The following is a 121,896-nucleotide window of genomic DNA, read 5'->3' on the forward strand; positions in this document are numbered from 1 at the left end:
GCTGCTGCACCCAGCACTAGTGCTGGAGAAACTTAATGATGTAACGCTGTACTTCAATGGAGTGGCTTTACTGTTCCTAAATACCTGACTGGTAGAATTTATACATTAAACACACCAGATTATAAAGTGCACTGTCGATTTTTGGGAAAATGAAATAATTTTTAGTCATATTTCTGAAAGAATTGTGCAATATTAATCTACTGCTTCAGTCCACGTTTTTCATTCACTTTAAATGCCAATTCTGTAACTCTCTTCTTGTCAACAAATGCATGTGTTCTGCTGTCTATAGACAGGAGCCTGATGCACAGTGTATAAATAAGCAATAATGTATGTTTACATTTATACAGTAACTTTATTTAGTATGATGATGATCATGTTTACATGCATCTCAATAATCTAATAGTATAAAACTCAGAATTGACTTTATATAAGTCAGGCAATAATTGGATTTTTATTCAGTGACCAACCTTTAATTTCACAGAAGCAGCTTAAGAATGAGAAAAATAAAAGAAATCAGAGTAAGTGTATACATGTGCTTAGAAATCAAATCTGATTGCTGGCATTAATTCTTTAGACCTTTCTAAATCTGATTTCTAGGCTATAATCTCATCTAAGGAATCAATCATATGAGCATATGCTGTTTACATGACCACTTGAATACCGTTATCAGATACCTGCAGAAATTGAATTCATGTATGGTTTACATTTAAATTAGACTCCACATTTGAAGGGAAGCCCAGGAGCAAAAAAAAAAAAAACACATCAAATTTTGCTTAAAAAGACTATGGTTTTGATAGAGTTAGTGAAAATAACACAGCTATATTGATATGGAATTTTATGAATTGTATAATCTATTAACGGTAGGTTTGGGCCTACCTTCGGTCTGCTTCTGAAGAGTTTCTAAAAGTATATGAGCCTTCTTGCTTTCATTATGAGAAACATATTGTAAATACAGCTAGTAAAAGACTACGTTTGTTGTAGAAAAGTCGAGATATTTATTTGAGAGTTTGTTATTATTACATATTAAGCTGTAAATACTTCACTGTTTATATTTCTGCTCTGGGGAGCCACTTAAATAAGTAAATAAATAATAATAATTGATCCACTCTAGCCTCTAACCACATGGTCACTCCACATTTCCCTTTTGAGTTGAGCCACTACCCACTTCCCTTTCTAACCTCTAATTATTAGAGGAACACTACAAATCTGCCTGGCAACTCGGGTCCATATTGCCCGTAAGTAGCAAATCTGTATTGACAGCATGAGTGACTTTCCAGGAAAATGATCCTCTTGGCCTGATATGGAATTGCTGAAGCGTGACAGCGCCAGACCTTCAAGCAGAGCTAGATCTGTTCTCAGCTGATGCCCCAGCAGTGATCAATCTGTGTCTTTATGATTGTATCCAATGTGCGACCACATGTTCTGTTCTGTCTGTACACATGTTTATTGTTCTCTCTCTCTCTCTCTCTCTCTCTCTCTCTCTCTCTCTCTCTCTCTCTCTCACACACACACACACACACACACACAGAGGTAGAACCAGGTGCAGTGGTTGAAACACACTGAAACACTTTGATGTGCTGTGAGTCCAGCAGACAAGCTGCAAGCGATTCAGTGCAGCCCTGCCCAGCCCAGCAGAGCCGGGTGGCATTTCCTGTGATGCAGTGTCACTTGAAGCTGACACGTGCTCAGTGCCTGTGTGGACGGCATGCTTCCAGAACAGCCTATTACACCGCATATCAGTCATCATGACATCACGCAGCTCTTTGGAACATGAGACCACATACAGCAGCGAGCCGGGCACCACTTAATCACTTCACGGAGGATAAACAGACTGCCTACCTGTGTTAATGTGATTGTTTGTTTGACTCACATGATCATAGACATTCATCTGTACCAGTAACATTACTGTAACATTACTGAACAGGCGGCTTTAGCAGTGGACGGTGTTCATGCTTTGCCCGATTAAGAATGAAACATTTGTTCAGTAAGAAAAAAAGACATATAAAAGATATATATTACACTATATTTACGTTTACAAAACAATAATGAACCACAATGAAGTTGTGTGGTTGCATTGTAGATTTATTCTAGTCATCCAAACTATAAAGAAAAACATATGGAATTATTTAGTATTTTAGTAAACAAAAAAGTGTTAAACCAGAATAGGTTTTATATTTTAGATTCTTCAAAGTAGGCCCCTCATGCTCAGATGACAGCTTTGCACATCTTTGGTATTTTCTTTGGTATTAACACTTTTTAATACCCTTCATTTTAGAAGAAACAATGAATAAGCTGGTGTCCCGATATTTTTGTTCATTTAGTGTGTATTTTCAGTACCATTCAAAAGTTTGGACACACCTTAAATTCAGTTTTCTTCATTATTTTAATATTTTCTAATACTAAAGTCATCCAAACTCTAAAGAAAAACATGTGAAACTATTTAGCAAACACAAAGTGCTATACAAACCACAATATGTTTTATATGTTAGATTCTTTAAAGTAGCACCTTTTGTTTAGATGACAGTTTTGCACATCTTGGCTGGATTTTTTATCAGATTTATGTGGTAGAGTCACCTGGAATTGCTTTCAGTTAACAGCTGTGCTGAACTTGTCAAGAGTTAATTACTTGAATTTCTTGCCTCTGATTGTCATGTCTGGTGCTGAAAGCATGTCTAAGTCTCCCACATCCAGCTCTATCTGCGATTCCCACAGTAACAACTACAGTACCCAGAACGCACCACTCCATGACACAACACACACTCCCGATCACATGACGCATCACATGACACCACCAGGAAGTCCCGAGTACTGATTTTCCTCAGTATATAAGGACCATGCTCACGCTCACACCTCGCCGAGTATCTGTTTGGTAATTCCTACAATACAAAGCGTTTCTCTTGCCCTTGTCTTTATCCATGTATGATCTTGTTTTTGTTTTCTACCGTTCTACTGTTTCTATGTTCTAATCCACATTATGGCAAGAACTACTCCATTAAGTTAAGAAAAATAATATTTGAAGAAAAGAAGGCCATTCAATCCAAAACCTATAAAGAATTTTAAAAGTATCCTCAAGCGCAGTCTCAAAGACCATTAAAATGTGATTATGAAACTGGCTCTCATTAGGACCACTCTTGGAAAGGAAGATCAAGAGTTAGCTCTGTTGCACGGGATAAGCTCAGGTTACCTGCCTCGGAAATAAGAGCACACCAGATACTCTGCTTCACAGAGTATGTTGGTTTGTTTAACACTTTTAAGTTACTACACGATTCCTTATGTGTTCCTCCGTAGTCTGGATGACTTCAATATTAATTTACAATTGAACATTGAATGAGAAGGTGTGTCCAAATTTTGACTAGTAATGTATGTACGTGATTATGGTATTATAGCAAAATATATAATATATTTGTCTGCAATATCTGTACAATTGAATGGAGGATCCACTACCCTGCTGACCTTTTTCTTGCCTAAATACAAGATAAGAAACAGTTGGGCATAGAAGCATACGGGTTCCTTATAGCATCCTGTAGCTTATTTGCCCACAGCTTTTGCAGCTGGGTCTGTAGATCCTGTATACTCATAGGCTGCTGAAGCTGGCATCCTAGCTGGTACCATAAATGCTTGATTTACAATAAATCTGCTGATTAGCCAGGCCAAGCAAGTGCTGCACTTTGAGACATTCTTGGGAATCCCTTGCTGTATGGGAAGATTTGTTGCTAAAGGTGTTACGTTTCCAATCTGTAGTGGTTTGTAGGTTTCTCCTACACCAATACCACTGCATGCGTTTGTGACGGGTGCTTTCTAATGAATGGCAAAGATGGAAGGTAGTTTATTGAATTAGTTTAATGATGTGCTGCATCTCAAAGTCGGTCATTTAGGCAAAATGTGTATTGAGTGCATCGTAGCAGCATGTCTAGCAGTCAGCAATCTCTCACCAGGTGGTAAACTACCCAGATGTAGCCTTTTTATAGAGTAGTAGAAAAACTTTTACGCTATTCTGAGGCAAGACCCAGAATGATTAGAATGATTAGGATCTGTCCCCAATACTAAGCTCTTAACTGAGCCTCAACTTTTAATGAGTGATGCTGCATGAGTTTAGAGTTTAGTGTCAGTTTCCCATTAGGTGTGAACGGGCAGGCCAATTACATGAAGTTGAAAAAAAACAGGATAAGATGGACTTCATGTTTTGATTTGTACCTTTTTTCTGGTTGAAGGGCGACTCATTACATTTGCTCTGTTAATATCCCCCCGTCTGACACTCTGCATGAGGCATATTTCCTTGCTTCTTAATGTGCCAGACGTGTGAGATGAGTGCTGCTGGTTTTGAATTGCAAACATGAAACCTTGGCTGGTGAATTATTGATCAGTAAGAATGGATTCTGCAAACATGTGGGTCAGCTGTTTCATTACCACCCTCTCCAAGTGCAATATTTCCCCTCTGGTAATGTAGTTTTGATTAGTGTTTACAGTATGTCCTCTAATCCCTAATTCAGGTGGATTATATGATGTATTCAGTGGTGGATACAATTTTAATGGTGCAGGAACTAGTATCAGACACCTTGATATTTGCTATGTACCATAGAAACTAAAAAATGACTAACTGACCTGTAGGATATGCTTCTAATGGAGTCGTCTACATTGAATGTGGTTGTATTTTCTGCCAGAGTGTCTGTTTACATGGACAGTTCTAACCACTGTGGTTTAAGGAATATTAAATACCCACACAACTTAGGAAATGCAATGTCCCATCTATCTGGCACCCACTAAAACGGGCATGAGCATTAACAAGATATCCCTGAGGTTACATTTTAAGATCAATTTACAATATTTCTTTTTTAATGTGCATTTTTTTTGCTAATGCACATTCTTATCCACTGAACTCTGCAGCTTCTTAAAAGTTATTATTGGCCTTTCATTGTAGTTTTCAAATCTCCTTCTTGCTCTAATCCTGAGTTTCAAGAGTTTCAATATTCGTTGGTATTCTTTTTCATAGCTTTCCTTTAGATTTACAGTCTGACCAATGGTACCTAAGAAAGATACTTAAGAGATAATAGTAATTCAGTTTGTCCTTTTTGGGCATCATATCTGTGTAAACTACAAGTAAATTAAGCCTCTAGACTTGAACTTTTTTTTCTTGATCTTCTTCATGAACTTTTCCTTTGTCTATGACGGTTTATTGTCTCCCTATGACATAAAAAATGACTTACATACTTTTGCTTTCCAATCAACATGGCTAGAATCACTCAAATTAGACAATGTTTATAAGAAGTAGAAGTTGAAATTTTCTTTAATCGTCATCAGGGTGATATTACAAAAACATTAATCAATGTTGAAATTTACAGTACTATCACATTTGAACATGGTTCCTTATATATTAGTGTAGAGAATGGTGTACAACAGTCCTCATCAACGTTGTCACTGATCTAAAGGTCTTAGGACATGTCTTCTCTGGAGTATTAGTTACATTTTTGCAGCCCTGGCCATTCAAACACACCATCCTTACATTTTTCCTTTCTTGTCTTTGTGAATTGTTATCTCAAGTTCAGTCCACATCTTGCTCTGATAGCAGCGTTTCTGAAGAATATTATACCTAAGGGAGTTGGATGGATATGGATTAAAGAGTGTCAGCACAGCATGGATAAACTGAAAGTGGGTTTCCAACAAGCCCCAGGGCTAGCAAATCACTTTCAGCTTCATATGGATAGCAGCAATATGGAGTATGCACCTGTTCTTATTCTTACACTGATTCTCTATGCATCCAGGAGCCTGACAGGTGCAGAGAGCAATTACTGCACGTCACCTTTCAGAAAGAAGGCACAGCAAATTTGCCACTTATACTGGATGTCAACATTGTTTTTTTAAACCAATTTTTTTCCCAACTTAGCTAAGCCAATTAGCCCACTTACTTAGGATATGGGATAGGATTCTTCCTATTACTTCCAATGTTCCTGATACTAGAAGGTTAAGGACAAGTGCATGCCTCATTCGATACATGTGAAGTCAGACTCCACCTACTTTTCAACTGCAGCCAATGCAGCTTACTAGGCAGCCAGTGTGCTCAGAGGAATATGTTGTATCCCCAGTTCTGATACTCTAGCTAACAGACACTGTTCACAATGAGAGTGTGCCCCCTGTTTGTGAGGGTGGGTATCAGAGTTCTAGCGGTCACCGTATGTTTCCAACAGTCAGCAGTAGGTTCTAACAGTTTTAACAGTTGCCCCAGGTTTCAAATGGTTGCCGGTAGTTTCTAACAGTCGCCCGTGGGCTCTTACAGTCACCGGAGGCTTCTAACGGTCATCTGTGGGTTCTAACTGTTGCTTGAGGTTTCTTACAGTCACCAAAGAATTCTAACAGTCACATGTGGACTCACAGTCGTCCCTGGGTTCTAACGGTCACCGGAGTTTCCTACCAGTCAACAGTTGGTTCTAACGATCGTCGGTGGGTTCTAACGATCGCCCGATGTTTCTAACAGTCGCTGGTGGTTTCTAACGGTTTCCTGTAGGTTCTTACGGTCACCCGTAGGTTCTAATGGTTACCCGTAGGTTTTAACCGTCGGCCGTGGGTTATAACGGTGGCCGGAGGTTTCTAATGGTTGCACGTGAGTTTTAGCATTCGCCCCTTGGGTTCTAGCATGCTAGCAAGCTACCTATCAAGCTATCTCCTACTTATTCCCACACTTAATTTTTCTCCTGCCCTGTATTTGTGCAAAAATACATTATACTTAAACAGTAAAATCAGAAACAGCAGTTATACTGTAAGCTTCTTTGCTATGTTCAGATACTCCCCGCTGGGATATAGACCAAATACAGTAACAATCAAAATCCTAGAGCAGAAGGCGGGGTGCTCGCACCCCTGTGTTTGTGATTGGTGCAAAAAAATTGTTTCACCAATCAGTTTAAAATGTAACTTCACTACGTCTTAATTTATTTGCACAAAGTTTAGAATTTTTTTATTTTAAATCATGGCTACAAATCGTGTCCTAGACTGCATCTAGATTTATTTTTATTAGTCTGGATAGCTAGAAGCCACATGAAATCCAGTTTTTACTAATCAAAAAAAAAAAAAATCCAAAATCCAAAGTGACAGGAGTACACAGGTCCTGGAACAGCACCAAAGTTACCTACTGACAGTTACCTTGTTGCATAGCAACCAATGCAGATATGTTTGCGATGTCCAGACAAGCAAATCTGTTCACTTGCAAATAATATTGCAACATATCAACATATCGTAACACATCTGATTTGTCTGCAGTATAAATAAAGCGCAAGTCTGCAGAGTTACTCGAGAGCCCCTAACATTGTTAATGTTACAATAACACTGTAAGTATGTGTGTTTTGAACATCACATTGTTGATTTATTACTTTTAATTGTCCTGCCATAGTCTGAGTTGTGTAGAGAAATGTTATTTTCTTTAAAGGAAGACCTTAAATATTCTGTACAGATCATTCTGCTCAAATACAGCCTTTCGGTTTCTTAAAATCCACATTGAGACTCATCTAGGCAGAATGAAGATTTATCTTAAGGTTCACAAGGTTGCCTGATATTCGGAAGCTTGTAAGGATGTGAGGCAGTGTGGGAAAGATGACAGAAACTGACAGAAATACAAGCCCTCAAATACTAAGCCATCTGGATGCCTTCCGTAGACTGAGATCAAAGACGAAACGCTTGGTAGGGACCTTATGGGAACTTTACCTTGGGACCTTTCCAAGTGGGCTGAACTCTGCCCTTTGATAGACAGCAGTATTCTCAGGGTTTCTAGAGAAGATGTTTTTACCAGATGGAGCGCTCCTGTGTTTCAGGATATCTGCTACCTGATATGACACTCTTATGGTAGCTGACTGTGGACTTTCTCAGGCAATTTACAATATGTCTGATCTGTGACAAACCTGGGAAGTTCTGATTCATCTGCCCCTCACATAACAATCTTACAGAAAAGGTCTTCAAAGTTGTGAAGACTGGTATTATATGTAAGAGAGATTCACAGAGACTGGGATAAGTGCCTGCAGAAATTACCTTTGATAGAACCTTGAAGAGTCTTTTGCAGACGCTCATTCACCATCATTACCCAACAACTATCCACCCAGTATATCACACTGATATAAATTTCATAGAAAGGCTCTGTTGTACAATAACCTCCATAAGATAAAAGGTCTCGAATATGCAGTTACGTCACCAAGTTTGACACCAACTTCTGCAGTAATCTGCCCCGCCCCAGCCTCATGTGCACCATAGACCATAGAAATGAACTACAGGTGTGAAAACGACTTTATACTCAGCAAATTAAATTCTAATTCAGAAATTCTTACAACTAAGCTGAGATGTTTACAGTATAAAGTAAAAGAAGTTTCCTCTATCCAATTTGTCATGCATTTTTTATTCCAGCTCCCCAGTTTGGCTTTCTCTCCCCTCAAACATACAAGTACAAGTATATACTAGTATTTTAATTGACACCACTAATATAAATGTAATAGTATTTTACATTTCATACATTCATTCTTTTATTTACATTTAAATATCCACTATAAGTGTGATTAATCACAGTTAATCACAGAATATTGTTGTGATTAATCAGATAATTTCTTTTATTTAATTGACACCACTACTATAAACATCAAAATTGATCATAAAATCAGATTTGGTCCTATTTCACCTAGTGGTGTTGAATATATATTAGTTGATTTTTTTTATTATTTAATAAAAGTAGCAAGATGAAAAATGTTACTGCCATCTTAACTACCAAAAATTGGTTAGTAGAACGTTTTCTAAACGCTACATTTTAACAATCTTAGAACGTTAAATCTGTCAAGTTTTCTGGATGTTTTTAAAATGTTATTATTTAACATTTGAAACATTTTAGTAACATTGCTACAACGTCACTTATCTTAATGTTTTCATTTTTAGTATTGGGAATGTTACATTATGTTTCATAACATTAGTATTCAACTGTAATGTTACAGGCTAATCTTTTTGTGACCATTTCAAAATATTTCGAAACGTTCTTATAATGTTCTCTGTTAGCTGGGAGAATACTAAAGCTGAGGAGCTATACTCCAGAGACTGTAAAAAAGATGGACGCTGTGTCGCTGTTCTCATTCATTCAATGAAAATGAAGCCAAAATCTTCCGCCATGTTGGCGATCCTGCCACCTGATTCTGTGCAGTAGAGACCAGAGGAGGGAGAAAGACTGTGGAGAGAAAGCCCACTCATTTAAATAACCCCGCCCCTGAGGGCGGTCTCCACAGAGCTCACACAGTCTATGGTCCCACCCATACAGTCATTGGTCCCACCCCGGCTAGGTGTAACCCAGCCCTTTTTTACAATAACCACAACTTTTTGAATAGAGCTGAATAACGTTTAAAAAAACAAATTCTGTGGGGATATAAAAATTAACAATATAAGCAGAGGTTACACTAGCTGCTGCATTTAAACAATGGAGGTAGAATTACAATATATTGGAAAAAAAAAAACATGATTGAAAGTTGTCTGTTTTGCCATTGAAACCTATGGGGATGGGTGGGGTTACACAGCTTTCTGCAACCGAACAGCAGGGGGCGCCTGACCTGTGGTGGCTTCACTTTTAAGATTCAATGCTCTGTCCAGCTATACACAGTCTATGCTATACTCTGTGTCTGAATCTTGAGTAATGATAACTATTCAGGCAGGAATAACAGCTAACAGCTAATGACAACACAGCTAATCGCTCATATCTAGCAGTGCTGGTCCATAGCTTGGCAGGATCAGGACACATTTTGTTCCTTTTGATTTGAATACAGAGACATTAATCACAGCACTGCTTTCTAAGTGGTATAATGTGGGCAGCAAGACGTCAAGTCAGCACTGCTTGAGTTTCAGAAAGAGCCATTGTTTGGTATTGCATTTATCAGTCAAAGGCAGTGTAGTTTTTTTTGTGCTCTGTCCTCAGATTTGGGTTACCCTTAATAACATGCATGAGATTAATCTCCCTTTTCTGTTCTGAACTCTTTTGTCTGTTTTTTAGACAATGCTTGGTTTAGATGGTTCTGCTGTGTTTCCTTTGTGACATTCTTTGAGCTTTATTTATTCATTTATTTTGTATTTTCTACAGACAGACTGGAAGCTGACTTCCAGTTGACTTCTGTCAGCTCACTCCCCTCTTATAAAGCATGAATTTTTGATATACTATGAAACATAAATTCTGTTGTTTTTTTACTCTTTGAACTGTGTTAAAAAAATGGCTGTTAATGTGTTTTCTGGTTTTGAGGGAAGTTAGTTATCAGGTGTGAGTATAAAAGTAGACATTTTATTGTATAGCAGCTGTTTCCTTTTGCCTTCAGGTTAGACATTTCCAGTAATAATTCACACATTATGCTCACTATTTCATTATTTGCTTGTTGTTACTGTGAACGCAGTGGTTTTTTCAATATTTCACGCTTTTAGCATGAAAGCAGGTATATCCGGTGTGCTATCCAACCAGAGGACAATGCGTTCAGATTTCGAGTTTTTAGATTTGCCATTGTCGCCATTGATTTACTGGAAATAAGCTCAGTCCTAGATCACAACAAAGCAAATATACACTAGTCCTTAATTTTTTTATTAATATTGCCAGATTTACCAATTCAATGTCTGAAAAGTTGCAGAAATTACTGAATTCAAGTCAAACCATTACCATTGCTTCATATTTACCTGTGTAATTTTTCAGTTGCTTAAATAATACAGTTAATGAAATAATAAATAATGACTATGTTTAATGTAAATCCTGTATCAACAGGTTTAGTCATCATGTGCAATTTGCATTGAACTGGTCAGACGCTTGCAGATAAAATTAAAGGAGCTTGAAGTTATAGGGAATTGTTTAAATGTTAGAATTGTAAAGTATTGGATATAAATGGGAGGTGCTTGTGAGTCTGAGTGCTCATGGGAATTGGAGTTTTCAGGGCTGACAGTGTCAGTGAGGGAATTTTTTTAATTTATTTGCTTTCTGTCAAACAAAACTGTGCATATAACAATATCAATTCCCAAACATTAAAGAAATTATAAAAACAAAGTTTCAGATTCATTTTAGATACATATTTTTGAGTGACTGCAACAGTTTATAAATTAACAATAGACTTTTGTTATTTCCAGCAGCTTCTGCAACATTAACCTCTTAACTTTAACTTTTACCTTGAATTGCACAGCCAAATATTGAGGTCTTCTATTCACACATTACATGTAGTTTCATATTGCATGAAGTAAAGATAAAAAAGAAGACTTTAGAATTATAATCTGAAATATATTAAGAGACAGAAATATATATTAAATGGGCAAATGATAAAACAAGAATATAATTAGATTTAGTACTCACAACCGAAATAGTTAATGTCCTCCAAAACGTCCTGTTGTAGAAGCTTGTATCACCATTGGTCTATTTTCACCATGCAAAATGGTGATCTGAAGTCCTTCCTGTTGGAGTAGACAGTGATCAGGCAGCTTCTCCCAGTGTCCTCTTAAATTCCCTCAACCTCCCCAAAATGTCAATAACTAATTTTAATTTACAAAAGGAGCCATGTAATATTAGATTTTTATAAAGTACTCGAGAGTCAGATTTGTAAAAGTAAAAGTGCTCTGTAAAAAAAAAAAAAGTAAAGTGTATTGTAAGCAACACACTTGTGGAAGTGTAAGTACTAAAGTAGTCAACATTTTCGTACTTATGTATTGCTAGTAGTTTATTCTAAAATGTACTACTCTTCGAACCCACGCTCATGCAGCTTTGCCATCAAGCTGCCGGCGTCAGAGGGAGCAAAAATTGGCCCTGCTCCCTCTGGGTGGGTAGATGGCGTTCTCTCCCCACATCACTTATATGGTGATGTCTGCAGCACAGGGCGTCTGTGAGCTGGTGTACCGGAGCCGAGTCGCTGCGCTTTCCTCCAAGCGTGCTGTGATGCTGCTTGGCAATGCTGCATCAGCAGCAGCTCGAAAAGAAGCGGTGGCTAACTTCACATGTATCAGAGGAAGCATGTGTTAGTCTTCACCCTCCTGGTGTGTTGGGGCATTACTAGTGATAGGGGGAGTCCTAATGAGTGGGTTGGGTAATTGGCCGTGTAAATTGGGGAGAAAATGGAAAAAATGAGAAATAAAATTATAAAAAAAAAAAAAAATGTATTACACAAATTGTGTAATTATTACAGAAAGCAGTCAAAAGTTGGCAGAGGAAAAGGCAGAATGGGAGCAGCGGGATCTGTCTTCTTATAAAACTATAATTTGATTGCTTGATTCACTCAATGATGAGGAGCTTAATTTAACCTGGTGACATTAAAGAGCATCTACTGCTCTGGCTTTAGTGATAATATGGGTTTGGAATGATTCCTAACATTTTCATAATTTTAACGGTGCAGCTCTTAAGTAAGTTATTGGAGAAAAAGTATTAAACTCATCAAAAATATGCTGTTAAGTAACAGAAGAAGTAGGAGAAAATTGATACTCCAGTCTTTTAGTATTTAAGTACAGTATTGATGTAGTTCTACTTTAATACTATACATCTCTGTGTAATATCTGCACATATGGCCTTCAAGCTAAGGTATGGTATTTTAGTTTTTCCAGAAGGAAAATTTATGATATTTATATTTAATCTGTTTTGAAGAGGAAAGCATTCCAACTGCACGAGCCCCATTTAGACAGTGTGTGGGGAGTGCAGGACTGTTGGAGACTGTGTCAGTGGATCCACTGTGCAGCAGGGGTACTTGACATGTAGAGTGATGGCACAGTTTGTCATTTCACAAGAAGACTTGACATTTCCCTCCTCCCCATCAATAGCGCTTCCTGTCGACGTACGGCAGCTCCTGCAGGCCTGGGGGTCTCACCTCCCTCCTCATGCCCAGCAGGGGTGTAGCGTTCTCAGCCATGCTAGCAGACAGGCCGGGGGCTTTGTCTGGATGAAGAGCACTTCCACACATCAGTGTGACACACTGTGAGCCTGTGCAACTTTATAACCTCCTATTTACTCAACTTTTTGACGTCTTTGATCTTGACACTAACAGCTCTCTCCCACTGACATATGCAGAGTCACACGCAAATGTCCCCTCGCTCACAAACACACTCATACATACAGTGTATCAGGGAGTGGTGAGTACTGTACTGTATGCTTAGGAGGGAGAGATTACTACACTAAAAGTAAAAGAAACCATATAAGTCAACACCATACACTATTTTGTACTGTAATCCAAATTCAATTTAACAAAAGTTTGAACCACTATTTTGATCAAGATGCTTAAAAAAAAGCTTTAACCTCTTGAGATCCTGCATCCTCATATGGGGATATTACATTTCTGCCTCTTTGCACCATGATACATATTTTTGGCCTCATATCTAGTGGTCACTTATATCAGAATCCCAGGCAGAGGTTTCTACAGACAGTAACATGAGCCAGGTAACTGTTTTTTTATCTAAATTTATGTTTCTTAAACTAGTTTATTTACTTACTGTAGAAAGCTAAGATATAGTTTTTTGACTAATTGGGTCTTTCTGACCCCAAATGGCAAGGATTCTGTTAAATGTTAAAATAATCACTTTCCCTATATGAGGTATTTTATATTAAAAAACATGATGCAAAAATGACTTTCTTTACAAAGACAAAGTTTATTTTTTAAACTTGTTAGGTCCTGCTACTTCCAAATTACTAGAAGAAATTAAAATGCACACCAACCCACAAAAAGATTTAAGTTAAGACATCAAGAAAATGTGGTGGTAAGTTGTGTTATTCCAACTTACAATGATTACAGAGTAATTTTGTGTTAACTCAACTTTAATCACCTTTTTAATTCTACATTTCATTTTGATTAACAATATATTTTGAGCAGATTCAAAAGTACACTATTTGGTTATTATTTTATTTAACATTCCTAACAATTGTTTATTTCCATATGCAAGGTAAAACTCAACCCCTGTCACATGATATCCCCAGACACGTAATCTTTTGAGAATAGAGCACTTACCCTTTGCTGGGATTTAAACCTATTATTTACCTACAGCTGAGGAGCAGTTAGACTGTTGTGCCACTCTAAAGCTGGGAAATTACACTACTCCTTGATTTCAGTTTTTGGTAAAAGATTTATTTATAATTTTCTCCCATTTTTCTCTTAAATTTAGCAAGGCCAATGTCCCACCCATTCAGCTGTTACTCAGCTGTATATCCCCCATCACTAGTAATGCCACATTACAAGGAGGGTGAAGACTAGCACACATGCCTCCTCCGATACATGTGAAGTCAGCCATAGCCTCTTTTCCAACTGCTGCTGATGCAGCAATGTCGTGTAGCATCACAGTGCGCTTGGAGGAAAGCGCAGCGACTTGATTCTGATACATCAGCTCACAGGCGCCTTGTGCTGATCAACATCACCCTAGGAGTGATAAGAGGAAAGAACGCCATCTACCCACCCAGAGAGAGCAAGGCCAACTGTGCTCTCTCAGGGCTCTGGCAGCTAATGGCAAGCTGCATGACAGAGATTCGAACCAGCGATCTCCTGAGATAAAACACAGTTCTGAATAAATGTACCTTTCTATTTTCTCTTGGACTATCTGCATATCAAGATCATAATCGTGTTCAAATCCCAACAACACCACAGGCCTCCACATGCATGTGATGGAGGAGTTCTAACCTGCAGATGGAAAAACAGTAAACAATTTGGAGCAGGGGTAACTTATTTCAGCAATTTCAGCTACAACTCATTTAGTAATGTTTTTAAGTTAACTAAAGTCAGTATATATAATTTTGGGCAAACTGAGATGTAGCACTAAAATAAACTGCACAGTTATCATTTCACATTGGCCTGACTAAACCTGTCTACAGTGTAGAAAGTTTTAGTATTATTTTTGTGCTACTTGCCATATCATCTCAATTATGTAACATATTTTATTTGGGTACCAATGCACACATTTTAATCAAGTAAATTAAAAACAGACATATGTTAGCATATAAAATGTGTCCCCTACACTGAACCCAAATCCTACCTGCTGGCAGTCTAACCATCCAATTAAATAAGTAGAATCATGAGTATCAATCTAAACTCTACCCAAACAAAAGACAAACTACATTTTGCTACATTTGGAAGATCATCTTCTCATCACAGGTGTAGAAATTCAACAACACGTACACAAGCACCATTACATACCCGTACACAAACGCTTTCACTCGCATGTGTGCTTTGACCACAGATGGCTTGCTGCTTCCTCAAACTCCAGCTGGATTCTTTGTATAAATCCGACATCATCTTTAAGCTTATTATGTAAATACACAGACTGTTCGCTGCAGTGTGGACCTGAATCAAGTTTATTTTTATTCCAAGCAATATGTCCTGTTGCTTTGTAGATTACACTTTGTTGAAAAGTCGCTTTTACTCAAAATACCATAATTTAGTCCTGATATCAAGCAGGTAATCTAACTTGACAGCTTGTAGATGTCTACGTAATAAGAGCTGTTCCTGACATTGTGTTCATTTCCCTTGCAGGACATGAAGGCAGAACCTATTTCTGCGGGGTTATGTGGTAACAGTAGTTCATCTGAAAGTCAGAGGGAGTGTCAGAGATATTCATTTCCTTTGACTGGAAGTCCTGGATGAGCAGAGGCTGAGTGGAGCAGTGAGGTAGTCTCGGTTGCCTCAAAGGCCTGTGAGCTATGACCTCAGCTTGACCTGTGGTCCGTCTGGCTTTCGCCACTGGCAGCAGAATCTAAACGCCAGCACTGGCTCGGCTTCAGACTCCATCAAAATTACATGCTGGTACACTTGAGCCTGCCTGTTGCGTTCCTCTCTCTGGGTTTAATGAAGTCCTGCTGCATTCTTCCCAGACTCTGAGACTCTTTCTATTGTGGCACATCTGCTTTGGGAATGCTAGGGTTGAACGACTCAATTCGAGACATTTCTTAACATTTTGGCACATGATGTCTCAAGACTTTTGATAGTGGAGCAGGAATAAACCCTTTAATGGGAACTGGCCTTATGATCCCCACAAACGTACACAATAACAGGCAGTTGGACCGCTGTGCCACTCCAGAGCTGTAAAATCACACCAAGTTAAAATTTCTGAGTAAATATACCTTTGCAATTCTGTCTTAGACACAGATATTTACATGGCTTTACAGCTTTAGATTAGTGCCACTGTCTAACTCAGGGGTGTCCAACTCATTTCAAGTAACTGGGCGCATTGCATTTAATGGAAAACTTAGCTTGCTCCTGTGTGCAACTTTTTTTAAAGCACAGTTTGGTTCAAGTGTTTCTGTACTGGATCAGTGACTGACTGACAGATGACAACTTTCTCTGACTGATAAAAGACCACCAGAGCCCTGACTGACTGACTGAACAACTCTGATCTTCAGCTCTACATTCAGACTCTGGGCTATAATATGATTTATAATTTAATAATGTCCCAATAAGTGTATGCTTTAGCTTTGCAGGATTCACACTGTGTTCTAATAGCTAGATGTAGAACATTAGATCCCATGTTAGCAAGGTAGCGACTAAAAATACTGTCCAGTGAATTCTATACAGTTTGTAACTGTTTCTATCTGTGACCAAATCGCACTAAAAACTACATAAAATGAAGATTCTGATTGGCCGTTCAGTCTATAAGAACATTGTTTGACTCCTTGTTGTGCTGCTTCTCGAAAAATATATACTTATGATGTTTTTTTTCTGATTTTGACTGTGTTCTCTTGCCGGTAGCTAAAATATATAATCTGATTGGTTTAAATTCAAGCTGGTTCTAGCCTCTGGTCTGACTGCTTGTTTAACAACCCAGATCGCATGAAGAATCAGCCCGAGCTTGGCTGATGTATGGAAGAATTGGGCTGAATGTGGTTAATGCTTGGCTGCCAGGGTGTTGGCACAAGCAACACTGGGCGTTTCCTATACTATACCCACAAACTGGGGTGTTGGCACAAGGTGCTCGGACCGATTGTCATATTAAGGCCTCGGCATACTTCATGTGGAGACGACCTTAGCGTGGCTTCAGGGAACAATGTGACGTAATTGCGGAGAAAACGAACAGCCGTGGATGTCGCACAGGGGCTTTGTTCGCCGTGCCGTGCACATGGAAGCTGGGCGAACTCCACGGCCAAACACACAACTCGACAACGCCTGTGATTGGTCGTCAAAAAAGAGTCGTGCCAGGAAAACAAACATGGACGATTTCGAAGAGAGGCTCGATGAGCAGGTACAGCGTTACCGTCACCTTTATGATTCTTGATTGGGAGATACATACCGGAGCTTGTCTAGACAGAGCGTGATGGGTGAGAGTTTTCCGGTAGTCATGAAAACTAAACTTTACTAATGTCACAGCACCACCTGCGGTTGTGGAGCATACGAGACAGGCAAAGCGAAGACGCAGAAAGTATGCCAGATCAAAAGCTTGTGAAAGCGCGCTTAACTTTGTGCAATGCTCACGAAAGTTTCGCTGGAAGTATGCCGAGGCCTTTATACTCCACAGCCGGGGTGTTGGTAAATAGACTTATGCTGATGCAACAGGCTCGGCACGTGGTATTCCGCCCGGAAATGACCCAAGTGAATTTTAGAAATCTGGAAAAAGATCTTTATAAAAGAGATTATAAATTTAAATTCCATCAAAGCCATAGGCCTTCAAATCTCAAAAAAGTGATGTGGGTGTTCTTACATGCATATGTTTTTAAACATAAGATTAGAGGAGGGGAATCTGAATTAGGAACATCCTGTACAGAGAATGCTAGGTTTGAATGACTCACATTTTTTGAGAATTTAAACTTCCTTATTTTGGGCCTCCTCAGAGCTTGCTGGTTGATCTGTTAAAAAAAGGAAAGTGTGTGTTATGCAATTACTATATTAAAAAGTCACATTTTGAGAGAACTTTGTGGGGTGCTGACAGGAGACATGAGTAATCATATAGCAGTATAGCTTTTAGGCCTCTATTAAAGATTACACTGCTTAGAAGAAAATTGTTAGAGAGAGAGAGAGAATAAGAGAGAGAGAGAGAGGCAGAGTGGGGGATGGAGGGAAAAAGAGGAAAAGTGCCCATGGTGACACAGATGGCTGCTGAAATGACTGTGAGTGCTCTAGTTTAGGATGCCATCATCTTCACATGTCTGCAACAAAATGCCAGCGCACAGACCACAGCACCTGCTCTGCTTTATCTCTCCTCTCACTGCTCACGGCTTTCACAAAGACTGAACTCGCTCTACTGCTAACACATTTTTCAGAATGGACTGGTCCATTTTATTTATATTGAACTTCACTTGGCTCAGTATTCATATATGACTCATATTTAACAGGTGCTAGATCAGAAAAATACATATAATTGACAGATGGTGCTCGTGGTTGGAATCTTTTTTTACCTATGATCAGAAACATAATAAAACAAAATAAAAAACAACCTTATGTCCTGCTTAAATTCGATCAGAACTCACATTAATCATAGAAATAAAGCTTCCTAAATAGAAAATAGGTTAGATGTGTGTCTGTATATGATTAAATACAATACAGTACAATATAGTAATTGATATGCAGAGGTATGCCAACCCTTGTGAAAAGAAAGTATACTTAAGAGCATTAAAAGTATGAACAAATTAGGTAAAATAATACTAAATGTGCATTTTCAATTTAATATACTTAATGAAATGCACAGTAAATATACTTTCTGTATATAAAAATATTAATATATTTGTAATCAAAATGCTTTAAATTATACGTTGTGTTGAGAGAAAATACATATAGTGGCATTAAATACTGCTTAAAGTGCACTTTAGTGTATTTCCAGTGTCATTAAGGTATACACAATATGTGCATCAAAATGCAAAGTACATTTACAATATGCTTAATGTGTATTAAAAAAAAAAGGTGTTTAAAAACACAAACTTAAGTTCGCAGATTTCAGGACCCCTTCAGGACTTGTACAGCTCCCGCCTCACACGGAAAGCCCTCTGTCTGGCGGGAGATCCCTCCCACCACACACAGCTTCTTCAGCATGCTGCCATCAGGGAGGAGACTGAGGAGTCTCGGGGCGAGGACCAGCAGACTGCGAGACAGCCCCATCCATCAGGCTGTGAGGATGCTGAACTCTCTTCCTGCTCTACCCCCCATCCCAATCCTGCCCCCAGCACACACTCACTCAGCATCCTGACCCCCCACTAATACAGTACTGAAACTCTGCACTACAATGCACAAAGTACTGGTCCCTTCCAAACGGACTTGCACTACACACCCAATATCTGCACTACTGCTATACTTGCACTGTCAATTTGCACTTTAATTCCCCATGAAATTGTGAACTTTAAGAACTTACGCACCCATTCACTTTACCAGCCTTAAGCTATATACCATAATACCATATACCGTATTTGCACTACTGTTATTTACTATTTTTACTGTCATTCTATCTCAATCACAATCAATATTGCACTATTGTCTTACGTTTGTTTATTGTGTCTTGTTGTATTGTACATATAGTCCCACTCTTTTATATTATATATTTATTTCTTTTTTTTACTTATATTTATATATCTATTCCTCCCCCACACTACTGCACCTTGTTTTTGTCTCATGTATGTCTATTGTGTCCCTGCTGTATTGTACTCATAGCGTCTCCCATTCTCTTTTATTATATCCATTATCTGTACTTGCTGTAAAATTGGGAAGGAGAGTAACGTAATTTCAATTCTCTGTATGTCCTGTACATATGCAGTATTGACAATAAAACTACTTGACTTGACTTTGTCAGAAAAAAGCACTCAAAAGCACAGTTTAATATGTTGTATATAAATATATCTTACTTACAACTGAAATATACTTAAGTTGCCATGTATTTAAGTGCATATTTAATTTGAAAAAATATGTACTTTTCCAGGTCATGATGTTAAGTATACTTTTTAAAACATACTTAATACACTTTTCTTTTACAAGGGAAGGTTTGGCCGACCACCTCTGATAAAAGTTTAGTTATAGAGAATATGTAAGCAAGTAAAAGATAAAACATTTATATTATATTTGAAGCAAGATTTTTTTTTTTAACTTCCTCCTACAGTTTCCAAAAAAAGAGCCTGAAGCAAATGCTTGGGCTCTCTGCATGCTCAATACTCAGTAACACCCCCTTGGGCAAGATTCACAGCATGTAAATTCTTTTTGTAGCAGCTAGGAGTCTTTCAGACTTTGTTTGGGGGATTTTCACCCATTCTTCCTTTCAAAAGTTTTCCAGTTAGGATTGTTAAGTTGTCTTGCATGCACTGATCATTTTGGGTCTTTCCACAGATCTTATATTTAAACTGTAGCAGTCTAGAGGACTTGTTTAGATGTGCCTCTTAAAAATAAAACATAATGTTGAATTTGGTGGTGAAGATTCAGGATGCTTTATTGATTTTTCAATGCAGAGTATCTATGTGAGTTCCATGTGGGCTCCACATATACACTAGATGTCAGAGTGATCCCTTCAGGGTCAGTGATGGGATCAGGAGGGGGTTAATTTAGGGTTCATACAAATTAAACAGGGCTGTACACTGTGCAGGAGGCTTAGATGGGACCCATATGAGATTAAAGTGGTCTGTATTGTTGAATTTTGGTCTGTATTTTAGAAATCCCACATGCAGTTCTCTCTAAAAGTCTTTTTGGTCTGCTGAACCTCAACGTGACCTCCGCTGTTTCTGTTAACTGCTCTTTCTTAAATATTTTATGATCTGAGGAGATGGCTATCTGAAACACTTTGACCCCTGGTGACTTCATGAGAGTAGTATCTGGATTGTCTTGATACGTTTTGATTTAAATCTTGAGGTTTTTATCCTTATGCATTTACATTAATGTTGGTAGTTAAATATATCTGTGGATAGTCAGACTGAAATCAAATCAAATCAAATCAAATCAAATCAAATTTATTTGTATAGCGCTTTTTACAACAGGTGTTGGCACAAAGCAGCTTTACAGAAACATGATTACAGGACAAAGAATCAGGCAAAACATTAAACATAGAATATACATAATACAGAACCCCCAGTGAGCGCGGAGGCAAGGAAAAACTCCCTCAGAGCTGCAGGAGGAGGAAGAAACCTTGGGAGGACCAAGACTCACATTAAAGGGGGGACCATCCTACCACTGGTCAAACGGCTTTTAAATTAAAATTTAAAAAGTCTTTTATACATCCATATAGGTTTTATGTACTCAGGAGTGTAATAGCGCCACTAATGGCTTGGATGTAATCTGTAGTGGAGAGTAAGATGGTCGATGAGCAGCTGATCTGTGGTGGTGGAGAAGAGCTGACTTCAGAAGCTTCCATCAGTCTGGCTGGACAGGAGACGCGAGAGCCTGAGGGTCCAACATCGGTATCGGGTCAGACAGGTGGGCAGTCAGTAACTCGGAGGAAAGCAGAGAGATGGAATTAGTTTTTACTGGATTTATGCAAAACTGAGAATATTAAAACATTATCAGAGTGTGGCAAATGACTCCGGCAGAACTGAATAAAACAGCCTAACTAAAGGCAGAGAGCCAGAAGGTAACATAGACATGGAGGCACCCTGAAACACCAGCATCCACCCACTCCACCGTCCACAAACCTGAGTGACCGTGTGCAGTGGGAGAACAACAGCACCAGCATCTCAGTTTACCACAATTTCCTCTGTCCATGAACCCCTGAATCTGCAGCCTTATCTAAAGGGAAAAACATTAATTACCAAAAGCTAAACTAAACAAGTAAGTTTTCAGTCTAGACTTAAAGATTGAGACTGTGTCTGAGTCCCGAACATATTCGGGGAGATTATTCCAGAGTTGAGGCGCTTTATAAGAGAAAGCTCTTCCTCCTGCAGAGCTCCTCTGAATTTTAGGCACTACTAATAAACCAGCACCCTGAGATCTGAGTAATCGCGGTGGTTCATAACAGGAGATGAGGTCTTGTAAATACTCAGGAGCGAGTCCGTGTAGGGCTTTATACGTTAACAGGAGAATTTTATAGTCTATGCGGAATTTGACTGGAAGCCAGTGCAGTGCTGATAGTACTGGACTAATATGGTCAAATTTTCTAGTTTTAGTAAGGACCCTGGCTGCAGCATTTTGAACTAGCTGAAGTTTATTTAAGTTACTGCCGGAACATCCAGACAGTAGCGCATTACAATAATCTAGCCTTGAGGTAATAAAGGCATGTACTAATTTTTCTGCGTCATGCAGTGATAGGGCATTTCTTAGCTTGGCAATATTACGGAGGTGTAGAAAAGCTGTTCTAGTAACATTAGATATGTGTTTATCGAATGCTAGATCTGAATCTATGATAACTCCAAGGTTTTTAGCTGCTGAACCAGGGGTGGCTGAGAAGTCAGCCAGATTTAGCATTAAGTCTGATAATTTATTTCTAGCAGCTTTGGGGCCTAATAGGAGAACTTCTGTTTTATCACTATTTAATAGGAGGAAGTTGTGCGACATCCATGATTTTACATCTTCTACACAATCCTCGATTTTCTTTAATCTCACTCTGTCATCAGGTTTGGCTGATATGAAGAGCTGCGTGTCATCCGCATAACAATGAAAATTCACATTGTGTTTTCTAATAACTTTGCCCAGTGGGAGCATATATAATGTAAATAATAACGGTCCTAATATAGAGCCTTGTGGAATTCCATATCTTACCTTGGTATAACTGGAAGACATATCATTTATCCTCACAAACTGATAGCGATCGGTTAAGTACGATTTAAACCATGCTAAGGCAGTTCCGGTTACACCGACCATGTTCTCTAGTCTTTCTAAAAGGATAGTATGATCTATTGTATCAAAGGCTGCGCTCAGATCGAGAAGTACGAGTAAGGAAACACAGCCTTGGTCGGCGGCTATAAGTAGATCGTTTGTTATTCTAACTAAAGCTGTCTCAGTGCTATGATAAGGCCTAAATCCAGATTGAAATTTTTCATAGATCTGGTTTCTTTGCAGGTAAGAGCAAAGTTGTTGGGCTACAGCTTTTTCTAAAATCTTAGAAATAAAGGGTAAGTTTGAAATAGGTCTATAGTTAGACAGTACACTAGGATCAAGATTTGGTTTCTTGATCAGAGGTTTAATTACAGCAGTTTTAAAGGCTTTGGGTACATGGCCCAGGGCGAGCGATGAGTTTACTATCATTAACAGAGGTTTAATTATATCTGGCAGTACCTGTTTTAATAATTTTGTGGGAACAGCATCAAGTGTGCAGGTTGTGCTGTTTGAAGAGGAGATACTTTTCTCTAGTTCTAGCTGTGGAAGTGGGTTAAGGACTTCCAACCTAACTTCAGTAACAGGGTTTTGTTCTAGATCAGCCAGACCAGATGACAGAGAGGATGTAATATTTATCTGTTTAATTTTATCCCGAATGTTTTCAATTTTACTATTGAAGAAGTCCATAAAATCGTTGCTGGTGTAAATGGCTGGAATCTGAGGTTCAGTACCTGCCTGGTTTTTAGTTAATTTGGAAATAACACTAAAGAGAACTCTAGGATTATTTTTATTTATCTCGATCTGTGAGGCCAGATATGCTGAGCGGGCTTTATTAAGTTCTTTTCTATATTTAACAAGACTGTCTTTCCACGCAGAGTGAAACACTTCCAGTTTAGTTGATCGATATTTACGCTCTAAATTTCGTACTAACTGCTTTAAGGTACGAGTTTGATCATTGTACCACGGTGCGAGCTTTTTCTGTCTCTCTATTTTGTGTTTAAGGGGTGCTACAACATCTAAGGTAGAGCGAAAGGTATTTTCTAAACCTTCGGTTAGTTTGTCTAGTTCTACTGGGTCTATAGGAGAATATATTAGAGTTGATAAGTCTGGAAGCTTATGTGTAAATTGTTGGGCTGTAGAAGGCGTAATTGAACGTTTTACAGAGTAGCTAGGGGATGTACGTATATTATGACTAAGATTTAATTTAAATGAAATAAGGTAATGATCTGAAATTGCGGAGGTTTGAGAACGAATATTCGGGTTATCTATGCTCACACCCAGGGTCAAAACTAAATCCAGAGTATGATTACAGTAATGAGTAGGTCCTGTTATATTTTGAATAATACCAACTGAGTCTAAAATCGATGTCAATGCTTTTTTTAATGGATCATCCAATTTTTCGAAATGAATGTTGAAGTCTCCAACTATAATCACTTTATCACTTTAAGTTATTTAGATTTACTGTTTTAGTTTTTTGATGTTTTTGTTTGACTCGGGGGACAGACACAGTCTGAATACATTGGTATCTAGGTAACGTCTCTTTGCAGCTCGCAGACGGTTGGTTAAGCCTCTCTGTCTGCGGCCTGGTCCCGGCTCTGGATTGTCAGCAGCTTCTAATACTACTCTGCCGACTAACTAAAAGACTATGAGCTATGCTGCATGAAAGTAAGGCAGCACCCTCCCGCGTGGGGTGGACACCATCCCTACCTAAAAGACCAGGCTTGCCCTCAAAGTGTAGCCAGTTATCTATAAAGCCCACATGATTTTCTGCACACCACTTGGACATCCAGCGGTTCAGCGAAGAAAGCCTGCTGTAAGCTTCATCACCACGCCTCATTGGGATGGGGCCAGAGCAGATTACCTCCTCGGACAGCGTCTGGGCCTGTTTAATCACCTCTTTAATATTAGCCTTAGTTACTTCAGACTGCCGCAGACGAATATCATTGGCCCCTACATGAATTACTACCCTCGAATATCTCCTATTCCCTAACCTGAGGTTGCCACTAATGTCCGGTGCTCTGGCTCCCGGTAAACAAGTAACTGTTGCCGCTGGTGCCCCTAAAGGAGTAGCTAATTTCACGTGTCGGACGATAGAGTCTCCTATCACCAGAGTACCTTTAACAGGCTCCTCAGTTGGTGCTTCACTGAGCGGGGCAAACCTGTTTGACACGTGAACTGGGGGAGCGTGGTGTTTAGGTGGGCTGGCTGTGGCCTTTGCGGTAGCATTAGCCTTAGCCTTTCGACTATGCCGCCGAGACGTTACCCATTCGCCCCGCTGTGAGGGCTCTAAGGCCGGAGTCGAGGGGGTACTAACTCTCCCTGAGACACCCGGGGCTGCTAACAGTGAATCCTGCTGTCTATCCCTTATTAAACCCCGGACGTGCAGCTCTAACTTATTCACCTTATCCACCAAGGAGCTAACTATCTCACACTTAGTACAAATACCACTATTGTTACCAGTATCGGTGGATAAGGGATCTAAGCTATACATGCCACACTCTAAACAGGTGTAAACCTGAGCAGAAGCCATGGAGAAAAAGAGCACTCACCTTGTTTCAGTTGAAATTAGAAACTTACACAAACAAACTGCAGCAGCAAACAGCTAATCCAGCAAACCTGAGGAAAAAGTCTATAAAAGTAGACTGAGAGTGGATTAATAGGTGTGTAGAGCAAAGAGGAAGCAGACTAAAAGTGGATTAGTAAGTGTGAAGAGAGTAAAAGAGAAGAAAACAGAGAAAAGTGTAGAAGCTGAAGATTAAAGCAAGCTTTCAGCAGCAGAGCAGCACAGCAGCAGACCAGCACAGCAGCAGACCAGAGTAGTAGAGAGCAGAGCAGGGAGCAGAGCAGGGAGCAGAGCAGGGAGCAGAGCAGGGAGCAGAGCAGGGAGCAGAGCAGGGAGCAGAGCAGGGAGCAGAGCAGGGAGGGAAATCAGATTGCTGTGTGGAATGGAACATGCAGTTTGCATCATTACACAGGTAATTGTATTGGTGTTCAGCTGTCAAATGTAAATGTAATAACAAGTACAAACATTTGGCAAATAGCTCACCTCTATTTGTCTCCAGTGTTCCGTAATACAGTGCTTTTAGCTGATGCTCCCAACAGGCTTACAATGCTAGTGGTAGGGGCTTATTCATGACATTTGAAAAAAGGAACTGAGAACTTTGAAAGTGCACAGGTAGTTTATTAAAAAGACTGTTTATAGACAGAGCACCTTAAGGCAGTTCAGTGAAAATGCATGTATATTTTAGTGATATTTTCAGCAACAGCTGAATTTCATGCATTTCCACAGAATTAATTGTGCAATCTTTTCCCGTAACCTACCTTTTATTTTGTGCTCGTCATTCGACTTCATTATTTAATTTTAAGATGCTGGCACCCAGAAAACTACCAGAAGGTGCTGTGTAAATAAACAATGTTTTTTTATAAACATCCTGCACACTTTTAAAGCTCTGTCAGGGCCCTCACAATTCTACCAATGAAGTGTGGAGCTATTGTGAGTTTATTAATAGTGTAAAAAAAAAAAAATATATATATATATATATATATATATATATATATATATATATATATATATATATATATATATATATATATATATAATATTGCATGGGCAATGCTATGCCCCTATTGTAGAGTATTTTAGAGTGCTGGGGGTGAACAGAGGTGGGCTATTTGACAGAAGTTCATACTCGTTATTATGTTTCCTTTAAATGTGTATTGGTTGTATTTACACTGCCATTTTTATGTGACTTTAGGTGTAAACAGTTTTTGCTATTTTCATATAGCCTTTTCCTGATAAATATGAAAGATGTGACACTGTGCAGATTGTGGGCATCACTTATTTTATTTTCAAAGTCCTAGGCAGCTGCTTAGAGGAGCCCATGGCTGCCAATTTGTGGGACAAAGGTTGAGAAGTGAGTGTACTTCTAGAGTTTTTAGAGCCTTTTCTAACAAGGACTGAGAATAAGCCTATTTCCAACTGGCTTATTAAGGTAAAACTTATGTAATGCAATGAAATGGCTCTTTCAATTCTTCCTAATGGAAAAAAGCGGTTCTGTAGCTTTACTCCAGGAAAAGCATAATGTTTGTGGCTGCTGTTAACTTGCATTCTCTCATTGCTTTTACAACATTTCTCTGGTAACCAATTGACCTCTGGCTCTGGTCTTTACTGGGGTCATAAGTGGACCTCAGTGGATACACACTCTCCATAAAACTACCTTGAGGCAGAATGATTTAAAGCAGTCTGCTACAAGACGCCAGCACACTTTCACTGCCATAAAATGCTGTTTCTAGACCTGAAGGACTATCAGTGGCTTGAGTAACGATTAGTATGAACGCTGTGACGTTGTGCAGATGTTTGTGAGGAGGAGTCACAGAGAGCATGCCCATTTAGTGTGTACAACACTTCCCCCTGGGTCCCATGCAAATTGAGACCTCATCAACAAGGCTAATGGCATTGGCTAATACCCTGCTGCTCTTGCCATTTCTTTCACAATTGCCTCTAAGTGGAAAATCATTGATCTGCTTCATTTAATCTCATTTTTTTCTCTTTCTTCATCATCAGCTGTGTTGCCTGCATGTGTTTGGGTTAAGAATTATTCTTCTTGGTTTTGTTTTTTTGATGGCTCATTATAATCTGCTTTGTATGTGTGACATGAAGAATGCCATAGTGATTCCCTTGGGATGTAATTAACTGATATTTGAATAAGGGTAGTATTTTAGTGATAATTGATATAGAAATGCAAAGAGCATTATTTTAATGCTGGGGTTGCCTAAACACACTGAGAGGGGCTAAGACAGATGACATTCTCTCTCTCTCTCTCTCTCTCTCTCTCTCTCTCTCTCTCTTAAGATGGAGTAACAGCCATCAGGCATAAGTTAAAGCCAAAAAGCCAAGAGAAAACACAGACATTCTTTTTTTTCTTTATATAATTCTCTTCTCTTTGTTTGTGTAGATGTGTCTCCAGATCATTTGGAGGCTTTTGAGGGATCCCTCTAGTGGACACTGCTATGTTTTCTTATAGACTGTTTGTTTTTCTAGCTTCTAGCCTTCTTAGCAGCAGCATCAGGCATCAGGATATCAGGCAGAGAAAAGAACAGGGACAGTGAAGAAAATGAAGGGAAACCTTGTACAAAAGAAATGGTCATTTATTAATGAGATTTATATTGGCATTGGTATATAACACATTCAAAACTTACTGTACTTTTATTTATTTTTGGTAACACTGTTATTTTCATCAGTGTTTATACATGCCTTCTAGCCTTCTTAAGCTGCAGTGTCAGGTGGGGAGAAGTACAGAAACGGTTGATAAAGTGAAAATAAATTTTTTACAAAATAAAAGTACTCAATAAGAAATAATAAAAATTATTTTTATTTTTCTATATGTTTTAAATCAGTAAAAATGCTATTATCACTGCTGTATTTTTACATATGTTTATTGTCTTACTATTGTTGGTATTATTTATTTTCTTTTTTTTTTCTACAGATTTGATATAGGCCTGTTATTTTTTCCCTAGCTTATTTTTTCATATTTCTTTTCCTAGTAGCAGCAGTGTATGGGGTGGAGAGAAAAACAGGAACTGTACAAAATAAAAGTACTCAATAATAAATAATTAATACAAAATATTGTTATTAATTTTATCGTTTATTATGAGGAAATATATTAAGAAAACGTTATTATTATTTCTGCTGAAATGGGTTTTTATGATCTTACAATGGGCATTGGTATAAATATACGTTTAAAACGGTAATTCTATTTATTTTGATTTCTTTTGGCACCACTGTTATTGTCATCAGTGTTGATACTATAGGCCTACTGTACTGCTTTGTGTACAACCTACCTCTCTGTTTTTCACTGTAAGACTCGGTGAGCAGTAGGGGAGGGGCTGTGTGTGTATGTGTGTGTGTGAGAGAGAGAGAGAGAGAGAGAGAGAGAGAGAGAGAGAGAGAGAGAGATGGCAGTGGCGCGCATGCGCAGAAAGGCAGGCGATGGTTGAAAACTAGCAGCTATGCCGCTGAGCAGACGAGCCTAACTCAATGGTACTGATCAGAGCATCCGACCCGCACACGCTGGAGGCCGCCGTGCAGCTCGTTCCGCGCACGGCCAGGAGACACAGCTCGTGTGGCCAGAGCTCGCAGGCTTCTCCGGGTTTCTCTCCAGCAGCTCGACGGCTCCTCCATTCCTCCTCCTCCCTCTCCCTCTCCTTCTTCTCCTCCTCCTCCTCCTCCTCCTCTTTCTCTTCCTCCGGCTCGGCAGCGGTCGACACATCCTCCCAAATGTTGCCATCCTACTGAAGCGCGGGGATTTACTCCTTCCAGCGGCTTTACTGACTATTAACACACAGACCCAGGGTACCCCGAGCCTGAACGCGGGTCGCTATGTTTTTGTTACCGTTCCAGCCCGCTCGGAGGCGTGTGAACAGCTTGTGTCCGGGGGCGTTGTGCCTGCACTTCATGCTCTGGATTGTATGTGCTGTTTGCGGAGAGGAGCAGCCGTTCAGTGTGGAGGTAAGACTGGCCTTACACAGGCTGACAGAGAGTGAACCACACAGCTCCAGACCTCCTCACGGTTTCATAGGTTTATGGTGTGTTTATTTCCAGTTATTTTCAGGCTTCCAGGCTAAAAGACACACTGTAGTTAAAACAGTGGCAGACTGCTGGAGTAGGCTAGCTATTGTTGACATTTCTCCAGTAGGAGAATAGAAGAGAGAGAGAGAGAGAAAACTTATTATTATTATTATTATTATTATTATTATTATTATTATTATGAATGGCTGACCACCAGAGCTAAGTTACATACAAACAGAAGCCTTAACCTTTGTTTATGTTTTAGTTCTAGTTTGTGTCTCAAGATTTAGTGTTTATTTACTTAGCCAGTTGTCATCATACAACATGTCAATATTCCTATGGTTGCTGAGGTCCATGGTATATACAGATATACAGCTCTGGAAAAAAACAAGAGATCACTAGAGTTTCTGAATCAGTTTCTCTGATTTTGCCAATTATATGTGTATGTTTGAGTAAAATGAACATTCTTGTTTTGTTCTATGAACTACAGACAACAATTTTCCCAAATTCCAGATACAAATATTGTCAGTTACAGCATTTATTTGCAGAAATCGAGAAATGGCTGAAATAACAAAAAAGATGCAGAGCATTCAGATCTCAAATAATGCAAAGAAAACAAATTTATATTCATAAAGTTTAAGGAGTCCAGAGATTACATTACATTACATTACATTACATTACATTACATTACTTTTGGCAGACGCTTTTGTCCAAAGCGACTTACAATATTGAAGTGCAAATAATAGAAGAGGTTAAGTACAAAAATAATAGAAGTTAAAAATAAAGCATCTATAGATAGGGCCTTAAGGAGGTCAGAGGGAAATAATGGGATAGAGGAGTAGAGAAGAGGAAGAAGGAGATGAGGTTAGAATTAGTTAGTTTGTTAGAGGTGTTAGGAGAGTAAGTGCTCTTTGAAGAGCTCTGTCTTCAGGAGTTTCTTAAAGATAGTGAGAGATTCTCCTGATCTGGTAGTGGAAGGTAGTTTGTTCCACCATTGGGGAACTCCGTATGAGAACAGTCTGGATTGCTTTGTGTGAGTGTTTGGCAAAGCGAGGCGACGTTCATTGGAGGAGCGCAGCGGCCGGGAGGTAGCGTAAGCCTTCAGGAGATCAATATTTGGTGGAATAACCCTGGTTTTTAGTCACAGTTTTCATGCTTAACATGTTCTCTTCCACCAGTCTTACACACTGCTTTTGGATAACTTTATGCCGCTCCTGGTGCAAAAATTCAAGCAGTTCAGCTTGGCTTGATGGCTTGTGGTCATCCATCTTCCTCTTGATCATATTCCAGAGGTCAATTTGGTAAAATCAAAATCATAATTTTGAAGCGCTCTCTTATTTTTTCCCCAGAGCTGTATATACATACCATGGTATGCAAATTAATGCTTATCATACTTTGTACATTTGCTTCTTGTTAGTGTTGTTGAAAAATGTGATCAGACAGAGAATCCCAATAATAATCCCAATCATTAGCTGACAATAAAGCTGCTCAAAAGTGTTGCACTAATAATCAGATGAATAACAAGAACAGCAAACACAATAGCAGGAGAAATAATTGATTAAGATCCTTATAAGACAGAACCCTTATATTCTTTAAGAATATATTCTTATCACACCTGAAAATCCCATATCGTGCAAGCCTAGTCAGATAATAAACACATACATGCATGCATGCATTGAAATGGTTGAAATGCTTGTGGTGAGGCTCAGGAAATTACTCCACAGCAGGGATACACAAATATACTGAACTAAATATACTAAGTACACAGCTTCACAGCTTGATTCAAAAGCCTCATAGTATGTGGGTAGAAACTGTTCTTTAGCTGGTTCATTCTAGCCTGGATGCTGTAGTGACTCCAGCCAGATAGCAGCATAGAAAACTGTAAACAGACTGTCCAGCCTTGTCCAACCTTATTCTTAGATTTCTCAGGCATCAGGACTGATTAATGTCATGTAGGGCTTTAAGTTTGTTGCCTGTGATGATGATGTAGTCTGCTTTTCTCACCACTCTCTAAAGAGTCTTGAGGTTATAGGAGGTGCGGCTGCCGTACCAGGCTGTAGTGAATCTACAAAACATGGGGCATCTGTAGAAACTTTGTGAGCTTGAGCTCCTGAGCTTGCACAGGAAAAAGAGGTGCTCACCGGAAAAAAAAAGGAAAAACAGCATGCAAAATGCTCTCTCTAGCCTTATCTCATATCAATCACATAATCTACATATCATCAAATCCACATTCATGTTACTTCTGAAGCTGCTGAAATCAACTGAATGTTGTTTAATAGGCTGTATGATAGACAGTTTAATGGCTTAACAACACTGTGGTATGTTGTCTTGACACTGTACGGTACCATATGCTGTATCAGCAATTGAGCACACGTTGCTTTGTGTCACTTTGTGCCCAGCTGCTTCTCATTGCCTGCTACACATACACTTACACACAAAGCAGCAGACCCAGACCCAGCACAGTGAAGAACATCTTCAAAACAATGCTTCAGCATCTCTTGATTGCCCTACATATGGGTTTAATGCATCCATGTGTCTCCTCCCTTTCTGTAAAAAGAAAAAGAAAACAGCAGGGTTGAAAATATAAAAAGCTATTGGTCATGATGTTTGTCTTTAATTTTCTTCTGGACAGCATGCACTGGTCAGAGCCTGTAAAAGCTGGTCAGTTTCTTGTGCTTTTCTGTTGGCATGACTCGATTCATGAGAGGCTGAAGTAGGCTAAATCAGCATGATCAAAGTTGAGATCCGGCCAGCAAACTCTGAGGGCAGTAACTGGAGAAGAACTGGCTGGTCTTCGCAAATGTTTTAATGGTAACACGGCGAGTGTATCAGGATTCCTCCTCACCTTGTTTAATTCAGGAACAAAGGGCTGAGGGCTCGGCTTGGTTTACAGTAACTCTTCATGTGGAAGGGACTTATAAACAGTGTGGAGTCAGTCGAATTACAACAACATGGTTTGTATTTAAAACCTGGAAAAAAGAAGGAAAGAAATGGTAAATTAAACTTAAGCGTCTGTGATGCATTTTGTGTGATGCTTGACTGAGGGGTTTCCCCTCATTGCAGTTACAAACTACTCACTTTTAATCGGACTAAGCCTGTCTGTATACTTATATGCCAAAAATTATGGTATAGTTACTCGTGGAAGTAGTATCTCCTGGGCATCTCATGAGTTTTGCCATATTTTATGTAAACTCAAGTACACGTCACTGAGCTGCATATATTTTGCTTTGAATAATTGCTGGTAGAATTGCATGTCTTTTTGCGTAGACAATTCGTGCCAGGTGTCACAAGCCACAACCATTGTCAACCCACTCGGCTCTGTGTCCACTGTGGGTGGTAAGGCTTTCTTTGGTGTATTCCTGGTCTACATGTGTCATTGTAGAATATCCAAATGCCAAAAAAATTGTTCCATCCACCTATGCTCACTATCATGATCATGCCATGCTCAAATTTAAACTAATTAATTTCACCTTGCCATGAGCACACTGGCCAGTGTTCAGCCTCACTCACAATATCAAAACACCAAACACAACTTGTACAGATGTGGGTGTTCCCAAGTACTGTATGATCAGTTTACAGTCTGCTTATCTTTTTGGCATGTCCATGTATAAGCAAATGCAAAATAGCCTCATTTTTTATTTTAGTGTTTAGGTTTGTATTTTGAGAACTGATTAAGAACAGATGGTTGAGAGTAACCGATTTTTCAGGATAAAGTGGCCACAAACTTTTTTTATTATTGGTTTGAACTTTTCAGTAGGGCAAAATGAAGTGAGTTAGACAGAGAGAGTGAGTGGGGTGGGGGGTCTAACTCTTTCATGGTTTGTGACCAATTTTGTTTTTTATCAGCCCAGGCCTGTCAATGAGTATAGATGTTTGCTGCCTTTAATGAGTGCTCACATGAATCAATGTGCAGAAAATGTCTACAGAAAAAAGGAGAGAAAGAAAGAGAGAGATAGAGGGACATTTATGTGCACTTTCCACCCCCGTAGTGGTGAAAATGGAAGGTGGTTAAGTTCATACTGGGTTATTGGCGTGGTTTGGCATATGTGCTGCCTCGCTCTTGCAGTGGCTCATTTTTGTTGCTTTGTTTTGTAGACAGAAACACACACACACATACACACACACACTCTCTCAAGTGCAGACAGAAAGAGGCTTAAGAGTTATAGAGGTACAGGTTGAGCCTGTGACTCTTCATCCAAATTGCAGCTCTGCACTGTATGTAGTTTAGCTGTAAGGGTTTGGCTGTCTCCTGGCCTGCTTTTGGTGGTGGGGCTGCTGTCCAGAGACATCCTGAGTGTGCCTGAAGAAAGGAGGCCAGTGGTCATACATCATCGCCACAGCTCCACCCCTCCTCCTCCTTCTGCTCTCCTCCTCCAGAGATTTGGACACAACTTGACCCCTGCACTCTCCAGCTCCCTCTCCTTCTCCTCCTCCTACTCCTCATCCCCCTGCCACAGAGTTCTCTTCTTCGCTCCGTTGTTTCACGCCTTTGTTCCTCTCCCTCGCAGCTAAAAAGCCATTTCCTCAGATTAGTACAGTTCTGCCACAATGGCACTGACACATTTAATTTCATTTGTTTTGTAATGGTCCCATTTCTTTTTTTCAAATGGCCCTTCTTCCCAGTAGAGCTGAACATTTTTCGGCGCGTGTGTCATTTTTAATTGCGTGTGACGGACAAAGGAGGTATTAACTGGCGGCGCTGGAAAAAGGCAAGAAGGAGTGTTATGCAAGAATGCTCAGGCGAACCTATTTGATATTATTAAAAAAAAAAAGTCAAAATTATTAAGAGGAGACAATGCATGTGTAATCTTTTCATTCCACTTATCTCTCTGGGACCTTCTGCAGCCATTTTCCTTTTTTTCTGTCTTCAGATAAAAAAAAATGTGGCAAACAACAGTAAAGTCATTTCTTCACAACATGGTTGATTGAACTTGGGAAATTGACAAAATTAAGTAGAATAAAAAACAGTCATTGGAGTTGAAGAGGACCTTTGTTTCATTTTAATGCCCAATTTTTCTGTATTATTTTGTTTTTCTAAAGACATCGCTGTGATTTGCTGCAAAATCCACAACAGTGTGATGCTTAATAAGCATTATTCAATAAGAATAAGATTTGAAGCAGTTGCTTCAAAGTCTTGAGAACTGTCTTGGAATTGCAATTCCAAAACTTTGCAGTAGAAGGACTTTTAATTTCAAACAGTGAAGGAGAATTAGGGAAGACTAGCTAAACAATAAACTAGCTAGATAGTTAGATTGGTCCAAAACCATGTTGAACCTTGTTGAACCATGCGTCAAAGCATACAGATATTGTTTAAATGAAAGCCAAATGAACAAAACAGAAAGCCACAGTGGATCACAGTGGATGGACTTAATATTTACAATAAGAAAGGCAGTTTTTATGTAAACAAACTAGGTCTAAATGCTAGGTCTAAGTTACCTCAGCTGACATTACTATCCTAGCCATGTACTGCTTTTGTTTTTTAGATAGAAGAACAGCCAGTCTTTAAAGAGCTAATGTTAGTAAACCGAATGAACTGATGCCAAGTGTATTAGGAGAGGCTGAATGCTGTATTCTAATACATGTATGCTCATAAGTTAATTGTGAGTTGAAAGTAAACATATGAGTGTTCATAATAAAGGGGGACGGTTAGGGAGAGCGTGGGCCTGCTGCCACTGCTGAAAAAAATATACAGCAGAAACACTGAAGTAGTAACATGTGTCAGTTCTTTTCAAAACCATCAATATCTCAAAACTCCATCAGAGTCTTCCTGCTAAAGCCTGTCTTCTTAATAATGATGTTCTTGACAGTAATGTGAAGCTTTTGTCACTTTGTCGGAGATGATGTGAACACGGCTGCGTAGGTGTTCGTGAATGGAGCCAAACAAAGCGCCTTTTTTTGTCTTTTTCTTTTCATTATCTGTCGATTTTTGGTTGATGTCATCAGGATAAAACGGACAAAGAACTTTGGAGGAGCTGTGATTGGGATGGAGCGCAACTTTTTCCTCGCTTGCTTGCAATCTAGACAACTTCCTTCCTGCCTTCCTTCCTTCCTCCCTTCCTTCCTCCACCACCTTTTATTAGAGCTGCATTGTGCAGCTGTGGCAGTGTTGTGTTTTGTGCATGAATGAGTCAAAGTTGAATCTCTCTGTGCTCAGCGTCAGGTGCGAAAACCCAGTGCGTGAGTCACGCAGATTTTGAGCCCAACACATCCACACACATACTATAGACACACTCTCTTGGGCCACCTCGCCTCAGGTTCAACTAGCAGCAGCGTAAAAAAAAAAAAAAAAGATAACCTAAAAAAAAAAAACGCTCACAACCTCAAAGAGAATTCACAATCATCTGAGCTGAGCACGATCTCAGCTATTTCACTTTCCCTCTTTCAGAAAGCCATTGATGTGGAGAGTCCTGCTGGGTGCCGGTATACGGCAGTGCTACAAAAGCCAGGCCGCCTGCGATCACCGTGTTGCTGTTTTTGACGAGCCGGGCCCCTAGAGATCTCTCTGAATTATTGAAAGGCGCCGGTGTGATGTCCGACACTAACGTGGCGGCACCTGTGTCACACAGGCCGACATCAAGCTCTCCTTTAAAGGGGTCATGAATGAGCAGAAAAGCCAGTGTGTTTATTAGTCTTGCTCGGCTCTGCCACCCCTTCTGTCTGTCTGTCTGTTTATACGATGTGGTGGTGGCCTAGTGTCTCACTGACTCTGTTTATGGCTGGGAAATAAACTCCCTCTTGAGTGGTTCCCAACCAGAGCCCCACTAAAGACTCCCCCCTACCCAGGGCTGTTCTCTTTCATGTGTCACTTACTCCTATTTCCCACCTACTGACCCACTCCTGAGAACGTTCAGTGGTCCAATCAGATGCTATCAGACCTTTGTCAGGCTGGGTGCTTTGGTTTAAAGATGAAACTAAGCCTCATCACTGAGCTTTTTATAGTTACTCCTCAGAGATTTTGACTATAATTTGTGACAATAGCTGCTGGAACTCTGCAACCTCTGCAAGCGGTGTCTGTTTGTGTGCATTTAGTTTCTGCCATGTGTCATCATGTGCCATCATCAGTTTCTCTCAGAGAGAAAGAGAAAGCGAGAGAGAGAGAGAGATGCAGAGATGCTCTGTGCTTGGTACAGCATGTTGTGCTCACACATGGCCTTTCTGACGTCAGCTTGGCTTTGCTGGGTGAACAGATTTGTGCGAGCCCCTGGGGTGGATACGATATGTCAGTCTGTTTACCTATCACACAGTCCTGCCGGATGCAGGAGAGAGCACCAGCACAGGCCACAGAACGTTTCTAATAAAAGAGAAACCTTTTGTTTTCAAATATTTCACCTTTCTTGTAGCAGGTCCTCTGGAGCTCTGCTGTCTGTACTGTATGTTTACTATAAGTTAGTGTCTCGTCTTTCTCTTTCTTTCTTTCTTTCTTGCTCTCTCTCTCTTTCTCCATCAGCTGTTCCAAGCCTAGAGAAAGGGAAATGAGGAACATGCACTGAGAAACAGCCCCCTTCAGTGCATGTTCCCCATTTCTCTCTCTCTTTCTCTTTTCCCCTTATTTCAGTTTTAGCCATAATGTACCTCATCTTACTGTTATTCTCTCTTACCATTGTTTTCTGTTCATTGTTTGTTTTACTCTCACTCTCCCTCCCTGTCTTTTTCTCTGTCATCTGTTTCAAACCTACCGTTTGTCAGAGAGAGAAAGAAAAAAGCAGTGAGGGAATCTTTCTATTTCTCTGTTTCTTTCTCCCTCTGTCTCTCTCTTTCTGTCTTTTTTCTTTTTCTCTATTGGCTTTTCCAAGCCTCCTTCCCTGTTTCTCCCTCTTACTATCTTTTCTGTTTCATCCCTCATTGCTCTCTTTTTCATTTCTTGCTATCATACATGCTGCTCTCTTGTGCCATTGTGTGTTTTTTGTCCACTGTAAGTCTTTGTCTTTCAGTCAGAAAAATTCATGCTTTGTGATGTCAGTGTGTTTTTAATAAAGCGTCCTTTAACCAGTCCACACAACTACACTGAGTTTCCAAGAAATTTTCACTTTAGAGAGGATAAAAGCTCAAATTGTAGTGACAAAAATAATAAGTTTATGTAGACAGGATGTCAAAATGCTGACATTAACTGTATGGATTTGAATGGATAGTGTCAGGCTGTTTCTCTATCTCCCTTTTTAATGATTATTATTTCTGCTCAATATAAGGCCATATCCACACGTATCCAGGTATTTTTATAAATATTTTCACTTAAACAGAGATTATAACACAGAGACTAACTTGCATGTTTGCCTTGAAGACCTCAAGATTAGAGACCCCAACACACCAAGAGGAAGGAAGAAAACACAGGTTTTATGCCAAATTTCACACTACTAAACCTAAACTCAGCATTATGTACTTGTAATAGAGCAGTAATTTAAATTTAGAAATATCTGCATCTTTAGGCATTATGTAGTTCACTATATGGGGAGGATTTGAAAGGTATTTGAGATTCAGCCAGAAAGACGCATGCATGCATTGTAATGTCAGTGTTTCTCCCTCTCTTTCCATTGTGTTCTGTACAGTGCAAGTCTTTCTTTATTTTTCTCTCACTCCCTCCCTCACTCTTTCCCTCTGTCTCTCCCTCTCTCTCTCTGTAGTCCTTTGCTCAGTAGAGAGCTGCTGAAAGAGCCCATGAAAAGCTTTTGCTACTTTTCAATCTTTAATGTTGTTGACAACTCCAGTGGCGATGAACAGAAGCACATGGAGACAGGAGGTACTCTCAGCACTCCTGACAAGTAGTTTTCATGACATGACACTGTGAGAGCGTGGGGAAATGTCACGGCCGTGCCACAGCTGATTGAGATCATACGGCACTGAGCTCTGTGATAGAAGATAAGAAGGCAAAGTTATTTCACCATCCAATCATCTATTAAATCAACATAGAAAAACAAGTAGAAACATCTCAGGAGTTAAGGGATTTGTCCAGTAAAGGAGCTGCGATGACGATGAGTGCGTATACATGCGTTCATAATCCGATTACGAACATTGGAGTTTGTCAGTAATCCAGTCAACATGTTTACATGACCTTGGGTAATCAGATAATGAGGGAAAAGTTTACGTAAATCAGGTCAGTAATCGGATTTTTGCTATCGACCAGGCAATTGATCTCAAAGAATAACATATTCATCCTGGTAAACAGAAGTTTCACTAAAATGTCAAGTCACAATATAAACATATAAACAATACATACTAGAACATCTACTAGAAGGTAAAAATTTGGTCTGTTTTTTTTATGCATTCGCAGCAAAAAAAAAAAAAAAAATACGATTATACTCTGATTCGGAGATTTCATGAACTGTGAGAAATCTGATTACCAAGCCAAAATCTCAGACTCCGATCTTAGATATTGAAGTATGCTGTTTATATGACTACTTGAACATTCGGATGAAAGTTCAGAAATGCGCTTATAACCGGATTAAGCCTGGAAATCAGATCTTCAGTCTTGTGGAAGGTGTGTAATGTGAGTCTAACATTAAATTCATTATAAGGGCCATGGTATTTCTTGACATTTGCCCAAAAGTGGCAACAGCGGCTGAGCATGTGGGATGGCGGTTGTCATGGAGACCCAATGCGCTGTGTGGTGGTGCATGTCCTGCTGAATAATTTAGTGTGTGTGAGAGGAGAGAGAGAGCGAGCTCAGGCTCACACACACACGTGTGCACACACACTCTCGCACATGCTCACACACTGAGCTTACAGCTCAGGTGATCAAGCATCAACGTGATTATGATCCAGTGTGCCTAATTCTGTAACATTCTATTAAAAAGTGGTCTTTGTGTGTGTGTGTGTGTGTGTGTGTGTGTGGATGAGAGTAAGTGCGTGACCTCAGATGCACTCTCAGACATCCAGCATTGTTTGAGGCAGTCGCTGAAACGTACACAGGCTTAGTCACTCCACAGCAGCACATTGCCAGACATAACACTCCATCTGAAATAAAGCTGAAATAAGCGAGCATTAGAATATCAGACACAAACACAGCTCAGCCTCGTGGCCTTCAGGAATCAGAGCTAGTGGTGTTCCATATCATATAGTTTATTATAGAGCTGTAACTAATGTTTATTTTAGTAGTCAACTAATCTGTAAAACATTTTTTTCATTAGACGATTAACAAACGATTATACAACTTGATAGTATAAGTTGATTTGGGTTGCTTTAATGTATCTTGACCCTGTGACCAAATGATAAAACTAAATTGAATGTCTTTTTACTTTTTATGTTATTTTATGTATTTCTTTTTTAATGATGTGTTGAAATTAACATATCTACTCAACAGTTTTGTAATAATATATATTGCCATGTATGTTGACTGATTATTGCATCCCTAGTTCACGATAATATCCCCATTTTTTTTTTAACTACAAAAAACTACACTAACTACACTATCGACATACATCATACAATATATGGACATAATTTTTTAACATAATTTTTGGTCAGTGTTGGCCATTGTTTTTTTTGTTATACAATGAGAGCCTATTGGCAGTAATGAAACAGTATGTACAGTATTCTTTATAAGCAGTGTTTTAATTTTGTTTATTTAGGATATGAATACATTATATCTGTTCCTATTTAATATTCTTAATCATTAAAAGTAATTAAAAAGCCACAGCTCATTAAAAAATATACTAGCATTATTATGCTATAGTTTTATCATTATGTGTATAAATGGTATAAAATGGTCGTAAAGTGACGATAATACAAATAATGCAAATAAACATGTTTTGTGACAGGCGTAGCACTAAATATTCTGCACTTCAGTATTGTAGTAGATCGTTTCTTACGTTACTTTTGTTACATTATTTATTTTATTTTATACAAATTCCAAGTCTTTTTAAGTTACAAAATAGTGTGTATATGTGTGTGTGTATCTATAGTTGCAGTAGTATATTCTTGAAATTAATTTGAGAAAAAAAAAAAACATCAGTGTTTTTTCTTATTGCCAAAAATATCATCACCGTAAAACGCAAAAGTACCCTGAATTATTGTGATCATATTTTAGGCCCATATCGGCCACAGTTACTCCGCAGCAGCACATTGCCAGACATAACACTCCATCAAACTCAGTAAAGCTGAAATAAGCGAGCATTAAAGCATTAGACACAAACACGGCTCAGCCTCGTGGCCTGTGGGGATCAGAGCGCATGTGTGTCTTTCATGATTTGAATTGAATATTCTTTCTTCATTAAAGCTCTTCTTTCTTTTCAGCGTTCAGAGGTCGCGTTATATGGCATTTTTTAATATTGTGTCCAAGAATAATGAGAAGTAATGCTGACAGTACCGTGCTTTGTGTTGTCACTGACAACAGTTGTCTACACAGGTTGCCATGGCCCCATCAACTCTCCGACGGCAAGCTCGTACCTAATGAAGAATTCTCACAGCTTTACAGCTTCTGCTTTGATGTTTCTGCAGGGCTAATTAGTTTCCTTTTGGCCTGTTAGTGAACTGATCCAAAGCCATGAGCTGGATCATCTCTGCAAGTTCACTGCAGTTTGCTGAGCAAGCAAACTCACTTTCACCTTGTGTGACCAGGATGTTTGTGTGTGTTATGAGGGAAATTTGTGTGGCATCAGTTGACCTAAATGAGTTTTTATGTTTTCCATCAGTTCTACTCATTTAATGAGATGCTTTCTAGTATAAATAAGACTATAAGAAACTATTACTTCCGATCTAACTAAATCATCCAGACTTATTATTTTGAAATGGAAAGTATTTTTGTGGGAAACTGTATCATTATTTTGAGGACACTTACCCATTTCTGAAGATTTTTTTTTTAGATACGGTCTTATTTTGAGATACAATCTCATTATTTTGAGGACTCTAAATGAAGTTTCTGAGTTTGTAGGTCACGTTTCTACTGCACAGTTCCTACACTACTCAGTTCTGCTTGAATCCACTAGCCCCCCCAATACACCGCCAACTCCCACCCCCCACTGGAACCTGGTTCATTTTCCGCTACTCCTCAAAATGATATCGCAAAACACTTGACACAATGACAATTTTTACAATAAACCATGACAAACTTTTACAAGCTGCTAGCTTAGAGATTTTACAAATGTTTGTATAGTGTGTGCTGGATGTCTTCATTGCGTTGCATAAAATGGCCATTCTCTCTAACCAATCAGAGCTCACCAAGGTTTACAGATCACATTTTAGTCCCAATTCAACTCACATGGAATCATGACTGAGTTGGTACTAAATGATGATATAATATGCTGTGGAAGTGCCATTCAATTGCACTAATATTTATATTATTAATTTGAGATATTTTATTTGTTTTAGAAGCAATACTTCCTCGATATATAACAATGATTTATGCTTTTGGAATGAAAGAAAAGATGAGCTTTCTTCTGAAGCTGCAGCAGTGCATTAGTATACAGCTAAAGAGTGAATCGTATTGAATTACAGTGGCACTGAATGATGACCGCTGAGCATGAAACAGCATTGACCTGCTGTGTGTAGCTCAGCAGTTTTATGCAGGCAAGATCAAAGAGGGCCATACATCACAGAGTGAATGAATGAATAAAGGAGTTAGGACTTTAGTGGACAGGACTTGGCCCTGGTCTCTGTCAGAGAGCCAAATCATCTGCCAGTTCCTCTCTCTCTCTCTCTCTCTCTCTCTCTCTCTCTCTCTCCTTCCCTGTCTTACATTCCCACACTCACAGACTAGCCTACCACTCTTACTCTCACTCTTACTCTATTTTACAGTGAAAAGTTCATCCCTCAGGCCATCACAGAAGTAGATGGCAAACTTGCTCTGAGAAAATAATACAGCAATAATGCAGCAATGCAATATTCTCCATTGCTTTGTAAGAGCTGATAAAGAGCAGGACAGGAGTTTTATTACTTCCCTGGGACTGTTTTACTGCTCTGCACTGCACTGGCTCTTCTTTCATCCCACAAAGGCTAGGATGGCCAGAATATTAGATATCAGGCAAATTAGTGGCCTTAAGGTTAGAAAAGTGGGCTTGGGACTGAAACTTCACTGGTTTGATCCCCTAAAATGGCAGGGAGTGGTAGATGGAAAGCAGTGATACACAACTTCTGTTTTCTGTAGAAACACATTTCTATTTTTACATATAGAAAGTACCAGTTTTAGGTCCAAAATGTAGAACTAGAAGTAGAAGACACTATTGAGAATTATTGTAGCTTTGTGTCCCAAAGCCTAGGCTGCAGCGTGATAAAAAAAGATAGCACCTCACAACTTATAGATATAATCATTTCCAAGCTGCAGCATGAGATGATAATTTATGATCAAGTACATGTACACACTGTAGTCCTGTTAACTGTCCTACTGATGAGACTTTATTCCAAAGATCCCATCCTGAAGAGAACACATCCTTCTAAGGATCATTTGTGCAGAGGACATGTCCTGCCAAGAATTAATTGTACAGGGGACCGGTCCTACTGAGGACCTGTGCTACCAAGAATCCATCTTAAATAGAACTCATCCTAAGAAAGACCCTTTCTACAGAGAGCCCGTCCTACCGAAAATCATTTTTGCAGAAAACCTGTCTTGCCAAAGACACGTCCTACCGAGGACACGTTCTACTGAGGATCTGTCTTAAATAGGACCCATCCTAGAGAAGACCCTTTCTACAGAGGACCTGTCCTACCAAGGATCATTTGTACAGAGTACCTGTCCTACAAAGGACCCGTCCTACCGAGGACAATATGTACAAGAGACCTATCCTACTAAGAATAGATTGTACAGAGGACCTGTCCTACCGAAGACCTGTCCTACCACATATCCTTCCTATCAGATCCTTCATTAATTTGTCTGCAGCCTAGGCCTTAGAACATAGCTAATATGAAATTAAAGTATTGTCTATTTGCAGCAATAAAAGAAATATTTCAGTATGCCTGAGATATGGAGTCTCTGAGCCCGGAAGGGTGCAGTGTGGGTGTACTGGGACACAACAAAGCAAAAGGCTATGAGATTGTCAACCTAATTGTCCTGAGGGGAATCTCATTCCCTTCATTTCTCTTCCTGTAAATCTGCACTCCCCCACACTGTCCAGCCTGGACCCACTGGAGAGGATTAACGTCTGGCAGAAGCTCAGAAGCAGGATGCCAGTGCCTGCTCCCATGCCTCAGGCACTGTTTACTACACTTTAGGAGTGAAACTCTTGAGCCCTTTGAAACACTCCAAACTGTACCAGATAACTGGGTCAATATGCAGCAAGAAAAAGCGACCCGGTATCCCCTGCTGCTTTTGCTGACACAAGCTTTTCCGTCTTACTCAACCTCTTGAATATTTGCAGGTTGTGAAACAATGTGGGCAGAGTACTGGAGTTATCTTTGTTATTTTGTACAGTATACTTTTTAGTTCTTTAGCTTACGCTTCATTTTGATGGTGCACCTAAAAATCAATAACAACCCAAATTTAGTTGTAGTTTGTCCATGTCATAAAATCTGATGTTAAATCTCTGTAAATTTCTTGCTGCATGCCTTTAATTATTAAATGGTGTGAACATGTTTATACTCTGTACACTTTTAAAATCAGATTGGCTACAAAGAAGCTTCTTTGGGACATGGCAAAAGTTATAGGACAATATCCTTTCCAACAACCGGTAGCATGTTAGTGTAAGTGAAGATTTCTGAAGTCTTAAATGTAATTAGTGGCATTGTTCAAAGAACAGTTTGTGGCAGCTTTGCTATAAAAGTGTATTTATGAGACTATCAAAAGTAAGTGTGACCTTTTTGTTGTTTACAGAACAAATATGTGTTTAAAGCCCACAGCTGAGTAATTAAGCAGCCCAACGTCTAGACGCTGGTTGCTTACATCAGCGCATGCAAGAGAAATGATTGTGTAATAAAGCATATATGCCTCCACACAGGGTTCCCAACCACACCCAAGCATTTGTTGGTGGCCTTGCTTTTTTATTTGTTTTTTTCATGTCTGCATCAAATAAGGACCAGACCTTTTACTTCTTCATAATAGACCTGTACATTTCAGCACCGGATACATTCTTGTCTCGTGGCAGGCAGGCAAGCTGGCAGGTGAATTCAAGGCTGGTGCTAAAGGAGAAAACAGCTGAGATTGGTAACACTTTAGTGTTGTTTATTTAAAAGTGTGTTATTGTTGTGCAGGTGTGTGCTAGCTAGCATCTTGCCTCTTTTCTTCTGTAATGGAGCTGCCATCTCTTACACGTGCTGATGGAAGGGGAAAGCGGGACACTGTGTAAATTAAGTGGAAAGAAAAGAAGAAGAATGGCAGGGCCCAGCTTGAAATGAATGTGTTTTGTCACATGTGTGAGCTTCATTCTGAAGTAGCACACTGCTACCAATTATCTGCTACACTGGCACATGGTGTATTGAGTAGTTTTTTTTTTGTGGATCAAATTAGCCAGGTGGCCAATTCAGTTGAGGTTGCATCTAGGTATTTTTGTGTCACAGTAATGAAAGAGAGAGATACACAAGCCAGGTGGAGTCATTTATGTTTAATTTCCAGGCTTTTAAAGGTAATTGGGTATGGAATGACATTTTAGTGTCAAAAGCCATACAAATTGTGCCTTAATTTTTACTTTTACTTGTTACAATTTTTTTGGGCGTGTGTACACATTCTAATTCCACTTATAATATAATAAAATAATACTCTAAGTAATATCTGATCACAGCCTATGGAGCCATTTTGAATACACAGCACATTTACCAAAGTTAAATCAACTATTTGAGTGTTAAGATTACTCTGGTAACTTTTCTGTTTAATCATATTACCAGGACAGCATATTCCTAATGTAATTCTAAATGGCACTACCTGGCCACAAAAAATCACACTCTCTAATTGGACCGCCTTTATCTTGGAATATGGCACACATTGGCTGTGGCATAATTTCCACAAGCTTCTGCATCCAGAGTTGCATAAATTTTTCCTCAATATCTCCTATTGCTGATGGTGGAAATCTTCTCCACCAATATCCTCAATGGGTTTAAAGTCTGGACTCTGTGGTGGCCAATCCATGTGTGAAAATGATGATCTCATGCTCCCTGACCCTTGCACTCTTTCACTATCTGAGCCTGATGAATCCTGCCATTGTCATCTTGGAATATGGCCGTGCCATCAGGGAAGAAAAAAATCCGTTGATGGAGTAACCTTGTCTATATTCAGTATATTCAGGTAATCAGCTGACTTCATTCTTTGGGCACATAACGTTGCTGAACCTAGACCTGACCAACCTGCAGCAACCCCAGATCATAGCACTACCCTGCACATGCTTGTACGGTAGGCACTAGGCATGATGGGTGCATCACTTCAGCCACCTCTCTGGACTCATCAAACCATATGACCTTCTTCCATTGCTCCACAGTCCACCCTTTATGCTTCCTACCAAATTGATTACTTTTTTGCTGGATAGTATTACTGATGAGTACTGATGTTTAATCTCAATCTTTTGACTTCCCTTTGCTTTGCATGTGTGGAAATGCTCTTACTTTCACTTTTAAACATACCTCAATTTTAAGTTCTAGTATTTTTCTACGATTTGATTTCATCAAACGTTTGAGCAACCACCAATTACAATCTTTAAAAAACGTTTTGACCACATTTCTTCCTTGAAGGTGTTGTTTTCCCACTGTCCTTCCACTTTTAAGTAATGCATTATACTGTTCATAAACCCTTTTTCAGTACTTTCAGCACTCTCCTTAGATTTTTTTTCTCTGCTTGATGCATGCATCTTTTTTTAACAGAGGAGAAGCAGGCCAGCAGAAACATTATCAATCATGTAGTGTATCTTACCATTGATTTTTACATGAAATCAGTTTTTTGTCATCTATAAAACACTGCTTTACAAAAAACTTTTAACCTTTTTTTTATTAATTTGAATAGATTTGATTAGTTTTTTTGTTACTAATAATGACTTTTTGTGCTGTTATTTAAACATTCTATTGTTACACACTCAATAAACACACACTAACGTGCCATAAACTTGTGTCATGTCCCATCATTTTTGCCATGCTAAATGTATGGGTCCTTGCTCAATCTCTGTTAATTCATGTTGCCTTGCCATGAGCAAGCTGTCCAATGTGGAACCTCACTCACATGATATAACAATGAAAATAACAATATAGTTGTGGGTGTTTCCAAGCTGTCCTCTGAGGTAACACTTTATGATACTGCTATCCCATGACTAGTCGACATGTCAGTGTATCACAATTGCTATATATATTAAAGATATTTGGGAAATAATATAAACATGAATAGTAGGAAGTCGGGAAGTCCTTATCTCTACAACCATAAGCACCAAACGATCATGATGACACGCGGAATTGCTGATTTATTCATGTATTTCTCTCTCTCTCTCTCTCTCTCGCACTGATGAGGTGGATTCTGAGCTGCGTGTAGGGCTGCTCTGGCGGGCTGTGTAGAGGATTTGGGGGCTCTCAGCAGTAAGCCTAAGCCCTCAGAAAGAGCATGTTTTGCACATTTTACGGAATAATATTCAAATATGGTCAGGTGCAAATGAGCCGCAGATAGCATCTTGCAGCCTGTGCAGGAAAACATCTGATATAAAGCCTTTGAGTGTTTTGGAAACCGAAATGAGTTTCTTTCTTTTACCCACGGACTAGTGCCTGACTGAGTGCACTCCCACATGTTGGAGAAGAATTGAAATGAAAAGAACTGAGCCCACCCAGGCTGAGCAGAGATCAGGCTCCTTCACATACAGAGAGAGGCTTTGAGAAGATACACACATACACACATGCAGCACACACATGCGTACACACAGACACACACAGCTCCATGATGAGTGCCATACAGTCCTGATTTACAGTGATGTGTGCCAGCAGGCCGGCCAAATGAGTGAATCTATTCAAAACAGTAGCCTTGAGGTTTATTACTGTACACTGCGTGTGTGTGTGTGAATGTGTGTGCGCACAGCCCAGTCTACCCTGACACAAAATAGCATTACAAAGATTGCTCATTTCCCATAAACTATAAATCAGAAATAATTTAAAAGCTATGTTTGACCTACTAATAGCAGTGATTAAAATAATTGCAGCAGTCAAGCATTCATCAACGGGGCACATTCCCCCCATCGATCGTCTGTAGCGGCGTTAGTTTTGCGGTCAGTAATGCAGTGTTGGCTCTGGTGCCTGACTGTAGCTGACCCCTAGCTGACCTTTGCTCTCTGTCTCCTGTGTCCTGCAGGCATGGCTCCAGCGGTATGGTTACCTCCCCCCCACAGACCCCAGAATGTCTGTCCTGCGTTCGGCGCAGACCATGCAGACTGCTATCGCTGCCATGCAGCGGCTGTACGGCCTCAACGTCACCGGCGCTCTGGACAAGAACACCATCGAGTGAGTAGCCCACAGTGATTTACAGTGTGATTCAAATCAGTGAAACTACAGTACTGTACAGAGGTTTTTAAGCATGTTTGCACATTATGTATATAAAAAAAAAAAAAAACATTTTCTCGACATTCATACAGCTCTGGAAAAAATGAGACCACTTGAAAATGATGACCTCTGGAACATAATCAAGAGAAAGATGGATGATCACAAGCCATCAAAAAGTTAAAGTTATCCAAAAGCAGTGTGTGAGACTGGTGGAGGAGAACATGCCAAGATGCATGATAACTGATTAAAAACCAGGGTTATTCCACCAAATTTCGATTTCTGCACTCTTAAAACTTAATGATTATGAACTTGTTTTCTTTGCATTATTTGGGGTCTGAAATCTTTGCTCAGATCTTTTTTGTTATTTCAGCCATTTCTCATTTCTATGCAAATAAATGCTCTAAATCACTATATTTCTATTTGGGAGAAATGTTGTCCGTAGTTTATAAAATAAAACAACAATGTTTATTTTAATCAAACATATACCTATAAATAGCAAAATCAGAGAAACTGATTCAGAAACTGAAGTGGTTTCTTATTTTTTTCAGAGCTATAGAAGCACCGAATCACATTTAAAACAAATGAAGTAAACATAACTACAGGAGAAAAAAAACTATTTTCCCAGGCAGCATCCCTATTTGTTCAGTTCTGTTGGGGATTTTGTTTCCTTAGCAAAAAGGTAAAAAGAACAAAAGAGAACAGAGAAGAACAAAGAAGCACAGACAAGAGTTTATAAGAAGAGAGAACATCTTCATGAACAAACCACATATTTTTTTCTGCACAATCTTATTGTTCTCCTGACAGCATGAATAAATAACATTAGACTCCAATGAGGAGAGCTTTATTTTTTATTATTTTTTCAATGGATTCAGTTTAATGTAAAGTCACTGCTTTTTGTAGATACAATGCGTTAATATGGGCACATGTAACCAGTGCAGATATTGGTATTATAATTATACTAGAAAAAATGTTTTTTTATAAATAAATAGTCTGATTACTGATTGAAATATGAATGGCAGTTTTTGCGTAATGCTCAGCATGGCATCTGTTTACAGCTAAAGTCCTGCCCTTCAGCAAAAAGAGCCCATTAGCTTCATTGCTATGCCACAAATGAAAGCGTAGCTTTGCCTCTTCTCAGCTTACAGTGGAACCAGAGAGCGGATTGTTCTTTTCTTTTTTTAGGATAAGATTTTATTTGTATACAGATGCCATGTTAAGCATTACAGAAACTACTAATAATATAGTATCCCATGACTTTTGCCATGTCCCAATGGAAGCTAAAAAATGCTGCTCTGACTTGCTTGGGTATGCATTTGTGGCCTCTAGCACTGAATATGGGTGTAATTTCTGCCACTTATCTGGCAACATCTGGCTAGAATTGGCTATATGATGTGAACAGTGACAGTCATTACCACAAACTGCATTGTCCACTGTGGGTACACACTGGAAATGTATTCAAAAGCACTATAGATTAAGAAATTTTAAATGTCCACTCAACTTTATGAATCTAGCACCCACCATGCCTCATTCCAACTTTTAGAAATCATATCATCGTAAAAATAAAAAAACGTACATAAGTTAGGGTGTTCCCATGCTGATTTGCCATAATTTTCTTTTTTATGTCAGAGTATATCCTCTCATGTTTTAGTACCACTCACTTCAAGCACCAATATTAACATTATTTGTGCTTAATCTAAACTGAATGTTTGATTGAGCACATTAACAAACATCTACGACAATATAAAGGAGCTTTTACATTCCGTTTTTTTTTTTTTTTTTTTACAAATTCCTAAAACCTTTACACAATACTGTGTGTATATATAGCGACTTTATTTATGTTCCAATAAACAAAAATACTCAAGCTGATCGATATATATATATATATATATAAGTATATGTTCACCACCCAGCTCCTGACCACTCACTCAGTGCCAGAGATGACTGTAGATTAGCACCTTTTGTTCACAGGAAATGGTTCAGGATTAGGAAAGTGGCAGGGACGTGACTTTAGTCACACGTTATCATTTGATCAAAGTTGCTGTTAGAACTGGCACAGCTCTCTGAACTGATCAAAGCAGCTAGCGGGATATTAGCCCAAACTTCGACAAGCCCTGAGTGAAAAAGCGAAATTTCTCTCTCGCTCTTTTTCTCTCTCTCAATTTCTGCCTTTTTTTTCTTTTCCTTTTTTCCCCCTCTGTCTTAATTTACTCCCATTTTTTTCCCTTTTTTGTCGCACACTCTCGCTTAACCACTTACTTTTGTGCTCTCTCTCTTGTTCTTTCTCGCTCTCTCTCTTTCTCTTACACACACACACACACGTTCTCTCTGTCTCTCGCTGTGTTGTGAATTAATCAGTTATTGTATAGTACCTGTTCTGCCTCGTTCAGTTTGCTTGATACCTGGAGACCTAAATTGCTCCACTGAGCCATGGCATATTTTGTTCCCGTAGCGCACACACACACACACGCACACACACTCGTGCTGAATCTCATCAACACCTTGTACAATGTGATGTTTCCAGCTAACACTTTCTGCCCCTTTAATATCTTAATTGTTGTGTCCTTTTGTTTCCTTTTGTGCTTCTGTGTAACGTACGATGTAGCGCTAACACTATAAGGTGAGGCACCCATTCTTCTCTTGTGTGTTTGTTTTTTGCTCTTGTTTGGCAACTGTGTGTGTGTGTGTGTGTGTGTGTGTGTGTGTGTTTGTGTTTGTGCACTGAAATTATTCATTCGTAATTTACACATCTCGCACATCTGTATAGGATGTGACAGGTGTTAAAACAGGCGTAGCAGACAGTCCTGCTAATAGTAATAGTGTCTCTCTCTCATTCCTTCTCCCTCTGTGTATATTTAGAATATTGCTGTAGTGAATGTAAATGTGTGAGATTTTAGATTAAGGTGGGGGAAGGCATGCTCTGAAGGCTGCAGGTAAAATGAGGTCACCTCAATAGGATCATATGGATACGCTTACACATATGCTTACACACACACACACACACATGCACAGATATGTCTGCGTGAGCTGTTTGTTACCTGACACATTTTCAATAAAATGCCGTTCAAAGACGTCCCAGACACAGATTATTCTCTCACTCACACACACACACACACACACGCATACATATAAAGCAGCTTCTGAAAGAACGTTCACTCTCTCTCATCCCCCCCCTCCAGAATTGTGGCTTAGATGTGGAGGACTTAGATGCACTTCTTTATTTTTTGAGTCCCAACACTCCAGTGCCAGTTTAGGCACTGAATAATTCCGTCCATTTCCCCATTTCCATTCCCAAATCTAGCTTTTTAGTTTTTACTCCTCAGACATAATGCAGATATTATACTTGTGTGGAATATGAATTATCCCTTATCTATTACATACAGTTCTGGAAAAAAAATAAGAGACCACTTAAAAATGATTTGATTTTACCAAATTGAAAACCTCTGAATATAACACGAGGAAGATGGATGATCACAAGCCATCAAACCAAGCTGAACTGCTTGAATTTTTGCACCAGGAGTGGCATAAAGTTGTTCAAAAGTAGTCTGTAAAACTGGTGGAGGAGAACATGCCAATATGCATGAAAACTGTGATTAAAAACCAGGGTTATTCCACCAAATATTGATTTCTAAACTCTTATACCTGTATAAGTATATTAACATGTTTTCTTTGCATTATTTGAGGTCTGAAAGCTCTGCCTCTTTTTTTTGTTGTTTCAGACATTTCTTATTTACTGCAAATAAATGCTCTAAATAACAATATTTTTATTTGGAATTTGGGAGAATTGTTGTTTATAGATTAAAAAAACAAGGTTCATTTTACTCAAACATATACCTATAAAGAGCAAAATCAGAGAAACTGATTCAGAAACTGCAGTGGTCTCTTAATTTTTTTTTGGTGTGGTTGTAATCCATGTCTTGTCTTTTACATAATTTTTTCTCCTCTCTTTTCTCTTTCTGTGCTGCAGCTGGATGAAAAGGCCCCGGTGTGGGGTACCAGACCAGCTTGGCGGTGCCTCTAAATTCAGCGTACGGAAACGACGCTACGCTCTCACGGGACAGAAGTGGCAACACAAGCATATCACATACAGGTAGGGGTGTGACACCTGAGTTTTGTGTGTGTGTTTAGAATCAACCTGTTTTGTTTTCTGGCTTTCGTAGCAACCGATGCTAAGTTGAATCATCATTACAGATAGATTTACAGATATTTAGCATAAAGACTGTAGCTGACAATTTATTTCAACTTAATCACTTACATTTAGAGTGTTTTTATCCACCAGTGGTTCCTTACTGGGATTTGCATGTAGATACTGAATCGTAATAGAAATCAGGGAGAATATTTTGTATGTGTGTGTAAGAAAGGGTTGCGCCAGTGCTTGTTTTTTGTATAATCTAGCTTGAAAGATAGAATCTTATTAAATTGTTGTTGTTATTTGCTTATTCTGCTTAGTTTTCATTAGCTAGCTAGCTTAGCTTTCAGTGTGCAATGAGAAATGTAACAGCATACTATCAAGACATAGCTAAACCAATTTTTTGATTAGCTGCAACAATAGCAATCCACACATTATAGCTTGGTTTTAGCTTGAATGCATAATACACTACAGTATATGGACAAAAGTATTTAATTTCATTGTTTCAATCAAAATGAAAGGTATTAGGAATAGCTGATCCTGTTTTTGTAGGAGTATATGTCTCTAAAGTTCAAGAAATATGTATTGCTGTCAGAAATTAATTGATGAGCATTGGTGAGGAAAAGATGTTGGGGGAGAATCACTTTACCTCATCCCCAACTCCTTAGCTCAGCCCAAAAATATTGTATGAAACACTATCATTGCAGATGTTACAGTTCCACAGCTCCACAGCTCAATACTTGCCTACACCTGGCATATTCAGCATTGGTGCCAATAGGGCCAATAGGTTTATCTGCTTTAGGATACTATTTTGGACTTCTTGAACAATGCATGTTCTTTTGAAGACTGGGTTACTACTACTTGCATGGAATGAGTATGTAAGGCTGGTCCACAGAACTGCAGTGTATTTCCAGTGCTGCTGTTGGCACTGTGAAGGCCATTTTTCAAAAGCAGAAGCTCAGACAGCAGATGTAATGCCCTCACGTCTCTGTGAGCTAACCAGCTGGACTACTGGACTAATTAGGCAACCGCATTCCACTATCATTCTCTCTCTCTCACACAGACACTCTTTCTGTGTTTCTCTCTCTCTCTCTTTATCTCTCATAACTATTCCACTTTAATCTCCAGTTCTCCAACATGCCTCATCCTTCTTTTTTCCCAGCTGTCTTCTTCGCCTCTTTTTTTTTTTCTTTCTATCCCTCTCTTTCTTTCTGTCTTACCCTCCTTCTCTCACTCACCGATGCACAAATTGTCTATTTTAAGCCCAGTTCTGCTGCCTGGCATGTCCCACAATAACATCATTTTAAATGGGCTAACAAATCTTCAGGCTGGTGAATCACACATTTCGCCCAGCTTAGGATAGAACTATAAACAGTAAATTTCATAATATGTGCATTACCAGCCATGTTTATTATGAAATATGTGGCGTATTATACAATATTATAAGGGTTACAATATTCTGTTCCCTGACCTACATTGTATATAAATATTATCCCTGTACTGAATTCAGTAATGTATAGATAATCCTAAAGCTTAGGCTTCAATGTGTAGTATGCGTTTCTCAGGCATAACTGTGATACAAAAGGCCAGAATATAATCTGCCAGTCAAATCCTTGGGGAATGGTCAGAGTCTCTGTTACTGAGAAACAGGCTGGTTAAGTAGGCGCCTGTGGTGGAGCATGGAGGCAGGAGGAAAGATGAGTGTTTTATATGCAGCCATGCTGCTCAGGACAATGTGTTTACCCCCACAGCGGAGAGGAATCATTCCCCATAGAGCAGCTTCACTCTACTGAGGAATACCATTTCAGCTGAGATGCATCCCAAACCTTTTCCCTATAGGATTTATCTTTATATATATATATATATATATTATTTATTTATTTTTTTTTACCTGTGTATATTTTCCCATATATAACCCAACATTTTTACCACACTATATGGAATACTGCAGAGTTTGTCAGTCATGGTCCTGGCAACCCACTGCCCTGCACATTTAGGGGCAGTTTCTGAGACAGGGATTAAGCCTAGCTGTAGTCTGTAGCTGTATTTTCTTTGTGAAATAGAAAATCTCCATTCAAATTGGGAAATTATCCTTTAGATTTCCCTGCTTTCAACACACTGGATTCTGCTCATTACACAAGTCAGTTCAAAGTTGGTGTCAGTGGTGTTAAAGCAGAGAAATTCAGTGTTTTATTCAGTCCCATTGTCACGTTTATAGAAAATCGAGCATGCACATTTGCCTTTACAGACATTAGTGAAAGAAAGGTTGGTTCTAAAGAACTCACTGAATTCCAGCATGGCTCTGTAATAGAATGCAACCGTTGCAACACTCCAGTTGGTGAAATTTCTTACCATCTAGATATTTCACCATTGACTGTGAGTGATATTATTAAGTTTAGAGGGCAAGAGCATATAACCTACTGTTATATCTCTTTAAAGAGGGAACCAACTCCATATTAATCCCTATGAACCTACAATAAGATGTCATAAAAGCTCAAATTGCTATTATGTGTAGATGCCCCAATACAATGGTCCACAACAACTTAATATGGCATAATAACTGTAAGTAATTGCTTTCATCAAAGAGCGCTGACTCACACACATCAACTTACAATATTTAGGCTTTTTTTTTTCTCTTTGTTTTTTTGTTGTTGTTTTGTTAATTGTTGTATTCGTAGGGGTGTACAATTATATCAGAATTATATCAGATTTTGTCCAAGATCTTGAGTCAATACTTGCTGACAAATTTATTGTATGCTGGAAAAAGACCAAGACATGCTGCTTAAGTAGTCAGACACTGGTTGTGATACTTTAAATTTCATTCAATTTAAGCTAATTAGTCATTATTTTTATTAGGTTTAAAGTTACAAAAATATCCTAGGGTGGGTAGTATCTCTGTATATTATACATTCCTACATTGGTGCATCCCTATTTATTTTTATTTGAATGTTTACTCTCCAAATACAGAGTGTCACATATAATATTCTTTTGCAAAGATCTGTACACACAGGTTTATTTATAAATAGAAGTACATATCTGTGAAGGGAGAGTGAGACAGAGAGAGAGAGGAAGAGAGAGAGACTTACAGAGAAGAGAGATTATGATTATGTAATGGGATGGAGCTTGGTGGCTGAATGCTTCTCTCTCTCTCTCTCTCGCCATCTCTCTGTCCCCATCTCTCTCTCGCCATCTCTCTCTCTCTCTTTCTCTCTCTTTCTCTCTGTGTGTTTGATTATGCTGTCTTGTAGTCGGGTGGAGCAGATGGGCGGGCAGATGTTGCTCTCTCTACTTCCTGTTCTGTGCCCTATGCTGGAATATGGCACCTTAAACGAACCCCTGTCTAAACACTTATTTTAAGAGGGCATTTCAATATTCTGTACATCATAAGGAGTAAAAGGATTTATACTATGTGAGATTTCAGATTTCATATAGAAATCAGCTTAAAAGATACAGAAATACTGAAAATAGCTCACGGTAGACTTAGCAAACAATTTGACTGTTTGTCAAATTAATGTTTTTTTATGCTTCTATATTAACATTTATTAATAAGTGATAATGCATAATGTAATTGGTGGATTTGTGCATCCATCTATATTTTGTTTAAAACTGAACAATAAACATACAGGGGTTGGACAATGAAACTGAAATACCTGACATTTTAGTGTGGGAGGTTTCATGGCTAAATTGGAGCAGCCTGGTGGCCAATCTTCATTAATTGCACATTGCACCAGTAAGAGCAGAGTGTGAAGGTTTAATTAGCAGGGTAAGAGCACAGTTTTGCTCAAAATATTGCAATGCACACAACATTATGGGTGACATACCAGAGTTCAAAAGAGGACAAATTGTTGGTGCACGTCTTGCTGGTGCATCTGTGACCAAGACAGCAAGTCTTTGTGATGCATCAAGAGCCACAGTATCCAAGGTAATGTCAGCATACCACCAAGAAGGACCAACCACATCCAACAGGATTAACTGCGGACTCAAAAGGAAGCTGTCTGAAAGGGATGTTCGGGTGCTAACCCGGATTGTATCCAAAAAACATAAAACCACGGCTGCCCAAATCACCAGGTGTTTCAGTTTCATTGTCCAACCCCTGTATATTTTTCTTTCAGACTTTATCTTATCTTTATTTAGCTGTAGTGTAGAGTACAAACCTTTGTCGAATAGCCCACCTCCTTTCAACCCCAGCATTCTGAAATATTGCGCGTTTAGCCGATGTTCCCAACGGGCTTACAATGCTAATGATCGGGGCGTAGAGTTACCCATGCAAAATTTGCAATTTTTACACCGTTACCAAGCCTCAAGGTAGCTCCACAGTTCATTGGTACATTTCTGAGAGCCTGACATATAGAACGAGGCACTGAAAAGTATACAGGTAGTTTATTAAAAATGACCTGAACTACCTTCAGGTAGTTCTCCGGGTGCTGCCATCTTGAAACTAAGTCACGAAAAGTCGACTAAGGAGCACAAACCTATAGGTCAGATAGAGGGACAGTTTGCTAAATTAATTCTGTGTAAATGTATAATATTCATGAATTCTCCCAATAAAATATGGAGCAATGTTAAGCTTGTTAATATGGTAAGCATTATAAATAGCATTGTAAACCTGTAGGGAGCATCCAGCTTGTGTTGTGAGTCAGTCAGCAATTGAATTGAGTAAGAACTAAGTCTGAGGCTCTATGTGGAGTCCCAATTTGTGACATAGCAAATTACAAAGTTAGACTTTTTCCTACATTTTCAGGACTCCACCCTCCCTGAGCCCACCTGTTGCTATGTCTCTTACACGTACACACACAAAGCCTTTCTGTATAGCAGAAAGCTTTGACTTCATTGGATATACCATAAGTACATCGTATGTTTTTGTATGTGTATGTTTGAATGCTTTTTGTGTGTTTGTGACCTTTATTAGGCTACAAATAAATGTGTGTCTATATATATATATATATATATATGTGTGTGTGTCAAGCCGGACAGCGCTCAGCTGCTGGGTGCTGGTAATTAGCCCAGTCTTCTCACAGTATGTAGTCTCAGCTCCACCGGATCTCATCCTAATTATCTATCTCTGGCACACTATCATGGAACATGAACACGCCTCTTTTTATCCATTCACTGTGTCACTGTGAAGATGATCATCTAAAGTTCTCTGCTGTCTGTTTTCCAGTCTACAGCACATTCCCGACACATGAGAAGACTTCGAAGGGCTCTTGGGTTTTTGGAAAACGCTTTGTTCTTATTGACACACATTTAGTAGAGCTTAAGGTGGCCTTAGAAGAATGTTTGGGCGGTTTGAGAGCAGGAATATTTGGCATGAATTGAAGCAGTTCGTTTATTTGTCAGCCAGTCTGGGTTTTAGCAGGCACTCGTTCTTTTTTGGGTTTTATTTTGTTTTTGGGTTTGTTTTTTTTTTAATCCCAAGTATTTGCTCCATGCGACGTCAGTGTCGCATCAAGAAGGAGATAGATTAGTTTCCTCTTCTTTTCATTCACGAGATGAAATTTGGAACACAACATCCGTGCGGTTTTGGATCAGATAGCTTTGCTTCAAGCTGAGCTCAATACAGAGGCACAACAGCAAGCCCCTGTGTAATGGAGCAAAGCTGGTGCACATGCTGTTACAGTGGAACACAAAGATAAGAGTTCTCCTGTAAGCGTGGCACTGTCAGCTGTGTGTGTGTGTGTGTGTGTGTGTGTGTCTATGTGTGTGTGAGACAGACTTGCAGTGCCATGCTGGAGGCAGGAGGGGACACATCTTCAGCAGGGAATCTTCCTACTCAGCCCATTTCAATGACACCTCCTACTGACACTAGAACTCCAGAACAAGCAGTCTTTTTTCACTCATTTTCCTCCAAGGTTCTGCATGTGAAGCAGCTCTGGCCAGTGTAGAGGAGATCAGGACTCAGAGACAGGATTATGATTGTTGGGGAGTGCTGCCAGATGTTGAGCCAGCAGTATGTTGATGTATAGTGACTGGCAGAGAGGCACCAGCTACCAGCAATATGTAGATATAAGATAGACAGGGGAAACTGGAACTGGGATGGAGAGCACAGACTGGAGACTAGAGTGTTTCCAAGCTGAAACTGCAATGACATGCCAAAAGTCATGAAATGGAAACTATTATCATGTCCCAAGACTTTTACCATGTCTTATAGAGGCTAAAGGATTCTGCACTGACCTGTGGCATATGCATGTGGGATACACATTGAATATAACACCCACTATCAGGTCTATAAAGTCTCAATAGAATACTGTTCTATTGACAGTACTTCTCTACAAAGACTAGACAAGCTGTGGGTGTGCATTTGTACACTTTTGACCATTTGTCAACAATGGTATTCAGTGGTATTCATGTTGCTGATTGCTTTCATTAGAATAGGTGTTCACTAGGGCTGCACGGTATATTGTTTAAGCATCCTCATTGTGAAGTGCACGTGCGCAGTAGTCAAATTGCGAAGACAATTAAGTCAGTGTTGTAATTTTCTGAGTGAACAGTGCTGTCTCTGTGTCTGTGTGATTGACAGGCCACTGCCTAAGAAGCACAAAGGGGAGGGGGGAGTAGTGGGTGTAAACACGAGGTAATCGAATGACCTTGGCATGGCTGGGCTCATGCTTGTGAACACAGCGGCCGACGGCCTGTCGAAAGCTGTGCACCTCAGTATACAACAGTTATGGCCGGAGTATTACTTAAGAATGGATGTGAAATTAGACAATAAATATTATGTCAGACCCATGTAATGTTAGCTAAAGGCTCAGCACATCTCTCCTACAATTTTGAGGTTTTTGAAAGACTTTTATATTTTTGAAAAAATATATTTAAAAATAAAACAACATTTAAACAAAATTAAACAGCCAATATTGCATTAGTTTGTTTAGATATAGATTTACAGTTGGGTGACATTCAAGTGAAGAGGCTTAGTATAAAAGGAATTGCACTTAGATAGCTATTCCAGAGCTCATTCACAGATAAATTTAGTCTTCATTTTTCATGTTTTCATTTACTTGTTATTTGGTTGCCATTCTGGCAGCTGGCTTGAGTTATTGTTATCTCTGTTCCTACCTCTGAGTGGAATGATATTGAACATTTCTAATCAATTAACGTTTCTAAATCCGCAGTTTTAATGTGTGTACTGAGAACCTATAATACAAAATATCACCCACAGTAGACAGTAATGTTCGTGATGGCAGTGTCTGGCTAGAATTGGTCATGCAAACAGACAATGACTCTGACAGAATCACAATCACATTAAGTGTGAGAGGAATTACACATATCCTGCAGGTCAGTGCAGAGTTCTTCAGCTTCTATGGGACATGGCAACAGTCACTAGCCAGGATGGACATGCTACTAGTTACTGTCCTATTCTGATCAGAATCCTTTTTATTCAGATCTTACCATAAAATGGAAAAGTATCACAGCTGTTGAGAAATGTGCAAACTGGCATCAACACTATATTTCAGTCTTTAAAAGAAACTTTGTTCTCTCATTTTATGCCCCAGAGAGCCCTGTGGGAGTTCATGTTTGCACTATCTAACACAGCACACTTTCACAAGAAAAAAAATCCTCAGTTTAAAAAAAACTAGAAAAAAAAGGGTTGAAATGTTCCTTTAACCGCTCCACTCACTTAAGGAGTCAGCAGATTAAGCAGTTTGCTGGAGTGAAATACTTAAAAACTGAATTGAAGATATTTGCCTTATTTTAGTCTTTAAAAAAAAAATGGAAGCGGTTTGAAAATTGCCTGGGCCGGCAGCGCTGGCTGAGCAGTGAGCTGTTGATAATCCTTAATTAGCAAATAAATTCCAGCCGCGGGAAGTTCTGCGGTTTACTCAACACCTGCAGCACCTTCAGTAACAGCAGCAGGAGACTCCAGCAGTCTCTTTCTTCTCTCTCTCGCACACACACTTTCTCTCACTCTTACTCTTTTTCTCTTTCTCTCTCTACTTCTCTTTCTCTAATAACATTAATAAACTATCTCATAAACTACACAGAACATACGCAGTACATTTGTTTTTTTTTGTCTTGTTTTTTTTTATTGGTCTTTTGATTTTTGTTATTAAATTAAAGAGTTTTTATTGAGTTTGATACATCTGCTGCATCGTGGGACTGTGTATAGTTTAACTATGATATACTGTGGATATGTTTTTGTTGTTATAAATGACTGTCATTGTCATTGTCATTGTTGTTTTAGTAGTTTGCCATTTATTTTGACAATTAAAAGACAACCATCAAAGAATAAAGAACGATTCCCTGATGACCTCAGTCTCACATTAAGATGACTGCAGGAAAAGATCTGAGTGACTATGAAAGAGAGAGTTCATTATTAGGACAGGGATAAAAACAGGAATAATGTAGCTGTTCTATACATGGGTAACAAAGGACAAATTGAGGTAAAGTGTCTTAGCAAAGTGTTCCACAGCTACAGTCTCTCAAAAACATCTTCAGTGAACCATTGCATAGGTTCTACAAGTGTCTTGAACTGGAGCAGAACACCATTCTTGTCTTTTAAAAGAGCCCAGTCTGTCTCACAAAACAACCCCCCACATGCTCATCGTGCTCGTCAAACAATTAATTGACCCTTTTGTTCCTGGTGGATAAAAGGATTGTCATCCATATGGTTAGAGATGTCTCATCACAGGATGAAGCTGATTAGTCCAAATGACCTTCTATTGATTTGTAGTGACCCTTCCCTTTAAGTGAAGAAGTGGACCCAAATTATGCCAACAAAAGGTCTAATATGCAGCATAATAGAGCCAATAGACCAGCTCATTGCTGAGGTCAATCTTTTGAGGCCTGTGTCGTTCACTTAGTGTGCACCACACATGCGCTCTCCCACTTGTGGAGAATATAGAGAAGGATAGTTTAAGAATTGTTGACTGTATTACTGTAAAGCAATTTCTGTGGTTTTAACTATAATCTGAACTCCTTTGGTTTTGTAAGGGTGGGAGTTATTAAATATTTGCACTGCAGACCTACTATATAACAAGGCTGCAACTAATGATTATTTTGCTAGTCGACTAATCTGGCGATTATTTTTTTATAGATTAGTCGATTAGTCAACGGTTATTCCTGCCATGCCCTCCATCTCTGTTTGCTGTGGGTATAGTTGCTTTTTCTAGCTTCTTTCTCTGTCTTTAGATCACATTAATAGAATCAGCTGAACAAGCGATTTAAATGCCCTTCAAATGTCCAGAACATTGTCCTTTAAATGTGGAAAGTGCTGATATTTAGTGAAGAAATGTGCAATCTGTTGCCATGTTGAGTGTAAACTGTGTGAGTGTCTCCAGTACATTGTGTAGTGCTGCAAATTAACGATTAGTCGAAAATAAACATTTGGAGTCGACAAATTTTTGTAGTCGACATTGTCGATTATATCGACTAAACGTTGCAGCCCTACTATATAGAACATGTATTCCTTTTTAATTAGATGTCAATGTGTCAATGAGTTCTTCCTAGTGGCATACCTTGCATTGATTTTTTTTGGTCTTATCAAATGCTTATCAAATGTTTTCTATTTTTAAATATCCTATTTAATAAATAAACTTTGTCCCTTTGTCTTTTTCAGCATAAAGAACGTCACACCCAAGGTGGGCGCAGAGGAGACCCATGATGCCATCCGTCGAGCGTTCGAGGTATGGCAGAATGTGACGCCGCTGCGCTTCGAGGCTGTTCCCTACAGCGAGCTCGAACGGAATAAGAAAGATGTGGACATTACCATCATATTCGCCTCCGGATTCCACGGAGACAGCTCTCCCTTTGATGGAGAGGGGGGCTTTCTGGCACACGCTTACTTCCCTGGGCCGGGCATCGGGGGAGACACACACTTTGACTCAGACGAGCCCTGGACTCTGGGGAACCCCAACCACGATGGTAAGTCTGGCTGGTACATTGGACAGCTCCTGTCTGTTCCCTGCAGTCTATGACTGACTATAAAGTATCATCCCACACCAGGCTTTTATGTAATTGTGCTTCTGATGCTAAAGACAGCTCAGATTCCAGATTTTCCCACCTCAAGAGATGTGAGCTGTGAGTTCATGCATCGTGCAGTACACTCATGAAAGCGATTTATTTAAGGCCTTGGATTTTTCCTTGTTTAAAAACCTGCCCTCGAGGTGAGCAGTATTGTGTTTCATTCTGTCAGCAGTGGTAGGTAATAATGACCTATTTTAGACACATGGACTAGAGCATGTTTGGAACAGTGTGTTTCTGCTGCTGCATATTGGTTATTTAAGGGCAGAGACATTTAAATGCATCTGAAAAATATATATAAAAACGGAATATTTCAAACAGTCCCTTGCACGACTCCATTAACTCCATTAACAATAAACTACTCAGTCTGTTTTAGAGCATCGTTTTTTTGCTAAAAACTAGGCAATGTTTCAGAGTACAGTAAGGAGGAGAGGCTTGTGCCGTTTGTTTAAAAATATATATATATTTTCTGATATTTCTTTTCTTTAACACTTTGACTGGTTTCAGGTCAGTACAGCTCCCTCTGTGCGATTAGAACATGAGGTGTTGTGCTTCGAATGTGACGCAACGATCTGCTTCAATACGATCTCACCTATCAGGTTCCCCCAGCAAACAATGAGTCCCTAAAACACTGCCAAAACACGACGCAAAACACCTGGAATCTGTGTAAATGAGCAAATTTGCATACTACCTGTACATCACTGTCTTCCTTCAAGTTGCTGCCTTGTTTTTCACTAAAACAGCACAGAAATGTTCCACATTGTGAGATGTGCTTCTGAAAAAATTAACCATCCCATCATATAACCTCATAAAAAATCCATAATGTGTTGATTTATGCCACTCTAAACAAACATGAATTTACCAACAAGACTGAAGTTATTCACAGTTTAAAATTGATTTTTTGAAATACAAAATACAAAACTTAAATACAAAAGTTACAGGAACCAGCATGAATATATGCCTTTATTTTAAGGTAGATCTTTTAATTAATTTAATATTTACATTAAAAAGCTCTGGAAATTAAAGTATAAAAAGAGAGACCACTTCTTTGATTTTGCTATTTATAGGTATATGTTTTGAGTAAAATGATCATTGTTGTTTTATTCTGTAAACTACGGACAACATTTCTCCCAAATTCCAAATAAAAGTATTGTCATTTAGAGCAGTTTTCATATCTGTATGTATGCTGTATATCTATATATCGGGTCTATCAAATATAGTAATTAAGAAACCAACTTAAAATTGTTACATTTTTGACTATCTTGTCTGAACAGGTCTTACCTGTTGATTCGCTGTACTATTCTATAGAATGAAAAACTGAAGCTCATGCTGGAATAATTCACTGTAGACAGGCAGGTACAGACAACCAGAAGCCAGTAGTGAAAGGGTTCAGCTCTCTCTAGGGTTGCAGTTTGAGGGAATTACTTTGTTAGAGCCGGTCTGAGCCATGAAATATTAAAATACAATATATAGCTTTGAGATACAATATATATAATCTTGACCTCAGAATGGAAAACTCATCAAAGCTGAAAATGTGTGTGTTGCTACACTAGCAGTTATATCTAAATGCATCATATTGAAGGCTGTATTGGGAACACATAATGATGGGTGAACAAGTTCAACAGATAAAGTATGACTACGATGAACCGCGTTCACTAAGAAGCAGTATAGGAAGTTAGTCTGCCATCTGACAAAGTCATTTAAGTCTGTGTTCAGGGCAGCAGCAGTGCTGGCTGGAGGCCTATTCGGCTTCTTATCGCTATGGGGAAGGGGAAGCAGATTCAATTCTATTGTGAGCCTTGATGTGGCGGTAAAGATTTTCCCCGTGGGTTGCAGGAAGCGCTCTATTGCGGGCCATCAGTGATAATGAGCCGGAGAGGCGTCCGTCAGAGTGCCGGTGATTCATCCTTGCTTTCTCCCTCTATCCAATATTGATGGGACTGATTTTGGAGATCCAGCTCACTGCATGCTGAAGACATGGAATTATGCATTAGATTGAATTATACATCCAATGGGAAGAAGAAAAGAGCATGCTGTCGAGTAGGGGTACATGCATGCATATTTCATCTGAGACAGTGACCGAGGGTGTGTGGCTGTGACAGTGGCACGCACAAGCGTGTGAGTGTGTGTGTGTTGGGGTGTTTGTTTTTTTCTCTGAATGGCATATGGAGATGTCTAAAGGACAAGAGGGAAGAAGCAGAGAAGCGGAATCTGGGAGGCTTGGTGTTCTGACTCACCGTGGCTTGCAGCTATGAGGCTGCACACACACACACACACATATACACACACAGTGTAACACAACAGTGCTGACCAGAATTTCTGTACATCTGTGCATTTACAATGTAACACTGAACAAGTTAATTAAATTAGAAAGTATTTGTGCAAGAATATTTGTATTTGTATACAAGCAAATATAAACTTGTCTTTCAGCATGTAACATACAACAACATTTCTGAAGAGTTTACTGGTAAACTTGCACTGTAGACGGGGCTAATATTAAGAGATGAAGAAAAAGCACCTTTGTCAGGGTACCCACGGGTCCTTAAAAAAGTCTTAAAATGTCTCAAATTGAGTTTTACATATTCATGGTGTCTTAAAAATGTCTTAAATTGTCTGGAAATTTTAGGAGGGGAGGAATTAAATTATATCTGAGGAATGTGAATCATGTAAGCAAAGTGATTGATTGCCAGTTTAAAAAAAATTGACTGCAGAACACAAAAATATAATTACAGGCTTTTTTTGTACTTCTTATTCATAACTACTACTCTTTTATTAAATTAAAGCAAATTATTGTGTACATAGGCATGTGAATGGTTTATTAATTGCCGTGCCAATCAGGTTTTTGTTTGCCTATTATTCTTCTATTGCATTGATTATTCTAAATATATTCTAAAAATTAAGAAGGGCAAATAGAGATCTAGGGAACATGCCAATTATTCTGCCAGTGATTTTGGAAAAATAGTGAGTAATTAAAAGGCTGTTTTGTCGAGTTCTCTTAACAGCACACTTTTTATGTTTATTTGAGAGTTATTTGCAATAGTTTTTGCTATTCATTTCAATTCAGTACAACTTTTTGTATTATATCACCTAGTTTGTCATTTTTTTTATTTGCCACAGTAAAAGTATTATTTTTTTATTGTGAGATGTATTAAAAAGGTCTTAAAAGTCATTCAATTTGAGCTTTAAAAAAGTGCAGGTACCCTGCTTCGTACTAATTGTCATAATGTTTTGTTTATTTTTATATATATGTGTCAGTATATACATTTATTATTGATAGTATTATGTAAGATTTGCTGTTTATTGCTCTTGGCATCCCTTATATTTAGGGAGATTAATTGAATTCAACATACACTGTAGTAAATACAAAGTGCACTATGAATCTCCTCTTATGGATGGTTATAAATGTGCATTTCTAAACAAGCTGACAGATACAGATACAGAATCTAAAGTAATTGGACCCAGATGATGATATGAATCAAGATTACAGAATTTCACATTTTATATTAATTTGGGTTATACAGCCATATGCAGTCTTGTACGAGGTCACATTTACGCTCCACTAAAGCTCCATAGTGCAGTAACTGGTGTTCTGGGCTATTGACTGGCAGTGTCAGAGATGCCATTCTGCCTACTACATGTCAGTGGAGGAGAAATGATTCTAAAGCTGCTGTTCAGGTAAAATTGCAGTAATGTTACTTAAAGTTGGGAAATTTAGTGCATCACATTTTGTGTCTGTGAGAGTTTATAAGACAGAAGGAGAAAAAAATATCGGAGAGAGAGAGAGAGCGCAGTGTGTGTTTCACCGTCTGTGACCTGCTGGATTGTGTGCGATCAAGTTTCTGCTCCATCTGAGCTATCACATGACCAGTCTGAATCAATAACAGTGGGCAAACTCAAGCCGTCCCTTTAAATTTCCTCTCATATCCATGTTGGCGCAGCTTTCAGCTGTCTTTGCAAGCCCATCACCTGGTTATGATGTCAATACTTTGTAGACGATTACTTTATACAACAGTGCTTCTTTTTGTGCTTAGTGTGTAATGGTATGACTAGATTAAAGAAACAGTGCTAAGAACTAGGAAGCTGCATTTCCAGAAGGTAAAACAGAGTGCTATGCGGTTGCTGGGGAAATAAATTGGTGTCTATGATGTTGATAGGAGTTTTTTTATGCTGTAATAGGTGCATTCTGAGTGGTTTCAGGTGTTTACTAAGTGGTTGCTTGGTGTTGTTGAATGGGAATGAATAGGAGGAACGATGGAACAAAAAAAATGATTGAATGAGTGCAAGTCAGTATGGCTCTAAATGAGAAATCTAAGGCCATTGCACACCAGAAATGCTACCCCCCCCCCTAAAAACCAGTGTTTTTAATAGAGGTGCACATACCAGTGCCAACAAAGAATTGAACTTTTTAGATAATAAATAGTTTAAATAATCTATCCATCATCATCACTCTACATGTTGTTTTGTTAGGAGTCAGAATCTCTATCACTGGGGCTTGTGTAAAAATGAATAGGAGCAACAATCATACAAAATACAGCTTTGAAAAAAAAAAGAGACCACTTCAGTTTCAGGTTTATGTTTAAGTGAAATGAACATTGTTTTTTATTTTATTCTATAAACTACGGACAACATTTTTCCCAAATTACAAATAAAAAAATAGTGTCATTTAGAGCATTGATTGGCTTGTGCTCCTCCGCCAGTCTTCCAAACTGCTTTTGGATAACTTTATGCCACTCCTGGTGCAAAAATTCAAGCAGTTCAGCTTGGTTTGTTGGCTTGTAATCATTCAACTTCTTCTTATTATATTCCAGATGTTTTCATTTTGGTAAAATCAAAGAAACATCATTTTTAAGTGGTCTGTTATTTTTTGCCAGAGCAAATGAATATTCAGGAGAATATTTAAATCTGATTGCAATGTTGCTTTGCAGTCCATAACCTTATTAAACAATCCTATGGAAACTATGTTAACTCATATCACACCTAATCTCTTTCATAAAGAAACCTTCCTAAAACGTTTTGAATTTTCTCTTTCCCTAAACCCTTTCTACTGCCTTTCACACATTTCTAAAATACTTTATTTTGTGTTTGTGTTCTCAGACTTTCATTTTCAAAAGATCAGAAACATCACTTCACTACTGTCCTACTTCTGCCACTCCAGACCAGTAAAGCCCTCCACATTTCACCTCTTCTGGTCATGCCTCAATTGTTCTGCGCATCTCTCTCCTCTCCACAAATTCCCACCATTTGTGAGGGCATCACTCTTCTTCTGTTCCACTCTTCACCTTACCGTCACCTTCACTCTGCGTCCTCTAGCTCCAGCTCATGCTTTACAGCCTTTAGTCACGGTACATCAGTACATCAGAGCAGCAGCCAGCGCTTGTACATCTCCCTCTAACTCCCACTGTCCGTCTCTGACTCATAATCTCTCTCTCTCTCTCTCTCTCTCTCTCTCTCTCTCTCTCTCTCTCTCTCTCTCTCTGTAAATGTGTGTAGAGAGAGCAGGAGAGGTCAGGAAGGGAGAAGGGGAGAGAGAGAGAGAGAGAACAGCTGATGATTTTTCTCTCTCTCTCTCACTCACTCACTTGCTCTCGCTCTTGCATTCTCTCTCTCGCGCTGTACACACTCGTGCGCACACGAATCAGATCCCAGCTGGCCTGTTGCTAGGGAGGTCTGTTGGTGAGCTTGTTTTGGTTGTTTAGTTGTGAGTGACGGATTATATTCCCCTCCTCCAGCATGTGGGCAAGCAGTGCTGCTGCTTCTGTCAGAACTCACTCTTGTCCCCTCTGTCTTTCTCTGTCTCTGCCCTCTCTGTCTTTCTCTGTCTCTGCCCTCTCTGTCTTTCTCCGTCTCTGTCCGCTCTGTCTTTTTCTGTCTCTGTCCCCTCTGTCTTTCTCTGTCTCTCTTTCTCCATACCATGTATCTCTCTCTGTATTCCTTGTCTTTCTCTGTCACACATGTCTCATTTGTTATTGTTATTCTGTTGTTTTCTCGGTCTGTCCTCTCTTTTCCCTTTTTGCTCTCTTTCTTTGTCCCTTCTGTCTCTTTCCTCTACTGTGCTCTCTCTCTTCCTTTGTCTCTTCTGTCTCTCTCTCTGTCCCCTCTGTTTCTCTCTTGGTTTACTTTCTGTCGCTCTTTATCTTTTCTGCCCCTCTCTTCTGTCACCCTGTTTTATCTCTCTACCTTTGTCTTCTTTGTCTCTCTCTTTGTTTTGTTTCCCCTCTGTCCCCTCTGCCTTTCTCTTTTTCCCCTTTGTCCCCCTTTCTATTCTGTCCCTCCCTTTTCCCCTCTTTCTCACTCCAGTCCCTCATCCTTACTGCCTCCTCTTTTTCTTTCTGTCCACTTTGTTTTTTTAATCCCCTCTTTCTCTGTCTAGCATAACCTTCTCCTTTCCCCTCTATTCCCCTCTGTTGATTCTCCATCAGTTTGTCTCATTATGTCTCTCTCTCTGTCTCTCTCCGTCTGCCTTGATCTGTCCCCTTTTCCTGTCGTTATGTGTCTCATTCTGCCTACTTTGTATCTTTTTTTTAGTCTGCCTCATTCTAACCTTCATAATTTTCCCTCTTCTGATTTCTTTATCTTTTCTAATTTTCTTGACCCGCTCTATTTAATTGTACCCTCACGTCATGTCTTTCTTTCCTCTCTGTTTCTCTCTCGTTCTGTCCCTTTTCCTTTATTCTGTGTCTCCTTTTGCCTCACCTCCTTCACTCCACTCACAGTCCCTGTTTTGTTTGTTTTGTCTCTGGCTTTCTCTGCCTGTTATGCTTCATTCCTTCTCTACCTTTCTCTTACTTTTACCTCATTTAGCCCCATCTTAACTGCCCATCCCTCCATCCAGCCATCTGCTAGCATGGGATTAGCTTAATACCCATTTTTCTTCACTTTCTCTTCTACCCTTGAGGTCATGTTCAGTTCTCTGCCCCACCCTGAATCCAGCCTTTACAATAAAGTATGCACAGACCTGTACACGCAGATATACTATACTACACTATACTCATTCTCTGCCAGAAGGTATATGAATCTAAAGAGCTGAAGCAGGGCTGTGCTGAAAGTAGGTCAGGACAGTAATGTATAACACACTAAATGGCAGTTATCCTGTGAGGATGAGGAAGAGCGGGCCACAGATAACAAGATCATTTGTCTGGGCCATAAGAACATAACAGACACACACACACACACACAAATGACACAAACAGTGCTTTTATTCCACTATCCTCCTCTCCCATCCCTCTTTATCGCTCTATCTCACTTTTCACACTCTCTTGGTTCCCCCCAGTGTCTGTGCACTATAATGTCTGCTCTGTCAAAACCTCCCTTAGGAGGATAGGAGCAGACAGAAAGAACAGTGCTAGCTTGCAGGGCTGTGTGTGTATATGTGTGTGTGTGTTTGGGCCTTGGGCCACAGCAGCGAGATCCATCCTCCCCCTCCCGAAGCTGAATCCCTGATGCTGCTATGGCTGAGAGAGTGAGAGAGAGACAGGGATAGAGAAACAGTTTGACTGTTTGAAAGAGAGCAATAGGTCTACCCAGGAATATCCCTGTATAGGAATGCTGGGGGAGTAGTAGGGGAATGTTAGGAATAGTTTTATTTAGGAATATTACATTGTGTCAATCATAAGCTATGCATATTATACCAGAATGCATTGACTCATTCATGGTCTCCATGCAAATGTGTTCTTTTGTTGTAGTTGTTGACATTCCTGATTTACCTATTGGTAATTTGACCAAAATAACTGTAATATCTAACTTGTTAATTCTGAATCATATTCTTATTATATGCATGTGAAAGGTTGCGGTTTATTAATATTAATAACTGTTTATATTTTAAACTGTTTATATTTTTGTTTTGACAACTTTCAGCATACCCACCCAGTATGTTTTTCAGTGTATTTCATTTTATTAGTGAAAGCCTCTCAATTTACGCACAAAAACACACCAAAATATACTAATAACTGTTACATTGCTATAGAAATTAAATCTATAGTAAAGGGAAATATTCTTTATGGTCAAAACTGGGGTTGGCAATTCTAGGCCAAAGTTTTGTCTTTGTTTTTTTTTTGTTTTTTTTTTAGTGGAAGCTGATTTAGTAGCTCTTCTAGAGTACAAATATTAGAAAACTGTGCCGGACCCTGGCCCCCATTGCACATTAGAGAAGTGGACTTGGACCCGAATTGCCACTGATTCCTTTCCCAGGGCTGACATTAATGGCTAAAAATTGGTTTCTGGTCTACTATTTTTCTACTATTTTTCAATAGAAAATCTTCATACAGAATGCCACAAAGACTATTACCAGGCTGACACTTAGTTAGAGCTAGGAAATATGACAGTATTGCATGATTCATATAGTTTCTGATAATTGTTTTTTTTTTTTTTTCCACAATTTATAAGTGTGTATCCAGAAGTTTCTATCCATGAAAGAGTATTTGAATAGCAGTTTCCTAAGAATCTGCCACTACTAATGCATTTTGTCTGTCAAAACATCATAAAAAAATGATCTAACATTTTCACCATATCTTAGGTTTGGTTTCCTAAACAAGACATAAGCCTAAGCTTGGACTAAACAGCATTTTGTTTGAAGAATTTCCACTAAAAGAAAAATATAGTCTCTTGTCCTGAAGACTGCCCCTTAGCGTTTAAGGAATTACTCCATTGATCTCAACATAATTCTGGCAGTTAATTAACGGTAAGCGCGCGAGAAAGAGAAAAAGGAATGCCTTTGCATCTTGAACAAACATGCATGTAATGCAGCAGACCTGTGAAGTATGCTTGCTGTTTATAGCTCTGCTGATACGCCGGCAGCATGGCACCGTAGTACCAGATTACAGTCCAAAACCAGATAAGGTTTATGAATAGTTTCTGTTTTCAGATGAAATGCCCCTCGACTGACGTGTTGGTCCGTGTTAACCCAGCAAGTTTTCATGCAATTAGAGATGTTAGTGATAGGTCTGCTCTCAGTGCACACAAAAGCAGAAGAACATCTACCTACACTCGTGCAGGAAATGAAAATTCCAGGGTGATATTTTCTCTCCCTCGCCCCAAATAGACGCGGGGTTTAGGAAAACGATGCACAAGACGCAAAAATGTAAAGAATGTATCCATGTAGGGAGGCCCACTGAAACCTAATGAAAAAATGGAAGTTAAAAGTACCCAAGTGTGGTGCTGTAAAATAGCTGGAGTGAGGGTGAACTAGTGTGAGGACAAGGCCCAGTCCCATTTCTCTTTTATACTCCATCCCTTGTTTTAGAGTTTACTGTAACTTTTCCCTTGAAACAGGAGGTAGGGTGAAATTCCTTTCTCCTCCAGCACCTGATACAGATGTAGCTAACTATAGCAGTGAAGTTCAGCAACCTAGCTGCTGGTTTAACTAGTTAACTCTAGGGCATGGCGTGTCTTCAGAGGGGTACGTCTTGCAACAATTCATTATTCTTGTCTATTCCATAATTTCTCTTTGATGGGGAGCTGAAATTAGCTTTTATTTGCTCTTATTCTATTTTATTTTCCCATTGTACCATAAATGCTGCAGCCTATGCTGTATGTTGCACCATTTAAGGTGTAACTGGAAAGTTGGATAGCTAGCTATCTATTGAGATGCATAGTATGAAAAAATGCCCATAAATAATTGAAACTACACATTAAACTATGATAATGTACTGATTATTTGTTTGTTTCTTTGGTTGCTTAAGCTGCCATTATGCTAGTGATTCTCATAACCCTCTGTTTGAAGTGCACCTCTGAAAAAACTCTGTTTTAAGAGTCATGTAGCCCTAACCTCTATAATATACCAAGAATTGGGACACCCTACCCCTAGATGTAGATGTAAATGTGCAAAACAGAGAGGTTAGGGCTTAGTGGTAGAGCCAAGGGGTGAAATGGGATTGTGCCTTAGTGTCACAGCTGCAGTTGGTGTAAATTTGGCAGATTTTTGTGTTCTTTATCTAATAATGAATGGAAATTCTATCCAGGCTATCGTTATCAAGTGTCATCTTCCTCACTAATGCTGTACTTGTACAGCGTGTACACTTGGGAGATTGCAGCTGCTTATCCGAGCCAGCGTTGTGTTAGCTAAGCCTTGCTCTTGGGCCACAGACAGGATGTGTGGAGAAGGTCCGACTGCTTAAAGAGCATATGGTGTCCTTGTGGTGTGAACCCAGTCTCCTTGGAGGAGCGTGATTGGTGGGATGTGTGTGCCTGATAAGACTCAACTCTCCTGTAACTGCAGCAGCAGAAAGTCTTATTTATTCACCGGCTGCATGGGCCTGATAGCTATCAGCATGCTGTCTGCACGAGAGAGAGAGTGAGAGAGAGCAAGAGAGAGAGAGAGACACTGGAGCTGGTTTCTATTAAAACCCTGTGATGAAAGCAGTGGGGAGGGGTGGGGGATAGAGCTGTGTTGACAGCAGGTGACAAAAGTGTTTTGATAAACGTAGGAAGCCATAATTTAAAAGAATAGGATGTTATGTGGAAGTGTTACATTGATTAATATTTGATTATATTAGTTTGGCAAGTATATGGTGTGCTTACATTGAGTAATATTTACCCGTCAACAAAGATGAATAAATGCTCAGCAAACAGATAGGATTAAATTACCGGCTTTTTTTTTCTTTTTCTTACAGCAGCTTGTCCTTGGATGCTCTTGTTCTTTGTGCTACACTTCTCACTTCTATGACAACAATGTCCGTGATTGATTTATCCTGCTGTTGTTTGGTTAACTGTCTCTATTATCCTGGGGAAAAGACTTTCTGATAGAAATCCACCCCACCTCAACACTAACTCCTTCAACTCAAAAGTGTCAAAAGTACCAAATGTAGCACCATTATTCTATAGAACACAGTTCCACTGCTTCATAACTCAGTGCTGGTAAATTTTTTACCCATCTAGCCTATGCTTTTTTACATAAACCCCACCCATTAGCAAAGGTTTTAAGAAAATCTGGCCAAAACGTCAAAACCAGACAACAATTTTAGGATAATGTGGTGTTGTTGATACTGGAGAGCAGCACATCACCTCCAGATTCTGCTATTTATGGAAATACAAGTTGCTACATGAACCAAGCCTTTTTTTCCCCTGTTTTTGTATCTGGAGGTCAGTTTGCACTGACAACTGTTGCCAGACACTGCTGGTCCCGATCATTCCCAACCACTTTTCTGTCTATTGTGGGTTGATAATGCCTTCTGTGATGTATTGCTTGTACATTTTAGAAATGGAATATTCCATCCATCTGGCAGCCGCTATCAGACCTCGCTTAGGCTCTGATAATTGACGACACCTTGTCAGGAGATGCTAGCCAGTGTTTAGCCTCCTTTACAAGATAACACCTCATAACTTATACAAGTGTGTGTCTTCTTAAACTGTTCACTGAAATAACATTTTATGGTCTGTTGATATACTTAGCTATTCCACGAAATTTGGTGTGTCACATCAAAGTACAGCTTGTAGAACCATTAAATTAGCATTTTTTCATCATCTTTGTGCTGACTGGCTAGCTATGATAGTCATGATTCGACAATACGATATGATTTCAAATATAATATATGATACACTCTTGTACAATAGCATACAGTACAGTTGTATTGTAACTTGTCTGCTATTAATGAATATTTAGGTGTGTGAGGAGTGTGAAACCTGATTAGCTTTGCATATCGGTGTATCTATATGCATTTGTTTGTGTGTTTACTTTATGTGTTTTTTTGCATATTTTTTGTGTGTGTGTTTGTGTAAGAAGTGTGAATGCTGTGTCAGTAGCGGTTGTGGAAAAAGGTGTTTGGAGCCAGTATTGTATTTGCTGTGTATCCTTTGCTGTGTAAGGAGAGCATGTCCCGCTGTCACCCACCAGGCGAACCCTCAAAATAGCCGCTCACCCACTGGCTGGAGCGTTGGCACTCCATGTGGGGAGCAGCAGCCTCTTCCGCCTGTGCAGGCAGCTCTCGCCAAGTGCACTGGAGGCCGAGCCAGCTTGACCTGCGTGTGTATGGTCAAACGGCAGCCTTAATCTCCACTGACCTTCAGCATTCCCACCTTACATCAAAGAGAAGCCCGCACTGTAGGAAAAAACACAGCCGGCAGAAACATTTAAGCTCTACCCCGGTCTATTAACAGAGCGAGATCGCCTGTAGGCATTTCCAGAGACTAGCCGTATGGGGGTGGTTGTCGTGAGGCTGTGTTTGAATTGTTCGGAAAATGAGAGGTGTGCGAGTCGAGTTCTCAAGGGAGGTTGGAGCAGAAGTTTGAGAACACTGCGTTACAGCGGGAGAGGAACGGCACTTTTCATAACTTCAAAATGGGTTAAGAAAAACTTCTTTTTAAACTTTCTTCCCTAAACTCTGTAGGGTAGTTCTAATGGGAAGCGCTATAAGCTATAATATCATGATGAATAACATGATTTTTTTTCTTTTTTAAGTTATTTTTGGCACTTTTTACAACAACTGATGTAGAATAACTATGACTTTCAAATTTATTTCATAACAGTAAGCTTAAACATTGTGACCTCCTGCCTAATATGAAAAATTTTGGCAGTTTTGACCTGCCAAAGCATGAGCTTTAGAAGACCTCTGAATGGGGCCCTTTAATACTTTAACATGGGATACTCATGGAATAACAGAACATACTTATCATAAAGTGTTTCTTCATATAAATATACACCTGTATAATTTAATAATGAGCCATAGTTTGAGCAAGTTTAGATAGATGGAACGTTCCATATCTGTACTTAGAATAAATCGTTGAAAGGGCATTATCATTCAGAGTTGTAATGATCGTGACCTGTGGTGATTAAAACTTCCCTGTCAAATAGTCCAAATAGTCTGAAATGTCTCAGAACATTACCTCATATGATGGTGGTCCTTCTTATGCTGCCAAAACACTTCTGATCTCTCAAAGAAAAAAAAGGGGACAATGCAAGACCTCTGAGGGTGCCATATAATATCTGGCACAATGGTTCTATCAGCAGATTCTATAATTCTCTAAGTAGGGAGGTCTTGGTTCAACTTCTTCCACTGTGCATAGTTCCAGTACTATGGATTATGTGTGCATATTTGTATAGCAGTTAGCATGGGGAGTCTGGCTGGTCTGCAGCTTTAAAAATGGCTGGGACTTGTACCACAGTAGATCTTTGTTAGCGTTGACCAGACAGAATACCCTTTGTTGCTCTTGCGCACCAATAAGCCTTGGGCGCCCAACACCTTGTGACCATTTGGTCCCTCAGTTTAGCACTTTAAGCACTTAATAGGCCTTTTCTTTTTATTTCTGAGATGTTCTGACCCTCTTAGTCATTTGACCGTATAGATTTTATTTATTTATTTTATTTTATTTTATTTTTTTACTAATGTCAATTTTTTCTGCATCCAACACTTGACTATGTGAACTGCCTATTCATTGACATCTATTGTACGCAGTCTTATATTCACAGAGAAGTTAGCAAGTAAGCCTGTGTCCTTTCCGTGTTAAATGGTGTTTTACTTGCAGAAACTGACCTAGCTGTTGAGATATATAATACAAATAGGACATTTCTGTGAATGTTTTTCAATTTTTTTTTTTTTTTCCTTGAAAAGCTTTTTTAAATCCAGAGGAAAGGGAGAGAAGGAGAGAGGAATTGAGGCAGAGAAGGAAAGAGGGGAGAGAGAAAGGCAGCTGGCCTCTCCACAATAGCCAGTCTGTCCACAGGCTCTGGCTCATTTCTTCACACCCAAGAACAGTCCTGAGAACCTGATCTATCCTGGCATTAGCAATGGGTAACGAAAGAACGGCAGGAATCTGAGTACTCAGCTCTCTCTCTCTCTCTCCCTCTCTCCTATTCGTTCTCTCTCTTTTTCTGTCTCCCATCTCAGACTCAATTATTAAGAGACAGCTCTAGCTGTGGAATAACAAAACCCTACTTGTTCCCGACCCTCCTAGCCTCAATATTTTCACGACCATGCCTGCTGGAACAAAGAACAATAATTTGCCAGGTTTGCAAACGTGTTTCATAATCTGCGGTGTAAAGGGGCTCAGTCTTGCTCTGCACTTCAGATCAAGTGTTCCAGTTGATTGTACTATGCAGGCTCCTTTTATAGCAGAGTGCTGTGCTCTCTGCTGCGGTAGAGAGCAAACAGCATCATAAGATTCCTGAGACTACAATTAGCAGCAGTTGGTAGGGCATGTGGAGGCCTATGAGGACATGTGACCGTGTGCTGCCACGTCAGGAGCCAGGGGATTCAAACTAGAGAACAGCGGGCACATTTAACTCCACTGGGAGCAGACATTACCCGTGAGAGTACTGCTTGTAAACAGCAAACGAGCATACACAGACACACATACACACGCACACACAATTGCTTACAGGCACACAGACATCTAGTCATAAGAGAACTTGGACAGAGTAAACCAAGGTTGATGCTTCTCTGCGGGTGCGTGCATGGTTTTTGTGTGTGTGTGTTAAGGGGTACAGTTGCACTGCTATAACCTTTTTTGTCTCAACATTCTGATTCTGATATATGTGCTCTGATAGCACACAGTTCATACAGCTCTGGAAAAAAGAAATTAAGAAACCACTTAAGTTTCTGAATCAGTTTCTCTGATTTTGCTATTTATAGGTATATGTTTGAGTAAAATGAACATTGTTGTTTTATTCTATAAACTAGGGACAACATTTCTCCCAAATTCCACAAAAAATTGTCATTTATAGCATTTTTCTTGCAGACAATTAGAAATGGCTAAAATAACAAAGAACAAAGATGCAGAGCTTTCAGACCTTAAATAATGCAAAGAGTTTTAAGAGCCCAAAAATCTGTATTTGGTAAAATAACCCTGGTTTTATCAGTTTTTATGCATCTTGGCATGTTCTCCTCCACCAGTCTTGCACACTGCTTTTGGATAACTTCATGCCACTCCTGGTGCAAAAAATCAAGCAGTTCAGCTTGGTTTGATGGCTTGTGATCATCCATCTTCCTCTTGATTACATTCCGGAGGTTTTCAATTTGGCAAAATCAAAGAAATTCATCATTTTTAAGTGCTAAAAAAAAGCTTCGCAATCCCCCAGATGAGTAAATATAAAACTAGTTTTCTTTCCAGTTAGTTTGAACCTACATACATGCTAGTTATAGGTCGTTCCACTGAGTGTGGTCTAGTTCCCTTGGGATAGTGTGTAAAGCAGTAAAATATAAACACAGTGAACATACACTCTCTCTTACAGGTCCTTTTTTTTTTTTTAAGTGACATGTGAAGGTCTATTCACACAAGCTACGAAAACAGATGCCATTTTTAACATAGCAGAACCTTTACACCTAGTTGGACATTATAAACTCCTTAACTCTCATTAACTTCCACTCTTTCTTTTTCTCAGCTTACTGTCCGCTTCTGCTTTCTTTCATTTGTTCTACATGAGTGAACATTAGGAAATGAGGAAAAGCTATAACTGCAGTTCTTTGTGGAACATAAACAGACTTATGTGTGGAGTTCCTAAGCTTATGTAATATATAAATTAGGGGTGTGCCATATCATATCGTACACAATAATATGCCAACATTTTTGAATATCGTGAACAGTATTATACCCTGAAATATTGTGCCATATCACCCACCCCTAATGATCACATCAGGGTACTACTTTGTTGCTGTTTTTAGCAAAAAAAACAAGCTCTCAGTGTTCTCATTTTGATGAGTGATCTACTAGAGACAGATTGTATCGGTCCATATTCATTTATTTTACTTCAGTCCTGGATATATGGATATGGATATATATATAGAGTGTATTATTGGTATCATGACATTCTGGATCATTAAATTCTGTTACATATCTGATCAAATTCTTGTATTTTTTTAATATCTGTTAGTTTTTTTTTTGTTCAGTGTTTCGTCATATCGCCAAGATTATCGTTATCTTGAAAATGCCATGAAATATTGTGATATCATTTTATGGCCATATTGCCCACCCCTAATATAAGGTAATATATAGGTGGAACCTGGACATTTCATCTTACACATTACATTCATCAGTTTAAATAGACGTACTGGTCAACCTCTGATGTGTTTAAATATTGGCTTGTATTACCTTATTTATTTAATATATTAATTTTTTGGATTGCATCAATGTTTCTATTTGTGCTGAACACCTATAATTAATATATGTGGTTTGTCAAGATTTGCAGAATAAACAATAAACAATTCTATGATACCAGTAAATGAAATAATCTTTCCCTCACTGTTTAATTGCTGCATTTATTCATGTGCTTTTAAGGAAGTGTTAATGTGTTAATGCAGGCAGCCCTTTCTTATGCTGATTTGGCTCTGTGGAATGAAATGTGCTCTATCCCTTACCTTGTCCACCTGGTGAGGAGAACCAACATACAATGTTCTCCATAGAAAAGAAAAAGGGCTGATTGCTGCAAGGCTCTGGAGTGAGAGCATGTAAGGCCAGGGGCATTGTTCTTGAAATACTGTTTCTCTGGAGGACTACTAATTTACTGAGTGCTCTGCAGGCACAGGAAACCACTGCCACCAAGAGCTATTGCTGCAGTAGGAGATCCCTGTGGAGGGCCTTTTATCCATTACAAGACAGCATCTTAAGGCTGATGGTCAGCAGAACCCTGCCCTTCAATGCTTTGGTAATTTACACAAATGTAGTCGATTAGCCATGTGATTTGTTTGGTGTCAGGGGTTTGCTTATTTAGTTTTGTACTGCAGCTGCGGAAAAAAATCGTAAAGAGGATCTAAAAGGTTCTGCATCTGTACAGATCTATCAAAAATCTATGGCACCTCTCCAAGTAATTATTTAGCTTGTAAAACCATTTGGCTTGTGAAGCTTGGTGTATTGTTTTTTTCTGTCTATGTAGAGACAGTGTAAAAACACAGATTTTACCTCCATCCCTTTAAAAAAATATGTACTTAAATCAGGAGAATGGCATTACTTTTGATACCCCTTTAATGAACACAGAGTTTATCAACACTGTCAAAAACTATAAGTGATTAATCCAGCAAAAAAAAAAAAAAAATGATATCATTGCAGCTAGCACACTCCAAGTCAGCTGAGGCTGACTGTTAGCATTGTGGCTAAATCACTCCAACACTGGAAAGGCTGGCTGCTATGTCTGTAAGCATCGCAGCTTTAACTTGGTAGAGCCCTGCGGTTAGCATCACAGCTAACCCGCTATTTAAGGCTTCATATTACAAGATCAGGATAACCTGTAAAGTTGATATACAGGTCATAAAAAATGAAAAGACTTGCTCTATCTAACAAGCCATCAGCCTGTCAACAACTATCAGTGAGTAATCCAGCTTAGAAAACAGGTAGTATCATGGATATCCAGTTTCAAGCATGACAAGGTCTGCTGTTAGCATTGTAGCCAATGCACTCCAACACTGCTAAGCTGTTGTCATGCTGTAATCTCTTACCATTTTAATTGAGAGATATAAGCATTTGATTATGAATTCTGCTTTACCTTTTTTTTTTTTTTTAGATAAACTGTATTTTTAAAAACACGAAGGCAACGTGAACTTGCTGGACCTGCTGTCCTTCCAGGCCCTCGTGTCTTTTGTTGCACTGCTTTTGTCCCCTGTGCTGAGCGAAGTCATAGGAGATTTATGATCCATGCTCCACCCTGGAGGATGCTGAGTGTGTGTGTGTGTGTGTGTGTGTGTGTGTGTTTGTGGGTGTGGATGTGGATGTGTGTGGGTGTGGGTTAGAGAGATAAAAAAAAAAAGAAAAATTGAGAGAAGGAGAAGGGAGAGGGAAAATGCATGAGAGTCTGTCCACTGTCATTACACCTCATTTATAACCAACTGACCGTTCCTAATGAGCCGAGTATCCAGTCACTGAGTGAGAAGCACAGCAGAATCCAACATTCCAGACAGGAAAAAGGGAGCAAGAGCTGTTTTATACTCCAGACCCTCTAGCGGAATATAAACGGTAGTAACTACAAACAGAATATATTCACATTTATATTGTACTTTTACATTAAATATTACTAAACATACTTTAGCTGTGGTGTGAGGTGGATACATGAGAACATGCCAGACTTTCTTTGTGCAATATATTGCAATTGAAAGAAGTTTCTGTGTTCTGATGCCCTGTTCTTCTTGTGTCCTGATGTTGCTCTACACTCTACACTGCCCTGCAACCCTGCACTGATACTTTCCTGCCACCCTCCATAGCAGTACATACAGATACGAATGCTTAAACTCTCTGGACTTTACCATTAACACTGAGCATGTGTCCAGTACCTACTCGCACACTCATAACTCATAACACATTCATAACCTGTTTTTACATCAGCTATAGATTCCCATTATCCGTTTGTACAGTAGTTTTTATGTTGTGTTATTTGTTTGTTCTCTCTGGGTCGACCAGAGGAGAATGGGTACCTCTTAAGGTTTCTTCTTCTTAGTGAGTCCTTGCCACTGTTGCTATGATCACTGCACTGCCGCTTTCTGACATTTGATGTAAAAGCGCTATATGAATAATTTTAAATTTGTATTTTAAGGCAACAACTTCAACATATACAGTGACACATTTTGAGCACCTGTATTTTTAAATAATAGCTTAATAGATCGGTTGGGTTTGTTTTGGCATTTGTTTTATAATATAATATATTGAATAATATATACTAATGAATAGTTTATAGAAGCACTAACATCAAGTATAATTCATTTTGTTTATACTGGCATAAATATAACATGGCTGGTGGTGTGTTGTAAGCACTGGCAATGCTGGTGAAAGATTAGGTGTGTGCATGTGTATCGAAGCGATACTTGAAAAGTTGCAGTCAGAGTGCCATTACCGTGCAATACTGGTACCCCTAGAATCTCGTTCAGTCACTTCCATTTCCAGGCCAGAATTAAGTGTGATGCTACATTGCTATAATTGCTATTATTTTATAGAAAAGCAAATAATGACATATTTTATTGTTATAATCGATTTTTTTGCAGATCGTTCACCACGCTCACCTGTTTCCTCTTTGATACGCATCTCAACATGTACCTGGCTGGCTGTTTATTCCACTCAGCTTCCATATGCAGAAGCATATGGCACCTCTGAAATCCACTGCTTTATCATGTGAGGACAGCACAGTATTTTCCTACAGAGTCTCAGTAGTTAAAGGTCATCTGTTGGTAGTGGTTCTTTACTGCTGTGCCAAGAGTGGAGTAGCAGAAGAGAGGTAAATCAAGGAGACGAGTGTCTTCTGCTTCTCTCTGTGGGTTTTGCAGATGTTTTTTCTTCGTGCTGGGGTCCAGCTCTTGAACATTCCCCTCCCCTTTGCTTGGTCTTTTATCTTTTATTTAGTGAGGATTAGCTTCTTAGATGTATGCTAATTAAAAAGAGCCTGGAAAGGGCCGTTCTGTTGTTGTGATCCGAAAAGCTGCACCGCCACATGGCTCTTACGTAAGGCCAGCCCACAGTGGGTCGGACGCTGGGCAGATGCCCTCCACAGGGCCATCTGAGGAGAAGCCCACTACAGGCTCCCTCATCTCAACTCAGTATGACACCCCTCATCGGAGGAGCCTTAGGAGAGAGAAAGGGACAGAGAGAGAGAGAGAGAGAGAGAGAGAGGGATGTAAAGCAGCAGAGGACAGTGTTTATGACACTCTATCTCACTCTATTCCTCTCATACTCACTCTCTCTTTTGCGCTCTGTCTTTCTTTCCTCTTAAGTCATGTCAGGGGAATAGACTGGAGCAGGCATCTCAAACACTTTGCATAGCAATATGCCCCAATGTCTCCTACGCCACAAATGATTCTTATAACATTTAAAGTCCTCCTTCCTTTACATTCTCTCTCTCTTTCGCTCTCTCTCTCTCTTCACCAGAAATGTGTTCCGAAGATCAACCAAAAGACAATTTGTTTACGTTTTACAGAACATATGGTAATTGCACCTTTAGCGTGTCCTTTTCAAATATATTGCTTTTAGATGTAACAGCCCAGCGGAGAACAGTTCCGAACCAAACCAAAGGGCGTGTTCCTGTTGCAAATGAGTTATAGCAGCATTTAGCCCCAGAGCTGGCGTATGCTGCCTGCCACTCTCCGGGTTGACGTTGTGTGTGTGTGTTGAAATAGAACAAATTGGTGTGGAATGCTTGGCACATCACCTGACCAACCTCCTCAAAAGCCTGCTGGGCCGAGGAAAGCTGTTTAAATCAAATTAGGGCTGAAGGAATAAGCCGTGCTGCCTTTATTCCTGTCTTACCCTGGCGAAGACTCCGGCAGCGGGAGAGGGAGAGCGAAGCTGAGAGCAGGAGATGGAGAAAGGAAAGGAATACTGAGATATACATGTATACAGATATAGTAGAGCTGCTATGATGAATGATTTTTACCTGACTGAATAAAAAAAAACTACTTTCATAAAGTATCAGCATGATTGGCTACCTATTGGTCTTTTCCAGCCGCAACCAACATCCATAGATTGTAGTTACAACTACATCCATAGGTTGTAGTTACATCAGGTGATGGAAATTCAATGTTAAGACTAATGATCTAATGCCATCGTCATAATGCAGGTTTAACATTGAACAAAGAAGACAGTTGTTTGGTTGTTTTTTTGTTTCTAAAAACCAACATTTATTACATCAACATAACATCGGCATGAGACGTTTTGAAAATCAACATTTAAAGATTTAAAAAGTATTATGGCCAAAACCCAATTTGCTAAACTTTTATAGTGTTAACATCTACTGAAATTGTGAAATTATAATGTTGTTAGACATTGATACGCTGTTGGATTTCTGATGTCAGATTGATGTCCAGTGCCTGCTGGAGCTCTTACAGTAAAAATTACACTGACATGCCAAATGTTATGGAACAGGAACTAGGATCATATGCCATGTAAGTAATAGAACACTGCACTAAAATTCAGGTTATGTATTTTGGGGCTTCTGCATTTAAATATTGGTGGCATAAAGTTATCCAAAAGCAGTGTGTAAGACTGGTGGAGGAGAACATGCAAAAATGCATAAAAACTGTGATCAAAAACCGTTAAGAAACGTTAAATGTCAAAAAACTTTGGAAATTGAATGTCCCAGTAATTCACATCACCTTGACATAAACACAATGGCCATTGCCTGACCTCATTCTCAAGATAACACCTCACAACTCACAGATATACAGATGTGGGTGGGTGTTCTCAAAATGTTCCATGAGGTAACACCACATTATTTGTACTATATTTATACACTGCTTTCCCATCACTTTTGGCATATCTGTATATATCCCGATGAACACACTGATTTCTATTCATTTTTGGCCAATAAAAAACAGTTACTGGTCAGTTAAGTACATTATATATAAATAGTTTAAAGATCACATAAATAGTTTATTAACATCACCACTTACTGATGGGTAAAGAGACACAGTTAAATAGAGAAGCAGATAAACAGCAGTGGGAGATATAGAGGAGAGTTTTAAAGAGAAAAGCAGACAGAGATGAAAGCGAGAGAAGAGAAGGAGATTGTAGGGCTGATCAGTGCTTTGGAGCTGGTGATGTGGCTTTATGCATCTGTGCCTGCACTCTGCGGTCCTTGGTTCGTGTCACACAGTGCTAGTTGGAGACTGGGGCCTGGCGCACAGCCAGCGGAGCTTTTTTTGAGCTCGAAGTTTACCCCAGCGTAAAATCACAGTCTTAGCAGGATCATTACAGTGCTGGGAGGGCAGGGTTTTCCATGCGCTCAGAGAGTGAAGACGCTCAGCTGCGTTTTTGATGTGTGGGTGTGTTTAGGGACAGCGCTCAATACTGTAATGGTTCCCATCAGTAGCTGTGGTTTCACTGGGTTTCCTTTTCTGGAGGAGAATCAGAGGTGGATTACAATTACAGTGCACACACGCTCTCACAAATACACACACACACACACTTCCGTATGCACTGAGATTTCATGTGGTGTCTCGTTCTCATGCTCTTTGAATAGGTCTGGGGGCTAATGTTAATATGTGTGTGTGTGTTTCTTTGATTGCAGGGAATGACCTGTTCCTGGTGGCCGTGCATGAGCTGGGCCATGCGTTAGGCCTGGAGCACTCCAATGACCCCACAGCCATCATGGCCCCTTTCTACCAGTACATGGACACAGAGAACTTCAAACTGCCTCACGATGACCTGCAGGGTATTCAGAAGATATACGGTGAGCATGGGAATCTTTGGAATCAATCCAGAGATGAAATTCTCCTACGTTCTCAAATTAATATTACTATTACTAGGGGTGGGACAAAATATTGTTATTGAGATATAGCGTACCATTTTTGTTTGCAATACATTATTGATACGTGCCATGAAATATCAATATATTTATTGAAACATGTGATCTTGCCCCTAAGATTTAACATACTAAAGTTACTGAAAATGAACAGGGTAAATCCTATTGGAGTGAATTATGATGTTTGCCTATTTCTGTGAAAACAATTACATAATTTCTGGTATTTGATTATTTAGGAGTATTTTAATCTCTTCAGTAACACAGATACAGTGAAGTGTCCAGGTCAAACAGTTCTGTGATATTATCGTATCGTATTGTTGTTGTATATTATATATCCCCTGTGATTCTCACCCCGAAATATTACCAATTCCCAAAATTTTTACACTATATCAGCAAATGCTTAAATGTGCATTTTTCAGGTTGGCTATACTGGAAACAGAAATGCAAAATGTACACCATGACAAATATTCCAATTTATAAAAAATGGTGCATCCAACAAGAACAAAAGCTGTGTCCATTTTTGCACAGAATTAAAAAATAAAAATCAACAGGGTAGCACACAGAATTTTATTATGCACAATGTGAACATGTACATGTTGTATCTGCTCACACATTAGACCAGTAAAAGTAAAGGCTTTATAGTATATACCAAAAATAGCAACTGGCACAAAAAATCTCTTTTCACAAAATCATAAAACAACAATACCTTTTTTTTAATCAAATTCATACCATAGCAATATATTTGATTCTCCATAATAAAACCATCTCAGCAGAATTACACTTCCACTGGAATGTATTAATTGTTCAAAAATTTGCTTCAAGCTGATTTCTTCTTCTTTTTTTTTATCCTGTATCAGGACAATACACAAATGTTTCACCTCATTTCCTGCCATTGCCCCCTTTTCCTTGTACCCCCACCCATCCTCAAGGTCAAGGTCAAGGCATAGCTCCTTGGGCAGATGTTCATATCTTCATAGACCTGCCCCTCACGTGTCCTTCACTGTTCTTTATTTCCAACTTCCTTCCTTATGTTTCTTCTAAAGAGCGTCACAACTCATTCGGACAGGATGAGGTCTGACACAGGAGAGCAGGGTGTGAGGGAACACCCACAAACCCCATGAGCAACTCTACGTTAAAGGGGTTGATCTCTATAATAGATTAGCCATTTGAAGATACTCTTTTAAAGAACTATTAACAAGAGATGTTTTCTTTCATCGAGGAAAAAGCGTGGAACCATTTAACCATCCAAATGGTTCCTTGAACTACCAAAGAACACATAAAGATCCTTTTATAAGCTTTGTTTTCACATTATATAGACAATATTTTTAAAACACGTGCCTATTGTTGTTGTTTTTTATCATAATTAAAGTTATTACAAAATATTTTTCTGCTTTTGGATTTGATTTATGCCTCTCATTCCAAATTTCTTATATCATTAGGCATGGTACCAATAGGTCCATGTTTATCGGCTACTTTTATACAAAGACTAGGCTAGACAAGCTGTGTGTGTCACAGTATATTTATGAAAATGTATCATTTCATACTTTGAACTCCTTTGTTCATCTCTGTGCTAAATTTACCCCAAAAGAAACTTCAGTCAGATCCAGCTGATCAAATGCTGCATCATTTTAGCATATGGTCCCAGCACTCAGGAAGCCTGGGTTCATTAACTGTATTAATGTGCACTGCAATCTCATCAGATACTTTGAAACTGGAAACTACACCATCCCTCTGTAAGAAACTACATAGGAAAATGCATCATTTGGTGGCCTCATTTGAAACTGTCTGTTTAAAGTCTGTTGCTGCAATGTCATGTATGTGTTTATATCACTGTAGTACAGCATGAAAGTAGGATCATACCAATGTGTTGAGGCCTGCAGCCAAATCCAATATGCGTGCCTCCCACACACCAACCACACCAGTGCTCTCTAATAGTGCTCTCTCTCTCTCTCTTGTTCTCGCTCTCCTTCTCTTCCCCCTCTTTGCCATTACACAATGTCAGAGTGAGCTCTCTCCCCTCTAATCCACGCTCTATTTCAGGAGATTTAATTCAGTCAATGAATGAAATCTCCCTCTTTCCCCTGGCTGATCAGGCCAGAGGACCGGGCTGAAATAACTAGAGGAGTAACTATCCCCCTAATCGTCTGAGCCTGCCTCTAGGGCACTACTGCTTTGGTCACGCTTACATTCACTCCCCCATGTCTCTCTTCCTAAAGCATTACTTCTAATGGCCTTTTGGACTTTCATTACTCTCCCCATTCTCCGAAAACGACACGCATTTTAGGTAAAACTTGAAATGTGATGCAACCTCTCGAAGCTTATTTGGCTTTAAAGTATTTGTCCATAGAGGCTTTAAACACACAGCATGAGTTAAGTATTAGGCCCACGCATAATTACGAAATTCTCATTAAATCCACTTTTAGGATGATGAGTTCTAGCCAGAACTGAAGCTACTGTGCTGTAACTGCACAGATGAGTCTACTGGAGTTTTGAATATATGTGCTGTAAAGATGGTAGCATTTGAGCAAATGTGCACTTTCATTTACTCCAGTACCACTCTGAATTAATATGATACCTTGGTGTGAACAAAGGTAATTACATGACTGCCTAATAAATAGTTTACTGCTGTTTACTGCTAAATCTACTGTCCTACTGTAAAAGAGCTATTCCAATAATACGTTTATATCAGCAGTGCCATTCAGCTAGTCACACATTCAGCTAGCTTGCTAGCTATTTTTTTTTATTAGCTACAAAACTTTCATTATTCGCACAATGTACATATATCTAAAGACAGCTGTCTTAATAATATTAAATTAAATTAAATAACTATGGTAATACAATTCTTGTTTTAAGTTGGATACAGTATTGGGAGAATATTTCCTGTACAACTTCCCCAGGATGTAAAGTAGTGCTGTTCTAATCATGAATTTACTTAAGCAGTGCAATTTTCGTTACAGGTCTATTACAGTAGTGCTAGGCACTTTCAACCCAGCCAAAAAAAAAACAAAAAACGTTAGAGTAAACATTGCACTACGTTTACTACGTCATTTCAAGATGATTTTTTTTGGTAGACATATATTTAGTGCTCCTTTAATCTCTGCTCTTGGTTTATTTCTAAAACCAGCTGTTCATGGTTACAATGGTGGCCTCTAAAATGTAATTTTCTTTAAAGTGAAGTATTTTTTTAAAATGTTATGACTCTGACGTTATGTATATTTCTCTACTTTCCAGGACCACCAGACAAGCTCCCTCAGCCTACAAAGCCTTTACCAACAGCGCCCCCTCCCCGCTCACACCCTCCCGCAGACCCCCGCAAACACGACCGTCAGACGCGGCCCCCGCGCTTACCCACGGGGGACAAGCCTTCACATCCGAACGCCAAGCCCAACATCTGCGACGGAGATTTCAACACGCTGGCCATCCTACGGAGAGAGATGTTTGTGTTTAAGGTAACGTAAATACATGTTCTGTCAGTTCTGATGCAATCGCCGGCCAAAGGCACAGTGGAGCGCAAACCATAATAAGTGGATGGTCCCTTTGGATTTTACGCAGCCATATTTTGAGGATTTTGTGGTGCACTTATGACATTTATGTGGTTTTATGTAGCAAAAATAGTCGTATTTCTTTTTACGTGACCATTTTGCTGCATTCTTATTAGTGTGCCTTAAAAACTGATTTATTTAAATACTCTCTTTCGGTTCTGATTGGCTGCTATGTGCCTTATTCAAAAAGGTTACATTTTTTTTTATTCAGCTTGAATAAGCAGAGCTTAATGGCTTTCACATGAATGGACAGATATGTGCATATAGCTGCTGCATTTTCTTATGTACATATAGCACATATCCCTTATATCCCAAGTGACCGTTACTCCAGTCAGTTTTCCCATTACTGTGTGGAGCAGCAGTTCCACTATGGGTTTCCCCTCATGAGGGCCTCCACATCTCCTACATTACAAACCCCACTAGCTCTAACAGAGTGGCACACAGTATACACACTCATTTCCCCTGTAGGAAACAGCACAGATCAGGCAATGTTGCAGCTCCGTGTGTGTGAGAGCAGTGTGTGCTTTGCATGTGTTCCATGTGCTCCGTTTCCTCCTGTTGAGCTGAAGGCCAGTGACCTGTGAAGGGAGTGGTTTCTCCTTAATCCACTGAATCAGCCACTTTCTTTACACTTCGAATAGCTAGCTAATGATCTATTAGCCTCTGGCTGTCACTTATTAAAGGAACCCAGAATCATCAACACCTCAGATGAAACAAACAAGCAGTGCATTTGGCATCATTGAATGCATTCCTTCTCATGAATCTCTGAATAGAGAGGGTCAGGCCTGGAGCTATTCTTATGTTTCCAGATCACCTCACCCTAACAGCTTATTAAAAACACTAAAGTGTACACAAAGATATCCTGTGTTCTCGCAAAATCAGGTGTGTTTGGGTTTGTCTGAATTCATCTGTTAAGTTGAGCAAGGAGAGAAAGGAAAGTGGCATTTTTGTGATTCTTGTACCGTTTATTATGCACTAACGGTTATTTTTAAATCATATCAATGAGGAATGCAAGTTTGAGACTGCTAAGATTGCTGTGGAGTTTAAGTTTAAAGAATCCCCACATAATTTTCTTGGTGTTTAAATTGTAAATATACAACTCCTGTTGGTATGAAATGCTCAGATGCAGTTTTACAAGCCTATTTACAGCCATGTTTTTGCCTCAGAATTAAACATATAGGCTGTCACTTTGAATCAGCTTTAAAAAAAGGATAAGCTCTGCTTTATTTACTTGGTTGGCGAACATTAGTATTAGCTTTTATTCTTTTAGCCATACGTGTTCTCCTGAAGTATCCATTCATTTAGCCTCAGAAGTTTTTTTTTTTAATTAGTGGACTACATGCTAAGTGAAATACAACTAAGTTCTAATGAATTGGAAAAGGAATTAGCCTGTTTTACACCTTTGTTTCACTTTTTTTGGGAATTTTGCTATTTAGGGGGGCACAATATTGGAAACATTTAGATATTCAAAAAAAAAAACCACTGAATGAATAAAAAAATATATATATTTTAAATATTGAAAAAAAAACACTAAAGGCAGAATGTTAGAGTAATGTAAGTGCCTTAAAAATATTATGACTGTAAAGGTGATTTGCTAAAAGCAGATCAAGTTATATCTCTCCAATATACATGTTTCAATGCCGCTAAAGTTTATTTGCATAACTGTTGTGGATAAAAAACACAATTTATTTCACTTTTAAGGACTGTTTTTTCCCCTGATTGCAAAACTGTTTATACACTTAGATTCTAAAACAAATCTCTCCACTTAAAGATGGTACTTTGCCCCTCGTTTCAGTAATGGAGGATAAAGGTACAATACTTTTTTGTAAAGTTGGATAAATGAAAAACAAACTCCAGACAGTGGAGCTGGCCTATACATCTATACAGACGCGTGTCTCAACACTGAAGCATCTGCCGTCTTTTGCCACCGGCAGATCATGAGATTTCAAGACAGCCTGAGAGAGAAAGCCAGGAAATGTACGTGCTTGTGGGAACCTGTGGGGCTGAGAGATGGATGGGCTTTCCCTTTCTCAGCTCCACAGCCTGACAGGCCCTGCTGATTCCACTCCAGCTCAGTCCTCAGCTCAAAAACGGCATGACGCATGGTCAACGATGAGAGTTGGACTAGAGGTCATCTTTCATTGGTACTGGTAGATTTCATGGTGTCTCCTTACTGCTTTAGTGTTTGTTCAGCTGCTAGGAGGTGCTATAGAGAAGTCTTAATCGCTGTTCCTGTCTTTATACTTCAGGATAATATAGTTATGGGATAAAACTGAAATGTTTCAGGACACTTTTCATATTTAGGGTGGAAAAGAGTTCCTACCTTTATTCATTCTGATGCTTTTTGTTTAGAGAAGCATCAAAAATAGAATTTTGGGCCAAAACCGAACCAAAATAATTATTTGAACACATTTTTTCACAGATTTTAATTATATTTGCTATGTCATTCATTCACCATTAAATGGATTATATAACCAATTTTTTGTATTACACTTTATTTGTATTACTTTAGCGGTGCTATTCTAGTCATATACATCCCTCAGGAGTGCTACTGAAGACAGAAGTTCATGTCAAAAGGTGGAATAAATGTTTGGCATTCCAAAATTGCCAAAGTTGTGCAGGCATTAATCTTTCCTCTATCCACAGTGTCACATGTGTACTGGGAATACATCATAAAAGGCATTACCACCCAGAGTAGACAGTGAAGCAGCACAATGAATGACTGCACAGTGGCTAGAAACAAAAAAAAACATTTGCACAGAGAAAGGCAGCCAGTCTTTTGAAAAGTAACAAATGCTAAACTTAAGTTAGCTTAGCTAACGTTACTGTTCTAGCCCTGTACAGCTTGTACTTTTCAGCTGGGGAAAACAACTGCTTGTTTTTAACCAAGGTGATTATTGATGCTGAAAGCTTTATTTTCTCATTTTATGTGAGTTAAGCCCAAAAATGAACTTAAGCCTGATGTTTTTCAGCTCTCACTGAAAGCTCTTATAAACAGCAGTGCTCTGAGTGCGGCTAGGGCAGGTGGGTTGTGCAGTGTGGTTCTGCTGCAGCTGCATTGTTCTGTATACATTATTCAGTCTTTTTACTATTTAGTAGTAGAAATGCATTAAATATTTGGCAACCTATTCAGTGGAAAATGGCAACAAACAAAGCAATTTTGGTGTTCGGACACCACATTGTGGTTGCCCAATATTCTGTTCATCGCTATTCATATGTTCATGGAATTGTATGCCATTATTTATCACACCTGCTCGTTTATGTATGTGAGCCACAGCCTCTTTGTTGCCTTTGATTATTTGGTTTCCTTTCACCATCAGCTGTGTTGTGCATATTAAGGTCCAGTGGTGAAGGTAATTGACTTAGCTCATTAAGGTCAACCTCAATGGTGCAAACCCAGCGATCTGCAGTGTGGGGGATTATATTACAGAAGCAGCAGGACAGAACAGACACCGCCTCTCTACCACATCACACCTAAGAATCAATCCCACCCCATGCTGAAGTATCTCTCTCTCTCTCTTACACACACACACTCTAACAAACAGTAAAAGCTGAGCTACAGAGTCAGGTAAGGCCAGCATCACAGTGACAGAGAGAAAGCAGGAGGGAGAAGATGGGACTTCAGTCAGTGTTACACAAACCCACTTCCTCTCTCCATACTGTAATCTGAAAAAGTGCCTTGTCTCTTCTTCTCTTTCTCCTATAGCATAAGAATTAATTGGTTCACTGTGGAGGAAAGTTCTGGAACGTTAATTAAAGATGTGCGCTCTTCCTCTTGAGGCTTTCTTCAGAGACGTGTAGTGTGTGATGGATGAGTGATGGAGGATTGTTGAAAGACTTGTAGTTCTCTGTCATCTCTCTCTGTTCTCTTGCACTTGAGAGTGAGGTACTTGTAGCTGTGGCCTTTTTTGAACATCCAAGGCTACAAACATCACAAGCGAAGGGATCTTCTCTACATCCCCCACGCCCACATCCACACACACACACACTCACTCGTACATTACTGCTGAGACATGACTGATAAGATGCAGCGCTGAGACATGGAAACATAAACGCTGCTCTTTAATTAAACACATTCGTAATTACTTAAATGTGCTCTCCAGTGAACAATGACAGACGTTAAATCAAGGGGTTTTGTTAAGTATTCCTACATTATCGGTGACCCAGCACTTATATCTTGAGCTTACAACATTCTAATAATGATTGCAAAATAACTAGCTAATGTTTTAGGTCAAGCTTTGTTTTATAGTGGTATGTATTTAGTTTAATGGATTATACTGTCACTATGCTTTTCTGAGTATTTTGTAAATATGCTCATTAATTCTAGAACAATCACCAACTGAATAATCGATTTTTAGTAAATTCTAAATCTCTTTGTTCTTTATTTTCTGCTCCAAAAAGACTTTGTTGGTCAATGATTGGATGTTTTTTTTAATAATACATTTTTAAATGTACTTGATTTCTACCCAATCTGGAAGGCCAATTACACAACTAACACATGCTTCCTCCGATACTTGTGAAGTCATCCACTGCCTCTTTTCATGCTGCTATGAGAGAGCAAGGCCATATCTGCTTTCTTGGTCTCTATGATCTCAGATTTAAACCATTGTTCATCGACTGTACACATCTTGCAAGGAAATAATCAGTAGTTGATTAGATTTAGGGAAGGACAGGGTGAAATCCTAAATAAAAATCAGTCGTACTTATAGCTTTAGATGGTGTCTAAATATGCAACCACCCTGCAGCCATCTAAGCACTGGCCTTATCATCTGGAGATCACAAGTTCAAAGTCCCACAACCATTAGTGGTCGAGAATCCAAGAAAGCATAATTGGCCTTACTCCATAATACTCCATAATTGGTCTCTCTCCACCCCTCCTTCCTTCCTTCCACTGCTCAGTGCAGGGCTAGTCAAACCACATATCTTTTTACTCATGTAACAGAATTGGACAGTTTTAGAAGGAAGTTCATTAGAACCTGGATTTGATTATCTATGCGCGATGAACAAAAGAACTATTGTGACGTATGAAAATATTTAAAATGAGCTTCTTTGAATAGTATACAGTGTATACAGTTCCTCGAGACCTAGGATCATTTGAACGTTAATTACGTCTTCAGCTTTACCACCCACAGTGAGCAGGGCAGTATATGATAAAGATCATGACCGGCAGTGTCTGGCTAGAATTGTCCATGCAAACTCAAAGACAAAGTATTTGTTCCTGTTCCATTAAATTTTATATATATTTGTACAGTAAAATTGTCAATTTTACTGTAATAAGTAACAATATTGCACTGTTGCATAAATTCACTGGAGATTCTAGGGGTGGAGACACAGGGGCAATACCCCCAGCTGAAATCTGATTGGCCCCCTGGAGTGCCACTGCCCTGTCACTCATTTTGTCTGTGTACTGTAAAAATGCATGTAAAATTAATGGATTTTTTTATGGAGTTAATTTTGTGCCAAAGGTTTTACACAAAAATATAAAATCTCCCATGAAAATTGCAAAATAAAAATAAGCAGAAGCAAGCAAGAGATTCCAGAAGCAAAAGACTTCAGCATAACCATCCACAGAAACACAAAAATGAAAGCAACATCCAAGCATGTAACCTGTAAACAATAATAATAATAAAGTAACCAAGTATTTTTAAAAAACATTTTTGATATATTTTTTTCCATTTGGAATTTGCACCTTCTCTTCTTAAAATTTTGATTGCAGATCTTTTTTTTTTTAAACAAAACTCCATAGATTTTACTATGTAAGCTTTTTAAAATTACTTTCACATGTTTAAACATTGTGTGACTGATGAAATAATATTTGGTTCCTCTCTAAATATTGTGTCCCCTTGATGGCCCCTTACTCAGAAAAATTCTAGATCTGCCACTGCATCATTTTGTACTTAATTTGAGTGCAGGATCTCTAGCAACCCACTCTATTTAGTGGTGGGCAAAAACATCCTTACGTAACACCCAAGACAGCCTGAGTTCTTCAGTCTGGCTCTGCTTCACCTGCAGCATTAGCAGCATATGGGTGAGTTTAGGTCGCTCTGGCACGCGGTGGGTTTCTTCTGGGGGACATCGGGGGCCATGCGGCGGATTAAGCAGCGCAGCAGCTCTGGGGGCGCTCACACAGAACAGTGCAGCAGGCCAGCAAGCTGCAGATTTATGATTCTCATGATCTCCAGAGGTAGAGATCCTACAGGCTTCAGAGGGAAGAGGCATTCATCTGGCTTACATGATTACTATGCGGTGCTTCGTGAACACACCCACACGCACAGTCCCCTGCTCCGGGGCACGCAGACAGCGTCTCCTCAGCGCCTGATTCAGATGGTCATAGAAAGCTATTTTCCTTCCTGGATGTGGTAGAGAGTTTTGGAGAGGAGCATGTGGGGCTGTTTTCCTCCAGCTGGCCTGCGGAAGAAATCAGTAGCACCTGATTTGCATGCGGCTCTCAGACAGTAAACCACTGCATATGCAGGTCTTACATTTTAACAGTTTCTATTGGTTTCAGCTGGGCAATGCACATGGGCACATTTTCACTTCTCACTTAAAAACATAAAACAAGTACTTTTCACATACTTTTTCACACCTCGGTGCAGTTTGATGTTATAGGTGTGATATGCTGTAGGAATGCCTGATTCTAATTGTATGGTGTGCCTTTGCTACATTTGCCTAGTAATTTTTTGTGCAAACCAGATAAAAATAACTCCCTGACCTCATTGCATTAATTGAACATTTTTTCTTTAATGTTTAAATATAAGTATCTGCTCATATATACAGCAAAAAAAAAAGTTAAAATTGGTTTTCACAAACCTGTTAACGTACAACTAAGCTGATTGAATTAATTGTTTTTGTTTGAAAGATATATTGTACCAGAAATAATTATGGTCATTTTATATCACTGATATAATGATAATACAATGACAAAGTAATGAAATTCAGACATTTAAGATAAAACATAAACAATATTTCAAATAATCTACATAAAAAAAACAACTAAAAAAACGACTAAAAAAAAAACTTGACAAAAGAATCAGCTTATTCGTGTTGACAATAGGCCACATCATATACCGCATTGAATGATACCCAGAATAACACACAGCACCTGCCTAGCCTAGCAGTGTTTACATTCCTTTACTAAAAGAATTGTAATTGTAGTGTTGCTATACCCTATTAATGAAGATATTGTAGGGCCTGGTAGGGTTAACGTTTAGCTCTAGACTCACATTTACCAGCTCACTTTACTGGCTCTGCCCCTATCTGTCATGCAAACACTGGAAGCAATGCTTCCTAGATTCAGCCCTTTTGGACTAGCATTAGCATTAGGCTCTTCATCCCAACTTTCATCATTAGCTTTTATCTTTAAAAGGTTTTTATTACTGGGCTAAATGTATGTGCATTTGTTTTTCTTTTAAAAGAAGACACAATGTAGTATAAGGCCAACAATATGTCACTTCTATGTACTAAACTCTCATTATTCAACCATGCTAACTATAGACATCTTTAACATATTACTACATACATTTAAGATGGAGGGGGCAGAGAGAAATTAGATTTTTTAGTTTAACAAACAACTGGAATTCTTCTATTTGGCTGAAGCTTCTAGAAGAGAGTGTTCCAGTTGCTAGAGATGTTGCCTCCTAGTCCTGGACACTACCCATGAGCATGTGTTTGAAGTGCAAAAGTGTGTGTGTGTGTTGCTGTACTGGTGGAGTGTTGTTTGATGTAGCTGTTTTCTGAGCTGCTGACGGATCTTCCAGCACCTACTCCACAGCGCTCGGTCCACCTGCTCTTTAGAGTGTGAAATAGAGAGCTGGAAAGCCAAGCTTATCTCCCCACAGGGATCTCCCCAGCCGTGCTGGCACCACACATAGCCTGGCTCCTTTCATCTCTCCTCTTCACCCCCGCGTCCCTCTAGCCGCGCTCCTCCACTCTGCTGTGGCTGACCGCGGGCCGAGATTAGCCCGGGCTGAACTGGGCACACGCAGCACCCGGGCCATGGTTTCAGCTGCTCCCACTTTAACCCTGTCTCTGAATCTGACTGTAGTTCTCTCCGCTGCTGCTGGGCCTGAGCATTCGTTTGCAGTCAGGTCGAAGCAGTGCGCCATACGCTTCACATCGAAGGTCAGGCGAACATGTTTTATGAGTGACACATCAGTACAAATAGGGATAAATGAAGCTGGAGCACACCCTCAGCTCTGCCTCAGGCTCTCAATGTCTGTTTCTCTCTGTATGTTCAGCACAGGGCCTATCAGGGGCGTGCGGATACCTTGCCTTCTTATTGTTTGATTGTTGTTACCCTTTAGCTAAGAAAAAAAATATCTGCAATCCTTGAACATTTTGTTTGAATGAAAGAGCTGTTTAGGGTTGTTTTGCAGAATCCAGCTCCATATTCATCAAAGCATCTTTTTTAGTTTGAAGAACAGGTCTTGTGTAATTGTTTATTTTGAAAGATTTCTTCACAAAACAAATGTTAAAAGCAAATCTTTTGGCTCAGTGATGGTTTACAGTACTTTACAGGTTTAAGTGCTGAACTTCAAGTGTATAAAATGCTAGATATGGCATTATTCCAATTTTTAAAGACCGTGTTCTCGTCAGTTCTGTAGTTCTTTTAGTTTAGCTGTTTTGGTTTTTTGAAATGTCAGGATTGGGTGTAAAATTTGGGTTTTAGGGGCTATAAAGATAAAACTGATAACAGATTCAATTTGTTATTATGACTGTCAATTATAAAAGTTGCAAAAAGTTGTATACAGTATATAAATACTAATAAAATAGTATATAAATACTGGGAGCAGCCAAATTAGTCTATGGTTACATTATCTGTTCGGATTTATAGTTCAGATCATATTTGGCCAATCTCACAAATGCAAATGACCTGTATCTGTCTGTAATGAGAATTAATCTGTCCCTGAAAAAACATGCATATACAATATTGATTCATTTATGGATGTTGCCTCTGTAGTTTTGTCTCAAAACTGGCGTTTTTGAGAAAATAAGATGCGTCAGATTCAGATAAAAAAAAAAATGATGCAAGTCACTTCAGCTTAGTGATGTGATTAAAACTCATTTACAGCTGGTTTGCCATTTTATGTCAAGTGCATTTCCTCAAACTTGGGGAAACCAGTAAACTGATTAACTCACTAATGACTGACTGCATTGGAAGGAGTTTTGGTTGTACAAGGAAGAGTTTTGGTTGTACAGGAAGGAGTTTTGGTTGTACAGGAAAGAGTTTTGGTTGTACAGGAAAGAGTTTTGGTTGTACAGGAAAGAGTTTTGGTTGTACAAGGAAGAGTTTTGGTTGTACAGGGAAGAGTTTGGTTGTACAGGAAGGAGTTTTGGTTGTACAGTGAGGATTTTTGGTTGTACAGGGAAGAGTTTTGGTTGTACAGGGAGGAGTTTTGGTTGTACAAGGAAGAGTTTTGGTTGTACAGGAAGGAGTTTTGGTTGTACAGGAAGGAGTTTTGGTTGTACAGGAAGGAGTTTTTGTTGTGCAGGGAAGAGTTTTGGTTGTACAGGAAGGAGTGATTAACTGGAAGACAGGAGGAACTGAGTAACTCACTAATGACTAACTGCATTGGGGGAAGAGTTTGGTTGTACAGGAGGGAGCTTTTGTTGTACAGTTGCAGATCCCTTCCTTAAGTAGTTTAAATGATTGGATTTGTCTGTTTTAAATGCATCTTGAATATGTTTACACCTGCAGTTGTTTTGTGTGTTTTGGTCTTATCTGGATTTGATTCTGATAATCAAGACGGACTGAAAGACCAGGTGTGAACAGGTTTTTTGAGTTTGTGTGCTGCCTGAGCTTCACTCAGTAAAACACACTGTGCGTCTCAGCTCCTCCTCAGCCCAGAGACTGTGGGCTGTGTTTCAGAGGCGCAGGTTGGGGAAGTGCGGCCACGGATCTCTAAACAAAGGCATAATGAAATGTTTTGTAATGTGTTGTGTCTCCAGAAAAAGCCATTTTCCCTTTGTGAAAAGGTTAGTGTTGTTCCAGTGGGTGCCTGATTACTGAGTGCCAGTTGAATTTGTCCTCATCGTGGTCTGGCTCCACGTTCGCAGCGAGGGCAGGGAGGCACTGCATTTTCTCTGTACAGACGGAAAGGGAATAAAATGGCTCTGATTTCACAGTTTGATCTGTTTTCAATTACAGTGCCGTGTCATACGAGAGAAAATGCTGAACAATTGAAATCAATCAGTGCTTGTGGGAGTTGGTGGGGGCCATGGGGGGCTCGGGCTCACACAGCTGCTACAGAGGACAAAGATCAAAAGGAGTTTTGTGTACATGTGTGCCAGTGGAGCAAGTTAAAAGAGTTCATTAAGACTATTGGTGGATGTGGGGTTGTTTGGATGTCTCTATCTTTCTACCTTCTTTCTATCCTCCTCCATCTGTCACTTTCTTCTTAGCCTTTGTCAGATTCTTTCTACTTTTGACTCTGGCTTTTATTCACTTTCACATACTTCTGCTTTCATCTGCAATCTCTTTTATTTCTATATCCCCTCTTACGCTTTTTCTGTATGTTGCAGTCATTTGCTCACTCTCTTCTCAATCTCTCAACACTCATCTCTGCCTTATGCTCAGTCTTGCTTTCTTCAGCTTTCATCTGTATCTCTTTCATTCTCTTTCTTTTTCTCGTTGCATGCTTGCTGCTTCGCTCACTTTCTTCTTTCAGTCTCTCCTCAGCCCTTGTCTGTCTTTCGCCCACTCTTGCTTTTTTTTTTTCTTTCAGTTGCATCCCTTTCATTTTTTTCTTTCTCTGCCTCTGTTCTTATTTCTTTCTTTTTATTTGTCCCACTCATGCTCTTTTGCAGTCTCGCTCACTCTCTTCTCAGTATTTCCTTTATAGGACTCTTTCTACTTTTGACCCTGCCTTTTGTTCAGTCTCACTTTTTCTATGTTGCACTCTTTTGCTGTCTCAATCTCCCTTCTGTCTGACTCTCAACCCTCATTCTGCTATTATCTGTAATCTTTCCTTTTTTCTTTCTCTTTCAGTCTGTCCTTGTTTCTCCATTCCTCTTATGTTTTTTTTGTCTGTTGCACTCATTTGCTGTTCTATCTCTCACTCTCTCACTCTCTTCTATCTCTCCTCTCTGTGACACTCCACCTGTGCTTGCTTTTCTTCTGACTTGGCTAGAAACTTTCCTTCAATTACTCTCTCTTTCCCTCTCTTCCTCTCTCTCTCTCTCTCTCGCACTCACTCTCTTTCTTCATCCTCCAGTTTAATGGTATTTAAATCAGCTCTGTTTCCTGGACTCTGAAGAAGCTTTATTGCAGAATGGTCTGGATTTCTGGCCCTTGGCTCTGGAGCGACTCTGAGGGTCATGCTGTTTAAGGGTGCGGTGTGTGTATCTGAGCCTTAATGGCTTCTTCAGCTCAGTGCCCTTCCTCTGAGTCTTGGCTCAAGCCTCTTATCTTTAGTGTACTGAAAGACTTGATGACAAAGCACACCTTAAAGAAACATTTCTCTTTTAGTGCTGCAGAGGGAGGTCAAGCTTTTGGGGTTTTTTTTGTTATTCAGAACTAGGTAGATTTTGGTACCTGCTCACTTGTGGTTTCAAGCAAACCTTGCAAAGCACTGATTGCCCAAAGAGAATCACGATATGTGTTGTGTTATATCACGATAAATTGCTGTTGTACAAGCGAGACCATATATTGCAAATGTTTTAAAACAAATTGTAGGAAAACTTTTACTGTATAAGAAACACTATCATTTATAAAAATCTGAGTTAATTAAACTTTTACTTTTTATTCAAGCCGAACAGTGGGATCTGAAGACAACACAAAATGAAACCGTCTGACACCAATGTTTGCTTGTAAACTAATCATTAAAATTTATACTTTGTTTCTGAAAATCATACAGTATTGCAAAACTAAATATGCTCACACCCCTAACTCAAATGGTACAAATGTTGGTTGTTTGTCCTTAAAGAAACATTTCTGCAGAGAGAAGTGAAGTTTTTGTTTTGACACTGCCTATTTGTTCAACTCATTATTAGTAAGGTAGTAAAGCCAGTAAAAAGCATGACAAGTTAATCGTTACTGATTTGCATAATTTTTAATGTTTTATGCAGTATGTATGCTCAAGATGTTTTTATCACATATATAAATTCATCACATTTATTGGAACGCTTTTTGCTGCTGGCTGAAACCCTGTAAGCAAATTGTTAAATGAGTAAATTTCGAGCGAAAATGAGTATGTGAGTGTATGAGGCAGAGAGAACAATTTGCACTATTGTTAAGGGCCAACTTGATAGCCCTTTGTCAATTACCTGTAAGCTTCACAGCTGTGAAATTGACCCGCAGTTCAGTAATAGTGCCCACCCAGGCCTCATTCAACACCATTAACATTTAATGTAATGTAAACTATACAGCGTGACACCATATGCTTAGTATTTGGCAAGCACATGCCGCTGGTTGCTGAGATACCAACTTGTTGGACACAGTATACAACAGAGCAATGACAGTATGATCTTGTTGAAACGGTCATGTTTGATAATCCATTACAAACGGGGAGGGGTGGAGGGGGGTGTATGGATGCCTCTTAACAGTGAAAACAGTCCATCAGCTCATTTCATGCGAGTTCCACAGTTCAGTGTCCTTTATTTTGAAGTGAAGTGATGTGTGTTAGGTGTCATCCTCTGATGCTGTAATGGGAGAGATAATAAAAGTCACGTGCGCTGCCCACTCATCTGTGTGTGTGTGTGTGTGAGAGAGCGAGAGAGCGCAGCTCTGCTCTAATGAGGTCAGACTATATGGAACTCCAGGGGGAAGGGAACCCAACAGTCGCTGGGAGGGTTTACAGAGCCCCTGCTCTACACAGCAGTCTGCAGTGTTAATGAGCTGGTCTGGGGCCTAGCGGAGAAGCAGTGAGCAGCACAGCCTCATGGGAAGTGTAGTCGTGCAGCATCTGTTTAATGAATGTCAAAAATGCTGGACATGTTTCTCCTGACGGTTTGTGTGCCTTGCTTGTAATATGTTGGGTGAACTCAGGTAAGATGGGCCTAGGGCTGGTTTATCTATTTGCATAATATTTTGTTCAAGTTTAAGAATAAAGAACAAAGCCTATTCTACTGAAACTGACCAAATTTCCATTGTCTTTTCTTTTTCTTGGTTACTAATTAAGCAAGCGTATCTAGTTGTTTTAATATGTTTTTAATGGCTAGAATGTCTCTCCCTGTTTAACACATCTAGGCTTGGTTTTTCAGACAGGGATTAAGTCTAATCCTAGAGTATATTTTCCTTTAAATGGGAAATCTACATTCAAAATGCTGTGCCCTCCAAGAATAGGCTTAATCCCTGTCTGTACATATTGCCACCTAGAGTACCTTTAAAGTGGCAGTTCATATTATTTTGTTTCAGAACTGAAAGCAAAAGCCTTTCTAAGTGGAGAAGGGACAATGGTACCAGGTGTTTAATGGTACCAGTGTGCTGGAACAACCATCCCTGCTAAGCCTAATATATTCATTCTAAAAAAACTGGATTGTCTGGTCGCTTTTCGTGGTCGTACTTACGTCACATGTACAGCCTCTGAAAAGGATCCAGTTCAGTTTTACTGAACGCGAGCAGCTGGTGGAGCAATGGAGACTTCAGAAAGGGAAACTCAGAGCTCAGTAGTTCATTCACCCATAGTAAAACAAAAGTGTGTAGTTGAAGTGAAGTTTCTGACTGAGCGCTCTCTCTCTGACTAAACATAACCTGGAATCTGAAAGGAGACCACATCACACCTGCCCAGTTTAAAATGATTTTTCCTCATGCTCTGTGAAATTACCCATTCTTACCAGAGAGGGTCCTAATTCCCAAAACTTAGGGACATCAGCTTTAACCAGGATAAAAGAATGACAATCTTACTGAAATTACCTCAGGAGTGTATTATTTATTTAATATTTCTTTTTTATTATTTAGACAGTCATCTTTAGCATTTTAAACTGGAGGCCTAATGGTGGGGACTAATGGTGATTTCCCACTGCATGGTATCTACACTTTTAACTCTACTGTTTTGCTTGTCTATTCAGGCAACTTCATTTACGTGTACCTACAACCATGTACTTGTTTTGTACCTGCTTTATTGTGGCTCCAAACATGCAAAGTGTTGACTGGTCATAGAAAATCCTCACACAATGCAAACATCCAGCAGAAACTAATCAACTATTGTAAAATCATCAAGCTACGTATTGTACTTAAACTCATCCTGCTGTTTTTTTTCTTTCTCTCCACCAGGATCACTGGTTTTGGAGGGTGAGGGACAACGCAGTGATGCCAGGCTACCCCATGCTCATCAACGTGTTCTGGAGAGGTCTGCCGCCCAAGATAGACGCCGTCTACGAGAACAGCGAGGGGAAGTTTGTCTTCTTTAAAGGTAGGCATAGCATCTGCTCTGGAAATTTTATGAGAATAAATCACTTTATCGTGTATGCGTGCTGGCTGAAAGCAGTAATCAGCCTAGCTATAGTGGGAAGATAGGAGCATTATGATGTGTTGAAACCTTATTTCCACTTAAACAAGTGCTGCTGAAACTGCAGTGCCTTACAGGAGCAGATCTACAACCATAGGCATCCTGATATGTCAAGGGCAGGACAACCATACCCCCCCCTACCCCCCCCCCCCCCCCTTCCGTGAGAATCCCGGAATAGAATAGGTTCTCAGCACTCCCTTGCTTTTCGTACGAGGCGAAAAATGGGACGCCTCGTTTGCCGTGAGGTGCGACCTGTGTCTGTGGAGGAAGAGATCCTGGTGTCTGAGGGAACTGGTGGCTGCGGCTCCCAGAACCCAACACGGTACTTTGGCTCCTACTTCACATAGTCAGGTGGTCAGAGTGGCCCACTCTGATCAATCGGCTGGTCGAGACCTGCCCTGGAAACTCCGGATATGCCACCAGGATATCAGTGAGACCAGAAGGCGTCGGCTGAAGGGTCAATCGAGTAGCGACATACCATCTAATGACTGCTCGAGTATACCATCCCTATATCCCTGACACACATCCGCTGGAGATCCGCGGCTCTGTGCGTCCCCTAGTTGGACTCCGAGGTGGGTGGGGAGTAGGGATGGCGAACCAAACAATATATCACCATGGAGAGAACTAATGCTAAAAGAAGGATGATCGACCTGGACCTACACTACGAGAAAACGGATCAACCCTTAACTTTGAAAGACGATGGCCAACACTTTGTACTGCTGGAATCCATGACACAAGATCCTCCTATTACTAAACTGTCGCCATTTGCTATCCACAAGGGTATCCTTGGTATAGCTGGAACAGTTAAAAACGTCAAAAAACTGAGATCTGGTCAAATTTTGGTGGAATGCTCCAAGAAAGCACAGATGGACAATCTGCTCCGTGCCACGGAGCTCGCCGGTGTGAAGATCAAGGTGACTATGCACCCCTTTCTCAACAGCAGCAAAGGCGTTATACGTACCCGAGAACTTGACGGACTGGAAGACTCTGAAATAACTGACGAGATGTCATTACAAGGAGTTACACACGTGAGACGGATTATTATCAAAAAATCAAACTACACTTTCAAGACTCACACATATATTTTGACTTTCAATAGGGCCCATCTGCCTGAAAAAGTGGACATAGGATACATAAAAACAACGGTTGATCCTTACATTCCAAACCCGCTCAGATGCTTCAAATGCCAAAAGTTCGGACATGGAGCAACAAACTGCAACAGTGCTGCGATATGCATCACCTGCGGAGAACCTGAACATGGAATTGAGTGCAAGGAACCCCCAAAATGTGTAAACTGTAATGGAGACCATAGTGCGGCTGCCAAATATTGTCCTGTATGGAACAAAGAGAAAGAAATCCAGAAAATAAAACACAGCAACAAGATTCCGTACTTCGAAGCCAGGAGACTTGTAGAACAAACTCTGAACTTTCGTCCTGAGAAGTCCTACGCAGCAGCAGTAAAGGTCACATCAAATGTGGACACACAAACTGATTTAACATGGGTTTGTGGTGCAAAACCCTGTCCAATTTTAAGTGCACAAGAAACGGTTACCCACAAACAGAAAACGACTTCTGGCCACAAAGCTATGGAATCAGAAACCAATAGTAAATCGAGGAAGAGTTCAGGCTCTCAAACTAAACCAACTCTTCAACACAACAAACCAAAAGATACACCAAACGAAGTAGAAATGCAAGACCCGAAACCGAGACGCCACAGAAGCTCATCACCCAGAGGTAAACCCAAGGACCAATTGCATGTTCTACCCACATGATAGCTGACATTAATATCGTACAGTGGAATTGCAGAGGTTTCAAGGCAAATTTTCCGGAACTCCAACAATTGGCGGCAATATTGAATCCCATAGCCTTCTGTCTCCAGGAGACACAAATGGACGCACAAAATATTGCAACCTGCAAAAAGTATATTCTGTATCTATCACCAGGTCCGTCCACTTATCGGCCAACAGGTGGGACAGCAATACTGATCCGGGACAATGTTCTCCACAGTAGAATTATGATAAACTCTGTCATTCAAGCTACAGCTATTCGAGTGACCCTGCATAAACCAATAACCTTGTGCTCGATGTATCTACCCCCAGTGATCCATGTACAACAGCAAGACTTGGACGCATTAATAAATCAACTCCCTTCTCCTGTCATCCTCATGGGAGATTTTAATGGACACAACACGTTATGGGGAAGTACGAAGACGGACAACAGAGGCAGAATGATTGAAGACCTTATGAATGCAAGAAGTTTATGTCTTTTAAACAATGGGGACAATACTTATCTGCACCCCGGACATGGAACTTACTCTGCTATAGACCTCACAATCTGTTCCCCGGACCTCTTCCTTGACACGACTTGGCAAGTTTGGGATGATCAATGTGGAAGTGACCACTACCCACTAAGGATCAGTTTTACTACCGAAACAAGACTACTAAAACCTTCAAAGTGGCAACTCAAAAGGGCCGATTGGCAAGCCTTTCGTACTTCCTGTGAAGCACAGTACCAGATTCTTAACCTAAACGACAAACCTTCAATTGAATGGTTCACAAACTCCCTCATAGACATAGCTGAACAAACAATACCCAAATCCACAACAAAAAATACGAAACATTTTAATCCATGGTTTAATGAAGACTGCAAAGCTGCTATTCGTAATAGGAAAAAAGCAATCAAATATTTCAACAAACACCCCACTATGGACAACTTCATCAAAATAAAAATTAGCAGAGCTCAAGCTCGCAGAACAATAAGGGCGGCCAAAAGGTTCACGTGGGAAAACTTTGTTTCAAAACTGCAGATGAACTCTCCCTCAAAGAAGGTCTGGAACATGATCAACTGCATGAAGAACAAAAACAGATCTCCACAAATTCAACATCTACAATGCAAAGGAACTATAATAACAAAAGAAAAGGAAATAGCGGACGAACTTGCAAGATCTTTCGAGAACAACTCTTCCATAGAAACTTGCCTCCCTGAATTTCGGAAAATCTACTTACGACAACTTAGAAGCCCACTCTCTTTTAACTCAGACAATCATGAGCCATACAACTGTCTCTTCTTATTGGAAGAACTACAACTTGCCATTAGTACGGCACACGATACGGCCGTAGGACCAGACCAAATACACTATCAGTTCCTAAAGCACCTTCCGGACAGCACTTGCCAAACACTATTACATATAATCAATGAAATTTGGACAACGGGCAATATACCAACCAGTTGGAAGGAAGCAACTATCATCCCTATTCCAAAGCCGGGAAAGGATCACACAGATCCAAACAACTACCGACCTATAGCGCTTACGAGCTGCCTATGTAAGACCATGGAAAGAATGATAAATCGACGACTTGTGTGGGTGCTGGAACAACATGGATTGCTCAGCAGTTTTCAGAATGGTTTCAGACGTGGCCGAAGTACGATAGACCATCTAGTAAGAATTGAAGCATTCATCAGGAATGGATTTCTGAATAAACAGCACACTGTAGCAGTGTTTTTTGACCTTGAAAAGGCATATGACACCACATGGAAACAAGGCATCCTGGCTGATATGAAGAAAATGGGCCTCAAAGGACGGCTACCCACGTTTATTGCAAACTTCCTGACTGGCAGACGTTTCAAAGTTAAAATAAAAGACACGTACTCTGAAACTCATACTCAGGAACTGGGTGTACCACAAGGTAGCATATTATCTGTAACCTTGTTCAACATCAAAATCAATCAAGTAACTGAAGTACTGGACACTGACATCATGTGCTCACTTTATGTTGATGATTTATGTATATGCTACAAAGGAAAATACATGCCAGCTATCGAACGAAAACTTCAAATCGCAATAAACAACATATTGCGGTGGACTGCCCAAAATGGGTTCAAGATCTCCAAATCTAAAACAACATGCAACCATTTTTGCCAACTACGATCACTTCACCCAGATCCCGTCTTGTATCTGGATGGAGTAGCCATTAAACTGGAGAAAGAGACAAAATTTCTGGGGATATTCCTAGATCAAAAACTCTCCTTTAAACACCACATCCAGTACTTAAGAAACAAATGTCATAAAACACTGAATATAATAAGAGTGCTAGCCAATACTAGATGGGGAGCAAACTTCCACCTACTCCGGCACCTTTTCAGAGCTCTAATACAGTCCAGACTGGACTATGGCAGTATTATATATGGTGCAACCAGAACGTCATACCTTCGTCCGTTAAACACAATTCAACATCAAGGCCTGAGACTGGCCTTAGGTGCATACAGAACATCTCCCATAGACAGCTTATATGTGGAAGCAAATGAACCACCGCTTCGTCTAAGACGACAAACAATGGCCCTGAACTATGCTGTTAAACTCTATGGAAATAGATCAAACCCTGCCTACAAAGCTACGTTCAGGAATCGCTTCGAAAATAAATATGAGGCCAAACCAACACAGATTCGACCCCTAGGACTTCGAATCAAATCGGACCTGGAAGCCCTGGAGCTTCCCATGGATTCGATGAATCAGACTTGCCAGCCCATAGCCCCCTGGGAGTATACAACACCAAACATAATATTGAAACTGGCAGAAAAACGAAAGCAAAACACCCACCCGAATGACTACTACCAGTTATTCCTTGAAACCAGAGGATGTTACCTACGTCATATGACAGTCTACACAGATGGCTCCAAAACTGAAACAAGAGTCATATCAGCAGTCACATGCGCAAACTACCAGCACAGTATACAGCTACCAAACTCCAGTTCCATATTCTCCGCAGAAGCATATGCGCTATTATTGGCCTTGGAATACATCCAAACAAGCAACCGGAAAAAATTTATCATTTTTACAGACTCCAAATCCTGCCTTAAAGCCTTGGAACACCCTGACACAGTCCATCCCATTGTTACAGAAATACTGAGAAAGGACAAAGTACTACGAGATCAAGACTTTGACGTGGTCTACTGCTGGATCCCAAGCCATATTGGAATCCCAGGAAATGAAAGAGCAGATCGACTTGCCAGAACATCCACTGCAGTCAGAATCAGCACACGACCCATCCCTCCCAGAGACAGCTATCCACAGATCTTCGCGTATTTCAAAAACAAATGGCAGACTGAATGGGACAGTAAAACCTTTAACAAACTGCATGACATAGAGGACAAAGTCGGACGAACCTACACTAGAATGGACAGTCGTCTACATCAAACCATACTTACAAAATGTAGAATCGGCCACTCAAAGTTGACGCACCAACATCTACTGACTGGAGAAGATGCTCCAACCTGTCACCTCTGTAAAGACAGACTTACCTTGAAACACATTTTAATGGACTGCAAACCACTGCACTCAGATAGACTGAGGTTTTTTACTGAACGTGAGATGCCAAATGTGCTTAAAGCCGCAGCACCTGGAAAAATTATGAATTTTTTAAATTTTTTAAATATAACTCAACTTTTATAATTAATTTTATATAAAATAATGCACAGTTTGAAGATTTGACTTAAATACCGCCGTTAAAATGACCCTAGTGTGTCGGCACGGCGTTAAGAACCTATCTATCTATCTATCTATCTACAGGAGCAGAATTAAAGCAAAGGGGCTTATCTGTGGAGTATGTGAATTACTGTAACTGAAGCAATTTGGCTCTAAATCTGTGACGGTAAAGGCTCTCAGCTGGGCTGTGTGCGCGTGTGAGTGGCTGGGTGTGCGTATACACAATTTCATGCCACAGAAATACTCTGCATACCTTTAATTGTCTTGTTTTCCCTGCAGAGAGTTCAAGTCTTTAATCTTTACTTTTACCATGCAGTCATCTTTGATCTGAGCTTTAAAAACATTAGGCAGGGGGATCTGCTTATTGTGTACTCACGGAAGGCAACAGCAAATAAAACGCCTTACATTATTTCTCAGCTGTAGTGAAGAAAAAGCATGGTGAGTTAATCACTGCCAAGTTTGTACACTTATGTTGTATGTAGTGGTGCATCAGGCCCTATTTGGCCTGTGATTTAAAATGTTTTAAATCAGTCCTACCAGAGACCCGTTCTACCTTAACTAGGCTTTGGAATGCAACTCAAATTCAGACAAAGCTGTGTGATGCTACATCACTCAGCCCTGTACAAATGGAGATTCAAAGACAGCAGCGCTATACTATATTGCAAACATACTATATTGTCACATTATAATTTTATATGATATGACAATGTATTGAGTAGAGCTGTAGATTGCCTAAAACTGTCTCAATACAAGGGTTTCAATTTAGTATATGTATTTTTTAATTATTTTGAAAATACTATAGAATGATACTATAGGAATAGTATAAAACAGGTATAAAATCTGAGTAAAAGAAAATGATCCAATGACAACACAGCAACTGTCTAGCAAAGTAAACCACTCTCTAAAACCAATCGTTGCATGTAAACTGTTGTTAAAAAAATCAATACTGTGCTTTTGAGAATTGATACAGTACTGCAAAGACATTAATAGTGTGATATTTCAGTTTGATATTTCTAATGCCCCTAATATCAAGCCAAGCAACAAATCTGACGCTAATTATTCCTGGTGTGTCAGTGGAAGCCTTCCAACGAAAGTTATATTTGCTTCCTTTTTTATTTTATTTTATTTTTTTACTTTAAAAAAATGATCTGACCCATTATACAGTCCGCTCTGTGAGCTTTGTGAACCGCTACACACCTAATTGTAAGGATTCATATAAAGCTTTGCTGAATTTAATATAATGCAAGGCTCAAACGACTTTGCATATCTTCTACTGTATCGTATTTTCCCAGCAGAGCGTGGGAGGCTTGAATCTTTACGTTTACGGTGTGCTGGTCCTTGATCTCTGCTTTAAGAACATTAAGCAGGTGATCATGCTGCGCTGCACTGCGTTCGCGTAAGGGAGCAGCAAATAAACGCCTTCCATTATTCATTTGTTGTACAGAATATCAGACGTGAATATATAAGGCTCTTCTCTTATTCATGCAGTCCACAGAGAGAGAGAGATGAGGAGAAGCGTAGAGAGACAGAAGGGGGAAAAGAATAAATGATGGGGGAGGAAGAAAGAGAAAGTAAGGCACTAGGAAACAGGGTCTGTTGAGATAATGATTACAAATAAACACACAGGGTTTTTCTTTTTTTCTTGCACAGTTCAGTTCCTCGAAAAACAGACTAATGGTCCCTAGCGTTCCAAGAGCTTAGAGAATCTTTTTCTTTTTTGGTCTTCCATCATATTATTATTATTATTTATCTCTCATCTGCCCACCTACTCTAATTTGAGGCCAGCTAGAAGAAGCTTTATGCTTCAGTCAGTGGAGAGAGTGTAGGGTAGGGGTGTAAGAAAATATTAATAAGTCAGTATATGTAGCAATATTATGTTTTGGAATAAATCAATTACTGTATTGATTCACAAAAACACAGTATAGATTTTTTTTTTTAAAAAACAAGTTTGCATGTAAAGATTGGTAGCAGGCAGGGACTCATTTTGTGTTTTGTGTTTAAACCTTGACCACTAGAGGGCGCTCTGTCAGCCACTGTACCCCTACTGTGGATGTGAAGGGGTTTGGGGAGGTGTTGAGTATTAGAGCTAGGCAGAATTTGTTTTGAGATTTGCCTTCATAACTGATTAATTTCTTTTAATGAACTCTTTTCATCTCAAGAGCAGGAGCTGCAGAAATCCTGTCATCCACTCCCTGTGAGAGTTTTTGTTAAACAGCTTCTTTTTAAACATGCCCAAACACAGAATTTGGATGCGCAAATATGCACTGCGTGTGTAGCTGCGTCATTTTGATCAGTAACTGTTAAACCAAAAGTTCAAGGCAGCCTCAGCTCTCTTCTGCCCTCTCAACACCAGATCCTCAGCTTTATTCAGCAGCTTAGTCAAAATCGTTTTTTAGTAACAAGCATCACAGCTAAACCTGTTTCAGTGAGTTTTATTAAGGGCAAAAGTTCAGTGTGATCTGTTCTGAATACTTAAAGCTTTGCTATATAGTAAAGATTTGCTGTAAGTGGTAGTTTTGGGAATAGTTCAGATGCTTATCCTTTTTTTTATTCTAGCCACAGTTTAAATTGTCCAAACATAAATACGATACTCGGAAAAGAGTGTGTTTCGTGATTTCCAGGTTTTGTAGAAAAACATTGGAAAAAAAATCATTAAGCTATGATGTTAAGACATTTAAAGTGGCCCTGAAATATTAGAATGTTCTAAATGATTTTCTAAATGTAGGTTACAGCTGCACAGTATATCCTGTCGTCATTATCATCATTACCACAATGTGTCAAAAGTCACATAACAGGATGGACAGTGTCACATAAGGGATATTAGATCCAACACCATGTTTCTCATTTTCCATAACATTATATTTCAACAAGCTTAGAACCAAGCTTATAGACACAAGGGGCATTAATAACATAATGTTGTTGTTTGACTTCTGGTGAAATTTGTGTTTTTTATGACTGCAGTACATATTTTATTTCTAATACAGTGCAGCCATACTATAGTTACCTTCTATGGATGAATTAGCTATTTTTGGAGGAACATAATGACCACCACTGCTTTATTAGCTAGCATCATTCCACTAACAAATGTAAATGTGGTTTAACTGCGCACACACACACACACATATATATATATATATATATATATATATATATATATAAAAAATATATAATTAATGGACATTGCATTATTATTAATGCACAATCATTTGTATTAGTAGTTATTTAAATGTAAACATGTTAATGTATTAATTTAACTACCAATTGGTGGTATTGAATCCCATGATGTGGCTTTGACTCCTAGCTCAAAAAGTTTACTCCACCTTCAAAGTAAAATCTCTAGCTAATTGTACTGTATGGAGATATGCTTGAGTTATATTTACAACAGAAAAAGTGGTTTGTTTAATTAACTTATAAAATGGTCTAACAAAATTCCTCAATGTCTTTTCTAAAACAGCTGCCTAAAAATCATAAAGAAAAATCTATATCCAAAATACCAGGAAAGGCTAGCATAATGAATAGCCAAACCAAGTGTTGGACAAAGTGACACAAAAACCACTCCTTGATGTATTATCATATGTATTTATTCTAGTATAAATAATTCTGTCCCAACAAATCTGTGTGTTTATTTAAACCCGTATGTGCACTGTTTGTGTAGATTGCTGTATGTGTGGTCCATGTGGAAGTGGAGGAAAGATTATGATTTAGGCACTTTTCCTGGACTGCATAAACACCATTGACTGCATTATAAAATACAATGTAGTGAGCGAGCAGCTAGCGTGAGATTATAAACTTTTTACCAAGAATTCAGTGTAAAGATGAAAGCATACAGTATATGGCACAGCTTATCATTCCTAACCCAATATAAAGTACTAGTGTGCCCTAATATCCCTCAAATACTGTACACTCCTACACACACACACACACACGCTGCTTCAGGCCCCCAGCCCCACTGACCTGTCTGGCCTCTGTCTGGCAGTCAGGGTTTCTTGGCAGAGCAGAGCTGACCCTGCCAAGAAGGGCATGAGAAAGACGCAGGTGAAATGACAGGCATTTCCTGTCTCGGGGGATATTGGGGTAAACCCCGTCCTCCTCTGCCCTCTTCCCGCTCTTCTAACCAACATTCAGCACTCGCAAAAATAATCTCCGCTCTCATACACCCCTACAGCTGCACGGCTGCTTCCTCGCATCTGCGGGTCACCACTGCGGCCTGTAACGTACCATTGAGAGGCGAGAAAAAAAAAACGTTCCTTTTTCCGAAAAGAAAGCTGCGTCAGTAGCGTTCCGTGTTTTACAGTAATAGAGGTCTCTGCTGAGGGACCACCTCTCCGGCGAGCTTTTCAGATACCCTGACATTTAAAAGTGAACATTTTAATGGGTTGGAACAGGAGGGCTCTGTCAAACAAGCCGACAAGGCCCCATTCGGCATAATTAAAAGCAAACAGGGCAGTCTGAAGTGTGAAATTGAATGTTTGTTCTATCGAAACAGACGTTTATCACAAAGTAATGTAAATATTAAAGATTTCATATCAATAATGACAGTGCCAGCCAGTGTGTCAGCACTTTGAAGGATGTTTTGCTTTGCTGCCTTCGCTGACCATAAAAGAAAATCATGGATTTTCCTATAATGGCATGACAAAATGTGCCATTAAGATGGACATTGATTTGAAAACAATATATGTGCGCAGGGGTGGAACAACTCAGGGAGCGGTACAACTGTTAATCAAAAGAAGCAGCAGACAATTGATAGCTAATGTTTTATGGGAGCTGATTGGAGTACGCGGTAAGTGCTGAATTGCCAGCACTTTCATTTGGCCAAGCAAATGTGTTTGCGGGATTGCATATGGTGCTGGCAGTTGGATGAATGTACCCCTAAGGCTGTGCATTTGACTTCTGCAGGGAAGCAGTTCTGGGTGTTCAAGGACACCATGCTCCAGCCTGGCTACCCAAAGGACATCTCCACGTTTGGGAACGGCATGCCAGCACAGAGTATTGAGACCGCCGTCTGGTGGGAAGATGTAGCCAAGACCTACTTCTTCAAAGGGGACAGGTCAGTATGTGCTTTCAATATTGCTGCAATAGCATTATTACCACATTTTTACTTTTTTATACTTCAGAAAAGTTGAGTACTTCATTATTTTTTGTATTTTGTAATATGTGCTGTATTTCATCTGCTTCATCACTGTCCTGTGTCTTTAAAACTTTACATTTATTTCAAACGCTGTGCTATTATGCACACTGTACATTGATATAATCACAGTCACACAAAAACTGCTGCCCTTTTAACTTTCAACTTAAGTCAAAGGAAAAAAAAAAACTTGATAATTTTTGAGCATTGGTCCATTTATCACAATGTTTTGGCACACTATAAAAAAACACTGGCCAGTTTCACATTAAACCAATAATATGCAGTTTTTAAAGTGACATCAGCAATATAATATTAATATACTTATTGTTGCCATGCAGGTACTGGAGATACAATGAAGATATGCGGACCATGGATCCTGGCTACCCAAAGTCCATCACAGTGTGGAAGGGCGTTCCACCTTCTCCTCAGGGTGCCTTCGTAGACAAAGCCAACGGTACAGTCTGTTTCTCTAACTAATTCCTGCTAAATATATTTCCCTAAAGTCGAGCCAGAAGTCTTCCATAGCTTCTGCTCAGCTTTCAGATGGTGCTCAGCACGGCAGAGCGCCTCCGTCACATCATCCTAGTTGCACTCTGCCCAGCTGAACAGCTTATAGAAACCCCAAGAGAGTCTTCTTCTCCGTCTCTCTTCATTGGCTGTCGAGACTAGTTGGTGCGTCTCCGATTGGCTGAAGCCGTAGGGGTGGGTCTGACTCACGTTGGCATAGCTTATCAGTAGATGTGTGCAGTTGGACTGCCACATGTGTGCCATCTGTCCCCATCTCTGCCTGCCAGATCCACACATGGGTTCCGGCACTCAGCAAAGCGTGAAGGGTGGATCGATATTACAGGAAAATCATTTGGCTGACCACATTCTGACAGCAATTTCATTCAGCCGCCATCCTCGCGTGTCACCCGGATGCCCCAGATAAAAGAAAATTGACCCTAATTATCAGCTATTATTGCTACCCAATTAAGGAGGGATAATGGTGGGAGATTTCTCAGCAGCCGTACATAGGAGTTTAAGAGTCAGTGAGTTTCTACTTTTTACTCTAGCTAAAGTGAGACAAAAAAGAGAAATTAAGAGTAATTGTTTAGATTCAAACTCGGACAATTAATAACACTTTACAATATCATTTGTCATTATTATTTAATGAAAGTAAGGCTCACATTATTTCCATATAGATCTTTACTATGGGTGTTCCAATACATACATATTCAGTATTTGTATCGGTCCAATAGCAGCCATAATCAAACACACTGTAGATGTGGGCTTATAGAAATTGTTAGGGCTTATTTCCATGTCTGTGTTGTGCTAAAACCCTGCGACTACGAGGTCTGTAATGTTTTCTATCCCTGACCAACGAAAACAAAGGCATGAATTAGTTGTATTAAGTTTATAAACATAATATTTTTTTTTATTTGTAGTTTACATTTGTCAACACAGACTTGGATTTTGCTTAGGTAGGTACAAGTTGTAATCTGTTACTTACGAGATACATTAAAATTAGTTAGGTTATTGCGACCAATTAACTTTTAAAACACAGGGCAGTGTACATTTAAACATGGCTACAATCAGGTTCACAGTTAATTGTTTTCAAACTGGGTACTGGATATACTTATTATTATTTGTCATTCAGAACGAACTAAGCTTTGCAGTAATTCCAGTTATTGATTGCATTTGTTAAATGTTGCTGGAATAAAAAGTGAATCAAACACATTCAAAGACCTATTCTCCACTACAGTGGCTTTCCTTCAGCTCTGTTCCGTAGCACAGGCTTAGCCTCGGCCATAGTTACTTGTTCTCCACCTGAATCTAATTCACAGTCAAGCTGAAAGCCAAAGCACACTTTCCCAGGATGAATCTGTGCTCTTGCTTACGGTAAACTACTCTGCCACTCTAGTGATTTAGAACCACCCTCACACACTCCACTGCCACCTCAAACTAGAGGACTCTGGCTTCTCCGGCTTCTCAGCCGAACGAGCGCCTTCCTCTGTTTTCCCCTCTCTCTTCCTGGGAAAAAGGGTATGAATAATGCAGGCGGAGAGAGAAAGGAAGAGTTCATCCAGGTTGTCCTGCTGAGGATGTCATCGCTTTACATTTGTTTCATCCACCAGGGAACTGGAGAAGTGCTCTCATTTCTCCACACACAACAATGCAGGGAATGTAGGCCAGTGGGGTAAAGAAATCCAGACATCAGAGAGTGTGGTCGCACAGTTGGCAAACGTGTCTAAAACTAAATTGCTGTGGTTACAAAACCATCCATCAAGGATGCCCTTCACTGTGACAAAAGCTATAAACAATGTGTCTGCGTGTTTTGCAGGTTTCACATACTTCTACAAAGATAAAGAATACTGGAAGTTCAACAACCAGAGACTGCGGGTGGAGCCGGGCTACCCTCGCTCCATCTTGAAAGACTTCATGGGCTGCGACATGACTCCCATCGATCCCGACCGCCTCCCCAACGAGGACGTGGACATCGTCATCAAGCTGGACAACGAAGCCAGCACGGTCAAAGCCATCGCCATAGTCATCCCCTGCATCCTGGCGCTGTGTCTGCTGGTGCTGATCTACACTGTCTTTCAGTTCAAGAAGAAGGGCACGCCCCGCCACATACTGTACTGCAAACGCTCCATGCAGGAGTGGGTGTGAGGTAGAGCCCTGCCCCGTGTACTCCCACCAACCCCGGCCAACGCCGCGGTGGTACAGCCCACCTTAAAACCTGCAGACTTACGGCCCTGACCTCACTCTGTCTCACTCCGGCTGCTGTGGGGAGCAGAGAGGGCCTTTGCCTAGATCTCCCCCCTCCAGGAGAGGAAGGGTGCATTATTTCTTACTCCCAGCCCCTCTCCCATTGACTCAGTGCGCCCACTCTAAGACTAGGGAGGGTTTCAGACCAGACACCTCTCGCGGTGCACTGCGTCGTCCTGCGTCAAATCAGGTCTTAACTGTTCTAAGTGGAAACAAAGCTGATTGCTATATCTTTAGGTTTTACTCCCAACTGCACGAGAGAAACAAAAGAAAACAAAGAAACAAGCCCATCTTAAAGTTGCTGGAATTCAACAAGTTGACATCTTTTCCTTTTTTTTTTTTAGCCTTTTTATTTGATTTAATCCATAATTTATTTTTTGGAACCGAGGTATTTTACGATTCCCTTTAAGCAGTCCTGAAGAAGACAGCCCAAACCAAATAAAGACTTCTTTCTCTCCAAAGAGGATTTTTTTTTATAAATATATAATTTTTTTGTTTGTTTTTGTTATCACTTTCTTTACTTTTTCCTCCTTGCTCTTAATCTTCTGTAGTGATGATAAGAAGTGGGGAACTCTTGACTGTTGTGGCAGTCTGTCTCAGAAACAGGGGCCAAAATATTTTGCAATATTTTTAACAGCCTTAATTATAGATTGTGTTCTTCTCGTTTTGCTCTTTCTTTGTTTTGTTTAATTTTGGGGTTTTTATTCCAGTTTTGCTTCGTTTGTTTGTCGGCAAGCCAGTGAGTGGCGTCCATTGCTTTGCTCCGTTTGTCCTACCTGTGATTGACCGGCCACGCTTAACCAACTTGGCCAGAAGCCTCTTCGCAGGTCTGCCAAGCTGCTGGAGCAGGGGCGAGCGGTCAGTCTGCACTTAAAGTGAAATTTATATCAGTGGAAGCAGAGAGAATAGGTTCAAGCCACTACACGAGCTAATGCATTACTGCGGCTATCTGACGTTACTGTCGGATGTCCGCCTATCAGTGGAAATGCGACATTAAAGGATAAAGTGCTTGAAGTGCTATAGTGCTTTAGAACATCACTCACTCGTTTGTCCATGTTTACCTGCCCCAGCGACCCAGCTTGGAGCTTTGGTGCTCCTGTCCGATAAGGAACTCTGCTGACTCCAGGTCAGCCCAGTGTGTCATCTCTTCTGGACTGCCTTGTTTTAGGGGAGGGGCGGTGGTGGTAAAATTCCCAGAGCCTTGGCACACACTGCACAGGGGCTTCATCCCAGGACCCATGAGAGCAACACCTCAGGACAGTGCTTGTGTGCGAGGGGCGTACGAGCATTCATGTCTACATTTGTGTCCTCCAACTGACCTGAGAGGACAAAGAAAAGGAACTTTTAAAAAAGAAAAAAAGAAAATGCCTAGGTTGTCATGTTAGGTTTTCAAATAAGATTTTCTGGACGGAACCAGAACTCTTAACAGCGCCTTGCGGCATGCAACTTGAACTGGGAGCTCAGCCTATTGCATTAGAGGGACATACAGTACCTTGCTTGCATTTATTTTTTTGTGTTTTCTTTTCTGGTACATTACAAAACAAACAATGAATGATCTCAACCTCAAGGTACAAGCGGTACTCAAGTGAGCTGAGCTATCATTAAGCATTCTTTTCTTGGCTGATACTGATCATAAGCGGTATTTTTTTTCTTTCTTCAGATCATTCTAGTTGAGTGGTGAACATGTCATTGCTGTTTGGCCAGCATTGTTTGAATGCGTGTCTGTCACGTTATTTTTTATTATGATTATTGTTATTATTCATTTGAGAACAAATGAGACATTTCCAAGTTCATGTAAGACTCAAAGTTCATGGGACGATGGATCAGTCCTGACAGAAATAATAAATTGATTGACATAAATGGATTTACGTTCTTTGGTTATATTTATACCCTTTTTTCCCCCCAACAGAGCAAAAACCAAAGTGCCTTTTTAATAGAAGCCTTGCTTTGATTTTTGCTCTTGCTTAGACTATTTCTCACTGCCTTAGTTTTTTTGTCTTTTTTTTTTTTTTTTTTTTTACTTACCTGCCTCTTTACTCAGTCGGTCTGTCGGTTTCTCTCTCCTTCTTTCTTCGCATGTTCGCACGCATATGCATGAGCACAGCTCAGTATTTCCCAGAACCTTGGAAGACAAAAAATAACAGAAACAGACCATCATCATGTTTATGTGGGAAATACCGAGACCAAAAGCTCAGCCTCTTAATGGTATTGTATGTCATGCGGTTATATTTAAAATTTGATAAGAATCAGAGTCAAAAATGTAAACACAGACAGACAGACATGCTTGTTCTGACTGCCACTGACCACTAGCTGTGGACTAAAGAGGCTATTTTTAGCTTTTGGGGGTAAAAAAAAAGTTAAATCCAGCATGACTCTACAGTGGCACTGATTTCAGTCTATATTTACACTGGCTACAGTGGCTGTGGCAATAGACCATCAGTAAATGAGCTATTATTAGTTTCTACAGAGCTCATTTCTGAACATTACAAGGTCTAAGGCCTTTGACATATTACTGTTTTTGCCTCTCTTATGACCAGCAAGATTAATAAGCTTTTAAAGGCAGGACAGGCTCGTTTCTGGTTTGTGAGAGAAAAGAAGAATTGGTGCTAACTTCACCTACACTGGCAAAGTAACTGTATGGTGCTGTTCTCTTCTTTAATCCAGTATGGATTTACACTTGAGTGATTGTGGTCTGAGCAGGAATAATGCGCCTTCCTTTAGCACTAATCCTTATTGTGTATCGGTCTAATGGCTCACAGTTAGCAGTTAGCAGATATTTTTACTTGTTAATGATTTAAGGGGTCATTCATCTTGAACAAGCTCTACATTTTGAGCAAGCACACACTGATCCTGTCTGTTTATGCAGACAGAAATGATCAGACTATTGTTGCTGTGTCAAAATATCATCCATTTCCAACAGTGTCATTTATTTTTATTTTTTTTAACAGAACCTTGCTCTTTTTTTTTCGACTCATCTGTGGTTGATACTCTTCATGTTCATTCTCATGTTCATTCATTATCTATAGTTGTTTTAATAGACATGCGTTTACTTTTTACATACGGGACTGTTACGACAATGGAGGGGACTATTGAGAATAGAAGTCTTTTCTACCATTTTTTAAAAATCTGTCTTTGGCATCACTGTTTCTTTTTGCTGTATCTTTTCAGGATCCATTTCGTTGACCAATAAACACATTTCAACATATTTTGCGTGAACCCTCGAGTCATGTTCATGTGCATTCGACATCATACACATTCATATGTTTTTGTGTTTGTTTTGTTTCCATTGCTCCATATCATCTGTTTTCCTCATATTTATTCTTTTGTAGCATCTATCATATGGATGAGACACTCAGCCATGAGAACTTTCCAGCTTTCTGTCCGGTGCAGCTCCCCCACAGTGCACTGCACATAAATATAAATCTCAACACTCGGTAATGAATTCTGCACTCGCTTCCCGCCGTTCCCTGCGGTCAAGTCCACTGTCTCGAATGTTTGTGCTTAAACATGTTTAGAGCAGGTACGGTTCACTACAACACAGATTACGTCCATAAAGAAGCAGAGGGAAGTGGAAAGGCAGAGGCTCGGCGGAGTGATTCGAACTGCAGGGGGAAATTAGCTCCATTAAATCACTGTATTGATTCCACTGTGGAGCTTGCTCCTGTCACACACTCCACTGTGCCTTACTTACTGTCCTCATGGCTGAGCTTACATCCACTCATCCACAGTCTCACTCATCACAATATACGTCTACAGGTCCTGCGTGTGAAGGCCTGGTACCTGCAGAATCGTTGCATGTTGCAGTGTTGACTTGTTACCCTTACAGCCATATTAAAACGCTCTAAAGGCAAGAATATTAGTTAAAATCTTTACGATTGGATAAGAAACAACACCTGAAGTAAAAGTCTTGGTGTGGGCCCCGTCTTCAGCTCAGGTCTCTGGTAATTTCTGAACCTTGCAGATGGCAGGAGTGAAGCCAACTCCCTGGGCCATGGAACAGGACCAGTTAAAGGATGGAGGGTCAGAACGACAGCCTCTGAAATGAGATTTAAAAAAATTATTTGTTTTGTGTTTTAGGGCTCTTGCAATATCAACAAAATGTGAACAGAAAGTCTCAAAGCAGTTCTCTTGACCAAAGTGTGTTACGAACAGAGCCGGCCCAAGGCATACTCAAATTAGATATCATGATAAAAATATATTTTTTAAATAACAAGTAATAATAAAACCTATATATATATAACAAAAATACAAACTAAATGGTATTACTCACGTAAAAGCGATTTTTGTTATGTTCATATTTTGCACACCAATTCTAGGTTAACCGATTCCTGCTGTTGGTTGCTGCCACTGTTCGGCAAATGCAGATATGCAGTGCTTAGGTGGTGTATAACTAATGCAAGAAGTGAAGTGAACGTGAGTCGAAAAAGTCATGTTTAAAAAAAAAAAAAGGAATTATCCCTCTGGAGCAGAGAGAAGAAAAGAGAAGAAGCTGTAAGAAGAAAGGAAACAACAGCAACCCAAAAGTATGTTTGCTTGTCCAATATTGCAATATTTTTTGACACAATTAACCAAGCCTTTGGTTCAGTTTATGTTCTGAATAAGTTAGCTGTTGGCTAACAAAACGCATCCAGAACCTACATTAAATAAGTTTTCAAATAAAAATGACATGAAAGCTGTCAAAATATAGACTTCCTGTAGGTGCATTAAAGTTATCAGGATTGTTCAGTTTTTATTTATTGGACTGCCCACATGCTAAACCAGGGGTGTCCAAACTACGGCCCGTGGGCCATTTGCGGCCCGTTTTCTTTTTTGGAGCGGCCCACAAGGTATTTTAGAAATAAAATTAAAGTTGGCCCGCTGTTAAGCAGGTTTTTATAATGTGAGATTCAAAGTTTGAACGCTAAGTGTCAGAAATGGGCCAAAGAGTCTAAAAGCGGTGAGAGTGAGCAGTTGTAGCGCAGAAAAAAGGTGCCAAATAGTCTAAAAGCTGAGAGAGTATTCAGTTGTAGCGCAGAAAAAGGGCAAAAGAGTCTATAAGTGGCCGTAATTAAGGAGTTTAATATTAAGAGACATCATGAAATGAAACATCAATTTGAAAAATCTTAGTTTACACAAAATTGTTATAAATAATTGTATTATTTAAAGTGCTATATTTCATTATTTGTTTTACTACAGAGTCTGTGGCCCGTGACTTCAAATATATTTCTCCTTCTGGCCCCCAACAAAAAAAATTTGGACACCCCTGTGCTTAACTAACAATGCTGTTGTGGTAGATAATAATGGGTAATGTTAAAATTAGTGACTAAAAACATCTAGGCTAGGATGTAACCTAACGGTATCATCAGTTGTTAAGAGTTGTTAAGGATTTTATTGTAAAAAGTAAAAAATAACTGGTTACTTGTTCATTGTAAATGCAGTGTCTTGGGTGCTGACGCTATTTTCAAATAGTTAGCCCATAAGAGCCCAGACACATTCCTGGATATTGATAAGTTAAAAAGAGAACTTAACTGTATTTTAGTCATAAAGTCTTAATGTAACACAAATAATTTCATAACTTCTTTTTTAACAGTTTGTTCAAGAAATCAGGTCAGAACTAAATGTATGGAATGTAATACATTTAATTTAAGCAGCTGAACGGTTAAATGGTTGAAACAGATCTATACAAGAAAATAATATACTTTTAAAAGGAGCTAGTTTAGTAAATAATGTTGAATGAACAAACACAGATCCACAAGCTGTCCTGTGATGATGCTCTCAGGATATTCAGCTTGTGTCACTTAGGAACTCCATTAAGTAAAATGACTAAAACGTGTTGTATGGTACTTTACACATTTTTAGAGGGTTCCTGACACATAACCTATATCACCTTGTTTTTTGGGGATAAATAAACAAGCTACACTTATACACCACTCTGTACTTAAAGGATAAAACAGTTAGAACATTGTTATGAGTCTGCTACTAAGGTTAAAAACAATAGCCAGAATAACACTAATATAATGTAACGTAATGTTAAAAAATGTTAATGGTAGTACATTACACATGCACAGTGTACCTATGGATTGATGAAGCCTCTGGTGCTGAGGTGTGGTATAGGGGGCTCTAAATAAAATTCTGGTTAGGGCTGCATAAAGGCTTAGGATGGGTTGCATAAATGTTGCATCAATTCCTTCTAAAAATTCACGTGTCAAGTCAATACTAAGTCCACAGTTAACACTAGTTAGTTTCAGATTGTCCTTTTACTAATCTGGTTACGCTTAAAGGACGTATGTCATGTTTTATCTAGTAACAAAATCATACAGAAATACAGATTATAATTTTTATGTAATGAAACAAATTATAATACGACTTGGACTTGACTTGGAAACTTGGTTGACCACCAACACTGATGTTTTTAAAATGTTTATTTTCATCTATATTTTCAGATGTACAAATCACCAGTATCCCATTTTAAAATGACATTAAAACAGTAATTTGATTAAACAAATTAATTTATATATACCAGGAATAGCAAGTTATCATGGAGGAGAACATGCCAAGAGGCATGAAAACTGATCTGTGGGAGTTATTCCACCAAATATTGATTACTGAACCTAAAACTTTATATGAACTTGTTTTCTTTGCATTATTTTTGTTATTTCTGCCATTTCTCATTTTCTGCAATAAATCAAGTCAAGTCAAGTCAAGTAGTTTTATTGTCAATACTGCATATGTACAGGACATACAGAGAATTGAAATTACGTTACTCTCCTTCCCAATTTTACAGCAAGTACAGATA

General features: G+C 39.5%; 1 protein-coding gene across 2 annotated transcripts; it reads left to right on the forward strand.

The window, feature by feature from the left end:
- The first annotated feature begins 28,596 nt into the window (after positions 1 to 28,596).
- LOC103046458 (matrix metalloproteinase-16-like) lies at positions 28,597 to 118,326 on the forward strand. Of its 2 annotated transcripts, XM_049480197.1 has the most exons (11): positions 28,597 to 29,139; positions 47,366 to 47,514; positions 50,156 to 50,170; positions 51,518 to 51,640; positions 61,233 to 61,537; positions 83,541 to 83,702; positions 87,006 to 87,223; positions 101,529 to 101,667; positions 112,142 to 112,292; positions 112,709 to 112,824; positions 114,694 to 118,326. In XM_049480197.1, exons 1-11 carry the CDS (start codon positions 29,011 to 29,013, stop codon positions 115,020 to 115,022), a joined length of 1,836 nt encoding a protein of 611 aa, XP_049336154.1. In that variant the 5' UTR covers positions 28,597 to 29,010; the 3' UTR covers positions 115,023 to 118,326. The 2 variants fall into 2 exon arrangements, with proteins under 2 accessions (XP_049336154.1, XP_007250437.3); XM_007250375.4 differs by lacking the exon at positions 50,156 to 50,170.
- The last annotated feature ends 3,570 nt before the right edge of the window (positions 118,327 to 121,896 follow it).

Source organism: Astyanax mexicanus, chromosome 6 (assembly GCF_023375975.1).
Source record: "Astyanax mexicanus isolate ESR-SI-001 chromosome 6, AstMex3_surface, whole genome shotgun sequence".
NCBI classification, from domain to species: Eukaryota; Metazoa; Chordata; class Actinopteri; order Characiformes; family Acestrorhamphidae; genus Astyanax; species Astyanax mexicanus.

Excerpts from the sequence above, each read along its gene's own strand:
- LOC103046458 (XM_049480197.1), top strand. The coding sequence starts at position 29,011 with ATGTTTTTGTTACCGTTCCAGCCCGCTCGGAGGCGTGTGAACAGCTTG. Across the intron at positions 61,538-83,540 it reads GGGGAACCCCAACCACGATG|GGAATGACCTGTTCCTGGTG; the intron begins GTAAGTCTGGCT and ends CTTTGATTGCAG. Across the intron at positions 101,668-112,141 it reads GAAGTTTGTCTTCTTTAAAG|GGAAGCAGTTCTGGGTGTTC; the intron begins GTAGGCATAGCA and ends TGACTTCTGCAG.